Below are 144179 nucleotides of genomic sequence, written 5' to 3'. Positions count from 1 at the left end.
TAGGTGTGTGTGTGTGCATATATATATATATATATATATATATATATATATATATATACAGTTGTGGTCAAAAGTTTACATACACTTGTAAAGAATATAATATAATGGCTCTACCGAGTGTCCCGTTATTTCTAAAACTCTGATTTTTCTCTGATAGAGTGATTGGAACAGATACTTCTTTGTCACAAAAAACATTCATGAAGTTTGGTTCTTTTATGACTTTATTATGGGTTAACAGAAAAAAGTGATCACATCTGCTGGGTCAAAAATATACATACAGCAACATGAATTAGCAATTTTGGTGACTTACAAAGTTGTCAGTGAACTGAGCTTCATAGCATGGCCTCTTAACTTCTTGTGAGTGATTATGAGTGACTACAGCTGCTGACTTCTCTTAGGCCAGTTAAATAGGGCTCATTGGATACAAACGCCCACAAACGCTACAATGGGAAAGTCAAAGGAGCTTAGCATGGATCTGAAAAAGCGAATTATTAACTTGAACAAGTCAGGAAAGTCACTTGGGGCCATTTCAAAGCAGCTGCATGTCCCAAGAGCAACAGTGCAAACAATTGTTTGTAAGTATAAAGTGCATGGCACTGTTTCGTCACTGCCAAGATCAGGAAGAAAACGCAAGCTATCACCTGCTGCTGAGAGAAAATTGGTCAGGAGGGTGAAGAGTCAACCAAGAATCACCAAAAAGCAGATCTGCCAAGAATTAGAAGCTGCTGGAACACAGGTGTTATTGTCCACAGTCATACGTGTTTTGCATCTCCATGGACTGAGAGGCTGCCGTGCAAGAAGGAAGCCCTAGTTCCAAAAGCGGCACCTTAAGGTTCGACTGAAGTTTGCTGCTGATCACATGGACAAAGATAAGACCTTCTGGAGGAAAGTTCTGTGGTCAGACGAAACAAAAATCGAGCTTTTTGGCCACAATGCCCAGCGATATGTTTGGAGGAGAAAAGGTGAGGCCTTTAACCCCAAGAACACCATGCCTACAATCAAGCATGGTGGTGGGAGTATTATGCTGTGGGGCTGTTTTGCTGCCAATGGAACTGGTGCTTTACAGAGAGTAAATGGGACAATGAAGAAGGAGGATTACCTTCACATTCTTCAACATAACCTAAAATCATCAGCACGAAGGTTGGGTCTTGGGCACAGTTGGGTGTTCCAACAGGACAATGATCCCAAACACACATCAAAAGTGGTAAAGGAATGGCTAAGTCAGGCTAGAATAAGGGTTTTAGAATGGCCTTCCCAAAGTCCTGACTTAAACCCCATTGAAAACATGTGGACAATGCTGAAGAAACAAGTCCATGTCAGAAAGCCATCAAATTTAACTGAACTGCACTAATTCTGTCAAGAGGAGTGGTCAAAGATTCAACCAGAAGCTTGTGGATGGCTACCAAAAGCGCCTAATTGAAGTGAAAATGGCTAAGGGACATGTAACCAAATATTAGCACTGCTGTATGTATATTTTTGACCCAGCAGATGTGATCACTTTTTTCTGTTAACCCATAATAAAGTCATAAAAGAACCAAACTTCATGAATGTTTTTTGTGACAAAGAAGTATCTGTTCCAATCACTCTATCAGAGAAAAATTAGAGTTTTAGAAATAACGGGACACTCGGTAGAGCCATTATATTATATTCTTTACAAGTGTATGTAAACTTTTGACCACAACTGTATATATATATATATATATATATATATATATTAGGGGTGCAACGATACACAAAATTCACGGTTCGGTTCGATACTTTTTGTCACGGTTCGATATTTTTTCGATACAAAAAAATGTTCATGCCTTTTTAATTTGTCATTTATTAAAATTATAAATATATATTTTAACTCAAAAGTACAGTTTTTAAATTTAACCCTAACCCTTGTGCGTGTTTTTTATTTTGACAGCGAATGCGCACCTGCGGACCACTTATGTGCACCCCTGGTTATTTAGCTCGTCATATTGCAGCCACAGAAATTATTTTGTCCATGAAACCATAAAGCTGCACTTTCTTTTTGCCTTATAGTCTCATTTGTCATAACTTCTCCGTTTTGTGGTAAGCTTTTCTTTGGCTGTCACTTCTTCACCCTGACCTGTCTTATTTGGCTCAGCAGAACTAAAATATATATCCTGCTGCTTTTACACACGCACTCACATAAGCTCAGCGATTCTCTGCGCGATCAACCTCTCACATGTTTAAGCTGCGGGAGATTTCACTTGTCATGTTTGCATAGTAAGCTAACGATTAATAAGACGATGTCAGAGGAATTGGTGCACAAATTATCGTCACTCACCAATCAGTGCTGTCGCTCTCTATACACAGTTCATGCGATTGCAAAGTGAAAGCAAAATAACAAGCGCAATTCAAACGCGATTTCAATATGTCACATATGACATAATTACCCAGCTACATTTCTGAAAGAATGCAAAAGCATTGACATATATTTTTCCTTCCTACAATAGCCCGACGGGCAGGGAAGAGATAGATTTTGGTAGCCCGACTGGAAAAATCGCTAGCCCCAAGACGTCGGGCTAGAGATATTACGAGCCCTGTATCTGATTGAGGAATCACTCATCTTTGGAAAAGAGAGTTTACTACAGAGAAATGGCTCTTTCCAAAATAAAAGCTATACTATCCGCTTCTTCTGGGCTATATTCTCAGCAGCATATTAAACATATCAGGTCCCCATAAGGAGAATCATGTGCTAACGGCTGTCTAAATGACTCGGGTAAAGTTAGTAGCATGCTTGTTGTTTTTGTCTGCTTCCACTTGTCTTTGCACTAGGATGATGTCGGCGTAAATGTGCAGTCATATTCGTTGTGTTCCCACTAGTGCTGTGAGCATTAATCTCGTTGAAATGACCTTAACGCCACAACACGGCAAATCTCCGTTAACGAGCTACCCCTGATCGCCCCGTGCGTGGGGCTAGACGGCCAACACGTTAACGAGCTAACTGTGCTAACACACTAGTTCCCACCCATGTAATTGAGCATTGCGTGGCACATCCAACATACTGTTTTACTTTAGGCCATGACGCGCTTACCTTCAGGGTCATACGTCACATGAAAACCAAAATAATTCCAAACGCCAGATCTGAATGAGGGTGGGGGAGGTTCAATTTGCCATGTTGCAAGGAGAGCTTAACTTCCGTTTCGCTAGCTTGCCCTGCGCTCTTCCTTCTGACGATGCTGTCTGTGTTGAGCGCTCAGAGGATCTACGCTCGACAGTGCAGCCTAGGCGGAGTAGTCGAACGCAGATTCACTGAGCGCTCAACACAGACAGCATCGTCAGAAGGAAAGTTGATAAAATAAATTACAAATTTTGTATTGTTCGATACATATGCGTACCAAACCGAATGCACCCCTAATATATATATTAGGGGTGCAACGATATTCGTATCGATATTGAACCGTTCGATACAGTGCTTTCGGTTCGGTGCGCATATGTATCGAACAATACAACATTTGTAATTTATTTTATCAATTTTCCTTCTGACGATGCTGTCTGTGTTGAGCGCTCAGTGAATCTGTGTTCGACTACTCCGCCTAGGCTGCACTGTCCAGCGCAGATCCACTGAGCGCTCAACACAGACAGCATAGTCAGAAGGAAGAGCGCAGGGCAAGCTAGCGAGACAGAAGTTAAGCTCTCCTTGCAACCGGCAAATTGAACCTCATTCAGATCTGGCGTTTGGAATTATTTTGGTTTTCATGTGACGTATGACCCTGAAGGTAAGCGAGTCATGGACTAAAGTAAAACAGTATGTTGGATGTGCCATGCAATGCTCAATTACATTGGTGTGAACTAGTGTGCTAGCGCAGTTAGCTCGTTAACGTGTTGGCCGTCTAGCCCCATGCACGGAGCGATCGGCGGTAGCTCGTTAACGGAGATTTGCCGTGTTGTGGCGTTAAGGTCATTTCAACGAGATTAACCTGAAAGCACTATTGGGAACACGACGGATATGACTGCACATTTACGCCGACATCATCCTAGTGCAAAGACAAGTGGAAGCAGACAAAAAAAAGCAAGCATGCTACTAACTTTAGCCGAGTCATTTAGACAGCTGTTAGCACATGATTCTCCTTATGCTGCTGAGAATATAGCCCAGAAGAAGCGGATAGTATAGCTTTTATTTTGGAAAGAGCCATTTCTCTGTAATAAACTCTCTTTTCCAAAGATGAGTGATTCCTCAATCAGATACAGGGCTCGCAATATCGCTAGCCCGACGTCCCGGAGCTAGCGATTTTTTCAGTCGGGCTACCAAAATCTTCCTCTTCCCTGCCCGTCGGGCTATTGTAGGAAAAATATATGTCAATGCTTTTGCATTCTTTCAGAAATGTAGCTGGGTAATTATGTCATTGGCATCGGTGAGCCACTGTCAATATGTGACATATTGAAATCGCGTTTGAATTTGCGCTTGTTTTTTTGCTTTCACTTTGCAATCGTGCGAACTGTGTATAGAGAGCGACAGCACTGATCTGTGAGTGATGATAATTTGTGCACCAATTCCTCTGACATCGTCTTATTAATCGTTAGCTTACTATGCAAACATGACAAGTGAAATCTCCCGCAGCTTAAACATGTGAGAGGTTGATCGTGCAGAGAATCGCTGAGCTTATGTGAGTGCGTGTGTAAAAGCATTTCAGTTCTGCTGAGCCAAATAAGACAGGTCAGGGTGAAGAAGTGACAGCCAAAGAAAAGCTTACCACAAAACGGAAAAGTTATGACAAATCAGACTATAAGGCAAAAAGAAAGTGCAGCTTTATGGTTTCATGGACAAAATAATTTCTGTGGCTGCAATATGACGAGCTAAATAACCAGGGCTGCACATAAGTGGTCCGCAGGTGCGCATTCGCTGTCAAAATAAAAAACACGCACAAGGGTTAGGGTTAAATTTAAAAACTGTACTTTTGAGTTAAAATATATATTTATAATTTTAATAAATGACAAATTAAAAATGCATGAACATTTTTTTGTATCGAAAAAATATCGAACCGTGACACCAAAGTATCGAACCGAACCGAACCGTGAATTTTGTGTATCGTTGCACCCCTAATATATATATATATATATATATATATATATATATATATATATATATATATATATATATATATATATATATATATCCCAGTTTTGGGTGTTCAGGAAATAGCTAATGATATTTTAAAGCAAAAATATTAGGTTAAAGTTACCTTGCATCTATAAAAATTGTGACCATTGAAAAAACTTTCACCAGTGTCGAAAATAGGTCAGTTCCTCTTTTGAATTTATTGTACAATAAAAACGTTTTTTATCGCTCATGCATAAACAGAAATTGTAAAACAGTTTAGATTAGCTCGACCAAATCCTGCTGAGAGTGGCAACACTCTGTTGCTGTACCGTTGTTGGTGCTGTATCCTGCAACTGCAAATCTAAATGGTTCAAGTCTCACTCCAAACTTGTCACTGATGATCATTTGGCAAAGGCCCCTTGATGCCATACTTCAGTGCACTGGGTAACTGTTTAAGATAATGTGTTTAATTAACAGGGTAACTTAATAGTCCCTTCATGCAGAAAACTGTAGCTAAATGTGTAATGTGCTAAAACATCACTATGGTAACACAAGAGAAGTCAGGAGAAGTTTAACTTGAAATCTAACCAAAACTTAACAAGATGTTTTCACTTGAAGATTAATCAATAATCATTCATGAGAAGTTGGGGTGTCATATACAATGATGGTGCATAGCATTGCAGCGGATTCTTAGTTTTCAAAGGTATGATGTACAGAAAGATTGACCTCACTGAGATAAGGGAGTTTAACCATAAAATCCCTAGAGCACACCCTGGTACAGCAGCCAGGAGGCAATAGGAAGCTTATGCAATGGAGAGATCAGGAAGTTGGCTTGATAGCCATTCCAAAAGCTAACAGACTGATCCTGTCTCTTTTTCTGGTCCACTCACTGGACAACAAGGTGGACAAGGTTTGGGGTTTTCAGGAAGTTGAAGAACTGTGCTGTACTTTGACTTTTGGGAACCTTGCTAAACAGCAGCAGATTCAACCATCCAGATCGATGGCATGCCACGCTTTCATGTGTATCGAGACCATCTGGCAGGGAAATATCCAGGATGTGTACATAAACAAAAGTTGGTACAAATCTTGGTTTTGGTAAACAGTCACGGTGTCGAGGTCCTGAGAATATTTGACTGTCAAAGCCGGCCGCACTGTCTTGCAAGTTTACAGTGGTGTTTTTCACGATTGTTTACATCTAATAGTAGTTAAAGAAGAAGTACAGACAGGTTTATTGTGAAATGCTCCAGTAAAAGCTCCACTGGGTTTTGTTGTGCTGCTGCTGCTCTGAGGGTTACTGTTCTTCATGGGTCTAAACAACTAAATGAAACATAAATGTTGTTCATTTATGCTGTTTAATCTGTTGGAGGTGCTGACTGAAATCCCGGACGCCTCTCTCTCACAGGCAACAATACCTGCCATAATCACCCTCATTTATATCATTATAGGGTCTTGCCCATACAACATACAGCTCCTCGAGGCAGCTGTTATTGTGATTTAGTGCTATATAAGTAACACTTGAAACTGAAATAAATTTATTCTAATTGAATTCCCAAAAATGACTGAATGACTAAAAGATGGTGGCCTCCACCCTCATGGTCACGAAGTGCTTCAAACGGCTGGTTATAGCCCTGATAAAGGACATCGATGTCACTGTGGATCCACACCAGTATACCCACAGGAAAAACCATTCCACAGACGATGCCATGTCATCAGTAGTTCCTGCATTTTTCATAAACCTGAAAAGTTTATGCCTGCTCTTTCTTTCTTCAATCTAATTTCTTCCATCAAGGAGGCTGTGAAGAATCAGGTGCAAAACTCTGATTTTCAGAGGCTTCAGAGGAAATGTTTACCCAGCTTCTGGAATACTGCCAGGGCATAGTTAATGCTAAAGACTCACAGGAGACATTTACAACCTGTTCCCAACATTTCCCAACATGGAATGTTTGGCACAAGCTGTGAGCCAACCTCTGTAATGAACTGTTTGGTAAATTCTTGTGCTAAAATGCCCAGTGACTGTAAGTCTGGCCAACACATCCCCAGAGACAGGGCTACAGCCCCCAGTTAGCTCTGCCCCCCTGGAGAATCTAAAGCAAGAACAGCCACAGTCCCTGTCCCAAGTTAAGCTCGTTGGGTTCTCTGCTAAGCCAGCCCAAGCCAGAGGTGCGTCTCCTTGGCCATCGCCATTGTAGGCTGCCATCGAAGCCACTTGAGGGTCTCCCTCACCATCATCAGCCGCTGGCCTCCATAGTTACTCCATCTCTGTTGATGCCCACTCAGCGAGCCTCCAGAGTTTCTCCATCTTAGCTATTGACCTCCTGGCAGACCCCGTGAACTATGTTGTCAGCAGTCCCTGCCTCTGAATCAAGCCAGTATTCAAGCTGACTCCCTGATCTGCGCTGCCTTCTGTTTAGCTCCATGGACCAGGCCCCTGGACTATATTTGTTGTTTTATTTGAGCTCAGAGACTCTTTTTGTTCTGATTTTATTCCCAATGCACCCCCAAACCATCAGAGATGCAACCCTTTGAACTGAGCACTGATAACAAGATGGTCCTCTTTTCTGTGGTCTGGAGCATGCAGCATCCATGTTTTCCAGAAAAATGTTAGAATTGTCTGACCACTCTTTTCTTCTTTGCCTATTTCTATTTTAAATGAGCTTTGGCCCAAAGAAGACAGCAACATATATAGTATGCATGCATGAACCATCAGTTGCTCCTGCTTTTTTCTCCATACTTTAACTTTTCTTTCTCTTTTACTCTTACTTTACGTTTTCTCTTTTACGTAATTTCCTCAGGGACTAATAAAATATTATGATTCTGATTCTGTCATGGTCTACGGTGGGTGGCTGGAGTTTCCATTAGGCTCCTGAACTGACCTGGGATCCGCCCCTGGGCAGGGCCAACTCCAGCTCCTGCACACCTGGAGCCTATTGCAGGCTATCAAGCCAGAGGGATTTAAACCACACATCGATGTTCACTCACTGCCAGTTCGTCATCAACCCATGTTGGTAACAGGTCTTGTGTTTCAAGTTCTCGCTGTGCGTCATCTTACTAACTAAGACTCTTTTGTGCTACAGTCGCTGTACCCACCCTGGCTCACTCCACCTCCGGACTCGGAATACCTAGTGATCATTTTGGAAATCCCTCTGTGCCTCACCTGCCTGCCCTCCTGCCATCACACTCCATCTGGAGCCCCGGATCTCAGGTCAGCCTTTCCACGCCACTCAGCCTCCCCTGGATCTTCATCATCCCCCTCTCAAACACTCCAGGTCCCTAACTGCAAAGTAAGAATTGCTGCTCTTATACTGGCCACTTCTGAGCTGCCTTCACTACCTGCCTAACTTCTATATCCTCTCCCCTCAGTGTGACTGTTCCCCACTCAGCTCCGTTCCACTTCTCAGGCCTCGTTCCCTCGCCCTAGCCACGTTCCCCTGGGCACGCCACACCAAGGCTCCACGTCTCGTCATTTTCTGTCTTTGCCACGTTTCCCTTTTTTTTCTGTTCCCCTTGCACTTAACCGTAATAAACTATTAAATCATCTACCGTCTCCGCTCTGGGTTCCTGCACCTGGGTCCTATTCAGTACCGGCCATCCGTCGCCGTGACAGTACGAACTGGCCAACAAATGGACTCAGCAGACCCAGTACGTGCAGCAGTCTCCAAGCAGGGAGCCATTTTAGGGGCTCATGAGCAAGCGTTGCAGGTTCTCGACAACAGGTGTCAAGCCATAGGCGAGACCCAGGCTAGGATCTTAGCTTCCCTGCAGGAGATTCAGTCGGCTCTTTCCCCTCCTCCAGGCCCATCCTCCGCGTCCCCTGCACCCGTGGCAGAACCTCCCCAGTCCTCCCCAGCTCCGACCCCTTCGGGCTCCGTGTTTCGCGATGCTGCATTCCCAGAACCCGAGCCGTACTCTGGGGAGCGGGGCCGCTGTACGGCCTTTCTACTGAAATGTTCTCTCGCGTTCACGCATTCACCCCGTTCATTTACTAGCGAATCAGCTCGGGTAGCATATCTGGTGGCTAAGCTACAGGGCAAGGCGCTGTTATGGGCCGAGGCGTACCTGTCGGCTCACCCGCTCCCAACCTGCTCGTTTGATGATTTTCTGTGCGAGTTTAAAAAGACCTTTACTCACCCAGTATCGGAGGGTAGTTCTGATGAAAGGTTGCTCGGGTTGCAACAGGGGAGCCGGAGTGTCGCGGAGTTCATTATCGACTTCCGTACTGCAGCCGCCGAGGCCAATTGGCCCGATCATGCCCTTCGTGGAGTGTTCCGTCGCGCCTTAAACGACGAGCTCAAAGACCAGCTCGCTTCCCGCGATGAGCCCAAGTCTTTTGAAGACCTGGTCTCCCTTTCCCTTAGGATAGATAATCGTCTGAGGGAAAGGGAGGCCGAAAAGAATCAGAAACATCGTAAACCTGCGCCTCGTACGTTTTCACTTCCTCCACCGTCACGTCCGGTGTCAACATCCGCTCCCGTTTCCGTGGAAACGGACGCCGCTCCGGAGCCTATGTTAATCGGCCGCTCTCGTCTCACACCAGAGGAGCGAGAACGACGGCTTCGGTCGGGCGCGTGTTTTTACTGTGGCTCAGTGGAGCATAGGTTAGCGCAGTGTTCGGTTCGGCCAAAAGGCTACGCCCGCCGGTAATTTCGGGGATACAGGTGGGCGGATCCTCTTTCAGTTCCAAACCCCGGTTAATTCTACCAGTCACCCTGTGTCTAAATAAGGTTTCTCACCCCCTCCATGCTCTCGTTGATTCCGGAGCAGAGCAAAATTTGATAGATTTAGCTCTCGCTAGACGCCTTCATTTGCCACTCAAGACTCTCGATCCTCCCATCCCTGTTACCGCATTAAATGATCAAATATTCTCTCAGATAACCCATCAGGCTGGCCCCGTAACCCTCGTCACCTCTGGAAACCACCATGAAGCCATTACCTTGTTCACCTTCTCTTCTCCTGATTCACCACTCATCCTAGGCTACCCCTGGCTACAGAAACATAACCCTCATATAGACTGGTCTGGAAGTAAAATCGCTAGTTGGAGCCCCTTTTGTCTAGCCCACTGCCTCAAGTCTGCCCTACCGCCGGGGGCCCCTGACACTAACACCTCGGGCGTTGATCCGGTTGACCTCACACTCGTCCCACCTGAGTACCATGACCTCCAGGAAGTTTTCAGTAAAGACAGAGCGTCGTCCTTACCACCCCACAGGCCTTATGACTGCGCTATCGACCTTCTACCTGGTGCTCCGCTTCCCTCTAGCCGGCTATTCAACATCTCCAGACCAGAAAGAGAGTCCATGGAAAAGTACATCCACGAGTCATTAGCTGCAGGTATCATCCGCCCATCCTCCTCTCCAGTGGCCGCCGGCTTCTTTTTTGTGGAAAAGAAGGATAAATCACTCCGTCCATGCATAGACTACAGAGGGTTAAACGACATCACCATTAAAAGCAAATATCCTTTACCCCTTATCAGCTCAGCCTTCGAACCCCTCCATGAAGTCACCGTATTCACCAAACTGGATCTCCGCAATGCCTACCACCTTGTCCGCATCAGGGAAGGGGACGAATGGAAAACGGCTTTTAATACGCCCCTAGGTCATTTTGAGTATTTGGTCATGCCGTTTGGGTTAACCAATGCCCCCGCTGTCTTTCAGAACCTGGTCAACGACGTGCTCCGTGATTTCCTGAACCAGTTTGTCTTTGTTTATCTTGATGACATACTCATTTTCTCCAAGACCCCCCAGGAACACCATGTCCACGTCCGAGCAGTCCTCCAACGCCTCCTGGAAAACCGACTTTACGTCAAAGCCGAGAAATGTGAGTTTCATGCACAATCTGTCACTTTTCTTGGCTATATACTCGCAGGAGGGCAGGTGAAGACAGATCCAGCCAAGATCCGCACGATCCTAGAGTGGCCCACGCCCACGTCACGCAAGCACTTACAACGTTTCCTCGGCTTTGCCAATTTCTACCGGAGGTTTATTCGCAACTACAGCCAGGTAGCCACTCCTCTCACTACACTCACATCCACCAAAAGACAGTTCATCTGGACACCTGAAGCTGAGGTAGCATTCAGTAGGCTCAAGCGCCTATTTACTTCAGCTCCAGTATTGTGTCACCCAGATCACTCCAAGCCATTTGTTCTAGAGGTAGACGCGTCCGACGTCGGCGTCGGAGCGGTCCTTTCACAGCATTCAGGTTCCAAGGCCAAGTTACACCCATGTGCCTTTTTTTCACGTCGACTCTCGTCAGCTGAACGCAACTATGATGTAGGAGACAGAGAGTTGCTGGCTATTAAGTTAGCCCTGGAAGAGTGGCGTCACCTATTGGAAGGAGCTGAACACCCATTCACCATCTTCACAGATCATAAAAACCTTACTTACCTCAAAACAGCTAAGCGTCTAAACGCCCGCCAGGCCCGTTGGTCTCTGTTCTTTGATCGCTTCAAGTTTGCCATCTCTTTCCGTCCAGGTTCCAAGAACGCCAAGGCTGATGCCCTGTCTCGTCTTTACGACCCAGACACTGAACCCACCGAACCAGCTCCTGTGCTTCCTGCCTCCTGCCGCGTAGCGTTTTTATCCTGGGACATAGAGGAATCCATCCAGCGTGCTTTACTGGATGAACCAGACCCTGGCACAGGTCCTCCGGGCTGCCGCTTCGTTCCCACAGCAACCCGTTCGGCTGTAATTAAGTGGGCTCATACCTCCCGGTTTTCCTGCCATCCTGGAATCGGCCGCACCATCGCACTACTACGTCGTCACTTCTGGTGGGCAACTCTGGAACATGATGTGCGGGACTACGTCTCTGCCTGTGACGTGTGCGCCAGGAACAAGACCCGAAATCAGCGACCATCCGGTCTTCTGCAACCTCTAGCCGTACCTTCTCGTCCTTGGTCCCACATTTCCCTGGACTTTGTCACTGGACTGCCTAGGTCAGCAGGTAAAACAGTGATACTCTCCGTGATCGACAGGTTTTCAAAAGCAGCTCACTTCGTTGCCCTGGAGAAACTACCCACTGCCACGGAAACTGCAAGACTGATGGTTGACCACGTCTTCAAACTCCACGGGATTCCTGCCGAGGTCACTTCTGACAGGGGACCTCAGTTTACATCCCAGGTTTGGAAATCTTTCTGCTCTGCCCTGGGTGCTCGAGCCAACCTCAGTTCTGGTTACCACCCTCAAACCAACGGGCAGACTGAGAGGCTCAACCAAGAGCTGGAGTCCATGCTCCGCTGCATGGTTTCCCATAACCCGGCTACCTGGTCAGCACATCTCCCATGGGTGGAGTATGCGCACAATTCTCATGTTTCCGCATCCACTGGTCTCTCTCCATTTGAAGCGTCCCTGGGCTATCAGCCTCCCCTCTTCCCTGAGGAAGAGGCTGATTTGGCTGTGCCTTCCGTCCAGCACCATCTCCAGCGCTGCCGCCGCGTCTGGACTCGGACCCAGGAGGCACTGAAGAAAGCTGCTGCCCGCCACTGCCGCTATGCAGATCGTCTACGGTCGCCAGCTCCTCGGTACGCTCCAGGGCAGAAGGTGTGGCTGTCGGCTAAGGATGTTCCCCTTAAAGTTTCCTCCCGCAAGCTGGCTCCTCGGTTTATTGGGCTGTATGTCATCCACTCGGTCATCTCGCCCTCTGCTGTGAAGCTCGAGCTTCCTCCCAGTCTGCGGATTCACCCGGTTTTTCATGTTTCCCAAGTCAGGCCTGTGCTGTCCAGCGTGCTGTGCCCGCCTTCCGACCCCCCTCCGCCCGCCCGGCTCATCGATGGTCATCCGGCCTATACGGTTCGGCGGATCGTTGACGTCCGTCGCCGTGGTCGGGGTCGCCAGTTTTTGGTGGACTGGGAGGGGTATGGGCCTGAGGAACGTGCCTGGGTTCCTCGCTCGTTTATCCTTGATCCTGCTCTTGTCTCTGATTTTTTCAGGTCACGTCGCGGGCTGGGGACCGGTCGGCCGCCGGGTGGCGTCCCTTGAGGGCGGGGTACTGTCATGGTCTACGGTGGGTGGCTGGAGTTTCCATTAGGCTCCTGAACTGACCTGGGATCCGCCCCTGGGCAGGGCCAACTCCAGCTCCTGCACACCTGGAGCCTATTGCAGGCTATCAAGCCAGAGGGATTTAAACCACACATCGATGTTCACTCACTGCCAGTTCGTCATCAACCCATGTTGGTAACAGGTCTTGTGTTTCAAGTTCTCGCTGTGCGTCATCTTACTAACTAAGACTCTTTTGTGCTACAGTCGCTGTACCCACCCTGGCTCACTCCACCTCCGGACTCGGAATACCTAGTGATCATTTTGGAAATCCCTCTGTGCCTCACCTGCCTGCCCTCCTGCCATCACACTCCATCTGGAGCCCCGGATCTCAGGTCAGCCTTTCCACGCCACTCAGCCTCCCCTGGATCTTCATCATCCCCCTCTCAAACACTCCAGGTCCCTAACTGCAAAGTAAGAATTGCTGCTCTTATACTGGCCACTTCTGAGCTGCCTTCACTACCTGCCTAACTTCTATATCCTCTCCCCTCAGTGTGACTGTTCCCCACTCAGCTCCGTTCCACTTCTCAGGCCTCGTTCCCTCGCCCTAGCCACGTTCCCCTGGGCACGCCACACCAAGGCTCCACGTCTCGTCATTTTCTGTCTTTGCCACGTTTCCCTTTTTTTTCTGTTCCCCTTGCACTTAACCGTAATAAACTATTAAATCATCTACCGTCTCCGCTCTGGGTTCCTGCACCTGGGTCCTATTCAGTACCGGCCATCCGTCGCCGTGACAGATTCAGTGTGTCTGGATCATTCTTCTTCTTTGCATCATACACTATATTATTATTTTTTACAAAGACTTGTGAAACAGTGGGTTACTTTCAGCAGGTCCAAACTTTGCTTCAGGTCCCAAAGTCAAACTAACACTGAGAGTTACAAACTGTCTACAAACTTTCATCTTTAAGAAAACGATCAGTGTGGCTGCTCTACCAGGTGTAACAATTAAGTTTAACATCCAGGCATCCATGAAAACAGAATTTATGAAGTAGCCGTGCAACAATTTACTTCAATTTATCCAATTATGAATTCTCCTACTACTTGATATTCCATAGTCAGCTGTTAGTGGTATTATAACAATGCTGAAGTGAAGTCAGCCTTGAATACAGATCTGTTGCCAGTTGAACTAATAACTGGATAAATTTTCCCGTAGTGGTTTCTTTTTAGGACTACTTACTTTTCCACTAGTTTGTTCCCTCTCATTCAAATGAGCTAATGTTTTTCATGAGAGTTATATTGTCTCAGTTTAAACATTTGGTATGTTTTCTGTGTTAGACAATGTGAATAAAAGTGAATAAAATACAGGTTCGTGATATGTGCAAATCATTGCATTCTGTTTTATTTACATTTTACACTGTCCCAACAATTTGGGAATTGGGGATGCAGATGTTATTAAAAATGTGTTAGCATAGCTACTGTATATAGTTTATACATATATCAGAATCAGAATACTTTATTGATCCCTAGGGGAAATTATGTTGGTTACAGTGCTCCAGTACAAACAGTAACAAAAACAGACAATTCAAGAAGTTAGAAATAGCACAATATATATACATACATATAAGTCACTTACTGATTAATATCTGAAAAAGAAAGAAAGAAAGAAAGAAGAGCATGTGCAGAAAGGGTGTAGCTATTGCAGTGTTTACAGTGTGTTAGATGGAGGAGTTGTACAGGGACCTGGCCACAGGCAGGAATGGTTTCCTGTGTTGTTCAGTGGTGCTTTTTGGTAATCTCAGTCTTTTACTGAACGTGTTCCTGTGACTGACCAGCATGTCATGGAGTGGGTGGGAGGTATTATCCAACATTGTCTTTATCTTGGACAACATCCGCCTCTCTGACACCACCTTAAGAGAGTCCAGCTCCATCCCCACAACATTACTGGCCTTGTGGATCAGTTTATTGAGTCTGTTATCATCAGCAACCCTCAATCTACTCCTCCAGCATGCAACAGCATAGAGGATTGCACTGGCCAAGACAGAGAAACTGTAACAGGCCACATGCTGGTTGGCGCATGTGCACTGATATGACAGGAATTTTGGGCTTTTATATTTTTATCCATTCATTGTTAATTTCTTAGACACTTATTGGCAACATGATAGACAACAGGCATTGACTTCCTCTTCTCTTAAACTAAAACTGACAAATTAAAGTTGTACTAGCTGTTTCTTTCATACTTTTATTGGCCATTTTCTCATTTTAAACATAGATTTTGTTTTTAACTAATTAGATTCATGTTATGGTTAGAACCCATTTTAAAGTTTCTTTTTATGTAAAAGTGCAAAGGAGCTAGAGCTTCACTGGCACTTGGTTTTCATATATGCTTGAGAAATGAATGATCACTGTTCTGGTTCCCGCTAAAGACACAAATTGCAAACCTACCTGCCGTTAATGTGAGTTATAAGCTTTGATTCATGCCCTATTATCCTGCATTGTCTTATCTAACGTTGCAGTTCTCTGAGCCATCAAGGTCACACGCTCTCTTCTTAGAAAGTGCACCACAATGAATTTACAATGAATTCTTGTTAGGGTCTTTGTGTTGCAATATAAAACAACTGCTGTTTTGAATCGGTGATACATAAATAAAACTTGAATAGAATTAAATTGACCGTGATGATGTAAAAAGGAAGAAAGGAAAGCACTATGCATAAAAGTCGACACAGCCAAAGTCCTGTTATTTCTACACTCAGTTTCATATGTTGCTGCTTTTCTCACAACTAAGAAATGGCTTTATTACAGAAACAGAATTACCCTGTGGGGGGGTTGCAAGTCAAAAATAGACACAAGCTGGTAATATTTGAAACATTCAGTGTCTACCAACAAGTTAACGAGTTAACTGAAGCTGGCTTATTGTTTATGGAAGTGAATTTTGATGGCTATTTTTGGAATGGTTGTGAATGATTAGCAGTAGGTGGAAATGTCTAAGCTGTGGGCTGGAAGAAGGTCAGAAAGAAACTACACAGTCATAAGAAAAGAAAACAGAAAAAAACAGACGTTTGTCAGCAGTCAGTTTCTTTAATATCTTGGTATACTTTGTGGATTTCTTGATGAACAGAAATAAATACATTTAGTAAGTGCAAAAAATATCCACACACATGCATAATGTGTCACGGCGGGGTGCGCCGGTGTGTGTGTGGAAACAGGACCCAAAAGCAGATGACGAAGAGGAGTAGTAAGGTTTTAACAGAAGGTGAAGCTTTATTGCGATGCCGGCAGGAAAATAAACCAAGGGACCAAAAACACTAAACTGGCAAGACACTAAGAAACAAAACACTAAAGGTACTAAGACCAAAAAACTATAACTATGACTGAGGTGATGTAAACAGACGACCCGACCATGACATGCAGAAAACAGAGGGCTTAAATACATACATGAGGTGATCAGGGGAAGTGGAGACACATGGGGGAAACAGCTGACTGACATAAACCTAAATGACAGGACCAGGAGGAGGAAAGCTAAATGCAATGAACAAAGAACACATGACACTGTCAGAATAAAACAGGAAATACTAAAACTAGACATGACAACACAACTAAACAGACCTAATACGTGAAGAATAATACAAGAACCCAAAACATAGAAAACCAAGGGAACAATAATAAATAACAGCTTAAACTAAAGCTAGATAGGAAATGACACAAAAACTAATCACATATCAAAATGAAAAAAAATACAAACATGAACTCAGAGCGCTGGGTCAGAGACCCAGCCTGTGACAGAGCCCCCCCCTCAAGGGCGGATTCCAGACGCCCGAAACCAACAAGAAAACAAACACAAAACAACCCACCCGGGGCGGGCGGAGGGGGACCAGGCCGGAGGGCCGGAAACAAAACCAAAAACAAAGCACCAGAAGCACACAGGCCAAAAACAACAAGGGCACAAAAGTCCGAGACCCAGCTTCAGGAGGGCGACCATGAACCCGGCAGAACAGGAGCGAATGGCGAAGCGGTTCAGGCGGCCGCCCCGGAGGCCGACAGCAAAACAAGAGAAAGTTCAAAAGTTCAGGAGGCCGACCAGGAGGCCAACGGTCCAGCAGTCCAAAATCCATGAGCTCAGGGGGCCGGCCGTGCGGAAGGCGACGGCGGCGACTCAGGCGATCAGGGGGCCGGCCGCGCGGAAGGCGAAGGCGGCGCCCAAGTGTCAGGCGTACCGGCCGAGGCTCGGAGGGCACAGGACCAGGCGACGCTGAAGCAGAGGCAGGCCCAGGCGTAGCAGAAGCACAGGCAGAGGCCGGCCCGGGCGTAGCAGAAGCACAGGCGGATGCAGCCGGCCCGGGCGTAGCAGAAGCACAGGCGGATGCAGCCGGACCAAGCGACGACGAAGACTCGGATGCAGCCGGACCAGGCGACGACGAGGTGGTCGCAGGTGGCGGCTGGACAGGCTCCTCGGGCCCTCCAGCTGATGCGGCGTGAGGCTGAACAGGCTCCTCGGGCCCTCCAGCGGAGACAGGAGGCTGAACGGGCTCCTCGGGCCCTCCAGCTGACGTGGCAGGAGGCTGGACGGGCTCCTCGGGCCCTCCAGCTGACGTGGCAGGAGGCTGGACGGGCTCCTCGGGCCCTCCAGCTGACGTGGCAGGTTGCTTTTCAAGTTGCAGCAACACACAGCCTATAGTGGGGGAAATGAGTTTGTTTGAGTCCTCAGATAAGGCTGCTGCGGACGGCTGAGATGGCTCCCCCGAGCTCTCAGCAGGTGAAGGTGGTGGCTGAGGAGGGGACCGTGAGGATATCAGAACTGGAGACTGGAAAACTGCAGTCCGAGCTGGCGACTGAACAGAAACAGTCTGAGGCACAATTTTACACTCGTTGAGGGCGGGGGGAAGGCAGTCCTCTGTGCCCACCTCTTTACCACAAGTGTCCATGAACTGAGTGGGATTAATGTCTACAGACCTTGAATCAGCAGTCATAGTGCTAGATTTCTCAGAATGACTGGGTGTCAAGCTGGCCACCTGAATGACGTTCAGGGTGCCGCCTGTGGAAACATCACTTAGCAGTTCTTTATTGGTCTCCACGGTTGAGTCACACACCCTGTTATTTTTAACCTTCACGTCACAGGAACCTACAGTACATAGGACACGAGTTTCCACCTCAGGAACGTTGGCTCCATGAGGTCCAGCAATGGAAGCAACACCTGAAACAGTACTTTGTTTTATCAAGTTATTACCATAGCTTCCGTTATCAGTGGTTGTCTTCTCAGTGGAGCTAAACACAGTGTTCTCTGACTCATAACATGGCTTTGACTGCGTTTCATTCATGGGAGAAGTCATGTCAGCCAACACAGTTTGCTTAACACTTAAAGACTCAGAAATGCAGCCCGAGTTATTCGTTGCTCCTTTAGTGCGATTCATGACCATCTCTAGGTGAGCATATTTAGACGCACAAGACACCGACTTGACCATGAATTCACAGTTCACCGGATCACTAACAGATCTTAAATCCCGAGCAGGATCATTACTGGTCTTCAGAAAAACAGTTTGTAAAGATGGGTTACAGTTATTAACCATGGGATCCAGAATATTGATTTCTCGCAACACAGTTACAGGAGCTAAAACAGAGTCAGTCTTTGATTTAACAGCATCATGGACAAGATCCAAGTTCTCTTTGGCTTCTCTCTCAGCTCTATTCAACCTGGTGCTTTGCACAGTACAGCACGATTCAGACAGAATCTCAGACTCTGAGTTGTTAAGCTGCTTTTCTTGAAAAATACTCACATAACTTTGATTCTTAACAGATAAATTTAAACAAGGGCTGGTCACAATGTTACAGTCTCTGGACACTGCGCCAGGGGGTTCGTGATTTGCATTGTGCACTGGTGAAGTTTCGTTAATAAACTCTATGGAACAACAGTTCTCAATAGGGTCTATACATGGAGAAGTTAAATTAACACCGTCCGTGGAGGTCTTCCCTTGTGAGTTGACATTGGCTGTCATGCTAGTAGGGCTGCTGCTAGCAGCCTCACTTGCAGTCACATGAACCCCGAACGCTGTGGCAGAAATAATTTCAGTCTCAGAGCTTGGCTTGGCATGGCTCATTAGTTTACAGCCGGGCCCCTCAACCGGCAACACAGTCTTAATCACAGAACCCTCCTTAGCGGAGACGTGAGGGGCAAAAACAGAGTCGCTCACCTCCGTTTGTAGTGCGGCGCGTCGGTGGCGCGCACGCCGCTTTCTCTTGACAGTGGGAGACGGCGGAGCGATGGGTGGAAGTCCCTGGCAGCTCCGGGGACCCCCGAGAGCCAGTCGAGTTCCCCGGAAGGAGTGCTCGTGCTCCGGAATGAGCCATGGCTTCCACCGGAGCTCCTCCTCCAATAGAGCGCTGAGTATAGTCTGACGTTCGTCGTGGTCCAAATCTATGGTGTCCAGCGCTTCCTCGCGTTGGACCGTGGCAAGAGTGTGACAAGACTGTGACGAGGGTGTGGAAACTGATGAGCTGAGAGGTGGTACCGCTGCGGCGAGTCTCAGCGAACCGACCCGAACCGTCTCAGGCTCGCAAGGCAGCAGCAGTGATTCCTGTTCGTGGTTTTGATGCTGCTGCGGTGGCAAAACCGTGCGAACAAAATCCTGCACATCCTCCGGCAATCCCGCCGCGTAAGCAGGATATGCAGACAAAATCTGTTTTAGCTGGACTCTGGTTGACTCCTTCTCATTCTCCTGTCTGCACGCGGAGTAGCAAATCCACTGTCCGCGGAGAATGGTCACCTGAGTGCTGAACTCAAAAAAATCCTCGCAGACATCCGCTGGGTCCATACTGGTCGGGTCGTTCTGTCACGGCGGGGTGCGCCGGTGTGTGTGTGGAAACAGGACCCAAAAGCAGATGACGAAGAGGAGTAGTAAGGTTTTAACAGAAGGTGAAGCTTTATTGCGATGCCGGCAGGAAAATAAACCAAGGGACCAAAAACACTAAACTGGCAAGACACTAAGAAACAAAACACTAAAGGTACTAAGACCAAAAAACTATAACTATGACTGAGGTGAGATTAAACAGACGAAAACTATAACCATGACTGCGGTGATGTAAACAGACGACCCGACCATGACATGCAGAAAACAGAGGGCTTAAATACATACATGAGGTGATCAGGGGAAGTGGAGACACATGGGGGAAACAGCTGACTGACATAAACCTAAATGACAGGACCAGGAGGAGGAAAGCTAAATGCAATGAACAAAGAACACATGACACTGTCAGAATAAAACAGGAAATACTAAAACTAGACATGACAACACAACTAAACAGACCTAATACGTGAAGAATAATACAAGAACCCAAAACATAGAAAACCAAGGGAACAATAATAAATAACAGCTTAAACTAAAGCTAGATAGGAAATGACACAAAAACTAATCACATATCAAAATGAAAAAAAATACAAACATGAACTCAGAGCGCTGGGTCAGAGACCCAGCCTGTGACATAATGATCTCCAAATGCAATACAAACAAAGGCATTGTGTCTTAATTAATCCACTTCTTAAACCAAACCTGTATCCTCGATTTGGACTGGGCACTATTGAGGTCTTCCAACACTAATTCAGCTCAATTCAATTCGGTTTTATCTGCATACACTGAATCACAACAAGAGTTCATTCAAGAAGCTTTACATTTTACAGTCATTCAGAGAAAACAATCCCCCTATGGGAAACCACTTTGCAACAGTGGGAAGGAAAAACTCCCTTCTTAACAGGAAGAAACTTCCAGCAGAATCAGGCTCAGGGGCAGCCAGCTGAGGGTGAGGGGAGGGAGATTAATAATAATTAATGGTTAAATGCTGAATAGTGTATAAACACATGGTGAATTAAAAAAGATGAGTCATGAAGAAACGTAACACTGACATCTAGTTACAGTACTGCAAAAAAGTTCCTTTGGTTTATATTATGCTATGAAAATAGAAGGCAGATGCAATGACTGATAGAAATATGTGCAATCATACGTGGAAATGCAGTTATACAAGTCAAAAGCGGAGATTGTACAGTTCTAGCAAGCTTGAAAGTCATCTTTATTCTTCAACACAGTCTGACATCTTTATCCAACATTTCTTTAAATAGCTTTCATGCTGCCCCACACCATGAAAGTGCCCCCACTGTTTTTTACAAATGCTGTAGACGCTCACTGTTGTACCCCTTTTGTGACCTCGTACATACATTTTGACAACTTGGCTTCCTCACCTTGTAGGACCCGTTGCTACTGATTTTCAGTCCCGTTTATTTTAAATATTGTTTTCAGCAAACATTGTAAAACACTTTCACATTGCAATGTTTCTATGTATGAAACAACTAAAATGAAACAACTTATTACTTCATTCATTCAGCCATGTTTCAATGGGAAAGCAGGCTCATGTGGGGTTGAGGAGCTGCTTAAAGCACACAGCTGAGAGTTGTTTCCAGCAGTGCTTTGGCAATAAGCTAAATGATGACAGGAAGCTCAGAGGATCATCCATGACTGACTGTCTTTCAGTCACATCCTGTATCAGGTGCTGCGTTTCTTACTCACAATACAGCTTTGGACACTGAGAATAGAATAGAATAGAATAGAATAGAATAGAATAGAATAGAATAGTCCCAGCCACTGTGCAAAATGAAACTGTGGGTTGTCCACACCAACCCTGCATGGTGTAAAATATAAGCAGTAGGACAGCACAAACACATCAGAGGACAGACAGCAAAGTGCTTGAAAGTAGTGCAAAGGACTTAGTCTGAGTAGAGTGTATATGTGTGTGTGTGTGTGTGTGTGTGTGTGTGTGTGTGTGTGTGTGTGTGTGTGTGTGTGTGTGTGTGTGTGTGTGAGATGGGGGGGCAGAGGGCAGCCAATATTTTTTTGGGCGGTGTTAATGACCCTCGGTACAGCCTTCCTGTTCTCAGTAATGGCCCCTGTGTACCAAACACCAGCAGCAGGAGAGCATGCTCTCCACAGAGGAGCGGGCGAAGGCCAGCAGCAGCTCCTGGTCCAGGTTATTCTTCCTTAGGTCATGGAGGAAGTGCAGCTGCTGCTGGGCCTTCCTTATCAGGGCACTTGCGTTGTGGTTCCAGCTGAGCTCAGCAGATGTGGGTGGGGGTCACCATTGGGATTCTGATCTGCTACGATGGGTCACTGGAGTCATACAACTTCTTTATCTCAATAAATCGCATTCAGTTCTTTCAAGTGATCTCCTCTTATTCAAATTCTTTCACTAGACCCACAAAGGATTCCTTAACCTAGTTTCAACAGTTCCTTCCTACAGTTTCATAGCTCACATCCATCCATGCTATATGTGCTATATAAATGTAAAATGTAATCTTTAGAAGGAGACATGTGCATTAATATTATTATGGTATGTGCACACATCAGTTAAACATGGGGTAGTTGGTTGCATGCCTGTTGTCCACAAGAGTCCATAGTCTGGGTGAAATACTGTAGAGGCCTTGTGAACAACAGGCTTGTTGACCTGCTTGCTGTCTTTCACTGGTCAAAGACCACGTCTACCTGTTCTCTTTACATCATGCTAAGTTAGAGGTGTTTATAATTAATCATAAATGTGTAACTGTTGCTTTTTAAGAAAGAAAGAACTACTTAGCCCTGTTTGCTTTGACCTTACAACCGAGTGCTTTTTTTGTTTTATTATTTTTAAATTTTTTTATTATTTTTGGTGTCTGTCTGAAATCCCAGTGATTTTTGATTAGTATTTATCCAGCAACCTCCAAAATATCCTAAAATGTTGTGTGTTCATGTACCTAACCTGATGTTGACGGTTGTTTCAGTTTTGCTCCATAAAGCTGCAAACTTGGATATTTAATCATGCACAACATGAAGGTCAAATTTTCTTTCTTATGACTCTATTAGCTTTAGTGTGTGTATAAAGAAACACAAAGAGCTAAGAGACCGAGAAAAGATATTTAACCATCATGTTTCATCATGTTTCTTCATCAAGCATCTGCTAGTAATGAATCATACCCCATTGAGTGGCAGTGCCCAGTGACAGCACGTCATTACTGGGCGGGTCATACAGTCTACGAGTGCTTAAACACATGATTGGAACAGCAGCCAGTTTGAACCTTGTCCATACATGTAAGACTAAAAAAATCTGAAAAGGAAAATGAGAATAAAATTAATTGTAGAAGCTGCCCGTCAACTTAGAATACATATAGTGAACACTGAAAAACACTAAAAAACATTGCTTCCATTAACGTCTGTACAAGTACAAGTGCAATAAAATGTCCACTGAAAGAAGAGTTGTACGAGTTGAACAATGACATAAAACATATTGTCAGTTTTGTACAGTAGCTTAGCCATTTGACTGATATTAACCTGACTGAGCTTCCACTGCTGAAAATGGGCCAAGAGGCAGAAAAACCCTCCAATAATCAACAACTAAAGAAAGAACTAAAAATGGCAGGACAAAGTTTCTCAGCACAGCATTAAAAAATTGCATTTTATCTTTTATCATGTAACTATTGCATATAAGGCCCAAAATTAAAGCACAGTGGTTCATACAATATGTTTGTTTAGTTTCTTAAATGCTGAGAAACAAAGGCTCTAAATGCCTGTCTTCTGTCTGACAGCATCACATCTGGCACATGTAGACATGTAGTATCTTTCTCTGTGTAACAAATTAGAAAAGTGCAGATTTCTTCCATAAAAACCATGTGAATTGTTCACTGCTGCCTGCGCCAATTTCATATGATAGCCCTCCAGCTGAGAACCTGGTGAAATGTCAATTAGCCTCCATCCACCTCCACACGGTGTGCTCAGCTTCATAGGGTCCAGGGCTAATCGCTCATCATTTACCCCTGGTACATGTCTGCAGGGAGGTGAGCTAGGGGCAGCGGTATGTGCACATGTGGCTCATCACTTCAGAACACATTAGTTTGACTGGGCTTCGCCAAACCTTAGCCAAACTTTATTCTAATCTGGAGTTGAGGAACAGTTACTCCATTTTTATCTTGCATTTAAAAGTGCTTTAATACAAGTATTTTTCATACGCCACCTTAATTACCTAATACAGTTAAATGTCATTTACATCACTTCAAAAATGCAAAATGTTCAACACAACATTTCGACTTGATAACCCACAATCAGGTCTGAGGGATTAGCACTGGTCTGGTACTAAAAAACTCCAACAAACAAAACCTGACATTTTGAGTTATTATGTTGAAAATTTAAAATAATAAACCAGTACTTGTACCTGTGCTGTAAACATACTAACATCTATATTTGTGCCAATTCTATGTTTGGAATTCAGGCAGGTCTCGCGATATAATTATGACTATGGCTCAGAAATAAAAATGAATGAGCTCAATTACTTGAAGAGTCACTAATATGGTATTTCCAAACCAACTACTCACCATGTACTGTACAGGGCTGATAAAGTTAAGAAGTGATTATAAGGGTCAGCTATCCAAATGCCAACTTCCAAAATCCTTTCTCATTTGTTCTTGAGTAATTACACATTTATAACAAAGTGTGTTGATGCGTATTGTCACAAAGTTATGGCAGTGAAAGCCAAACAGATGCGATGTTCCATGTCGTGAGTAATTCAACTCTAAAATGAAGCTCTGACACTGAGCAGCAGAGAGAGCTTCAGAGGAGTTTGAACGCCTACAGCAGTCAGGTTAGACTCTACTCCCACGTGTGGGAACATTAGTCACACCTCGTTAATTTCCCCAGCACTGATGACGGAATCAGGTCGCGTATAAAAGCTGCACCTGTCCACCGTTGGACAGCCAGTGGAGCAGAGACGGACTGAGTGCGCGTGCGTCAGCTGGTCCTCACAGAAAAGAGCAAGAAAAACAAAAGAAAATGAGTTTGACTGTCTCTGTTTGCGGCGTGTCTCTGCTGTTACTGCTTCATTTCGTAGGAGCCAAACCCGTTTCTGACCTTCAGGTGAGTTTACCTGAGCTTTCAGCTGGTGTAAATGTCTCCTTTTATAATGATGAGTTATTTATTGCTGAATCTTTGCGGGTTAGTTTCTTAGCACTGTGCAGAAATGGCAACTTTATTCTAAAAGCATCTTTATTTCATTTCTCCTCAGAGTTTCAAGCAGCTTTTAGAAGAGGAGATCAACGCCTCACCGTTACTCCCCGCAGACGAGACTGAGGTGGAGGGGAAAGACCTGCACACGGGCAAGTCGGTGTTCGGGGCGCCAGAGGAACAGCCATGGGACTCCTCTGACCCCAGTAACTCCGCACTGGTGGCTAAACAGAACCTCCTTTCCCGCATCTTCAAAGATCTCGTGAGGACCTCCAAGCGCTCGTGGAGCCGGTATAAGAAGGGTGGGATGAGGAGCTGTTTCGGGGTCCGATTAGAGAGGATCGGTTCCTTCAGTGGGCTGGGATGCTAAAGGTAAGAAGCAGAAAACTTTCCGTTTAACGCTATTTGGAATAGTTGCAAGACAGAAAAAAAGACAAACATAGTTTCAATGTCTTTCTTTTCATTCTGAGTAACAGAAACAATTTGCGCCACTAAATGTTACATTTTATGAATAAATGCAGTTAAAATATTGTCTTGATGCAGAGGTATTTTGCGTTCATGTATAACTTGATATGATTTGTTAATATGAATATAAATCGATGGTAGAAGCAGTATTATGGTCCCTATGTGGAAGATTTAAGTCACATCCTATTTTATTTATTTATTTTTAATAAATATCATTATACATATAATTAATCAGATCGGATTTCGTATGTCATTGTGTGAGAACAGCTGGGCAGTTCTAGCAGGTGAGGGTGGCTCTTCACTGGGACTAATAACGTGTTGTTCTGTCAGCAGGCGGGGACCTTCAGCGCATCAGTGTGAAACGCAACCAAGAGCCGAGCTCCCCTCACACCACAAGGTTTTGACTGACACTTTAAAGGGCGGTTGATTCAGACTCTGCTGTACATGGTTCATATTCAAAACTGTGTTTTCCTTTTTCAAATGTGAGCTGTTAAATTATTATAAATGTATTTATTATTTATTTTATGCTGTTGTATAAGAGTTGCCTTGTAATAGAATGTACTGCAGTAAAACAGTTATTTTGCATAATTGCTGAGTGTTGCATTCAATTCTTTCCTGACATAATTTAAAGCAGCTCCAGACTTTCCCAGGAAATATTTTAATGAGATATATACACGTGAAATAAAGGTGTCTGTGATATGGGGAGCCGGTACCTGAAGGATTTGTTTGGTTTGTTTCATTTGATCATGTGATCACCTGATAGGAAACAAGATCACTTCTGCTGATTTTATTGTTTCCATTAGGAGCAATATAGACGTTTTTTTTTTAAAATGCCTATATTTCTTAAAATATAATGAATATATTTTTTAAAATTTCCGTGAATGCACTCTGACTCTCACCCCATGATAGCTGAGCTAGGAGCCATCCCACCCTGAACTGGTTAGCAGGAGATGGGTGGATGAAAATAAAAAGCTGCTGGGTTAGGCTTCACAAGCAGTCCATAGTCAAAGCTCTCATATTTGAGTATTTGAGGTACAAGATATAAATCACAGCTTTCAGAGACACGGCATATGAAACATTTGGTTCCACATGTTCTTGATTGTACATGCCAGTAGACCAAAATGAAAAAACAAGCAAACAATTAATGTTAAAAATGACAAAATGAATCAAACTGAATTTCACCAAATTTCTAAACTTTGTTGTAATTTCTCAACCAGTCTCAGAACAAAAAAGAAACCAATAAAAATTCTCAAATGATGAGCAAAAGTACAAAAATGAAGTATTTTTTAAAATATACTTTTTGGCTTTATTAGACAGAAACAGTGAAGGCTGACAGGAAAGTGAAGGAGAGAATGGAAGACATGCAGCAAAGGACTAGGTCCAAACCCGGCCGCCTGCTCTCAGCCATGCTACATATGGTCACCTGCTCATCCAACTGAGCTAAACTGGTGCCCAAAAATAGACACTTTTTTTTATTATGTCAGTGACTACTTCACAGATAAATGTGCTCTGTCACTGCACTGTTTCTGTGCTGTTCAGATGAAAGCAGAATGTAAAATATATTAGCCTGACATCAGCCTTATTTATCTTGTTTTAGATATTGTCTAATAGCTTCACTGCATGAAACTTCATTGTGTTTTGTCTGATACATTATATAATATTATATGAATCATATAATATTCTGCTGTACAGTAACAAGTAACTATATCTTACAAAAAGAAGAAAAGAAGTGCTTCATAACTGATGGCTAATCCTGCGGGTTGGCAGGTAGAAGTACAACGCACACAAACAGTAAGACTGGCTAAATATGTGGGGTCAGTCAGTCGGGATTAAATACCAGCCCCTCGGTCAACGAACATCTAAAAGTTGCAACTGAATAGTTTTTTATTGACCACTCAAAGGGTTCCAACCAAATATAAACAATAAAAAATGTGCAGTTTATTTTCACTCACTTGAGTAAACATTATTTTTGTGATATTTGTGTGATGAAACCAACTGAATGTTTACATTTACATTGTGTTGAAATCTTCAATTATAAAATAAAACACCCATGAGTTATGACAAAAAGTATTCCTTTGTGGTCAAGTATTTCTTACCGAAGAGGAAATAAAGTATGTTTTACCTACTTATTACTTAACACAGGTGTTGTTGACTGTCATTAGAACCTCATTTCAAGTTGTTGCCACAGTCAAGGGCAGGATCTATTAGTGAAACAAACCTAATTAGTAGTGAAGCTTGTCAGGTGGGCATGTATACACTCGTAGAGTATTAGATGCTTCCTTTAGTTACTACTTCTCAATTTTTTGACCCATTCCTCATGACTATTGTTCCAATATAGACACATTTTACCAGCACAGCCAGTCCAAACTATGTCGGGGCCTTTTTAAATTGTATGACTGTTTTCATCAGTTAGACACAAATACCTCAAATAATACGAGTGAGTATCTGCTCAAACACTGGATCAACCTTCTGTTGTCATTAACTGGCTGATTTGCAACAGTCAAAATTAAAGTCCACACAATAATTATCTGTTCTTAATGCCCCCAATAGCACTCACAGACAACTGGTTTAAATTCCTCGATGCATGAGCAACAAAAATCTATCGGAAAAACAAGAAACCCAAAATTGCCATAGCAACACTACAAGATAATAAATGACACGATAGATTAGAAGCAGTACAAATTTGCATTATTATGTCACAGTCAACTAAAATATTTAATCAAATGGATACAAAAGAAAACCTACAATGACTCACAGATAGATGTAGAACTTAAGAAGTTAGAAATTAGAAGTTGGTGACATCCTGGTGGAAAGCAAACAAAATCATTAAATCGTCACCATCACCATATATTATTGTATTATTGTCTAAAGTCCATCATTCAAGCTTAGGTCCTCTACCAGGGCCCTGGGAGTTTTAGGGTGCTGCACAGCATCTTAGCTGTTTCCAGGATTGCACTCTTCTGGACAGAGATCTCCGATGTTGTTCCTGGGATCTGCTGGAGCCACTCGCCTAGCTTGGGAGTCACTGCACCAAGTACTCCGATTACCACTGGGACCACTGTTACGGTTAGAAAAACTGCTGGCCGTTTCAGCAGTTTTTCTAACCGTGGCCATGGCATTGTTGGTAAGTGTTTGTGGTCACCATTACTGAAAGCAGGCCTTTTGAATAAAAGGGTAGGAGTGCTACAATGTTACTGTAGATCAGGGGTCCCCAATCCCATACCACGAGGGCCGGTGTCCCTGCAGGTTTTAGATGTGTCATGATCCATCACAGCTGATTTAAATGGATAAATTACCTTCTCAACATGTCTTGAAGTTCTTCAGAGGCCTGGTAATGAACTAATCATGTGATTCAGGTGTGTTGACCCAGGGCGAGATCTAAAACCTGCAGGACACCGGCCCTCGTGGACTGGGATTGGGGACCCCTGCTGTACAATATGCCGGCCACTTTGTTGTGGCGTTTCATTCTCTATAGATCTTGTGCTGAAAGCTTGTTTCTGTACTGCCACAATTAGTGCCTTGTTCAGCCACTCTTGGATTTCTGGATTTCAGCCACTTTCTCTATCTGCTCGTGAAGGATGTTCTTTGCAGATAAGGGAATCTGCCAGTTGCCCTTGGTTAAGTCTAGCATCGTAAAAAAAAAAACTAGCTCTGCCCAACTGGTCCAGGAGCTCGTCGATCAAACATCAAACCTCATTCAACTTCAACACAGAACCATATGGACCCATGTTTCTTTAGTACAAGAACTATGGGGCTGTGCGACTCTTCCATGCACTGTTTGACTCTTCTATCATTCCCAGCTTGAGCAGTTCAAACAATTCCTTTTGCACAGTTTGTCTCTGGCGTTCAGGTAACCTCTGAACGTGCTGTCACATCAGGCCGCATTTCAAAATGTTGCTCCATGGCATTTGTACAGCCGGGCAGGGGGGAGAACACATCTGCAAAAACTGCTATTGCAACACAGCAAAATCTGCTCTCTGGGCCTGTATGAGATGGTTATCACAATAGGGGGAGGCCAGAAAGCTGAAATTTGGCACCTCCAGCCACCGGAGAAGGGTCTGGAGAAGCTACAGGGTCACCAGAGAAGCTACAAGGAGAGACTAATACAAGCACTTTGTCTCCCAGTGAAAATTGCCAGAATCTAGCCGCTCCCTTTGTACGGGCGCTCCTGGGCCTGGAGGAAATTTTCCTCAGCACCACTGTGGAAAAAACTCCTGGCACGACCCGGATGCTTGGGCAGTTTTTATTTGATTGATGTGCTCTTGAACTTTGCAGCGCTCTTCCTTTATCTTCGCTGTCAGTTTCTGTCACGCCAGCTCCTGTGTCTGGATGAAAATGCTCCTCTCCGGCCCCAGCAGCTACTGGAATAGGTAATGCATGATTAAATGATGCTCATCAGTTGTGAAGATCAGCCTCCCCTGCTTCCACACCCTAAACCCGCTGCTCCACCCCACCACAGCTGGATTCTCATTCTTATTTGGATTCAGGGCTGAACCTGCTCTCATCTGCAAGGATAATTGGGGCACCAGTGGCAGACCTGCTAGTTGTAGTGTTCTCTAGGTCCGTTCACGAATGTTTTGTTTGAAAATGCAGTAGTAGCTTACTGGTGATCTGGCTCTAGCAGTGCTTTTCCTGCTCCACCTTGCCCCAAACCCAGATAGTGTGATGACCCTTTAATTTTTTTAGAGGAGTTTATTCTGAAGTTAATTTGCTTACAAGAAAGTGAAATTTGTTGTTGTTGTTGTTCATTAAATTATTGTTTTTTTTGTTTGTGTTTGTGTTCATTCAATTACTGAGGATTCTGTGACTTGGTGGTCCAAATGAGACTGCTACAATAATAAAAACGATTTTATTTATTTAGACCTACCAAAATCCCAGCAGTGAGTTTAGCAGTTACTACTTGTCAGTCACTATAACTGCATGAAATATAAAAGATTTCCTGTATCTGTCTGTATGAAAGCAGAGCTGAATCCGTCTTTTAGAGACAGTACTTCACCTAAATTCATAATCATTTAATTCACTGCTATATTTGATTAAAGTTATCACAAGACTTGTGAGTGATATGTGTAGTGTTTTGTTTTTCCTCTGCTTCTCACAGCAGGTCAGTGATGACCGACAATTAAAAATGTTGTAATCATCCAAAGGTGACAGACTTTAAAATACACTTTCAAGAAAAGAACATTAGGCAATGTAAACAGCCCATTAGCAGAGTGGACCCCCCATTTTTATTCCTTCCACTAAAAGATGATTTCTCAGAGCAATTATTACGAGGTGACCGTACAACTATTACATCTGTGTCTTCATTTAGTAACACTATCATGTTGTCACATTAGTTTACTACTTCCTGTAACTCAGTGACAACAGTGTCCCGTGTGAGGTGGGGAGGCTCTGGAGAATGTTTCTCAAGCAAAGTAGCATATGTAAGCGGCTATGTCATAAGAATACTAGCATACAATGCTTTAAAAGGAGCATTTTCCGACAGCTCGTGTTATCAGAATTAGGTGTCAGGCATGCCAGTCCAATTCCTGGCATACCTATGTGTGTTAACCTTAAGTATAAAAGAGAGTGCTGCTGTTGGCTCCGGCATCCAAACACCTACAAGTCAAAGAAGAAAAAGAGAATTTATCCATTCATCCAACTACTAACACGAGCTGCAGCAACCCACAGAGCAACATGCGTCTGTCTTCTATATCGCTCTGTAGCCTCCTTCTCATTTTAAAGCTGCAGCTGACTAGTACATATCCCATCAGCACTGGCTTGACTGACACTGACATGGACATCTTGAAGGTAAGTCTCTAAAGTCACTAAAGTTTTTCTTTAAGAAGTTGAGTCTTTCTGGGAGTTTCAGGCAATCTGTAGCAGCAATCAGAACAAGGAACTCAATTTTATTCACGTAAAATGTTGAACAACATCCTGCATTTCCTTCCATAGCTGTTCCCAATATTTAGCCTTGATCTCTCATGTGATAAAAGCATAAAGTCTGATCATTTTTATCTGTCACCTGTGCTCCAACATTGCTTCTAATAATCTCAATAAACTGAGACATAAACTGTTGACAAATACATTTGAGTGCCTCTGTCTATCCTCATGCCATAGTTAAATTGCCATGTTTATTATTCAAGACACAGTACAACTTTCATCTGTGTGGATCTTTAAAGGTGCTCCTAAGCAGACTGGAAGAGTCTGTTTCAGACCAAACGGCAGTGGACCAAAATGCCCCTGGACAGAGAGATCTTCTAGACAGCCTTAGCAGAGAGGACGCAGGAGATAGACATCAGCCAGACACCGGACTAGATGAAGCTGAAATCCGGGAGTTTCTTTCGGCCAAGAACCTCAAGAGTGTCCGCAATGATTCATCTAGGAAATCCTCTGGTTGTTTTGGGCGACGGATGGACAGAATAGGCTCCATGAGCTCTCTGGGGTGCAACACTGTGGGAAGATACAGTAAGTTACAGTAACTACACTACAACACGGTTAGAGTAATGTACCACAGATTTAACTCTTACTCTCTTACTCTTCCCTTGCAGATCCAAAGCAAAGATGAAGTCTTACCATCTAAATTCCAAAACTGCAACGTCTCTACCCAAAGATACTTTTATTTAAAGGCTATTTATTTACTAATATTTATTAAATACTGTTGCTCAGCAGAATATTTAAAATAATCAAAGCCAAACTGTTCCTTGTGTACTGTTGAATGTTTTAATAAATGTTTACAACTGCACGTCATTGGCCCTCATCACTGACCATGAGACACAGCCAACATATTTCAAAAAGGCACAAATGTACGGGAGACTTTTCCTTTGAACTGTCAAATATAAAAACACACACTGAAACATGCAGTGTTGTCTTAATGAAGAAGCTCTTGTCATTCTGAGTAACTGACAGCAGCAGGGAGCTCTATGCAGGACGTTTATATACAGAATTCATTTGATAACAGATTTATTTTTCTGTCTTCATAAAAAAGAGTAATGATCTGACACAGATCATTACTCAACAACATTGATTAATATGCTGAACTGTTTATTGGTGATAATGATTTTCCATTCCCATTTATTTCACTGCCAGTGCGTTACTGCTGATCAGCTGAGTAGTTTAGTGTGTACATGCTTAGCTTGGCACCTGATTGCGTCTCCGAGGTTGATTAAACGCTTTCTAACAAGGAAGTGATGTACAGTGAATTACAGTACAGCTTAGCACTCCATCATCAGTGAGGAGCTCCACTGATTAAAGCTACAATTACATCATCATGAGTGAATTTGAATTTGCTGACTTTTTTAGAGTGTTCAAACCACCTTTCATGGCCACATGGTTTAGATGGCTGTTTGACTGATTGATATATTGATTGTTTCCACTAGATGTATAACAATTCACACTGACTCCACCACACTTTACAAGTCCCCAGCTTGTTAAATAAATTCCCCTTTTAGAGATAATAAAGGGGGAAGAAAAATCACATGTGATTTCTTGTTACAGGCACCGAACAGGGTATTAACCCTATAATGTCCTTTGTATCATATTTAATATGAGTTTCTGAGACCTCTATCTCATGAACATGATCAATACTTGCCATAATTTCAAAATCTTATGGACAAAACTCATTTTTTGTCTAAAATTAACATTGTTGTTAACAAAAAGTTGCCAAAACATCCAATGTATCAAATGCGATACAAAAAATATATAATAAATATATAATAAACATATATCATGCACAACATTATGTAGGAAAAAAAAAGATTTGTGGATTTTGTTATAAGGGCTAATAAACATCTCAGTTCCAAAAAAATCTGAATTTTATGGATATTTTTTGATGGGTTGGGTCTGACAACCCATCTTAAAAATCTCTTCGTCTAGAAATATACTAGGCACGTGCACGACTAGACGACTAATCATTGCTATTGTAACGAGTGGGCACCAGATTTCTCCAAGACATCCTGGAGAAATCTTTCGGCTGGCCTGGGAATGCCTTGATGTTTCTCTGGATAAGCTGGAGGAGCTGGTTGGTGACAGCGAGGTCTCATCTTCCCTGCTTAGACTGTTGCCCCTACGGCCCAACTTCACAGAAGCAGAAGAAAATGGCGGGGTGGTTTATCGATTTATCATTTTAGATTTAAGGTTTTATTGAAGTGGTTGTCATGAACCATGTACATCATTCAAGAGTCTGGGGATCTGAGGAAAAGTTGTGTTTTTTAGTTATAGTAAGAGTATGTAATAGTTTTCTTGTCATATTTTATTTTAAGTGTAGTTTGTATGTTTGAAGTAGAGTGTGCAACAAAAGGTATAAAACACTCATACCATCTATAGATTACAGAACTTTAACCAAACCATTGTCAAGAGTAAGTATCCACAGCCTTTAATCAATTCTGTCTTCTGATCTTTGCAACATTATTTACTAAACTGGGTTTTAAAAAATTAATTATTTGGTTAGAATCCAAGATGGAGATGAATGGAAAATTGTTTTAAAACTCCACTGGGACATTTCAAACACCTCGTATGCTGTTTGGGTTAACCGATCCCTACGGTGTCTCAGACCCTCAGAAAAGATGTCCTAAGAGACTTCTTTAGCGTCTTCATCTTTGTGTTTAGATTGGGATTTTCCTCTACTTTTTTCAAAATCCTGTTCGAGGTTGACAGGTGAAGCCTGGCCCCACCTCAGGTCCAGCTGGACCACAGACTACAATTTCTCTCCTACCTGCAGACTGCTAAAAGTTTGAACTCCAATCTTACACAATGGTTCTTGTTTTTAGAAGATTCAATTTGTCCACCATGTACCGCTTGTACCGGTGATGGAAGACTTTTACCTTACAGCATCTCGAGGCAACTTTTGTTGTATTTGGAACTTTTTTTTAAAGAACTGAAATTACCACCATGGCATTCCTTCCCAGCTTCCACTGGGACCACATCACTAGGTTTGCCTGCTACCTTTGGGTAAGTAGAACTACTTCTTTCCTGAAACAATATTTTTGGTGTCCTTCATTAGTGTTAAAGAATACGTTCCTGCCTCCCCCACATGTCTCCTTCACCCACTAACAATTCCAAATAGGTTCTTGTCATACATCTTTTTGGATTTTATCACTGATTTTCTCCTCTCAGATGGAAAGACAGTTATATTAACCACTGTGTACAGGTTCTCTGAGGCAGCTCACTGTGTGGCCCTGAAGAAGCTCCCTCAGCCTCCAATTTCAATTCAATTTAATTCAATTTTATATAGCACCAAATCATAACAGCAGTTGACTCAGGGCACTTTAAATTGTAAGATAAAGACTGTATTGTGGAGGTAAGCATGGACGACACAGAGCTCTTAATTCTCACTCCTTCTTTATTCCTCTCCAACATCAACTGAACACATCGCGCCACAAACACAGCAACATACACTTCCTCAACACTGGGTGTGAGTGGAGCCCTCTAGTGGTCCACCACAGTATAATAATACAAGAGCAAGTGCTTTGGATTCTACCGTCAGACAAATGGACAGATCGAAAGATGAAAGCAGGAAGTAGCAGCAGCCTGTGGTTGAATTATCCATAACAATCCATAACTTTGAGTTGTCTTGTGAATATGCCCATAACTCACTCAGTGCTAAAAGCAATCACTATTTAAAGTTTCAACTGGTTCTCAGCCACCCCATTCCCATCCAATGAAGAGGAACTGGATGTGCTCCCAGTTCAGTCCCATCTGAAGCACAGCTGCTGCAACTGGAACCAAATGAAGGTCGCCCAGCTTTGAACTGCTGACTGCAGTCACTGCTTTAATTTTCATTGTTTGGAGTTCTCATAAAGCCAAAGCATCAAGCCATGACATTACGCTCTTTCAGGCTCTCCTGGCTCTGTTTTCATGAGAGAGCACGCAAAAGCTGGGTGCTCAGGATCCACATCCATTCACCACAGCCACAGTCATTTGGTTAGCCTGTTCCTCAAATGATGGAAAGGAGTCCAAACTGTATTGGTCTGAAGTGGATTCAAACAGCAACAACAATGATGAATTCTGGGTAATTTAAATGCATTCCAACAGCTAGCAGTTCAACCATCAGGCCACAGAGACACCTCCTGCAGCAGCATGTCCAGGATCACATTACTTTTCAATCACACCCAGTGCACTCCCTTTATATTCCTTCTTACCACTCAGATTAATGTCCTTGTCTGCTCAAAGCCTGAAGGCAGCTAAGGTCACACTGTGCAAGTATATGTGGCACATCTGTAATGCTGCAAAGCCACATAAATCTCATATTTTATTGCCCAAATACTTTACATTCCCTATAATTCTCCGGCTCTAGCTGGCCATCATAGGTCCTACAAAGTCCTCTGGGAGCTTGGTCAGCTGTGGAGGATTGTCCCACGCCAAGAGTGTAAAGAAAAAACAAAAGCAAATTTAAAAAAAGTTTTTGTATGTTTTAAACATGAGGTCTGAGCATGACAATGGTATTAGTCTTCTCAGCAAAATGAAACAAATGATTCTCTAAATATTATTTATTTATTTCAGTTCTGTTTAGTTTTGAGTGACCTTGTGATTTTTTTAAATTGCTTTTTAATTTTCTCCAAATAGGAATTTAAAATGACTCCTTAGAATTCAAATCTGCAGGATTATTAGGGGTCTGTGTGAAGCACATCCCTTATTAAATGTGCCATTTATGTGCCTTCTGAATGAGCGAACAAGGCAAAGCTCCACCCATGAAATGCAATCTCTTATCATAGTGCATCAAAGTCTGCACTTCCAAAATGTGCGACTGCAAAGACCCTAGAAACCAATAAAGACCTCAGGCTCTGATTTGTCTGATTAATACTGTGGAGTTACAGTAAAATGAGAACATGGTGTTTGTGTAACTCTTAACTTTGAAACTCACCGAATACACATTAAAACTCAAATATTTATTTTGTAAATATTTCTTTAAATATGTGAAAATTACTTGTTTGTTATAAAACATGTAAATTTATAATTGTTTCTTGAAAGTTGAGTCCATGTAATTCTTGTCTACTTTCTATTAAAGGCCACCTATTATTGAAACATACTCACAGTATATGCTTCTTCTTTTCTATAATACCGCCTGTTCATGCCTGTTCATAATGCAGCCTATAATTTTAGATTACAGGCTGTATTATTCCTACCTTACAAACTCATGGCAGGAAGAAATGCCTTCAGTTATGGTAATAAATCATATTCACGATACTGTTTATATTCCTTTGACTATAACATTGTTTCCTTCCTGTCCTAATCTAAACCATGGAACCACGAGCAGCAGTTTTAACCTACTATGGTACGTTTCATTCTTAGGAGTGTAGACAGTGTTAAGTATTTGCATAGTGAAACTGCATTCTTCCCAATACACAGCTCAGAGATCCAAGATGGCTCCTTAGGTCATGCCACACACACACACACACACACACACACACACACACACACACACACACACACACACACACACACACACACACACACACACACACACACACACACACGTCACTTACCACCAAGCGCCACTTAAAGAGACATCTGACCAGCGGCCTTATCATTTAGAGGTGTCAGAATGCACTTGGGGCCGTCTACAAAATGATGGCACTGCCTGTCTGGCGCATGGTAAGTGTATGTAGATGGTTGTGTATGTGAGCCAGTCTGTATATAAAAGCTTGCAGTGCATGCTATAGTATCAGTATTAGCAGAAGAAACATAACATGAGAACTGAGGTTCTGTGGGGTGTATTGGCCCTGCTGTGTCAGCAAACACTGGTTAGCAGCCACATACTGGGGAGGCCCTCATCTGCTAATGACCTGGCTCAGCTCAAGGTAAGAAACCATGTCACACCTGTAATCAACACACCATTTGTGAAAACATTACACTGTGAAGGGTCAGGTACTTTGATATTCAAACAGAGAGAGGGTCAAAGATGAGAAAATAGTTGCATGAATAACATATTTCCTGTTATTACAACATTTAAAAGTCATTCAAAGGCAGTTTCACTGGTATCAGTGTCTTCAATTATACCATGCTTGTAGGAATGCTACAAGCATTTTATAATTGCACAAATGCATCCAGTCCAGTATAACTGATTTATGTTTTACTTGACAAAGTAAAGAGTTTTTTTCAAATATAGTTTAAATCAGATCACGTGTTGACATGCTTTTCTTTGGATTTGTGAGTATTGAGAGGGCATAACAAGATAAAATGTTGACTGTTGTGATGACACCAAGAAGACACAACAACAGATCAGGCGATTACAAACAAAGCAACACAATGTCGAAAAGTAGTTATCATTAGAGTGTGACCTCACATTGATCTGATCTCAAAGATATACCAGCTTTACTTTGTTCTCCTGATTTTCACTTGTAATTTTAACTTCATCAAAACCTTCATCTTCATTCTTCCTTCATCTTATAATTAGCTGAGGTGAACTAGAAATTAGAGCTCTCTGCTTCCAGAATAACAAGCTGTGGTTTAGCTGTGGCTGAAGTAGACAGTTATTAATGAGTTTGCTTTGACTCTGACACAGCACTGACAACACATGAACAAAACCTTCACCTTTATTCCTGATATGCTGTTAATATTTGCATACCTATTAAATTAGGCAATAAAAACATCCATTGTTTTGAAAGTATGCAGCCTTTGGTTCATAGTGTGAACGTCACAATATCTGTGCACTGATGATAACTGTGATATTTAAAATTTAAACATCGTGAATGATGGGTCCCTCTTGTTTGTTGTTGGCTGAGTGGGTGACTCCAGGTGGGCTCTCAGACTCGGGACCCATCTGCTGACTCTAGTCCACGCTTTGCGGTGGAGATGGTGAGTCCCAACCCTGGGACCCCAGGTAGGGTGTAGTAGGGGATTTAGATGATCAGCTGATGAACTGGGTCTTTCCTGGCTACCTTGGTGGCCCCACACAACTCGTCACTGCTGTGTGTTTTTCAATTTGATCTGCACCTGAGGCATTGAGTGTGAGCATTGTTGACCAGCTGTCGGGTGCTCATGTCACAACTGTCAATCTTAAAAGCACTCTATTTTTCATACAGTCATACTCATCCTTTATATCTCAAACACTCACTTGCACCATAAGGTCTGTATTTAAAAGCTTGCAGTGTACACTATAGTATCAGTATTAGCAGAAGAAACATAACATAGGAACTGAGATTCTGTGAGGTGTAATAATCCAGTGTGAGAGTCAGCTGGGTTAACTGTTGCTTCCTGTTTACCTAGCTGAGGCAGCTTTTATTCCTCCTTTTCTGACAGACAGACCCCCACTGTCAATAAATTCCTCACACAAGTTTATAGCTAAACCAACTGATTTGAGATGCTGGAGGTCAGGGTTCAGCAACTTCATCTCATTCTAAAAGTCCACTATTGTCTTTTAAACAAGGGTTGACAAACAATCCTCATCACCTGGGACCTTTCTTTTGGCTCACGCTGGGATGGCCGGCCTCTTGTGGGGTTGGTTACCCATTGGTTCTCTGGGGCCCTTGTCCTTTGGCAGTGGGGGCTCCACCCACCCACCCACCCATCCACACACACACACCCACCCACCCATCCACACACACACACACACACACACACACACACACACACACACACACACACACACACACACACACACACACACACACACTTGCACGTCCCACCTGATTTATTAGATGCTTTATGATTTCTACAACAGTCTTTGCTGGAACGCTTTGAGGAGACATTGGATGAAGTGGTCCAGAAAGAAGACTTGGAAGCTTATTATGAAGACATGAACCAAGAGCCCAAAAGCAGCCAGGCCAGCCAAGGATGGGACCAAGAGGGGAACCAAGAACCTCTGATATCTGAAAAAGCCCAACCACTAACTGAGGGCAAGACTGTGAATCAGAGGAGCCGCCTCCAGGACCTGCTGATGGCCACCAGGAAACGCACCTCTGGCTGTTTTGGAGCCAGGATCGATCGAATAGGAAATGCCAGTGGCTTGGGATGCAATAGTGGAAGAGGTAGGACTGCAGTCGGAGAAGCAAAACACAAATTTGAATTAAATTTGTTAAATAAATACAGAGCATTAGAACATGTCAACCCTTAAAAATGTGCATGCAGTTGGATTTTGACTAAATGTGCATTCACATATTCTACAAGTTCTTAACTTGACAACGTGACAATTGTGTTGATGTGTTTTCTCACTTGTTATTCTTTCGGGCTGCTGCCTTTCGGGGTTGGCACAGCATTGAGCCTTCATCTGCCTCCATCACACCAACTTCCTCTGCACATGTCCAAACTATCTCAGCTTTGCCTTAAACATTGACCTTCTTCACACTATTCATTGTAAAGATGTTTTGGACAGTCCACTTTTGTTCATGCTATAAAGTACGCCAAGTAATAATTTGCAGAACACATTTATGTTGATTGACACTTAGTTTTATTTATTTTTTAAATGAAATATAAATACTTAAAGTTTAAGTAGAAGTTGGAAATAAATGCATTTGAAGGATGATGATGGTACCAGGATTGCAACATGACCAGTTAAATAACAGTACTGTCTTCTTTTTGTGCTTGTGTCATTGTCCTCCTAGGATAGTCCAGCCTTTTCCCGGGGCGCATGACGAATTCTGCTGTTGGAACTGAAATTATATCAGAGAAATATAGAGTTTGGAAAAGTATGGTTTTGTATTAGTTGCATTTCAACTTTGTGTATCTATTTTGCATGTTTCTGTGTCAGACATGAGAAACTGGCTGTTTTTCAAGTAGGTAATTAATTCGATAAGTCCATTGTAGATGAGCAACATAAACACTTTAATGGAAAAGAGTTAAACAACTACTGTAACTGCATGTGGGGGTCTAACAAAAATAAACATATTTTTTACTTACATGAAGGATTCTCTCTATTTTATAGACAGAATAAAAAGTAGAATTTAAATAATATTTGAGATTGCAGTGTGCACATTGAGGAGCGGAGTGACTGATGCTGCTATAAAAGAATACGGCTCTCACAACAACAAAGTGGTAAAGTATGTGAAACATTGTACTGCATATATGACACACTGCAGGAGGACAGTGGTTGTCCACACTGAGGTTTTTAATAAAAAGGGAAATAGTTGTTCCGTGTTACTGTTGGCTTCCATCACCATGACATACTTAAGATTCGAACAAACTTTTTACAATTTTTCTGATAATTTGCTAATTGTGAAATAGGCTGATAGTTACCAATAGAGCTGTCAACAAGGTTAGGTTTCTTTAGTAGAGGAGTTACCTTAGCAAAGCCAAATAAATGACTCAAGCCACCGAACGGAAGCAGTTTGAGGACATCACATTATTTATGTGATTTAAGTGATTGATAAATGTGTTACAATCATCATCAGAAAGTAACAGAGCGTGCTGAGATGGAGGAGAAACAATACAGTTGATAGTATCCAATGATAAACGGAAATTATTCTTATAGCAAGATTACTGACATAAGAGGATCGAGCGAGTAAGAGTGAATGAGCTCTTTGAAGTGTTCACAGTAGACAACCAAACCTCGGGACTTCTGCAGTCATCCTGCTTTTCGATGGAAATATTGAAGGCTGCAAGTCTTATTAATTAACCAGGGTGAGTGGAAATTGACAGAGCAAGGGCCACTTTGTAAGGAGTGACCTGATTGAGAATGGCAAGAAACTGTTTGTTTTAATAAACACTTTCTTGCCATTCTCAATCATTATGAACCTTAAAAGAGCAGTGAAAGCTCAAACGGATCATCGGGCATAAAAATGTCTTTTTTTAAAGCTTACAGCTGTTCCACTTCCTTTGGCAAAGATGTGAGGAGCACAAATGAACTGGAACTCTACAATATAGTTTTTAAAAATACCACATTTTATTATCACGCTGCCAGGCCAAAAAGATTAACATTAAATCCAGATTCTCATTATAGAACAAGTCCTTTAAAATATAAGACTACAAACTGAGTGGCTGTTTATTACAAGTTTTTTTTGGTGGCGTAAGCTACACACAAAATCAGGGTTCCTGCTGTGTTGGGCCCTAGCTTTCCACGCCTTTTAGATGGCAGCCCAGGTGGTAAACACAAGGCAGCATGGACTAGTCCAGCCTCAACCAGTCTCAGGTGAATCTGCCTGGCATCAACCCAACATGAGCGCAGGAGCAGAGCTTCCACAGAAGCAGCACAAGGAAATTAGCTCTTTCCTCCTGTGGGGTATCCCAAGCAAAGACAGGCTGACCATCAAAAGTGGAAGTATACCCGGGGCCATCCTCAAGCTGTGCTGGAAAGAACCCTGTTTGCTTTACGCTGGAAATTATACATAAGAGATTTAAGGGCTAGCAGGCAGATGATGCCAGACAAAAATGTAGTTAAAATATGGGCATAACGTGTAAAATAAACAAGAGGCAGAGGCAGCAGAATCAGCAAAAAAGGATTCAAAGAGTATATATGATAGAGGTAATCTTGTGCATGGTTTCACAGTGAATGGGGTTTGAGATGAGGACAAACAGTAGGTATTTTCCATCTGGAAACATCTGCATGTAACATTATTTCATTTCATTTATTTATTTATTTCACACTTGGTCAACAGTTTCCACAGTTAGTTCTTTCAAACAAACCAACTACACTTTCTGTCAGTAAAGCACTGCAACCACGTGTGAAAAGGAGCAGGCAGAAGAATATATTCTTATTAAACCCTGCCCCCCATCTACAATCCAACTTATATCGCAAGTGGGCACCAAAAGTCAAGGAACAAACTAACATTAACACTTATTTCCTGTCCTAACTCAAACCAAACAACACATTTACAGTAAGAATATATCACTCCACATAGTAACAAGGAGAAAAGATAAGTAAATAAAATAAATGAAACAAAAAACACCCCAGTTTTATTTATATCATGCCAAATCATTAATCACAAGTACTGAAGTACTCCCACTGGGTTTAAATCTGGGACTCCCCACCATTTGACCTTAGAACTGAAGAAGCTTCTCGGATGAGAGGTGAAACATCTTCAAGCAACTTAAAGAAGCCCAGACGCTTTACTTTGCAAGCTCCTTTGACTACAATGACCTGGATGACTGAGAACCTTCACAGACACAAGTACTGAAGATGCTTTAAATTATTATCGTGAATAACTTAGTCTTGTATAGTAGCTTAAAAAAAGGGTTGACTCATCAAAGTCGCCCCCTTTGGCAGATATAACAGCTGAAGACAGTCGTGGCTTCTTTCTACAATAGAAATCAGATATTCTCCCATATCTGTAGCAGAAGTTCCCATAAACGTGGACCTTGTAGGTTGCTTTGCTTTCACTCTTCTGTCCACTTCATCCCAAACCAGCTCGATGGGGTTTAAGTCTGGAGACTGTGCTGGACACTCCGTGTTTTCAAGCTCACCACCTTGTTCTTTGTTCCTGAGGTAGTTCTGGCACAGCTTGGATTTAGGTTTTGGGTCTTTATGTTGCTGTAGGATGAAGCCCTGACCAACCAAGGTCATACCAGAGGGTCCTGCATGGTGCTGCACAATGCTGTGGTTTTGGTTCAGGGTGCCTCTCACTCTGTACAAGTCACCGGCAAACAGCCCCAGACCATCACACTTCCTCCTCCATGTTTGACAGTCGATGCCACACACTGTGGAACCATCCTTCACCTACTCCACCGCAAAGATCCTGTGTGATGATCTCAAGATTTCAAATGTTGATCCATCAGTCCATAATACCTTCTTCCAGTCTTCAGTAGTCCAATGGTGGTGTTTCACGGCCCAGCCAAGCCTCTTTGTCTTATTCTGACGTCTGGCATTCTTGCTGCAACTCGTCCTGTCAAACCTGCAGCTCAAAGTCTTCTCTTCACAGCTGAAACTGAGACTTTCTTACTACGACCACTATTAAGCTGCTTGAAGCTGTTGTCCTGTGAGCCGCCTATCACACAGCTGTTAACTTGTCCTCTGATTGAGTCGTGTCTTTGGGTCTGCAGACCTCTTCCTGTCAGTTTGTTTCTGAGCCTTTGGATGTTGAAGGAAACTGGACTCACTGACACCTTGACTTTCTTTGCAGTTTCTCTGTAGGACAGACCGACATTTATACGTGTTATGATGGTCTGTCTCTCTTCCATTGTTAATCACCTTTTTTTCACCATTTGTGTACCATCACACTGCTTTCTGCAGTACAATACTGTTCAAAAATTGCAATAAATAACTGGAAAATCTGGGGTGTTCTAAAACTTTTGACCGGTAGTGTATATAAATAAAAAGGCTAGAGGTTAAAAGCTTTGTGGCTAGAGGTGAGTTTTGAGAAGATTTTTAAAAAGAGTCCAGTGATGGGGCGTTGCGAGAGTTCCAGAGGGTGGGGGCTGCCACACTAAAGGCTCTGTTCCCAAAGGTTTGGAGGTTGTTGTGAGGGACAGAAAGTAAACCCCTGGCTGAGAACTGCAGTATCTGAGACTGTGTGTATGGGTGCAGCAGTGTCAGACAGGTACTGAGGGCCCAGAGCATCAAGGGATTTGTAAGTGAGAAGAAGGATCTTGTAAGTAATGTGTGACTAGTCTGGGAGTCAACTGAGAGTCGGTTGAAGTGACATGTTCCAGAGATAAGTGCATGTTAAAATCATAGCAGCTGAGTTCTGGACATACTGGAGCCTGTCCAGGTCTTTGCTGGAAATCCTGAACAGCCGTAATCCAGCCAGATGGTGAGAAAGACTTGGATAAGCGTTTCTGCTACAGAGGATAGCCAAAATCGAAAGGTAGGACTGGAACTTGAAGAGTACAGTACCAGTGAGGCAAGGATAGAGGAATAGTGTGAGACACCCTTACCTCTCCAGTTTATGAGTTATCTGCTTTAAGGTATGCATTTCACAGTTATACCAGGAATTCAAGTACTTCTGATTTTAGTTTTGTTTTTTTATTTTAATAATAATTTGACCTGAAATGAGAACTAAACTGGATAAAAAGTTTGAAAAATCAAATGAAAACTCTAAAACTGTTTTTTCAGTTTTTCAGTTCAGGGGAACAATGCAAAGAGTTAGATGGTAAATGGGCAGATTCTATTTTTTAGCACTTTTCTGCTCTCCCAGAGCACTCGAAGTGCCACATTCACCCATTCACACAAACAGTTCTTTCTGTGCTTTTCAGTGCTTCCTAGCCAACATCCACATTCTGATGGATCCACGGAGAGCAACATGGGGTTAGTATCTTGCCAAACAATATTTGTCATTCAGACTGGGGAAGCCAGGGATCGAACCACTAACCTTCCGATTAGTAGATGAGCTGCATTTGAACTAACATAGTTATCCTGCTGTAACCAGCTTTCTGTAAGGCAGAATAAATCAATATGTTGATCAATTATTACTTGCTATACTAATAATTATTAAGTGCTAACAGGCAATTATAAGAGAGAGGAATGTTAGCCACTTCATCCAAAGTGAGATGGATGCCACATCTTCTAACAAGTCCAGGTTTTCCTCATTTTGACAAAGCCACACACCGAATCAACATTACACAACGTCACATTTCTCCAAACAGAATCACCAACAGCCAGAGTAGGGAAAAGCTATTTGAAACATGAATCATGGGCTTCTGTTTAGGATTATGCCTTCTCCTCACCATTACTAAGCTAGCCTGTTTTCCTGGCTGCTTGGGAAAATCTGCTAACGTAAAGGTAACAGTGCCTTACAGGTCAACTAGGCTGCAGACTGCAATAAAGGATGTCTATTCATTGCTTATAATTACTTTGTCACCTAAGAGTCACTGCATGAGGATTTTCACTGTTAAAAGTACATCCCAAATAGATGAGCTCATGAGCTCTTTATGCTTCTTGTTTCTTATATTACAGAATATAATCTGAAATGGGACACAAACAATGTTACTGTCACGGTCGGACGGTCCTCCCCGGGCAACCTGGGTTTTGTTATTTTGGTTTTCTCCTGTTTCTCCTCTCTCCCAACCGTGGCGTTTGTTTACGGAAGCTCGCGCTTCCGGGGAGGGTGTGGCCCGGACAGAGGCTCCTCCGCGCGGCTGTGGACTCACCTGCACTTGATCGCCCTGCCCGCTGCTTCTAATCAGCCTCCCTCTTAGACCTGTGGCATTTAAGGAAGATGTGTGGCGACAGTTGACATCGGATTATTACTCCAAGCCGGAAATTGGCAAGGAGAAGAGAATCCGGGGTACTCTTTCTCCTGCATCTGTGACAGTTTGTGTGAGTGTGTGCATGTTTGCATAAATGTTGCACAGACTATGGCAAAGAAAAGCAAGAAAATTTAGTGATGAAGTGATGAAGCTGGCTTATATCAGCAATATATTATAAAGTGAAATTAAATCTTCAGCCTTGAAGCAGAGAAAACCTCTTGGCAGACAAAATCTGTGCATTCACTCAGCAGAAAACTTGATGAAGGAAATGTAATTTCCTGTCAGTCATGTCATCTGGGTAAATTTGCTGAAACCAAGGAGTTGGGAGGTGGCACATGTCTTAAGGGACACATCTCTTCTCCAAAGAGCATTTTTCCAGAAATGCTCTTGGTGAAACAACGGTGCTCAGTATGACTAAATGACAGATCCATTTAATGCAGCTGCACCTGCTGATTTTACTTCTCCTGAAAAACACCAGTTCATCGATATGACATCTGATTCCATCCTGCGGCTGAGGTTTGCAGCACAAACACTGAGTAAATTCTGGCTTGGTGTAATTAGGAGAGGATGGACAGCTGTTGGCATTCGACTTCCCTTTGCCACATCTTTCATCTGTTTTCTGCTGTTGCCTCAGTGAAAACAAAGTGCAGATTTTGAATAAATGATTTTGGTTAGGATTAGGCCTTCAACACCTCGAGAAGGTGTGCAGTGAAAAACAGGCTCAGTGCAGCTACCAATGGTGATGTGGACGGCGAATCAGCTTCGGATGTGGAGAGTACTACGGCGTATCAGATGCTGCTGTGCACATTGGCATATTTCCCTGTTGCTTGTCTTGTGTTTCATGGTGTTACAATGTGAAGATACATGTGCTTTTTTGTGCTGAGGAGTTTTTGTTTTCTGTTCTCATACTGATTCCCTATTGGGGACCAGTATGAGCAGAGTTTCTTTTTTTCTCCTCGACTGCCCTTTTGTGTTATACATTTCATTGTTTCTTTAAAATGCCACCTTGTCTGACCTGTCTCCCCAATATGATGTTTGTGTATTTTATGTACAGTCAGAAAGGCTGAAATTTTGATGCAGGCAAATGCAAGTGACAAAAAAAGGCATTCATTCATTCAAGTATCGAACTGTCCCTTGTCAATGACATGTTTTGTCATGGTCCTGGGTCATTTTGACCCAGTGTTCTTAGTTTTCCTGTGGTTTTGTATTTTGTTCCTTATGTTCATTGGATTGCTTGGTTTGGTATTTGGATTCCCCCTGTGTTCATGCTTTTATTGTGGTGTTTGTTCTGGTACCGTGTTCCCGTCCTTTGGGTTCTGTGTTCTCCTCATCCCCTCGTGTATTCATCCTTGTTCTCTGCCTCTCTCTCTGTGCTCTTCTCTGTGTACTGTGTTGTGTTTAAGGTCCACATCTTGGTGTCATTATTTTCAGTTTCGTGTCCTCCCCGCTCGGTCATGAGTAATTGTCCTCAGCTGTGTTCCCCGTGTGTTCCCACTTCCCTCATTTCCTTCTGTGTATTTATGTCAGAGTATCCCTTTGTTCCGTGTTGCGTCGTCCCTCTAGGTTGTGTGCGTTCCCCCGTTTCTTCCCAGCGCCTCAGCTTTAGTTTCTCCCAGTATAGTTTTAACCGAACATTACCTGGTTTATAGAGACAGGGGTTGTGGACCTAAGGTATGAGGGTTTTTTAAGTACTTTATACTCTTGCTTATTATTAGGTTTTATGATTGGTTTTAATTCTTCTTTCATTGATAATAGACAGAGGGTTTATTTCTGTTCAGATTTCATTCTTTACTTTTTATTTTACCTTGATTTCTTACAGATGTCCTGGTCGGGAGTTTAACCCACAACTCCTGTTATAAAATGGCATGTAGTCTTACCACTACACTATCCAGCTGCTAAATGAAGCCATACTGGCTTGACGTCGCATGGATTAACAAAGCCTGCGCCAGGTGTTGAGTACAGGACAGAGGCGAGGCTGCCGGACACTGGCGCCAACGAGCCCTCTGACCACCACCAGTAGGCAATGGGTAAAGTGTCTTGCCCAAGGACACAACGACTGAGACTGTCCGAACCGGGGCTCAAACCTTGCTGTTCTGTACAGGCCTGAACCCCCTCAGTCAGATCATTGACAAGACTGGCTACAGATACCGACTACAGAATGGAGCAGTTGTCAGCCACCTCCTGTACCAAGAGTGAACGAGGCATCGATTCACTGATTCACACCACCAGGGTCTAAAGTAATGATATCGGAATGATGTTCGGTCTGGAGAAGTGTAATTGGATGATAACAAAGAGAGGTAAGGTAGTCAGAATTTAGGGGATTGAACTACCAGAAGGTAACATTGCAGACATAGAGGACAGCTACAAGTACCTGGGAATCCCACAGGCAAATGGAAACCACGAAGAGGCCGCTAGAAAACCTGCAACCACCAAGTACCTGCAGAGGGTCAGGCAAGTCCTGAGGAGTCAGCTAAATGGTAAGGACAAGATCTGGGCTATCAACACGTACGCCCTGTCCGTGATCAGGTACCCTGCTGGGATAATAAGCGGGCCAAAGGAGGAGATAGAAGCCACTGACACCAAGACAAGGAAGCTCCTGACCATGCATGGAGGGTTTCACCCCAAGTCCAGTACCCTGAGTGTCATGATCCTGGGTCTGTTGACCCAGCATTTTGTGTTTAGTTTATGTAGCCTTCAGGTTTCCTAAGTTCATCGTTTTCATGCCTAGGTGTTTCTAGTTATTTTCCCCTCGTGTTTCCACCATGTTAAGTCTCCCCTGCTTTTCATGTATTTTATGTCTGTGGCTTATGTTGTCAAGTTCAGGTTGTCATGTCTATATCTCACTGTTTCCTGTTTTATTGTGAAGAGGTCTGGCGTTTCTGTGTTCATCGTGTTCAGTTTTACTCTCCCACTGTGACGTCATTATGTTCATGTGTGCCAGCTGTTTCCCCAGGTGTTGCCACTTCCCTCATTATCCTCCTGTGTCCATTTAGTCTATGTGTTCTCATTCATTCTTTGTCAGGTCGTCCGTTGTACTGGTCCGTTGTATTCGTCTGTTGTACTGCTCATCCATGTCTCGGCTCCAGGTATCCCTGTCAGTTCGTTATGTTTAGAGTTTTGTATGTTTCGTTTTAGTTCACCCAGTTTAGGTCATTGTTTAGTTTTCATCGATTCCCTATTATTTTGTACCCTCGTTTCTTGCCTTAATAAACGGCTTGTTTTGTTATTCATACCTCATTTCGGTCTGCGCTTGAGTCCTTCCCTGCAACATACGGTCTGCTCTAGCCAGACCGTGACAGTACGACCTGACCACTATGGACTCAGCAGACCGCGAGCTTTACGAGCGTCGGGAGGCAGCCTTCGCCCAGCTGGAGGAGGAGCTCCGCTGGAAGCCGTGGCGCGCCCCCGACTATGAGCGGATTTTCCACGGGACTCGGCTGGCTCTCGGAGGTCCCAAGAGCTGCCGTAAGTCCCCGCCTGTTTCCAAGCCTCGTCCGCTTCAAGTGGGAGTTTTTCGCGTGGCTACAGGCGCTCGCGCTCCAGCCTCGTTGTCGCCGTGTTGTGCACCGGGGGCTCAGTCGCTCGCTCCACCGGCTTCCTCCGCTCGAAGGAAGCGGCGCGTCCGTCGCCATAAACTGGACAACGATGACTATTACCCTCACGTCCCGTCTGATGCTAACAACAATCGGCTCACTTCCGATCCATGGGGTATTTCCCTTATGGATGACGATGTGGACTGGGAGGATCCATTTTGTTTTACTCCCTCTACACAGGGAGGGATGAAGGACAATTCCCGCTCGCCTAAGCCTGCACATACGGTTAAGGGAAAGACTGTTAATCACGCTACCAGGACAAACACACTCGGTTCCGCTTCCGTCTGTTCAGGTTCTGTCAGGTCCGTTTCAGTTATCCCCGAGTCAACCCGCTTTGCCACCACTAACCCACGGATTTCGAAAGCTGTTAAACCTAGGACTGCAAACGCTAAGACTGCTAAGCATGAAGTGGACGGCGGGTTCATTTTTGATAGATCCGTTTTTGTCGACCCCGTATATATTGACCCTGAGCCTGCCGTTTCTGCGACTGTTTTTTCTGAGCCTACTCCCGTTCCTGCTCGTGTTTCTCCTTCCGGGGCAACTCGGGCCCAGCGTACCTCTGCACCCGTGTCTGTTCCTTGGGTGGGGGAGACTGAGGCCCGGTTGGCTCCCGCTCTGGTTTCCAGGCCGGCTGAGGCTCTGACCCTTTCTGCACCTGTACCTGCTCCTCGGGTGGGAAGGGCAGTTGCCCAGCCGTTGCCAGTACCTGTTCCGGTCCCCAGGGTGAGGGCAGCCAGGATACAGCCCGTCTCCGCACCCGTACCTACTCCTCGGGTGGGAGTGGCTAGTGTCCGGCATGCTCCTGCACCCGTTCCTGTCTCTACTGAGGGCTCAGGAGAATTCGGTCTGCAATCCACACCGCCATCGCTACTGCATGCCTTTCAGTCATTAGCTCAGTCGTTAGCTCTGTTAGCAGCCCGGTCCGTAACTTACATTCCTGTGCTTCCGTTAGCCCAGCCCTTAACCCACTGTGCAGCTCAGTCATTTGCTCCATCACCTGCTCAGCCTTCTGTCCAGCCGGTGGTCTCTACACCTGCTGGTCATGCCTCGACAGCTGGAGGGCCCGAGGAGCCCGTCCAGCCTCATGCCACGTCAGCTGGAGGGCCCGAGGAGCCCGTCCAGCCTCATGTCTCGTCAGCTGGAGGGCCCGAGGAGCCCGTCCAGCCTCATGCCACGTCAGCTGGAGGGCCGGAGGAGCCCGTCCAGCCTCATGCCACGTCAGCTGGGGGTTCAGGAGAACCACACCAGCCTCCTGTCTCCGCTGGAGGGTCCGAGGGGCCCGTTCAGCCGCCTGTCTCCGCTGGAGGGTCCGAGGGGCCCGTTCAGCCTCCCGTCTCCGCTGGAGGGTCCGAGGGGCCCGTTCAGCCTCCCGTCTCCGCTGGAGGGTCCGAGGGGTCCGTTCAGCCTCCCGTCTCCGCTGGAGGGTCCGAGGGGTCCGTTCAGCCTCCCGCCGCGTCAGCTGGAGGGCCCGAGGAGCCTGTCCAGCCGCCACCTGCGGCCGCCTCGTCCTCGCCTGGTCCAGCTTCAGCCTGTGCTTCGCCTGGTCTGGCTTCATCAGAGTCTTCATCCTCGTCTGGTCCAGCTTCATCAGAGTCTTCATCCTCGTCTGGTCCAGCTTCATCAGAGTCTTCTTCCTCGCCTGGTCCAGCTTCATCAGAGTCTTCGTCCTCGCCTGGTCCAGCTTCAGCCTGTGCTTCGCCTGGTCCAGCTTCATCAGAGTCTTCTTCCTCGCCTGGTCCAGCTTCATCAGAGTCTTCATCCTCGCCTGGTCCAGCTTCAGCCTGTGCTTCGCCTGGTTCAGCTTCAGCCTGTGCTTCGCCTGGTCCGGCTTCATCCGAGTCTTCGTCCTCGCCTGGTCCGGCTTCATCCGAGTCTTCGTCCTCGTCTGGTCCGGCCTCTGCTTCGGCTACGCCTGGTCCGGCCTCTGCTTCGGCTACGCCTGGTCCTGCGGCTGTTGTGCCGCCGCCCAAGCCTCGTTCTGCACCTCGATATCGCCGGCCATTTTCGGGGCCACCAGCTGGACGTCATCGCCGTCGGGGTCGGCCCCCTGAACTGCTCCGTGGTCTCCTTCGTCGCCGCCGCTGCCTTCGGCATGGTCGGCCCCCGGATCGCCGTCGCCTGTGTCGCCGCCGTTGCCGCCCGCACGGCCGGTCCCCGGAACTATTTGACTGTGTTCTCCTGTGCCGTCTGCCGCCGGGCCGGCCCCCTGCTCGAGTCAACTATGGACTTCTGGACCGTCACCCTCCGGGTCGGCCCCTGAGGAGTTGCGAACTGTTTCCTGTGCTCTTGTTGGACGTTTTGTTTTGTGGCCTTGTTTCTGGCCCCCCGTCCTGGGCCCCCGCCGCCCGCCCTTGGTGGGTTGCCTTGGTTTTTGGGGTTTTGGGCGTCTGGAATCCGCCCTTGAAGGGGGGGCTCTGTCATGATCCTGGGTCTGCTGACCCAGCGTTTTGTGTTTAGTTTATGTAGCCTTCAGGTTTCCTAAGTTCATTGTTTTCATGCCTAGGTGTTTCTAGTTATTTTCCCCTCGTGTTTCCACCATGTTAAGTCTCCCCTGCTTTTCATGTATTTCATGTCTGTGGCTTATGTTGTCAAGTTCAGGTTGTCATGTCTATATCTCACTGTTTCCTGTTTTATTGTGAAGAGGTCTGGCGTTTCTGTGTTCATCGTGTTCAGTTTTACTCTCCCACTGTGACGTCATTATGTTCATGTGTGCCAGCTGTTTCCCCAGGTGTTGCCACTTCCCTCATTATCCTCCTGTGTCCATTTAGTCTGTGTGTTCTCATTCATTCTTTGTCAGGTCGTCCGTTGTACTGGTCCGTTGTATTCGTCTGTTGTACTGCTCATCCATGTCTCGGCTCCAGGTATCCCTGTCAGTTCGTTATGTTTAGAGTTTTGTATGTTTCGTTTTAGTTCACCCAGTTTAGGTCATTGTTTAGTTTTCATCGATTCCCTATTATTTTGTACCCTCGTTTCTTGCCTTAATAAACGGCTTGTTTTGTTATCCATACCTCATTTCGGTCTGCGCTTGAGTCCTTCCCTGCAACATACGGTCTGCCCTAGCCAGACCGTGACACTGAGGCTGTACGCCAAATAGAAGAACTGGAGAGCGTCAGTACCACAGTCCAGGATGAGGCAGCGAACATCCATGAATACATCAGCAAGATGGTCCCAACCGACCGCGTGCTCAGTGAATACCTCAGGCAGCAGAAACCCAAGAAAGAAAGATGGTATACAGAAACATCTGTGCCGAGTATGTCCTGGAAGTCCCAAGGTCAAAATGGGAGATTCCCCCTAGGGTGGTGGAGAATGACTGAGCTAAGATCCTGTGGGACTTCCAGATACAGACAGACAAAATGTTGGTGACTAACCAACCAGACATAGTGGTGGACAAGCAGAAGAACATGGCTGTAGTGATAGATGTAGCGGTTCCCAATGACAGCAACATCAGGAAGAAAGAACTCAAGAAAGTGGAGAAGTACCGAGGGCTCAGAGAAGAATTGGAGATAATGTGGAAGGTGAAGGTAGCCATGGTCCCAGTGGTAATCAGAGCACTAGGTGCAATGACTCCCAAGTTAGGCGAGTGGCTCCAGCAGATCCCAGGAACAACATCAGAGATCTTGACTGTTCGCATTTTTCTGTTCAGGTGTGGCATCAAAGTCACCCTCTACAATTTAAACAACAGAAAATGGTTATTTCTTGAAATTCTTATTCACTGCTTCCAGGGTTTTAATAGTTTTGCAATTTTCATTAGTTTTTATTTTTATTTAGTTTTGACTTCAGATTTTCAATTTTATATCAGTTTTAATTAGTATTTACCAATTGTTTGCTAGTTTAGTTTTTATTTTTTGAAAATCCTTAGTTTCAGTTTAGTTTTGATTAGTTTCAGTTATAGTTTTAGTTGTGTTTGCAATAATTAAGTCTAACAAAATCCCAGTTTCATCATATCAGTCATTCTCTACTGCTTATCCTTGGGTATGTTGCTATTCCAGCTACCATACCCTGCACCCTGCACAGGTCGCCTGTCTGTCGCAGGGCTAACACGCAGAGGCAGACAACTCACATTCCCACCTATGGGTTCTTTAAATAAATAAATAAATAAAAACTTTGAAGGCAATTGACTCACACAGTTATGTAGATATCCCCGTCCTGTTGTCTCGGGATGCATCACGCTGCCTTGCCTGAGGTTAGCTTCTGTTTTCTGGGGATGAGGGTTGAGTGTGCTCCCTTACCTTCTCAAGGTAACCTTCTTGTGTGAGCTTTTCAAGTGCACTTTAAGGTTTGTGGGATTTTTTCCCCCTTTAGAAATGTCCCTCATAATTTGTCTCTTTCCACTACAAGACACTTGCTTTATCCAAAACACAGACATATTCAAAGTAATCCCAAATTGGACTTTGGCGCTTTCTCCCGACTTTTCCTGGCATGATTCTGCGCGTGGACGGAGCAGCAACATAGACGACTCGACTAAAATATTTGCCACCTGCTGGCATAATTAGACAGCAAGAAAAAAATCTGTAAACTAAACTTCATTTTCACCCTTGACTATTGTATGACACACACAAATCAATGAAAACTAAACACATTTTTGCTATAAATTCAGTTAATTTTAGTTAGTTTTGTGAACACTCATTACAGTTTTAGTTAGTTTTCCTTTTTTTGTTTTTATTTTTATTTCCGTTAACGAAAATATTTTTTCACTTCTAGTTTTCGTTATTTCGTTAGTTTTCGTTAATGATAATAACCTTGACTGCTTGAGTCTTACACAGGACTGGTAATCTGGCATACCGAGTATTTGCCCAGTGGGTCGATAGGCCAATATAATCTTTTTTTGTCAGTATAATTATACAGGTTTACGGACTGGCTTGAAGGGCAGCTGCACACCAGCGCAACAAGCACTGACAACAGCCCATTCTTTAATTTGTATAACTAACACTGGACCGCTTAGTCAAATCTCCTTCCCCAATCTTCCCAATGCACCTTGTAAAACAGAGTTTGGAGTAGAAGTGGTTGATAAAGATGTACCAACAAAATGTTGGAGCTGAAAAGCTAAGACACAAAATGAAAAAGAAACTAGAAATGATATAATGTGATTGATGAAATGGATTCATGAACAGAAACTAATTACATATATCACTTCTAAGTTCCTGTGAAATAAAAATAGATCATTGAGAGAGAGAGGTGATTCATGCAGGAAATAATAGCTGTGATTCATCCATTAACTACTGCTGTCTAAATGTACCTGACAGGCAGCATGGAGAAGACGTCACTGCTGATTATAACAAAAGGACGACCATACTGTTGTGTCCAGTTAGATTATGAAGATCATGGAGATCAATTGGTAATACGCCAGTGAATCATTTCACCTGAACCTGAAAAGAATTATTGTTATGCTCAATAGACACATGGTGTCCTCACGATGTTAACCACCACATAGCCCGTCGTTGTGTCCACTTTTTTCTCTGTGCTGGTTTCAGTGTTGCACACGTGATCAAAAGGGGAAAAGGTCTGTGTGTATGTGTTTGTGTGTGTGTGTGCCAGAATATACAAATATGCAAGATTTCAGTTTGCTGGCTCTTTCACCTAAATTCTAGAACATGCACTTCAACAGCAGCAGCAAGTCTGGCAGCTCTGAGTTTTACTCAAACTTTAGTTTTAGCGATGGATACGTCTCTGTGGAGAAGAGTTTGCTCAAGAGCTCTGGGTACTTTTCTCATTGAAACAGAGCAAATCTGGAAGACACCATCCTACTCCAGCTGAGATAAAGAGGTGTTTTCATGGTGGCTGTGCTGCTGCAATGGTGAGGGCTTGGGAGTGGAAATATAAATCCCTCTATGGCAACAGTCATCATGGAAAATGTCTCCAGCCCAACAAAAGCACTGTTGAAACCACTGTTTAAAGAAAGAGAACAAAACCCAGGAGTTGCCAATAAACTAAAGCACCAGTCAAAAAGCACTAAATCACTAAAACACACCAAAAAAGTTAGTAACAACAGAAACATGGGTGCAGGCAGACTGAAAAACTAGTGAGAAAAGCTGACTCTGGAATTGGAGCCAGACTGGACATACTGGGAGAGAAAAAGGAAAAGGGAAAACAATGCAGGAGTAAGTTTCACTACAAAGCAAACTGCATGAATTAGGCCTGTAAAGTCCAAGGTGACGTTATATCATGGCACAGTGTGGCTGTTTAATATATCCCAAAAATGATTCTTTGTACAACAGCAGCCTTGAAAACACTTTATCACAGAGCGCCCTCCTGTGGAACTTTTTGTGTTTTTGTTTCCATTACAACACTTGACTGTAAAAACTGGAAACAGACATATGATTCAATACCTTTATGAATTTTATCAAATTTAAAGTTGTTATTGAGTTTTCATATTTCAGATTTACATGGTTAGACAAGCATCCGGAAACCTGAATTTTCTTGTTTACCTAATTACAATATTCCTGTGAGGTTCATAAAACTCTAGTTTCACTGGCAGTTACTTGTACCCTATGAGGATGGGTTAGAAACAGGCAGTTTTTGTGCGTTAGGCAATTGCTAAGCAATCTGCCATACACAAAACTCTGCCGTAACAAATCAAGGATATTTGCTATTAAGATTCAATGTGGCATGCACAATTTAAATATTAAAGAGGGAAAAACTGAAGGTTAGCTGAAACATCACAGCCCTTTAACATGACTCAAGTACAATATTTTAAAAAATAAATTTATATATATTTTAAATGAATTATCAACTATATTTCAAAAGGAGAGGTCATTATTGAGCATGAGGAGATGAAAAGAATAGACTGGCTGCCAAACACCAGTGTCATAGACAGGTGTCTGATTGCACATCCTCCTTTTTGAACTTACACATAAGCTCCATTTAGACTGAGCTTCAACAGCTTCAGATAAAATAAATTGAATATTTTCATTTTTAGCAATAATTAACCTTGAAGTAAGGATTCAGAACATTTTTGAAGTAACAGTTGCCAGTGTTGGAGCATATCAAGTGGTTCGGCAAAATTCTGAAAGTGAAATATCCTCAGTGCATCACAGTTGGGCAATAATAGCAGGAAGTTTGTTGGACAGACAGGCCTTTATTTGTTCACACTGACAAATCTTAATTATTACTCTGATAATTTTGACATTTTACAGAGATGAACAATTGATCTCCACAAAGCCGTCATTTTTTTATCTGACAGGAGGGCTGACAGGAATACTCCCAATATATGAACATGTGACTTTATCACACACACACACACACACACACACACACACACACACACACACACACACACACACACACACACACACACACAGAAGCTCAATGTTATCAAGCTGGAATTTGTCTGGATTTAAGAGAAGATGAATAAAAGTGAGGAGTATTTACTACATGCTTTGGGTGACTAAATGGAGGATGGATAGGTGACGTGAAAACACTACTGACCCTTTATACTGAGCCAATAGCTCACACACTTCTATTAAATCTGTTTATAGAGCCAGTAATCACAGAGGATAGATACTGGAAGCAAACTGAAATGTTAGGAGGAACTAAATCATAGATTACAACACCAGTGGCAGCACCCTGCTGTCTCACACATCGGGATCACGGTCCTGTTGAAACGGGCTAATTGCTAAAGCTCACAGTTGCATTCGTCTATACTCAATATGATCGAAAGGAATGTTATTACACTTGAAAACTGCTCTATTCACGTCTTCTTTTGGTGTGAATGATATGTCAGCAAGGTGCAGCACTCATAACCACAGCAGAGCTTTGTTGTACTACGGCCTGCAGCCACAGAGCGCTATAAGAGCACAGCACGACTCTAATCACTACAGCACCAGCATCAAATGTCTGGCTCATTAGCTACAACAGAGTCCACTGTACCAACCATGATGCTTGGAGACAGTTAGCACAGGGTCACTGGCCACTGGGAGGAAGGGGAAGTGAGAGAGCTGGTCAGCCTCGTCCTCCAGACTGGCCACAGCAGAGGACGCCATGGAGTTGGCGTGCTCTGCTGTGGCCAGCACTTTGCCGTTCACATAGCCGCTCACAAGGTAGCGGATCAACTCTATCTTACGGGTATAGTCTGGATGTGCGATATTGATGAACGATGAGAGAGATTGAAGGGGAAAAGAAGAGGAAGGAGGACAGAGTTGGGTAAGAGGATTATATAAATTGTGAGGGAATGACTGAATAAGAGACAACAAAAAACAATCCAAAGGAGGCGAGAAATGACAATGGAAAAAAAGTGGAAGGACACATGAGACATGCTTATGTAACAAAAAATCAGCATAAAATTATTGATGGCAAAGAACACATTGAAGTGACATGGAAACACTCGCCTGGTTTGGACAGAGGCATGGGAATAGGATAGTACTTCCTGGATGCTGTTGGAGGACTGTTGACATAATAAAAATACCTTTTTTCTATATATGCATATAAAATTAGCCAATGTGATTAGAATACAATCGTTTACACATTTCTAACAAAATCTGCTGCATTAAATATGAATTATCACTGCACGACTGGATCTGCTGTTTGACCCCCACCAACCTGGTCCCGTCCTGATATTCTAACTCTGTAATATGCAACTTCTGTCAGTGTTCTGATACTGGAAACTGAATTTCCTGGAGGAACCACCCGAGGGATTAATAAAGTTCTATCTATGTCTGTGAAGGTTCTCAGTCATCCAGGTCATCGTAGTCAAAGGAGCTTGGAAAGAAAAGTGTCTGGACTTCTTTAAGTTGCTTGAAGACGTTTGACCTCTCATCCGAGAAGCTTCTTCAGTTCTAAGGTCAAATGGTGGAGAGTCCCAGATATAAACCTAGTGGGAGTATCCCCCCAGAGAGGGACAAAAGGACCCCCTGATGATCCTCTAATCGCCTGAGCCAAGGTGTGAAACTGGGTGTGGGTCCCAATCAGCCAGAGTTTCGGGTGTGTTCATTGTGAAACCTGGCCCCACCTTATCATGCAAAGGCGTCTGGGAAGGGATCTCAAAACTGGATTATAGATGGCAGAGAGTTGGTGTCGTAAACCCCCGCCTCTGTTCAAAGATGGTCGCTCACAGTGGACATAAATGGCTTCTTTCACTCCTCTTTCAAACCATCTGTCCTCTCTGTTGAAAATGTGAACACTGGCATCCTCAAAAGAGTGTCCTTTATCCTTAAGATGCAGATGGACTGCTGAGTCTTGTCCTGTGGAGGTGGCTCTTCTGTGTTGTGCCATGCGCTTGTGAAGTAGCTGTTTGGTCTCTCCAATGTAGAGGTCTGCAGCCACTGTTTGTTTGTTTTCTTTTACCTGCCAGCAACAAACAGACCTCCTTGTTGTCATGGCTACCAAGGACCACTCTTCCTGTGCCAACAAGTCATTGCCTGACAAAACATTATTTCCCATGTTTCCCTGTGTTTTTTTTTTAACCTCTTTAGTCTCTAAGTGTGACTGACTTGAAATTGAGATTAAGGACAGTAACCATTTTAGGATCAGTCACTTCTAATGCCTAATCCACCCCAAACAGTAAAAAAAGGGTGGATGTATGTGTTTGTTTGTTGTTTGTTTGTTTTTGCAGTAGCAGGAGGATGACAGAGACCAGAGGAGGGGGAGACTGTAGGTTCACATGAGTGTGTGTGGGCCCTGCAGACTTAACCCTTTAACTGCCACTTTCTGCTGTCTCCATGTTCAGAGGGCCCATCATTATGCAGAGAAAGGAATCTGTGTCTCTGGACTAAAATGACTGTACGTGTAGTGCTGTAGAAACAATACTGCCCAAAAACCTTGATGTTTCTATATGTGGAAACCTTCAAGTATGCATATCCTCCTGTAAGGGTAAAGTAATGGGACATTTGCACTTTTTGCATGTAAGCCTGTCGGTCTGAACTGGAAGTTGCACTTGAGCTGTCTTGGCATCTTTCCCTTGTTTGACTCATCAGTTTTGCCCTGAGCTGAACTGCTGCCTCCTTCTCTGTTGTGGTCCTCAGCGGTGGCCAAGATGCTGTAACGTGCATCTGGCTGCAGTGACTCCAGCATCACCTGCTTCTCTCCACCAGGGACCAGCACCTGCAGACAACAAACAACACTATCATCCCAACACAGTCAGAACTCATTTAAAGTTTTGGGACTTATGGAATTTCTGGAATTCTGACACATGACAGCCGGCTGAAGGCCAGAAGAGGTGAAGATGTAATGACTACGACCCACTCACAGTGTGATCCTGGCTATCCGCTCCAGTCAATGCTGTGTAGGACACATGATACTGGGAGACATGGGCATTGGGAGGTACCCAACTGATCACCATGCTGACGGCAGTCTCATCAGAAACCGTGAGGCTGGTCGGGCCTCCACCAGACCCTGCAGCTACCACAGCTAACGAAACTTAACCCTCACTTTGTTCCTTTATAGGAGGAAATTATTTTGGCAGCAGAGCAAAGTGTTTTTTTTTAGACAATAAATGTAAAGTATAACAGAGAATTTGATACTTTGATTTGATACTTTAACCTCACTACATTTATTTCATAGCTCAGAGTTCTAGTTATTCAAAGATGAGAATTTAGATGTGAAATTTAACCTTTAAGTGACTAGTACTTTGAGAACTGCCATCAATTACAGAATGAAGTTCATTTACGTACAGGTTATTGTATTAGTAATGCTATATTGTACATAGAGACAAAATATGACATGAAAGGCTGCTGACCACAGAAAAGTAAAAGGTAACTGGGCCTAAAGACTAACGGGAGAGAAACAAGCTTTCTGTGATTCTATTTGTGTTTTTGTGGTAATCTTGGATATCTTAGGTTGTCTCATTACTGTCATATATGTCCTATCATTAAAACACTGACTTCTAACAACTAACAGTGTCTCGAAAAAAATTTAATAAATAAACAAATAATATGGATGCATGACTCAAATGCATGACTTTTAACTTGTGTATTTTTTAGGCTGAACACTGCTGCTAATGTGACTTAGGTAAATGGTTTCAGGCTCTCCCCTCCTGAGTTTGAGAAACATTCAGGATCAGAAAATGTGTGACTCACAGGTGCTGTAGCGTATGGCCACAGCTTCACTCTGAGCTCCATCTCCATAGAGTGCAGACAGTGATATCTGATGCTCCTTAAGACACAGGACAACAGTTTATTGAGATATTATATTTTTTACTTCATAATATGTACTCCAACAATCCAATAGTTCTTCCCCACCTGTCTCAGGTCGCCTCCACTTAGTGAGGTAAGAAACATCATCATCAGCTGCAGCTTCCCAGCGCACCGTGATGTCACTGTCTGAGAAATGTGTTACCCTAAGGTCAGAAGGAGGAGGCACCTTCAATAGAAGAAAAGAATAATATGTATGGGAATTTTTTAAAAATGAGAAAGCTACATTTTGACATCTTTCATTATTAATAACATTTATAGTACTGTGCAAAAGTCGTGAGCCACACACTGAAGTATTTCTTTGGACATTATCTGGTTTTTCCACTCCTTTTTAGTCCAGTTCTTGTACCTGACCATTTTCTGAGTAATGTTTTTTGTTTGTTTGTTTGTTTGTGTAAACACTTTGGCCATTATTGGAGAATTAAAAAGCACCTAAGTCAAGGAATGTGTGTGCACATAACAGAAAACTTGGGAAAGAACCAATTTTAAATCTTTAAGCACTTTGTTACTAGCAGCCTGTCACAAAAACACATTTTGTATAGTGTTTTTTTTTAATCTTGTGAATAAAATGTATACAAATGTGTGTGATTAATCACAATGTGTTAGTGTGTAATCACCCTGAGACATGCATGCCTGTCTGCTAGTGTCAGATCTAAAGCCATTTCTGATTTGGAGATGCAGGCTGCAGATTCTGTCCAGACTAAACATCCAGTCTTCACTTATCAAATGTGTAAAATTCAAGGCTGATCCTTAAAAGCTCCCAACAACGCAAAAACTGCATAGCCACACAAGTCCCAGCGTTTCCCACAGCAGCAGCAGCAGCTGTGAAAAGAAAGTGGAGAAAGGATGAATGAGTGTGTGCTCTCCGCTCTCCCCCAAGCTGGCGTTGTTCTTGGTAGCCATGACAACGGAGATAGTCCCAGCTTTATAAATAAAGGCCCCAACACCCCAAAACAAACGAAAAAAAAAACATCGGGATTCCCTGCGCAGACCAGGAATCCCCCTAGCAGACCGAAGCTACTGAGATGATTTTGATTGAGTGAGACTCGAACCATCGACTATCTGTGCTTCAACCTGCCAGGGGCCGCCACATTTGCCGCCACCACATTTGCCGCCACCACATTTGCCGCCACCACATTTGCCGCCACCTGCCGGCAAATGTGGTGTATTTGACTTCTCTGAATACAAATGATTTTTGAAAAGGAAAAATAATAATTTTAATGTGAGGCAAAACATGTATGGTGCTCGTTAAAGATGACACGCCAACTCTCTTCTTCTTCTTTTTTTTTTTGTTTGAGAAAGTTTGTTTTCATATTAAACCAGTGTCAGTGACGTCATTCTACACCACTACCACAGGTAAGTAAAAACCTGAATCTGTAGATCTTTTTCTTTTATTTTTGTAATCTAAAACACAGAAATCCCGAAACTGTCAGCTCACAAAGTTGCAGGTTGGTGGGAATTTGGCAGAAGAGCCAATGACTTAAAGCATTTAGGTGCATCTATCTTGCCACACTACATGTGCGCTAAGCTAGCTAAATTAGTTTCTGTTAGCCAATCAAGTTCAAGCTCATCACATATCATCATTCAGGGTACAGTCATATGCTCATGAGGAGATCCCATGCAGGCAACATTAAGGCAGTGTAACAAGTTAAATATGCACTAATTTTAAGCTATTTCCTAATATCTAACCATTATGATAAATGTTTGCCTGCAACTGACACAGCCAACACAAATGTCATTGACAAAAACAAAACCCTGTGATAACATGTTTTTGTTTTTCTAGAATAGAAGAACCAGATTTTAAAAAGCCAGTAGGAATAAATCTTTTTTGTTACTGCATGATTAGAATGAAGTAACAACAAGTCTGGCTGGAAGAAGAAGTGGTAATCTGTGTACTGTGCTAGTGATCTGCATAATTCACCTTAGATGGTCATCTGTTTGGATGGCTGAAGTCGGCTAACGACACAGCTAATTTCATCAGGCTGCTAATGAAACATCTAAAATGATAGATGGTTAACTACACAAGGGAAGCAACAGCATTACAATCACTTGATTTAATTAAAAAATTTCCCCCAAACTTTTGATCCAAATTAGCAAAGTACTGCAACCATCTGAACCTTCTAGGTGTTAAATGTTACAGTGTTGCACTCTGGCCAGCTTTAAAAATGGAAAACTCTTTGTGTGGTTTACTCGGTTCTGTAAATGAGGCTCCTTTCATTTGTGAGACTGTTGTTCTTCTCTTCCCTTTTGTCCACCCTTACAAGGTGAAGGTGCTGCCCACCCATGATGCCAGCAAGGTGCGTGCAAGTGGATCCGGCCTTAAAACCACTGGAGTGCCCACCTCTCTGCCAGTGAAGTCACTTGAGCCATGACTTGAGTAAGCACTGTCCTGTTGAGTTTGTGGGCTCAGATGACAGTTATTGTAGAAACGATGTGAAATCATGTTTTAGTTTCTTTGTAAATTATAGTCAAACATACAATGAACTGAGGTATTCTCTTTGGTTAACAGAGCAATACGATAATAAAAGTGGACAAAGCACATCGAGTTGCCACAAATATCTTAGTATATCACACAGTTTACATAGTCGAAAAGGAGTATAAAGAAGTTTACACTCACAAATACTTATTTTCCACCATAATTTGCAAATCAATTCTTTAAAACTCAGACAAGTTAGAGGTAAACCTATCATGAAAATTACAGGCCTCTCTCATCTTTTTAAGTGGGAGAACTTGCACAATTGGTGGCTGACTAAATACTTTTTTGCCCCACTGTATTTGATCCTGTCTCTCTCAATACTATTTAATATCTAAATGCTTGATTCATCATATTATAACAAATGTGCTGTTGTAGCTACTCACAGTGAGTTTGATTCCATTTTTTCCATCTACCAAAGAGAAATAATATCTCTTAGTGGCAGGTGGATCACACACTGATTGTAACACTTTGCATATGAGTGCGTAGGATGAGCATTTTATAACAGCATGTGTTGTTTTTGTTTATGTAAGGAAATACATCAGTTTCCCTTGTATTTTAAATTTGAGTGAAGATCCTAAATTGGCCCCACTCTTGACTTTGAGAAAGGCTGATCTGTGCTGTCCCCACATGAGCACAGTCAGATATAATACAGGCTTTCGGGAGCAGGAAGGCTAAAGGCTGTTTAATGTCTGATGTAACTGTGTCAGACATTTGCGTTCTCACGTGCATGGATAATATCTTGAAAACTTCAGAGCTGCAGTGCATGTGTAAAAGTGGCTAAAAAGCAGTGCATTAACATGTGTTTTGTCTCTTTGCGTAGCTGCTCAGTCCATCCAGACTCCTCTCCATATGCAACAGTGATGCCGGCTCTCTCCAAGTGATTCCTTCATCATCAACATCTGCATCCACGATCCACCAGCTCAACAGCAACATCTGTCAGCTGTGCATCCAACTCGAAGCCTTCGCCTGCTGTGCTCAGGCTCCGGGCCGCGATTTCCGTCCCGTGTTGACGACCTCGCTGTATCCTGTGCTGGAGAAAGCTGGTGAGGAGACGCTGCTGGTTAGCCAGGCGGCGCTGAGCTCCATGTGGGACATCAGTAAGGTCTGTGGATACGCTTCCCTCAAGGAACTGATCAATGAGAACTCTGACTACCTGCTTAATGACATATCACTCAACCTTCAGAGACTCAGCCAGCATCCACAGGTAGTTATGACGTGTTTTTGTTTTTAACCCAAAATGGACACAGAAATAACTGTTGGAGGGTTTACCCGATTTCCTCCTTGATCTGCTTAAGCCTGTGCTGCCCTGAGCTTGTACTGTATTTCATCATAATACTGTCTTGTTGGCCAGGCTCCACCTGTGTTGACAGTTCTGTTGACTCACTCTGACTGCAGCCTGCTGGTCGGGGACATCGTTCAGGATCTGGATGTCAGCTACGAGCACACAGCTGCTCTTTTCTGCACGCGCTCATGAAGGCACTGGGTAAGATTTCAACAGTGATGTCAGCTTGAGTCTCACGTATACTGGGAGTCAAAGAGGACAAGGAAGAAAATGTGACTCGTGGCATGCTCTGCCAAATTTTTTTAATGTTGCTTAACTTTGTTTTCTGCAGTGCCTTTCAAAGTTTCTATCAGGGAGTACACTTCAGGATGTATAATTTGCTCATTATGAAATTATCAGTATCTTTGGAAACATTTAATACATCGTGATGGTTTAATTGCTGAGTCGTTTTCTGTTGTAGAATTAATATTCATAATAATATTCATACAGAAGTTTTACAAACCCTCACAGTAAAAATGTATGAATTAAATGTTACTGATGGGCTCTTTTCAAAAACATCAGCGTCTGTGTCACACTGATTTTGATCAACTGACTTATTTTATTGTAACCAAACCTATGCTCATATTGTTGTCTTGTTTTTCCTTTAGTGAGGTGGTTTCCTTCCACTTGTAGCAGGACCAGTACATCTGCCAGCTCCAATCAAAGCTCCAGTGACCAGGAAGACCGCAGCATTCGCCAATTCCTGCTGAATTACCGCAAACAGAAAGAACTGGCAGAGGGCATTGGAATAGAGGATGATGACACTGAAGACCGAGGTAATAGGTCTGTCTAAGGGCCAGTGGAATATAAGCTATAGGTTGTAGTGGTGGTTATATTAGATTCAGAGTGTAGAGGAGATGGATCATTGTAATTAAGAGTCATAGAAATCTGAACCTCACTGCTAAACTGGTGGTCTAACTGTACATGTGCTGCCATTGCAGAAGTCCCTCCCACTGAGTGTGAGGATGTGGAAGATATTGGTAGTCCTGATGTGAAAGCAGAGCTTCCCTCCCACCTCAGCATCACTAAGGATGTTAAGGGGCGCTGCATTCATCTGCTGTCTGATCCCAGCCTCAGGCTCTGACTCAAGGTACTGTATCAGTAGTTTTATGTAGAGTCAAATTGTAGGGATGAGTATTGATAAGATTTTCACGATTCCGATTCCATTTTCGATTCTGTTTAACGATTCGATTCTTTATCGATTCTTTTTAAAAAAGGAGAACACTAAGGTCGAATAGCTTTTTTTATATCTTCTCTTTGAACAAGATAGAAATTTAGGAGTAACATGGCCTTACAAACCCAACAGTGAGATCTTAAGAGATCCAGCCTACGGCTCTTCAATGGGTGTCACAGGGTCCCCAGGAAAAAAAATTGTAAATGTAAAATAATAAAATAAATATTCTTCTGTAGCAATAACAAAGTGTAACATAAATTATTCTGTAGCAATTACACAAGAATATCCAGTAATGTCCCTGCCTACAATTAAACACATTCACTTACTGAAAATCGGGGCATCTGCTGTGGCAAATGGGTGCAAGCCTTTTACCACAAACTTGGTCACTGCTCGGGGACATTCGTCTATCCTGGCCTGAAAGGAGACGCTACCGGTAGACTGCAGCGACAACTGCCAGCATCTGAGCCAGCCAGACTCTGTCTGTCTCTCTCATCATGGTCACCTAAATGCACAGTAATGGCAGGTTTTGTAATAAGGCAGATCGCGCTAACATAATATGCGCTGTTAGTTGACCTGCCGCATTAATGGGAGAGGACGTGCAAACGTTACCGCTGCTGCTGGGTTGAGATTCACGAGCCCAGAGCGGAATTAAAAACATGACATTCATTTAAGGTTATCGTGTGTTTTTTGAGCAAATGCTTTTGCATATTCGTAGTGTTTCCTCCCTTAAATTAAATATCTACTTTGCAAGTATGTCCAAAACACTAAATCATTGGTTAATGAGAGATATCACAATTTTTGGATGCAATCTATTATCCAAATCAGAGGGTGTCTCAAAGATGGTTTATCGAGTTTACTCATTATACATTACCCCAAAAAGTCTTAAAAAGATTAACTCCATAATCTATCAATTCATTTGGCGCAATAAAACACATTACATTAAAAAAATCACAACTCGTCAAAGATTACCCCAAAGGTGGTATAAAGACAATTGATTTTCAATCAGTGGTTGGAGTATTTAAAATTAACTGGATAAAAGCCTTCCTCTTGAAACGTCTGTGAAGGTTCTCAGTCATCCAGGTCATCGTAGTCAAAGGTGCTTGCAAAGAAAAGCGTCTGCACAAGTAAATTAAAGAAGTCCAGACGCTTTTCTTTGCAAGCTCCTTTGACTTCCTCTTGAAACCTGACTCCATGTGGTTCCATATCCCTAAAAATATTTTCAAAAAGGTGGGATGGTTGGATTTTCTCCTGAAATGTGATTTTGATATATTGAAGTTGCCTGTGAAACTGTCAGAATAATAATAATAATAATAATGGATTGCATTTATATAGCGCTTTTCAAGGCACCCAAAGCGCTTTACAATGCCACTATTCATTCACTCTCGCATTCACACACTGGTGGAGGCAAGCTACGGTTGTAGCCACAGCTGCCCTGGGGCAGACTGACAGAAGCGAGGCTGCCATATCGCGCAATCGGCCCCTCTGGCCAACACCAGTAGGCGGGAGGGTAAAGTGTCTTGCCCAAGGACACAACGACCAGGACAGAGAGCCCGGGGATCGAACCGGCGACCTATCATAAGCAGGTCTTGTCTTATTGGAAGATGGTTTTTGCCCATAACTTCATGCCACATTGCTCCACCTTGCGGAATAACAGGACCATTACAAGTAATAGGAAGTCATTGTTCATTAAGGAGTGGTATGAAAAATAGATAATTTTTATAACAGATTTACTTGATGAGAAGGGGCAGTTTCTCGAATTAGGTGTTTTTAAAGTCAAGTTTAACATTCAGTGTTCCCTTAGAGAATATAACAAGGTCTGTAAGGCGATCCCCTTACCTCTGTTAAGTTTGATACAAGGCTATTTATATTACTCTAAGGGACAAATTAGTTTATCTTCTTTACAGGTAAATCAGATTCCTTTAACTAATAAAAAGTGTAATAATAAAATCATAAACAATATATTTAAAAATGAATTATTTCACGATTTTAACAGTAACACAAAATTAAAAGGTAGTAAGGTTAAAATAACGAACAAATATACACACTTTTTAAAATGGCCTATCCCCCCCAAAGTCAAAGAAATGCAATTTAAAATAATTAATGAATATTGTCCAGCAGCTGAAATGCTTAAAAAAGGTTTGGGTTTGAGGTGGAGCCATGTGGATTTTGTTTACAAAATGAAGAAAGTATTGATCATTTGTTTTTTTTCCCCCTGCACAGTAACGACTGACTTCTGGCAGGATTTGGTTGACTGGTTGAGTGTAAGAATAGATGGGATGACCCCACTGACTCTAACACAGGTTTTATACAATAATGGCGATCCGTCTAAGGAACTTGCCATGCTCCACAATATGGTAATAATTATGGGCAAATACCACATTCATAAGTGTAAATGGCAAAACAAAAGACCTTTCCTAAGTGCATTGAAGATTGAATTGAAGTCTTTTTTGTCATCTTTAGAATTACTGAAGGATTCATGTAAAGATGCTGCTTTGATATGTGAAAATGGGACCCAGTTTCTATCCTTTTAATGAATATGTTTCGTTTGGTGTACCAAGTAAGCCGCATGTATGTTAAAGTGTTCACGGAAAGGATATTGTTAAATGTCATAAGAATGGCCTTCACACATATTTATATTGTTTTTTGTTTTTCTGTTAGTCTTCTCCTATCTCTTTTGTTTTCTTACTCAACATTTCAAGATGTTGTTGCACCAATGTTGTCTCCCAATGAGAGATTGTAAATGTGTGCAAAATATAACTAAATTAAACAAAACAAAACAAAACCAAATGACGGCTCACGGAGGGGGGGGGGGGTGGTGGCAAGATGGCGGAATAAGCGGTTGTACAATCTGCAGGTCTGATTAGGAAACGTGATTTTGATGTCCTGAAAAGTACCGACAAACAGTTACTCCAAAAGGAAGTCGAAGGCAAGCGAACCCCCCCTGGAAGTTACTTTGAGAGACCCTAAAAAAAAAAAATGACGAGTCAAGTGGCCGCGTGACCCGCTGTCCACTTCCTTATCTGATCATGTGATTAACAGAGCTAGCGAACGGAGCAGCTGGACAGACTATTCTTCACTATTTCAGCTTGAAGGTAATGGCAGCTTTATTAGTCCTTTTCTCAATATGAACGCATTGAGACGGCTACCAAAGGCACCGGTTTGTCCTTTTTACATGGCTGACAGCACGGAAATGACTTTCTGTTGTTTTTGCAACACAGGGAAAAAGAAATTAGAAATCCTTGGTGAAATTAATAGTTTTTAAACCAAACAGTATACCTTGCTAGTATAGTTAATATTGCTTTTTTTGCATGAGCTAGTTTAAATGTAAGATGACAGTGTTATTGTTGGCTATTGTGGCATAAAGTTATCTCTCTAATAGCCTTTGGTCATCTAATAATAAGTAAGTGGTGTTATTATGGGAAAACTAAAGCCCCTATGGAGAGAGGTTAAATTCAAAAACCTCACAAATGTATGTGGTATGGTAATAAGTTATGATTCACATCAGACAAAGGAATTTTAATTTACACAAAAATATACACCGATTTCAACAAAAAAGTCCCTTTTTACACACAATTTTTAATGTGTAACTTTACAAATGTGATCATTTTTACTTTCAAAAAGCTTCCTCTGAGTGTAAATGTCTACAGATATTTGACATGATGATGTCACATGTGTGAGGTTTCGAGACACTTTTTGCCTGTGGACTATGTTCTCTATGCTTATCTTTAGCTAGCTTAACAAATGTACATCATGGTAAAAAAAATTGGCTTAAAAATATTTTTCAGACTCACCGATTCTTCATGGATTTAATGGACGTTGCATTTATTTTTTCGAACCAAGCTCAATTTTTCCGATGTTTTGCATCCAAATAAACAGATTTGACCAATTAGATCGCTGCCTTTGGCAACAAGCACGCTCATAGCTCAAATCGGGCACCCCCAGCTGCCTCCTCTGGTGACTGGGGCAGATGTTGAGACCTGGCTGTCCTCACCCTGGGCGGCAACCCCCTCCTCTCCTGCTCACACTGGCCTTACTGATAAAACTGTAGTTAGGAGGGGTCGTCTCGATGAGAACAGCTCCACTGTTACTTTGGTCCAACCAAGTTTCAGTTAAAAACATAAAATCAAGGCTGAGCTCAGTGATTAAATCATTAATTAAAAATGTTTTCCCAGCTAAAGATCTAACGTTTAATAAAGCCAACTTAAGTGTTTTAGAGGTATTATTTGCCCCCCTCGTGTTTGGGAGCAGTCTGTGGCACACAAGGTATGTTTAATATATTTAAAGATCTTTTAGAGTGCAGCTCTCTGTGTTTTGACCAGGCCACATGTCTCCTTCTGTCACCTAAAAGTACAGAAATTTTAAAACCTTCTAGTAAACAGGGTCCCAGCTTCTCCTGGGAAAAGTCACCACTGCCATAATCCTCGCAGCCCGGACCCTCCACACATCACACATCAGACTGCGGAGACAGGGCATGAAGGTGGTAAGGAGGAACTAAGGGGGATGAGGCTGGGCAATGTGACTTCGATTGCTCTGTTGAGGGTGGGGCTTGATGGCGAACCTTTGGCTGCTCTGGTGGGGGGTTTATGGGGGACAAAAAGGGATTGGGACGGGGGTAGATCTGAGCCCAGCATTGACCCGCTCCATCATCTCCTCAGTGAATTTCAGGTGTAGGGAGGGGGAGGAGGGTGATGGCGTGTCAGGGGTTTGGGGGACTGGGGAAGGTCGTGGTCCCTGGTCCTGGTCGTTGGTGTTGTTGAGAGAGTTGGAGGCAAATAGGGACCCCTCTTCTTGCCTCTGATCTCTCTCCTTTCTGAAGCTCTTCGGGGGTGGGGGCAGATGAGGCTCCTCTTCAAGGTTTCTGCTGGGCTTTGTCTGTTCTTGGAGTACTGTTTGTTCCTCTATATGACATGACTCCTCCTATAGGCTAATTGCTATCTGCAACAACAATACGTCGTTCAAGTGGAACAGCGAAGCGCAAGTACGAAAGCTAAGGGGGTTGTCACATGATTCGGAAGGCATTGTGGGCTCAGCCAATCAGAGCCAGCGGATTTTGTTACACGGGCATTTTGCCGTAACACGGGCAAAAATATTGCCGTTCAGTGCCTTCGTAACTTGAATTTTTCGTTAAATGGGGTATTCGTAAGTCGCGGTTCCACTGTAATTTCCCACTGCACATCTGCTGATCTCTCACAGCACACCCAGTGGTTTTCAACATCTGATCTAGACAATACACAATAATCAAGTACACCCAAAGCAACTTTGTGTCAGGGGTGATACGCTCAGTATGGACAGTTGGCATTCCTAATGGAGTGGTTGCAAAAGTAATGCAGTTTCTTGTGATTGAGTCATGCAGTAATGAACCTGTAAGTGTTAGTTCTTTTGTCTGGTTAAGTAGCATGATGGTAAGTGGACTGGTTCTTGTATAGCACTTTTCTACTCTGCGCACTCAAAACACTTCACACAACTTGTCTCAGTCACACAAGTTCTTTCTGTGCTTACTATCTACCATCCACACACATTCATACTCCAAGGATATTTGATGTGCAGACTGAAGCAGCCAGGCATTAAATCACCAACCCTCTGATTAGTAGATGAGCTGAACTACATCCACCCGTGATGTTATGCTGGTATATTGGTAAGATTATGTTTGGGCATTAGTTTAATAGCAGCGACCAACCTCCAAACGGTTTTCAGTCAGGTTGGTTCAAGCAAAAAGAATTCCATTTGGAGAACAGAGTTACCTGCCAAAGCATGAATCTGGTGCAGTGGTTGCAAAGCAGACAGTTTCACTTACAAAGGATATAACTTTCTTTACACTTTTTATTTAATTATGTGGAAGCTGCAACAATTTCTTTTCTCTCTGAAAAATCACTGAGCAGCAAACCCCATGAGAGAATCATGTTTGTTTTTTATAGGTGAATATTCTGTATTTGTTTCCAGCTTTGTCTCTTACATACAGAGATTTATCTGGACTGTGTGTGTGTGTTTCAAAGACACTGACTTCCTCTAATGTTATTTTCAAAAATGTTATTTCAAGTTTCTTGAACGGTTGGTCCATGCAGTCTTTCACAACAGTCATGAGCCCTTCCCCATTTTTGTCCCAAGTCAGCCTCTCAGTGGTACACTTTTTACACCCAGTCATGTACTAAATAATCAGATTTATTTAGGATTTTCCACCTCTTTGTTTTTAAATTGCACCACTTTTACAAGCTTGTGTTGCCCTTGTTTCACTTTTCTGTTATCCCACCTAAAACCTATTCCAACTTCTAAAAAAATGTCAATTACAGTCATATTATTACAGTCACAATATTTTTGCAGATTTAAATACAGACATATTTGCATAATTCTACAGTTTCAGTACCACCTTTACACTTTAAACATATAACTATAAACCAAGAATCCATAAATTTTTTTCACAAACTAATTTTAATGTTCTTTTTGAACAGGAACAATGTCAGTGGTGACGCTTGAAAAGTGTCGAGAGAACATTCGGAAACAGTTGGACAATGTAGTGGACTTCTGGCTCAAATACTCTCTTGACAGAGTACATGGGTACTGCCTTTACACTGGAATATGTTTGTACTGCTATATTGTCCAAATCCTTGTAATGAGTTCTTTTGCTTTCTATTTTAGAGGCTTCTTCACGTGTATTGGAAAGGATGGGAAGATCTATGATGAGCTGAAATATGTCTGGCTGCAGGGTAGACAGGTGAACCTCGACAGTGATTGTAATAATCTGCTGTTACATTAGGTTGTTCAGTGTGAAGATTTTGCTATATATGTGTCTCACAGGTGTGGATGTATTGTCGCTTGTACCGAACCATGGATCGCTTCCACAAGCCTGAAATCCTTGAAGCAGCAACAGTTGGTGAGTGTGAATGTAATGCTTGACTATACAGCTCTGTATCATGAGCATTGTGTTTTTCTCAGAAATGACAGCGTCCAGTCGCTGTTACCGAGAGCAGCACATAATAAAGGTTTCTTGCATCTTTTTTAATATGCATTTACTGTGTATTTATATCACAAACGATAAATGTTAATCATTGACTTGACTGACTTGAAAGGTCTCATATCTTAGCAATCAATTTAGTTCTGCTTTTATGAGTTTGTTTTTTTAACATTCTAGGCCAGCGGTCCCCAACCTTTTTGGCACCACGGACCGGTTTATGCCTGACAATATTTTCACGGACCGGCCTTTAAGGTGTCGCGGATAGATACAACAGAAAAAAAGATTTATTCATAACACACGTGAAAAGACCCAGGAAAACCGAGTTAACGGTAAAAACGATAACAAAATAACGCTGCAGACCGATAAAAACCCTGAAAACTATACATTTCACACCTGAGCCTCTACTCTCGCGGCCCGGTACCAAACGACTCATGGACCGGTACTGGTCCGAGGCCCGGGGGTTGGGGACCGCTGTTATAGGCAACAAGGTATAAAGTATGACCTGTGATTAGTGGATGTTACTTCTAACACTGAAGCACCAAGGCCTCTGTTGAACAAAGGGGGGCCTGTCCAAACGAAGCCCATGTTGAAGCCCAAAGATAAGCAAGACCTCGTTTCTCTGAAATGATGCGACTGCCCTGTTATGTGATTGGAGCTGTTTTGTGAACTGGATCTGAGGATCATCACAAGCTTGCAGGGAGATTGTAAGCACATTAAAAAGGTGAAAAATATCGGCAGTTAGGGAGCATTCTGACATGATAGCTCCCAATAATAACAAATTATTATCTTCTCAAATCAGTTTAGAGAAGCTATCTATATAAAGGGTAGCACGATGGTGTGATGGTTAGTCCTGGTCCTGAGTTCGACTTCACCACCTTGCTGGGCCCTTTCTGTGCAGAGATTGCACACTGGCCACCCACTCACCAGCTCTGTAACTTTTAAGGGAGATAAACTTGGCTTTTGGAGGCAGAAACTCTTTCCCCAGCCCAAAGACTTTTTCCATCTTGAACAAACTTATTTCCCTTTTGTTGGGCTTACCCCTACCAGAGCTGCTTCCAAGCTCGCACTTCATACTACTCCTCTTTAATCCTTTTGTTGGTGGAGTGGTGGCCTGAGGATCAGGACCCTGTAACTGCTGCACTCCCTATTCCTTCATCCGGGAAGAAGTGGGGCTCCTGTTTCGGGCACTCAGCCTGTACCTGCCGACGTTGACACCAGCCAGAGCCGTTATTGTTTCGGTGAAATGAATTTCTACAATACTGTTACTGTTAATTCTACTCTCTGCAGTGTTTAAATGCTTACATATACACACAGTTACTGTCCGTCCACACATACGACTCGGTTCTGCTTCTATGCCGCAGCTTTGTTTACTTTTTCCCACCGAGGCTTCTAGACTTCTGATTGGCCAACATTTCTTCACGGTTAGGAATCTAGCGCCACCTGCTGCTTTGGCATGTTCATAGCAGCGTTTTTCTTCATTTCTGCCTTTATGTGTGGACGGGATTATTTTTTAAAACGGAAAATCTCCGTTTTCAAAAATACCCGTGTACGTGTGGACGTAGCCTCAGTCTCTGACTGGAAGCGCTAATTCGTCATTCGGCTTTTGTCAGACTAAAGTAACTGTTAAAACTGTTTGAAAAGCTAAGCTATACAACAAGGAGAGATTGAGAATTTCCTTTTAGTTCTCAGTTTATTTGATATTGACAAAAGTTAGTCAGTTTTGTCTGTTCTTCTGTAAAACAAACTAAGATTTATTTTTAGAATTAATACTTTGTTTCTAAGTGGAATTGACAATTTAGTCTGTTTCGTTTGTTCTATTTTGAAACTTAAACGCTTTAGCGGCTGCCTTTTGTGTAGTTTGCAATATTTGCCTTTATTTATCTGAAAAAGTCTCATGTTCCTTAAGTACATCTACCCTGTTGAACTTATTATGGGAAATAAATATTTAAATAAAAACAAGCTGCTGATTATTTCACATTTTACTTGTGAGCAACGGCACATTTAAATCTTACAAATATAGTTATTTGGCTTATATCGTGATAGATATCGTTATCGCCTGAAATTAAAAAAACACATCGTGATATGAAAAAATCTCATATCGCCCAGCTCTACCTTTAGGTCACTTGCTGGGCCACCCGGGGAGTTTCATCTCTGTAAAATCTTAGGTTGAGGTGACTGCTGCTGAGCCAGCCAACTCTGAAACTGAGTTTTACATCGCTAAAGGGGTGATCGTGGCTCAAGAGTTGGCAGTTCGTCTTGTAATCCGAAGGTTGCCGGTTCGAGCCCTGGCTCGGACAGTCTCGGTCATTGTGTCCTTGGGCAAGACACTTCACCTACCGCCTACTGGTGATGGCCAGAGGGGCCGATGGCGCGATATGGCTGCCTCGCTTCTGTCAGTCTGCCCCAGGGCAGCTGTGGCTACAACTGTAGCTTGCCTCCACCAGTGTGTGAATGTGAGAGTGAATGAATAGTGGAATTGTAAAGTGCTTTGAGGGTCTCGAATAGCGCTATATAAATGCAATCCATTATTATTATTATTATTATTATTATTATTAAAGCATCTCAATCAGAAATTGAGTTTTAGAGGCTGTTGCACCACCTAGGACCTCACCAAAGATCGTGTGTCTGATAAGGACTGAGCATCTACTCATGGCTGCTAACATCCTTTGTACTTGGACTGGCCAGCTTCATGCCTGCAGTGTGGTCTGAGCTAGGACCTTCTGGAGTCCCAGTTGCCAGGAGAGACTACACAGCCTGCGGTGCCACAGTCTTCAGCCTCAGTTGAGGGCCTTCCACAGACCCAGCATCCAGTGTTGGCTGAGCATCCTGTGTTGCCCTAGGCTCCAGAGTCAGCTATGGGTCCTGCACAGCCTCACCCAGCCTTCAAAGTACTTTGTGAGCCTTCAAAGTACTTTGTGAGCCTTGCACAGCCTAAGCTTTATGATATCCTGCATATCCTGAGAATCCTGAGCTTCCTGCATCTTCTTAGAGTCCTGAGATTTTAGTGAACCCCAAGTCTAGGCATTCTACGATTCAACATTCTACGCTGCCACGGATCCCCAACACTTCAAAGTCTTAAGTGCATGAGGGTCTCAGTCTTCACAGGGGGTCACTTGCTGGGCCTCCTGAGGAGATCCATCTCCTCCATCATCACTAGCCCCCAGACAAATAACTAGCGGTATCCTGTCGCCTACGCCTCCCCCAGCCTTTAGAGAGTTTCCTTCATTACTGGCCTCCAGAGGGTTTCCATGGCCTTTGTCACTGGCCTCCAGCAAAGGCACCAGAGGTACTCTGTACTCTCTGTCGCCAACAGCCTCCAAATGGTTTTCTTCACCTCAGGTGCTGCTGACCTCCAGCCAAACCTCCTGAGGTGCTCCTCCATTGTCACTGGCTGCCTCCTTGGGCACCAGAGTGATTTCATCACTGGTCTCTTGGACATTCAATTCAGTTCAGTTCAATTCAATTTTACTTATATAGCGCAAAATCACCGCAACAACAAGATGTTTAATATTGTAAGGTGAGGCCCCTACAATAGTACAGAGAAACCCCTTATGAACAAGCAATTAGGCAGAAGTGTGAAAGAAAAACTCCCTTTTAGGAGCAGAACCGGGCTCAGGAAGGGGCAGTCTTCTGCTGTAACCGGTTGGGGGTGAAGGGAGGAAGACAAGACATAAGACATGCTGTGGAAGAGAGCCAAAGATTAATAATAACTCGTAATTAAATGCAGAGGGGGTGTATAAACAAATGGTGAATAAAAAGGAGTGAGAGAAGGAGAAATGCCCAGTACATCATGAGAAGCCCCCTGCAGCCCAAGTCTATTGCAGAATAAGTAAGGGAGGATTCAGGGTCACCTGATCCAGCCCTAACTATAAGCTTTGTCAAAAAGGAATGCTTTAAGCCTAATCTTAAAAGTAGTGAGGGTATCTGTCTCCCAAATCCAAGCTTGGAGCCTCTTCAACAGATGAGGGGCCTGAAAGCTGAAGGCTCTGCCTCCCATTGTACTTTTTAATATCCTGGGAACCACAAGTAGCCTAGCAGTGTGAGAGCGAAGTGCTCTATTTGGGGTGATATGATGCCATGAGGGTGTAAGTCCGTCTGAGTGATTTCCTTTCTTTTATCTTTTGCTGCTTGTTCTGGGATAAAGCTTTCATTTCTTTATACAAGTTAGTGATGTTGCCACAGTAGAGAATTTCAAAGGAAAAAACTGTCTATCCGGTTGTTCAGTGATGACGCGACGAATCCTACTTCCGGGCCTAAAGTAGTCTGCGTTTAATATGGCTTTTGTGTTGTTAACATGTTTAATGTTTTGTATTTTCTTCTATTTGATCTCAAAAAGCTCCTAAAACACTCAGTGATCACTGTTGACCTTCCTCGGCTTTTATTACCGCTAATCATTTATTTAAGCTCAGTTTTTAAAACCTTAGGATGTAACTACAGCCCAGCCCATGCAGCAGTATATGAAGTTTGGTCCTTTTACAGCATCCTGCCATGCGATTACATTTGTTCCTGACGACCGAGAACACTCACGTTAACTTTTAGTTAACGTGAGTGGGAAAAAAAGTTAGCTTGTTTATATTATGCTAACATAGCTGTGTCGCTAGCGGTCACGTAGCACATCATTATATACCAGCTAGCCCAACTTCAGTAACCCTACAAACGTCACTGCTTTTTAGTTTTCTGTCTTCATTTATGCTGGAAGTGATAGCAGAGCTGTACGTTTTAATTTGTTTCCAAAACCCCGCAGTCAGGACATGCTATATTGTATTTAGATAGAAGCTAGCGAACTAACTCCCTGCTAACTTCTAACTCCGTTAAATGTCATAAATTCCGTTTTCATGGATGCCTGGATCTTAAACTCAATTGTTTCACCTGGTAGAGCAGAACGCTGATCATTTTATTAAAGATGAAAGACTTTAGACAGTTTTTCAACTCTCAGTAATGCCATAGTGATCGTTTGATATATGGACCTGCAGCGGAGTTTAGGTCCAGACACGGCTAGTGACGTCAGACTGAACAACCGGATAAATTGTGAAATTAGTCCAGAATAATGTTCCTCAACGTAAAATGGCAAAAATATCTCATCATCTATAGTTCCTTATCAACAAAAGAGTCAGCTAATGTTGAGAAATCTCTGTTCCCGAGTTGAATGTCTGTGATATTTGGACCCTCAGGTGGCACTGCAGTAAAACTAGGCATGATTCTGTCACAGGAATCACTGCATAGGATCGGGAACACTTCCTGATTAAAGTTAAAGATTAAAGTTTAAAGCTCTATAACACAAAGAGGAAGCTACCTTCTTCTCTTGGCCAAAGATTATTTGAAATGGACTGAGGAAAAGTGGAAAACTGTTCATTTCAGATCAGTTGAAATTCTTTTTGGAAAACACATCCTCTGACCTGATGAAGTGAGAGACCATCTGGCTTGTTATTGTCACTATTTGCAGGCTAAGGACTCGAATGCTGACTCAGGAGACAAGCTGTTTAATGAGTTGTAAAAATCCATAAACGTAAATACAAAGTCTAAAGCACAAAGCAACACAAAATACAAAGGGACACAGAGAGAATCACAAAGGGCTAGAAAACTGAGTAAACAGAGCTACAACCCAGATCTAATTCACTAAAATACAGAACCCAAGAAGAGTCAAAATAGAAACTAGAATTAAAGAATATAAAACAAGCTAAACACACTTTATGAAATTCTACAAGAAAATCCACAGATCCTGGGATCATGACAGTGTAGTGTAGCAGATGTATGATGATGCCACTGTTTAGGACTTTGTGAAAGGACAAAATTAAACCGATTCAGCACACTAGCATGAGCATAAATGCACTACAGGTATGTTGGTAAATAAAGGTATGTTGCACATACAGGCAGAAATTTCTCTGTGACTCTACTGATCGTGTGCTTAGAGCTTGTTCCTGTGATGTCATGATTGTCAAACCATTGGTAGTATATTGATATCAGCCAATTCTTCTGCCAGTGGTACATGCCTTACAGGGGCTGTCTTTACATGATGGTTTCTCTTTTTGCTCCTCTTCTTTCTTGGATTTCAGCTGTCTGAGATATTCACTAAGCACATGGTCAGTTGGGGGTCTTTGTGATATACTCTTGGATCTTTGTTGTTACAGTCTGAATAGCAGGCTCAGGGTGCTGGACTTAAAAACCTTCCATGCATGGAAAGGAGTTTTCTTGTCTTGATGTCAGTGTCTTCTGTCTCCTCCGTTGGCCAGCTGATGATCCCAACAGGGTATCTGATGACCGTTACTGCGTAGTTGTTGATAGCCCGGATCTTGTTCTTCCTGTTCAGCTGACTCCTCAGAACACCTTACTCTCTGGATGTATTTGGTGGTTGTGGCTTTCCTAGCGGCTTCTTCATGGGTCCCATTTGCCTGTGGGATTCCAAGGTAGCTATCTTCGATGTCTACAGTGTTGCCTTCTGGTAGTACAATCCCCCCAGTTCTTTGTTACCATCCAACTACGCATTTCCAATCCTAATAACATTATGATGTCATTGCTGTAGATCACATGTGTCAAAGTCAAGGCCTGCGGGCCACATCCGGCCCAGCGTACATTTATATCCGGCCCGCGAGATAATTTTATATAGATTTATTATTATTGTTATGCATGGCCCGGCGATATGAGGCGCTAATAATATACAAACAACAGATCCCATAATGCAGCGCTGCAGCCTCCTTGCTGAACGCTAGGCTAACTGGGAACATTCCCGCGTCAATCAAGTCAAACTTCTGTTATTGCGCAGCTAGCCGCTCACAATGGTGGAGAGAAAAGTTGATTCTGAAAGCAGAGCCTTTCAGTGCCAGTGGGTGACTGAATATAGGTTAAACAGACATTGCTGGTAAACCCGTGTGTCTTATTAGTGGAGCTAATGTGGCTGTAATTAAGGAATTTAATTTAAGACGGCACTACGAGACAAAACATCAGGATTAGCTGAAAAACCTAAATGCATAAACTACAGAAGGTAGAAGAGCTAAAGAAGAATCTGACATTTCAGCAGACGTTTTTCACCAGAGCAAAATCACAAAGTGAAGCTGTTGTGAAAGCAAGTTTTATTGTAGCAGAGGAGAAAGCCAAATCAGCCCGGTGTCGTGCCAAAGTAGGTATCCCCGACAGAATTTGTTTCCCCTGCGTTGGGAGCAAACGTCGGGCTCTTCAAATCACGAACAAACAGTATCCCACATTCTTGATTTTTAGTTCACAAACACTTCTTGTAATGACTAACTACTCCTGACATTTTGGAGATGTTAGCTCTTTATACAGTAAAGTTACAGTGGGATACAAATAATATCAGGCTAACCCTGCCGTAATTTGTTCCCCCTGTCTATCACGGACAAACGGTATCCAACAGTTGTTTGTTTTTAAACCCATTTTGCACAGAGAGGCATTTTTAAAAAAAAAAAAAAGTATTAATAGAAATGTTGAATATTATTACACAGGAAAAAAACAACTACATGTAAAATAACATCTTTCTTGTAAAACAAAAGGGGGGGCCCAGCAAAAAAAGTTTGGGAACCACTGGTCTAACCGATGGTGATTTGCTGCCACCTGCTGCCAGCTTCAGGTGGCACATAGCCCCATTGATGGCTGATCTGGTCCGTGACTCATATCGCTGATTTTCTGCACAATTTCACTCTTGTTGTTTTTGAAGTCTGAGAATAGATGTTCTGAAATCTTAATGAATGATTCTTTTATATTTTCTCTATCAGTGAACAGCTTCCTGTGGGTTCATACCAATGTTCTGTTGTTCTGTCTGAATCATAGGAGGAGCATTCCTGAGAAAGTTTGCTCGTGTGTCCAGTAGCAGCGGTCAGTGGAAATGTGCCTTCTGCCTGACGAGAGATGGTAAAGCGCTCAAAGTTCAGAGAACCATATTCAGTGAGTGTTTCTACATCATGGCTATGGATGAACTGAGCAGGCTAACTGGTGACAAGGATATGCAGGTATATGTAACTGTTAGTGTAATCTTCTTTAGTTATACCATATGTTTGCCACCTCTCTTAGTTGTCTTATCTTAAGCCTATTGACATTTCTGTTCCTAGTTATTATTGATCAGTGCAGTGGAAAGAAGTCTTCCAAAAATTCTATGCGAAAAAAACCCTTTTTATTTAATTACACTAGTATTTGGCATTTTTTTCATGGGTGCCTTTTCTTGTGTTAAAGAAATGCAGTAAAGGATCAAGTAAAAAGTCAAAAAGATCAGGCTCTGAAACATAAAAACCTAAAAAGTAGCTCTTTGAAGGACAATTCTGCTACAAGCTACTATGCAAAGTGAACTCAACCCATGTTGTTGTGATAATAAAACACTATTAGTACATGACAATACAAATGTTATTCAAATCTAAATACAACTTCTAATAAATGTATTTAGTTTTAATCAGTGGAAGAGAATTTTCCAAAACAACTGTTCTGTTGCCTACATTATAGAGGGTGGCATTAACTCCACACACCGATTACCCAAATTTCCTTCTGGGTCAACCTTTGAGATCAATAAAGTTTTATTGAATTGAACTGAATTGAATCTAAACAGGAAAACCAGTGCAGTCAGGGCTTAAAGTGGGATTCAGAGGAATCTCAAAATCAATTGTAGTAGCTCAGTGTAGGAAAAAGAATCACAACTCACCTTGAGGCGACTTATGTTGTGATTTGGCGCTATATAAATAAAATTGAATTGAGTTGAATTTTGTTTTTGAGCTGCAGTAGTTTCTTTGTGTGATCAGCTGACCTGATGCTCTTTGTCAGAATCTTACAGAATTGAATTCAGCAGACTGTAAGCAGACGTTTCACTAGCTATCTTTGATCTTTATACCAGACCATATACAGCTGCTGTAAAGGTGGAATTTATTGAATTAATTAAGGGGAAATAAACAGACTTTCCGGCAGTAGAAGATTTAATGCCAATAAACATTGTTACAACAAAGAAATAATCTGCCAAACACTAATTTTTTTTTGTGATTGTTAAGTTTAGTTTTCTTCTGACATTCATTCTGATCATACAATTGGCATAAAAAACATGCCCACCTCAGAAGCAGAGTGTTTGAGTTTGAGTTATAGCTATGTTACCATTTCTACAACATTATCTCTCACCCCTCTTATGTGTTTCAGCTGGAAGCTGAGCAGATGATGGAACAGCTAATTTACTGGGTTCAGGTAGACCCTTCAGGCCTGGGCCGGCCCCAACTTCCCGGGGAGGTTCCCATCAACAGTTTGTCAGTTCCCATGATGCTCATGTGCCTGGTGCAACAGTTAACCGAAGGCCGTGGACAGGAAGTTGCTCAGAAGTACAAAGAACTGGGAAACTGGTGTGTAGAGCAGATCCTACAGCACATCCAGGTTTGGACACAGACAACACTCTGCTGCTTTTTCTGTCACAGTTGTATATTTTATCAAGTACCTTCTATTCATAAATACAGTTATTTTTCCTTCTCATCTTCTGCATCTTTTAATGCAGAGAGCTGGCACAGCTATCTTAGAGAACGTGTCAGTGGATGGATCTGAACTGCCGGGTTGCCAGGGCCGACTGCAGAATCCAGGTAAATGCTCCACAGCCTGCTGACCCAGATGGCTATGAGCAAAGTCCGTCCCTGTGGAAACAGATATTACACTCTTGTCCTCTCCTTAGTTGCTCACTTCATCATTTTCCATGTTTTTTTGTCCTTCCCACTAATAACTGGTGCTGACTCAGGCCATGCCTTGGAAGCAGGCTGGTTCTTGATGCTGTACGGTGCACAGTCCGGGGACAAGGAAATACACAGAACTGCCATCAGAAACTTTGTGGAGCTCCCTTATCAGTATGGCTGGGACAAAGAACACGGTGGCCTCTTCTACTTCCTGGATGTGGATGGTCACTGCCCCACACAGGTTAACCTGTCATCTCTACACATGATTATGTTTTTATTATACACAAAATTCTGTTTCAATTTGCATTCAATAGTAGTTTGCATTCATCACTTTATGATCAGCCATGTTGCTTTTGTGTCTGAGCAGCTAGAGTGGAGCATGAAGCTGTGGTGGCCACACTGTGAGGCTCTCATCGCGTTCCTCATGGCCTACAGTCACACCAGGAAGCCTGAGCTGCTGGAGATATTCTCAGAAGTTTACCAGTACACTTTTAGCCATGTGAGTTGATACGGCACTGGCCACACGGCATAGCAAGAGTACTCTGTGCTTTTGTCATTAAATATTTTGAGTATTTAAAATTTTTGAGAAATAAGTAATTTCCTATTGATATGAAATATCAACGACTACCTGATGTTACAGAGATTAGTTTAAAGACTGGAAGCAGGCAGGAAACAGCAACTTCCTCTTTTTACCTTTAAGGCTCTACGATTTTTTTTGTTGAGTAAAGTTTTGGAACAAAACCTAAAAACACACAAAAAGCCATATAGTCCAAACGAAACAGTAAACAGTCTGGGTGGTTGGGCTGACCTAAATGGTGGAGTTGTAGCAGTTCAGGCCATGGAACAAGGCAGTTAAGAGGTTTTTTTTTTCTGGCTCAGGGTGAGCATGAAGAAAATTCTTTTTTACTCACCCTTGAGGTGGTTGCAAAGACCTGGGTTTTGGTTGATCTCAGCAGGGCTGCAGGCTTAGATGAAGATCAGGGTCAGGCGGAGGCCCTACACAGGCTTGAAAGCAGCCTCTGGTAGTAGCGAGGAGTGCCGCCAATTGGAGACCCGCTTCCTTCTCACAAAGGGGCAGAAGTGGTACAAGTGTTGGCAGGCTCCTCTTCTGCTTCAGCTCACAATTCTGACACCATGGAGGTAAGTGAGATGCAGACTGGCTGTGGTGGTAAAGAGGAGATTTGCTGCTGCATTTAAGTAGCAGCTGGGCCGGATAGGAGTAGCTGCAAGAAGTAACAATCGCTGAACCAATGTGAGCAAATAAACCTGAAAGTGAGATTCCTGAGCCGTGTCGGGTCCTTTAGTGTTACAGTCAGCAAATGGATATGTCTTTATAGTCTTTGACAGGAAGAAGTCTTCTGCTTAGATCAAGGCCATACCTCAGAGGAGTCCAGTAAGGTCAAATAGTTTGAAGGATCATCCAAAAAAGAGCGAGGTACGTATGTGAAGACCAGGGAGCACTGGAGCAGAACTCTACAGCACTGACCCAACTCTCCCACGAACAGTTTCAGAGACAGGAGGTGCCATTATGGAACACCACTGTAGTGGAAGTAATGAAATGAATTCAGGGAATAAGCAAAGGATTCTAAATCATTACCAATCGAGGTACTATGACAATCAGCAGTGTTGGGAAGGTTACTTTTAAAATGTATTCCACTACAGATTACAGAATACATGCCCCAAAATGTATTTTGTAATGTATTCCGTTACGTTACTCAATGAGAGTAACGTATTCTGAATACTTTGGATTACTTAATATATTATCAATTTTTTTTACAACTACATGAATGTCCTATTGCTGTGTGATTTATGGTAAATGGCCTGTATTTATATAGCGCTTTACTAGTCCCTAAGGACCCCAAAGCGCTTTACATATCCAGTCATCCACCCATTCACGCACACATTCACACACTGGTGATGGCAGCTACATTGTAGCCACAGCCACCCTGGGGCGCACTGACATTGCTGTGTGATTTATTACTTTTACTGAAGGTTACTCTCCACACCAATACCAACTAGATTTTTAAATCTTAATATAAAATGAGTAACAGTAGGGTGGACATTAGGTAAGGCTGCACTTTTTGCAGCGATCTCGTATAGAAAACTATTCCACATGTATATAAAACAGGTCCGCGGCTCCGAACCGTAAAGGCGTAAAACCATAAAGGGACCTCTGTCTAATACGTTAGGTTCTCTGTCAGGCTCGTAGCCGAAATCTAGCTTTACTTTACTTTGTTGTCTGGGTCAACTTTGCTAGCAAGAGACAGAGGCGTTGAAAGGCTGCTCCAACTGAACTTATTGTTTCGGAGAAAAACACGAACACATTGTACAGTCGAGTCTTAATAGCTTACTTACAACTGGGCTCGTCAGGCACTCTTTTTGACTGAAGTGGTTATTATTATATTTACATGCTTCCATCTCCTGTTTCTGCTCTGTGACAACTCGTACTTTTCCACTCTCTTTTTTTCTCCCTCCCTCGCTCTCAGGAACATAACGGGTATGGCAGTCCATTCTCCCTGCAGCACGGACTACACTGCCCATGAGGCTACGTTCTTTAGGTCTATGTCTGTAACACTCTGCCTATTGCCCTCTTATTAAATAATTTTTGAGAATTTTTTTTCAAAAATATTTCTTCACGTCATTTTGCGGGCCGCAAGTAGAGGTGTCATGGGCCGCAAGATTGAGACACACGCATTAAGAGCCTCTTAATGCGTGTTTTGTTTGGGTTTCCACCGGCGTGGAATTACCCCCCAAAAATAGAGAGAGCATAGTCTAATATATGAAACAGAAAAAGAGCCGTGTAATCCATTTATTTCAACAAAGTAACTGTATTCTGAATACCACCCTTATAAACGGTAACTGTAACGGAATACAATTACTCATATTTTGTATTTTAAATACGTAACGGCAGTACATGTATTCCGTTACTCCCCGACACTGACAATCGGGCAGCAGCTGAACGCTGGATTCTGTCCGTAAGTAAGGCAGGTGATGAAATGAGGAAGAGTAGGCATGAAGAATGGAGAAACTGGAGCCCAACCCCCCCAACCACAGCCTAGCTGGGCGGAGCTTAACTTACTTGAAACAGAGAGTGTTAGAAAATGCAGAAAACAAGATTGACTGGCTATGACGAGGTTATGTTGATGTTGTAGATGGAGAGATATGTATAAATACTGTATAAATGAAGATTACGAGTTATATTAAAAAGAATTTACATTTATAATAATTCAGTTTGCATTTTTTTGTCTATTTCTAAATTGCAGGCTTTAGGATTATTGTGTTTTTTCATTTGACTCCAGTTACTGAAATCCTCACAAATGCCAGGAGTTACACAGGGTCAGATTTACCAGCAGGAAAAGAAAATGTGATTGGACATGAGCAGAAACTCGTCTCACTGTGATAACCATTTCATTTTACTTTAAAGGCTATATGTGTACTCCTGTTTATTTAATCCAAAGTTTTATTTTTAAAATCCATTTTAATTTGACTCCAAGATATTGTTTTCCCTGCTTTCAGTCTTTATGCAATACTAAACTAACCATATCCCAGCTTAAATAGTGCTGAACTATGACTTTTCAAGTGTAAAAGGCTAATTTAAGGACAAAGGAAAAGAGAAGTTCAGTGTGAACTCATACTAGACTCCATAATAATGTGACTTGTGTCTGCTGTGGTGAAACTAGTGTCGAAAGATGAGCTAATTTGATACTTTGTGAAAAACAGGATAGTCATTTTAAATAAACAGGAGTACACATATAGCCTTTAAAGTAAAATGAAATGGTTATCACAGTGAGACGAGTTTCTGCTCATGTCCAATCACATTTTCTTTTCCTGCTGGTAAATCTGACCCTGTGTAACTCCTGGCATTTGTGAGGATTTCAGTAACTGGAGTCAAATGAAAAAACACAATAATCCTAAAGCCTGCAATTTAGAAATAGACAAAAAAATGCAAACTGAATTATTATAAATGTAAATTCTTTTTAATATAACTCGTAATCTTCATTTATACAGTATTTATACATATCTCTCCATCTACAACATCAACATAACCTCGTCATAGCCAGTCAATCTTGTTTTCTGCATTTTCTAACACTCTCTGTTTCAAGTAAGTTAAGCTCCGCCCAGCTAGGCTGTGGTTGGGGGGGTTGGGCTCCAGTTTCTCCATTCTTCATTCTTCTTCATCTTTCTCTGACTTTGATGGAAAATTTCATGAAGGAAATATGAAGGGGAATTTATAAAGGACAGTCATGTTTGGAGTTTCATTATTAGATTAGACCAGATTACAATTAATAATTGACCTCGGATCGCCTTGTTATGGAAGGTTTATTAGGAAATATTTGTTTGCATTCAGCATATTCTGATCCAACAAATATTATTCCAAAGTTTTATTTTTAAAATCCATTTTAATTTGACTCCAAGATATTGTTTTCCCTGCTTTCAGTCTTTATGCAATACTAAACTAACCATATCCCAGCTTAAATAGTGCTGAACTATGACTTTTCAAGTGTAAAAGGCTAATTTAAGGCTCTTTGACCGTTGTTGATTATGTCAAAGAGAGAACTTTAAAGAATGTAACGCTGGGTGATCGTGCGTGTTTCTGTTTCCAGTTTCCTGATGCTGAGAATGGTGAGTGGTTTGGCTATTTGACACAAGAAGGGAAAGTAGCACTGGATTTTAAAGGCGGTCCCTTTAAAGGTAAGAGCATAGTTAAGATGTAGCAACAGCAGGAAGTTCTGAAATGAGGGAAATAAATGACAGGAGAATGTAGAGTAACTTGTAAAATGGGCTTTGTATGTTTTAGTTACCTGCACAACACTCCTTGATCTGCACTCAAATTTCAGTGAAGATGTTGAGTGCTGCATATTTTAGGCCCCAGGTTGTAAAAAAAAAAAAAAAATGAGGGAGAATGTATAAAGTGGAACACATATTTCTGTAATGTTTAATAATTTGACACGGATGTAATGATGGTGCTGGGCATGTCTATTAATTCTGACTGTCTCTGGGTAAGCTGTGAGATAATAACAGTTATGTGATGGAAGCCAAATTAATTTTTATCAGCATCTGCTTGCAGCCATTACCACATGGCATGACAAACACGAGGAAAAAAAAAACAAACTGAATTTTGTCCCTAGTAGTTATGGGATCCATCGTTTCTGCTGTGAAATGAGTGGCATTTCTACAGGGTGGGCCATTTATATGGATACACCGTAAAAACATGGGAATGGTTGGTGATATTAAAGTCCTGTTTGTGGCACATTAGTATATGTGAGGGAGCAAACTCAAGATGGGTGGTGACCATGGTGGCCATTTAGAAGTCGGCCATCTTGGATACAACCTTTGTTTTTTTTCCAATAGGAAGAGGGCCATGTGACACATCAAACTTATTGGTAATGTCACAAGAAAAACAATAGTGTGCTTGGTTTCAATGTAACTTTATTCTTTCATGAGTTATTTACAAGTTTCTGACCACTTATAAAATGTGTTCAATGTGCTGCCCATTGTGTTGGATTGTCAATGCAACCCTCTTCTCCCACTCTTCACACACTGATAGCAACACCGCAGGAGAAATGCCAGCACAGGCATCCAGTATCTGTAGTTTCAGGTGCTGCACATCTCGTATCTTCACACCATAGACAATTGCCTTCAGATGACCCCAAAGATAAAAGTCTAAGGGGGTCAGATCGGGAGACCTTGGGGGCCATTCAACTGGCCCACGACGACCAATCCACTTTCCAGGAAACTGTTTATCTAGGAATGCTCGGACCTGGCACCCATAATGTGGTGGTGCACCATCTTGCTGGAAAAACTCAGGGAACGTGCCAGCTTCAGTGCATAAAGAGGGAAACACATCATCATGTAGCAATTTCAAATATCCAGTGGCCTTGAGGTTTCCATTGATGAAGAATGGACCCACTATCGTTGTACCCCATATACCACACCAAACCATCACTTTTGTTGTTCCAACAGTCTTGGAGGGATCCATCCAATGTGGGTTAGTGTCAGACCAATAGCGTTGGTTTTGTTTGTTAACTTCACCATTCACATAAAAGTTTGCCTCATCACTGAACAAAATCTTCTGCGTGAACTGAGGGTCCTGTTCCAATTTTTGTTTTGCCCATTCTGCAAATTCTGTGCACCGATCTGGGTCATCCTCGTTGAGATGCTGCAGTAGCTGGAGTTTGTAAGGGTGCCATTTGTGAGTAGCTAATATCCGCCGAAGGGATGTTCGACTAATGCCACTCTCCAGTGACATGTGGCGAGTGCTACGCTGTGGGCTCTTGCTGAATGAAGCTAGGACAGCCACTGATGTTTCTTCATTAGTGACAGTTTTCTTACGTCTACATTTTGGCAAATCCAACACTGAACCAGTTTCACGAAACTTAGCAAGCAGTTTGCTAACTGTAGCATGGGAGATGGGTGGTCTCGTACGGTGTCTTGCATTGAAATCTGCTGCAATGACCCGGCTACTGCGTTCACCAGATATCAACACAATTTCGAGCCGCTCCTCACGTGTTAACCTCTTCGACATGTCAATGGCTGTGAACAAAGAGAAACTTGTAAATAACTCATGAAAGAATAAAGTTACGTTGAAACCAAGCACACCATTGTTTTGTGTCACATGGCCCTCTTCCTATTGAAAAAACAAAAGTTGTATCCAAGATGGCCGACTTCTAAATGGCCACCATGGTCACCACACATCTTGAGGAGTTTGCCCCCTCATATACTAATGTGCCACAAACAGGACTTCAATATCACCAACCATTCCCATTTTATTACGATGTATCCATATAAATGGCCCACCCTGTACAATGATTTGATTCCAAAGGCAGCACAGTGGAATAGTGGTTCACACTGTGTCCTCACAGCAACAAGGTCCTGAGTTTAATTCCACCATCAGGCCGGGATCTTTCTGTGTGGGCTTTGCATGTTCTCCCCATGTTTGCGTGGGTTCTCTCCAGGTACTCTGACCTCCTCCCACGGTCCAAAAACATGCAGTTAGTGCGACAGACTAGCAACCTGTCCAGGGTGTAACCCGCCTCTCGCACTGCAAACCTGAATTGGATAAGCAGAAGAGAATGGATGGTTTGGTTCCAATGATCTCTTTAGAGGAAAGGATCACTATAAATGAACACAAGGTTGTTCTGAATCATCACCTTGATGCTGCGCTTCTCCATTGCTCCCTGTGAAAGCCATTGCATACAAATTGCATTATTTTCATACTTATCAAACCATTCAGACCTTAGACCTCACCCCAGCTGAATGCTTCGAGAGATACTGGACTAAGATGTTTGGTCTCCACAAATCATCAGATGAAATACCTTGAAAGATTAGTACTAATTCCTCCAACAGAGTTCTAGAAACTTGGAAAATTAATGCCAAGCAGCACTGAAGCTGGCCTAGTAGCACATGGAAACCAAACCAAACAAGTTTTTTTCATTTGTCATCTATCAGCATGAAAGGGTCTTTCTTCTGTGTTTTAGCTGCATCAATTGTTTTAAAATCCCAACAATCATTTTATTGTGAAAAACTTTTCTGTTTTAACATAATGGTAAAGTAGCTGTTTCGTCTGTTCCTCAGGGTTCTTCCACGTGCCTCGTTGCCTGTACATGTGTGAGCGCATTCTGGATGACTTGCTGGAAAACAAGGACTGAAGATTCTGACATGAATGATAAAGGGATTCATGTCAGGGATTGAACTTGTGCATTACTTAGAATCACGAATAATCAAATTATAAAGCAAAATTGTCTGATTCTTTGTGCATTCATCCAGGTTTCAGTTAAAATCTTACCTTTGTAGGGGTTTCTAAAATACCCAATGCTAAGGGTGGGAATAAAAAAAGAACACATTAACCTTGAGATATACATTTCCAATCATTCATTCATTTTTCATTGAAGACCTTCAGCTTTAATTCAATGTTTGAAAGTAAATAAATGGTTCGTTTGACTGAATCTGGGTAGAGTAGTGACCCAGTTCCAATGGCAGCTCGCGCAGGTGATCTGTAATGCTTCAGATCATAAGCGGTTCCTTCCCATCATTCTGGTACAAGTTAATTTTGCTTTCTTCGGTCCAACAATGTTTTTTTCAGTAGCTGTACAGCAGCTATCACCAGTGATGTCACAGTCACAGCAGTGCAGCAACAATACATCACAGGCTCAAGGGGCGTCAGTAAGTTTGCCCTTATTTGCATCAGGAACATTTCAGCTGAATAATTTTGATGAAGATAATTTTTCACCACAGTTGAAGTTTTGCAAAAATGTGGATGAGATTTGTATTTAACTCCCCTGTGCAAAACCTGTGCTTCACACTTGGTATTTACACCTCATAATTTACTGAATTTCCCCACAAAGCACTCCACAGATGTACAACAGCTGGTAGTACATCCATCCATCCAATTTTCTTCCTCTCATCCAATCCCAGCGGTCACAGGAGAGGGAGGGTAAGCCTAGGACAGGTCACTAATCTTTCACAGGGCTAAGACATATAGACATATGTTTTTATGCTCATATTTTTACAGAAAATATGGATTTTTAAACTGGAACCTTCAGGCCTTTTAAAATGTTATTTTACTACTGTTCTATGTGATCTATACACTTCCATGTCAGGAAATAAATTGTATACTAAAATAATAAAGCTGCTGATGCAGATGCTTTCATTCAGCTGAGTTATCATTATTATTACTAGTTGAAATGGAATGGAAACAAATGACAGATGATGAGCCAATGTTCCTAGAAAGCGGATATGTTTCTAATTAACAAATAATTATTAGAATCTAACCTTTGTCTGTCTGTTAGCAGTCTAGCATCCACTGTTCATTTTTCGATTTTGTGTGAAGGTAGATACCAGTAACAGGTGGGGCTGGTTTGACTCAGGTCAAGGTCAAACAAATGTGAAAATCTGTAAAAATGTTGTTCTTCATAATTTTTATGGATTGTTTTCCAACAACAACAATATACTAGGCTTTGGGGCACATGAGTACCTAGGTTGGCATTTGACCTTGATCTTCATCATTAGTTCCCAAGGTCAAAGTTGATCTTAAAAAACAAAATGTAAAGAAACAGGTCAATTAGGATAAGCGTTAGTTTCCATTAGATCATCTCCAAACTTTAAAGCAAAATGTTAGTCACTGGGGGTCACAAGCTTTTTACTTTGAGCTCTTTAGAACAGCATTTTTAAAAATTGTTATATAACTTCACGATGACACAAAAACATGAATATAGTTCACTAGATTTCCATATTAACAATGCTGACTGACATCAGCAAAAACAGCTGAATATTTTACTCATAAAGATCCGACATTGATTTAGGAGTTTCTTTCCTTTTCTTTTTTCTTTTTTTTTTTTTAAGCAGTGAAGTTCAAGCTTGATCTGGTTGTCCTGCATCATAACTTTGATTTTCTACTCTGTTGCTGGAGCACCCTGTGTTCCTCCCTTTTTAGATTTCCTTGTCTATTTTTCCCACTACTTGTGTCAGTGTATTTATAAATTTGTCATGGGGTGATATGGTTTACCAAAATGAACACTGCAATTAACATCAATCCCAAAACCCACTGACAACATTGGGTGTCATGTTTAAAGGAGACAGAGCCCATCTCCACCATGTGTCATGTTCAGAAATGTGCATCTTCATGACAGGTTATCTAAATATCAGACACACTTAATATATAAGAAAATATATAAATAAATATGCGTATCACAAAACGGAACCGGAAGTGGCCAAGCGGAAGTTGGTAAAAAGGGAGAGTTCAAAAGCCACAAAGGCTAACAATATTTAACTCGTCTTGTGTTGCGTGAAAAATAAATAATAGTAAATAATAAGAATAATGAACCCTGCTAAAACACGACAGAACACCACTATATTCAACCTAAAGTCAGAGTCTGCGATTAAAACAAACAAACACAATCAACACAAACTTAAAAATGGGTTGCTACGTTGAACACAACCTCGTAACAAACCGGAAATAATGTGACAGAAGGGCTGAAATGATGGAAACGAGATTCCAACTTATTACATCCATTGATGAAAGGCACCAGGGAGAAAAATGTGCAGTCAAAACATTTTTTAATGGCAATTAAACGAGAGTATTCGGAGGTTAATAGCGGCGATTACACATTTGGACCAAGGCTAGCTTTCAAGCGCTGAGGCTACGATGGTGTTTGGACGTTACCAGTAACTTATAGCTATCGTGTAAACGGAGCTCACACCAATAATTATGTATTTAATTTAGTCATTTTTCGTTACGGCAGCTAAAAATTACATTCCAGCGTTCGTCTTTTCACCAGAGGACAGATGGATACGATTTACAGGTACTGCGGTTTGATGGCTCAATGCCTCCCAGTCCCTTATTGATGATTTGTGCTTTTAAACATAACGGGAGTCATGACAACACTAATGATGGGTCCGAATAAGAAATCATAGGCTGGCTCAGTTTGCTGTTATATTTAGTATCTAATCCCATCTATTAATACTAAGTATAAATATTCTAATCATTATTATTAATTGCAATGAGCTAATCTTACAAAATATGAGATCGATCTGTCATTCATATAGTCCCACATTAAAGTTTTAAAGTTCTTATTAACTTGTTTGAAACAGTATTTAAATATTTGTACCTTTGTGTACTGCACACCTTGTCAGTTGTAATGTACCCTTGATGGTAACCGCGAATAAGGCACAAGTACCCTGTACTTACATGCAGTTTCGTGTACCGAGTCAGGTTTTTGCAGGAAACTATAAAATAATTACATTGTTAGACCGCAAGTATCCTGTATTTCCGTGTAACACGTTTTGTACAGGAAACAATAATAAAATAACATACAATAACTTGTTACCTGCAAATGACACCTAAGTACTGGGTACTTGCGCCTTATTCGCGGGTCATGTTATAAAGTGTTACCCCTTGATTATTAAAAGAAATATAATTGATCTCCCATTGCAGTAAAACAGCTCTTCCCAGTTATTAGGAGTAAAGCAAAAATTAAGAATTTTGGGAAAACAGTAAAAATAGTACAATAATGACATACCTCATTTTATTTTTCCAATAGAAAAAAAAAAATACAGCATCAGATACTCCATTGCCTCTAATTATGCTGGTGGAATAACTTCTTTGTAAAAGAGTGGAGATGAATTTCTTCTTAAATGCATGTGACACCTACGTATGCTCCCGAGTGCCTGCTTAAAGCCTTCCATCCACTCTGAGCAACAAGAGCGAGTAATAAAACTAATATTGGCTTAGAAATGCAGGCAACTATCACAAATTCAACAAAGGAAATCAGATAAGTGGACTCTCTGCCACTCTGGTAAAGGTTTAGATCTGTACTGTTTGGAGGTGTTAGAGTTCAACATAATAAAGTCATAACTGTATAAAATTCATATATTTATATTTGTGTTAATTCCGTTCTTCCTTCTGTTCTCTCAGTGGCCGAGGTGTCTTCTACCAGGCAATGCCTGCAATTGGAGCTGATGGAAAGAACATCATGAAACTGATTCCTGTCCAAATGGTGAACAGACAGTTTTTCCAACCACAGACAAGTAACACTAAAAGGGACCCAATTTCCCAGGAAGCTGTTACCATAAATATCAACTCAGCACCTGTGAACATGGTCACAGATACAGCTTTGAGTTCTTCTGTCTCTCAGCAAATAATCAGGAAGCAGGTTTCAGTTATGAATGTCTTGTCCAACCGTGTACATTCAGTCAACAACCAGTCGCTGCAGCAGCAGACTGGTAATTTAATGGCTGAAGTTCCGTCAGTGGCAACTTTTAAAGAAAAATCTGGAATGCCAGTAAAACTTCTTAATCCGCTCCCAGTTACTGTGAAATCTCCTGCACTCCCGAGAGGACAGTATCTTCAGATTCCCCCCAATGCACAAGTCCAGACCGTTCCAGCATGCAGACTCCCTGCAGCTATCCAGAAACAGATTTTTACTTCTTCTGCCAGCTCCTCCTCGGGGTCAGCATTACCCAGTGTAGTGTATGTTACTCCTGTCACCACTATAAATCAAGGCGGGACTCTGCCAACGGACACCGCTCCACACTCAGTCCGAATGTTTTCCAATGCATCAACACTGACTTCTTATGGATTTCACCCAAAGCAAAGAACACAACAGTTAAAACTGATTCCAAAGGTTTCACAAAGGCCCGACAGCCCCACACGCTGGGTGATAGAAGAAGTGGATTGTTCATCAGGTCCAAATATAAAACCTCTTAACTGTCCGTCTGTAACTTCAGAGATTCTTCAAGCAATCGCACAGAGAGAAAATTCTTCCACACAGCTCAGCACCTTCAGAAAAACAGCCTCTCAGCTGAGTCAGGACAATGGTGCACAAGGGCAAGAAAATGCTTTGGTCATGTGCAATGGCAAGGTGTTCTTTGTAGCTAAACGGTGCACCCCGCTATCTAAGACCACAACAACAACTAAAGCGTCTGAACTCAGCAAAAGCATTCTTCCACCATCTTCTTCTTTACAACAGTTTCTTCAGTCAGCTGTAACAAGTCGAGATGTTAGAACGCAAAGGGAGTCAGATGAGGTGATTGATCTATGTGACGATGATGAGTCACCTCAACAAGCAGTTAACGTGCCTGCGGTCTCTCATCTGGATGAAGACAATGTCATATTTGTATCATATAGTCCACCCAAGTCAGAGTCCTGCTCACCACGCTGCACAACTTCAAACATGGCTTTGAGAGGAGCAAAAGCCGGCCAGGACACGTCAGATAGAAATGAAACGTGTGTTTGTGGCTCAGACGTGCTTCACAGCACCTCTGCCCAGCAGTTGCAAGACGTAGAGCTTGATGCAAAAACAGAAAGTCCAACAGAGGCCAGCAGCAGCTGTGAAACAGAGAGCGACAGTCAGATAACTGAGGTAAGGCTAGTTCTGATGCTTCTGGGACTTGTTAGTGTTTTAATAAAAATGCTTTTAAGGTGTGATTGTAGACTAGATAATATAACATTTCACGTAGGTCTGCAGCTAATCATTACAGATCTGTGGTTTGGTCTATGTTTTTTGAAGGATAATTCAAGTTTGTTTGTAATTGTTTTTTGTATTGTTTTCTGTCTGGTGAGTATTTCTGATCACACCAGTGTTCGTTTGAAAGTTCAACCTCTTAACCTTGTCGGTTTTCTTGTGTGATGTACAAAATGAGTATTTATTTTCTGAAGCGTGGATGATAGAAAAACGTGGATTTATTTTCCTTTTTTTATTTTGTCTCTGTACAGCACCGTAGTCAGTTTTCATTAACATGTGATTAAAGTGCAGACTTTCAGCTTTCAGTATTACATTAACTTGTTTACACTGGAACGTGCTACCTATTAAGCTTCACAGCATTTGGCTGAATCTGAGCAGAGTGTACAGCCCTGTGCAGCTCAGATTCATCCCATTATGTCTCTGAGCAGGCACATGATCAGCAAATACTATGACCTGGTAGCACTGGCAACCATACTTTAGCTTTAGCATTGCCTCCACCATGTTTGACAGGTGGCATCTTCCTAAGCAGGTTCTTTTCAGATGTTTTCTAAATATACTCTGGACTTTCTCTTCTTAAAAGTAACCAGTGGCACCTTGTTGTAAACCCTCTGAAGACCTTGTAGACCTTGACAATGACATCCCAACCTCTTTAAGAGCAATTTTGACTTTAGAGTACAAGCCACATTTTTAACCATGCATTAAATGCATTGCTTTATTTTATTTTATTTTTTTTTACACTCCAAGCACTCTACCTACCTCACATTCATGGGTAGTTTAGAATCAACAACTAAAACGAACAATTAACCTGACATGCATGTCTGTGGACGGTGGGAGGAAGGAACATGCACACAGCACACAAAGGCCGCAGCATAAACCAGGAACCTCAGGTCATCTCTTCCTGTGAGGTGACATTGCTAGCCAACAGTGTTGCATGTTGTGAGTGGGTTTTTTCTCAGTCATGGAAAGAATTTGTTTTAGTTGTCTTCTGTTGTCTTTCAGACCTTTGGTGTTGCTAGTACATTGCTTCTTTTAAGAATGTATCAGATTGTTGATTCGACCACTAGAGTTTTAGCCATCTCTTTAATAATGATGGCCTCCTTCACTTGCAGTGACCTCTCTTTGGACCGCTTAGTAAAAGTTCCCATAAACAGCTACTAAATGTACTTGGATCATTTGCTTAATGTGTGATAATGGTATTTTTATTTTACATTTCCCCATTTGCAGGGCTCTACAAATCCTGAGTCAGTGGCACCAAAGCCTCGCAAATTGTCTGACCACCTGCTGAGGCAGATATTCGGGATAACAGCTGAACTTAAACTTTGCCTTCAGAGGGTTGATGAACCATCAGTTGAGTCTGTCCCTGTAAATTCGCTGCACATAGACTCCATTAAGTCAGTGGAGGATAATGAGGAACCAGTGGTAGATGTTTTTCGATATGAAGGTGGCAGTTCACAAGAAACCAATATGAACAGTGGTCATACTGATATCCCGAGAGTAAAAGTACAAACTGGAAAGGAATTACCACCATCACCTGACACAGGTGTTGGAGCTCTCAAATGTTCTCATGTCAAACTGGACCAGAAACCTCCTCCTTTTCCTTGGAAACAGAATTTCTTTTCAGGTCAAAGTTCACACAACAGGGCATCATGTGACTGTAAAAGTAAGCAAGAGACAGATTGTTTGGAACCAGGTGGTGAGGATGTCCCTACCACAAATGAAGGCAGTATCTCACAATCACAGTATGCAGATGCTCATCTTCAGACTCAGACTTGGTTGGATCTCAGCAGAAACACAAGGAGAATAGGACGGACCAGGAAACGCACTGTGTGTCCATGTTGCATGCCCACTACTCTGGATCCTGCAGTCAAGTCCAGGGCAAGGCTAGAGGAGCTAGACAAGTGGGACTTTACAGCAGAGCAGGTGAGTAAAAAAGGGGGAAGAGCAAAGGTTCCTCGAAAAGATGGAATGATGAGCTGTGGAAAAGTCACAAACAAGCAGAACTATGTCGCCCATGTGGGCTATAGTAACATTTTGTCAACAACGTCCACGGACTGTGATGAACTAAAAAGACAGGAACGGATCAAAAGACTCAAAGATTACCTGACAGAGAAAGAGGCAGCGTTGCAACTAATGAAGAGAAAAGTGAGCTGATTGAAAATGTCCAGTATTTCTAGCACACACACACACGTGTCCTTATAAAGTTCATTGATTAATGGACTCAAAAATGGCACCTCCTCGTGCACATTCACTTTCTGAGACTCAAAGTGAGTTTATGTTCCATGGAGCCCACCACACATATACATCAATGCTGGGTTTTTACTTGTCCAATAGGCTATAATGTGATATCATTACACACAGAGTATTTACAAACATGAAACTTTACCCTTTAAATCCTGAACCATGAAATACCTTCAGGAAAAATATTAATTTGCTTTTAGCAGTTTTCATTTGTATCATATTTGCTACATTTTGCATTTTGTTTGCTTTTTTGAGAGGCAGAGGATCACATTTATGTGGAAATTTCAAAAACTCACAAAAATGTATGTATATCCTCCTGAGAACCAGCCTATTCATTTATGCCCTCATTAATGGACATTTGTTTTTGCTCTATATCTTTTGACTTATTTGGGCTACCATAATAAGTCACACCAACCTTTCCATTGATATCACACCGGTTTGGGTGATACTTTTAGCTCCAGAAATGCAGGACATTACAAAAAAAGATATTTGGTTCCTCGGTTCTCAGGAGGTGTTGCAGGGTTAATGGAATTAAGTCTTAATTGAAAATTGCTTTTTTGTTTGTTTGTTCGCTTTGTTTGTTTTGATTGTCTGTTTTCCAATTTAAAAATGAAAATAAAGCTTATAAATAAAAGAAATTTAAAAAAAAAGAAAGTTGCTTAACTGGCAGGTGCTAGGGCCACTAAGGTGGACGTCTTCCATCTTGGTGGCCTAAGGATCTCCTCTTTGCTTTCTGTTGACTCCATCAGGCAGTTTCCTCCAGCTCCCACTGGAGCGATTCACAGACAAAATTCAAGCCGTATTAAGAAGAACTAGAATTTCCAAATCTGAAGATATGGTGTTCTGCTGGATGAATTGTTACTCTAAGTCACAGGTGTCGAACTCCAGGCCTCAAGGGCCAGCGTCCTGCAGGTTTTAGATGTGTCCTTGATCCAACACAGCTGATTTAAATTGCTTAATGACCTCCTCAACATGTCTTGGAAGTTTTCCAGAAGCCTGGTAATGAACTTATCATTTGATTCAGGTGTGTTGACCCAGGGTGCTATCTAAAACCTGCAGGACACTGGTGCTGGAGGCCTGGAGTTCTACACCCCTGCCCTAAGTGGTATCAAGTATCTCAGGGAAATTTTTCCCTGAGAGAGGGGAGCAGGAGACTGATAGACAAACTAGGACAGGATCTGCAGTGATGTGTACTAGTGATGGGCAGATGAAGCCTCATGAAGCACTGAAGCTTTTCATCCAATTGGTTCACCCCAACGCGAAGCTTCTTGAAGCTTCATTTGCTCTAGCAGGACACCTACTGGACGTAAAAATATTAGTTGGCATGAATTTGAAGAGTGTGGCATTTTGCACACAGCCTGTAAATGTCAACAACAAAAGGAGTGTGTAAAACATCTATATTGTAGTGATGGCAGTATACTGTGTATATTTATGCTGGCAGTATGGAAAATGATTATTTGCGGCAAAGTTCGAACCGCTTCCTGAACCAGTCACGTGGTACAGCCGGGCAGCGAGGCTTCGGACGTCATCATTTTCAGCTCCTCCCATAAATGAAGCAAGCCTCGATACGCGCTTCGCGGAAACGCCCCCTCCATTACTCGACACACGCTTCGAAGCCTCGATACAGAACGTCACATCACTAATGTGTACTAGTTTGTTTATCAGTTGATCCGTGTCTGTACCCTCACCCATGGTCACAAGCTATGGATAGAGAACAAAAGAAACAGACACCAGAATAAGAGAGAGACACCAGATGTCAGAGTCAAAGCCAGCTGCTTCACTCTTGTCATGTGGTCACCTGCACGGTGAATGGTAAATGGACTGGTTCTTATATAGCATACTCAAACAACTTGTCTTTTTCACCCATTCATTCCTCTGCTTACCCACTGAGCTAAAGTGGCACCCAGTTTATGTCTTTTCCAACACACTTACAGCTTACATGTTTCTTACTGGTCAGGTTTCTTGTTTTTTTCTGACAACCATTAAACTGAAAACAAACTCTGTTTCCAAAAACTGTTATGGAAGTTCAAAAACAGGTCATAAACTATAACTTTTTATTGATAAGATTATTTTAAAGTTTACATCAAATGCTAAAACTGAGAAATTATGTGTTTTTTAAAAAGGTAACCAAAGAGATAACTGATCTAGTTCTTATAATTCTTTTTCTTCTTTGTTTTTAATGGCTGCTCTATTCTTTATTTACAGAGCTCCATGACGATTGTTAGTACGCACAGATAAAAAGCTAGCAACCTATAATGGTGTAGTAATTTACATATCTCATTAATGCATTAATGAGTCTATGTTATTCATTATTGATGAATGATGTGCAGAAAGGTTTCATGTAATGGTTTCCAGACTTATCGCAGATTGAATCAGCAGTTTTACTAAATTCCTGGTTTTTCCATCAGTTCCTGCCAGTAAGTGTCTCTTTACATACAAGGAGATAACTGGACTCTATTAGGTTTGTGAAGATGTTTCACCTCTGAGGCTTCTTCAGGTCATGTGATGGGGGCAGTATTTCCAACCTAAAATGAAGGTGAAATAAAGGGGTTGTTTAAAAAAGTGGTTATGCAACACAATGGGAAACTGTTGCTGTCATTAATTAAACATTTTAAATGAATATTTATTTTCTTACAAAACTGTTTCAATATTTGAATCGTTGTCTTTCTGCTATTTATAGTTACACAAAGGTTTTAATTGAATACTGTATTATTTAATTTACATTTTTAAACTGAATCACAATATTTTTGTAAACAGGGTTATATGTTTTATAGTTAAGTTTGCTATGGTTTACCTTGTGCTGTGTAGAACAATACAATAGCATGTATCTGCTCAGTGATGCACTTTTTCGTTTGTAAACCTTAATTCTTCACTTTTGAATAATAGATTAAATCACTCTGTTCCACTTCAGCTTGTAAGCTGCATCCTAAACATTACTTATAATGTTTTCATTTGTTTTCCAAACACAGCCTAACATGTACTGAATCATGACAGACAGTGTAAGCTTTGTCTTTACAAAGTGGATATTTACAAATGGTATGAAACATAGTTGTTCTGAATTGGACGCAGTGAAGCAGACATCTCTGACTTCTGTTGGAAACGTGACCATCAGTTTTAGGTTTCTTCATGTTTTTGATTAAAATATGTATTCATGATTTATTTAATTCCATTTCCACTAAATGAACATTTATTTAAAGCTTGCCTTCTTGCTGTTTTCTTGTCTGTTATCTGTAACATACATTAATTACAGTTCAATTGTGTGTGGATCACAGTGTGTACAGTGATTTCTTTTTGCAAATGAACACAGTGTCATAATTCATTATCTGCTTTTTATTACCATTAAATGCACTGTAATTGAAGGAAGGATGTACATGCATTTAAAGAGAGACAGAAAAACACCTCCCTGCCTTGATAATTAATTCTGATTCTATTTATTATTTAATTTCTGGACATTTTGTTCAGAGTTCCTTGGTCCACAAAATAGCCTGACTTTTATGTGGTGTGATGTGTATACATGCTACAAAAAGACCCTCTGCGCTCTACATCAGTCTCAATATTTCAATTCAGTCATAGCACTGAATGAAGTTTCTGACCTTCAAAAACATGCAGCACCAGCCCATAATGAGCACATGTGATGTGTATGTGAAAATCATAAAAAAAAATCTTCTTTATTTAATCATTTTAATCCTAACAGGTTCAAGGTACAAGGTTCTTTATTTGTCACATGCATAGTTATACAAGTATAACACACGCGAAATGTAGCCTGACACGCTCCTCGACATGTGCAAAAAAATTGGGGGGGCGTGTAGAGGAAGAACATTATATATATATATATATATATATATATATATATATATATACACACATTGGGTGAATGTGCAGTAGTAGCAGCAAGCAGGTGAATTATGTACATTAATATGAATAGACATCTGACTATTTTACAGGATAGACAATATAAACATATTTAAAATTAAAGGAATTGAAATGTACATTGTGCCTTGGTTTAGTGTCTGGAAGAGTCCTGACAGGGTCTGCTTTAAAGATGTCCCTTGGTTGATACTTGACCAACTGGGACTCACACTGGAGGACCACTGCACAAGGTAGCTGGTGGGGTCATAGAATCGGCCCTTCACCTACGCAAGGCAGGTGCATGACCCAGCGGCCGAGCAACGCCAGGCACTCACATAAAGGAGAGGTTTGGCTGGTGGACCTAATTGGCCTTGAGCAATTCATGGATGGGCTCCCAGTAGACACAGCAGAGTGGGTCTGCTGCCACCGACCAGCCGATCCGCATGCCGTGGTGAAGCGGTCGGAGAACCACCTGTCAGTGCAGCTAAGAGAATCAATGAGTCGGTCAAAACCAGCAGTGGCAAGTCAGCCAGTCCCAACTCTAGGGAGGCAGCTCTGGGTCTGAGTCATTGCACAGTGGCTATGGACAATGCACTCCACTCACTGCGAGCCACACAAGCATTGGGGCTGGAGTGCTGGAGATGTGAACAACTAGGACACGTCAGTCGAGAGTCCCGTGTATGGAGGCGGGACAGATAATGTGGACTCAGGCTGCACGCTGACTCTGGTCCACCATTCCCTTCGTTCAACCCAGGATATTGTTGGAGGCAGAGTAGGTGACGCTTAGGTGTATGCCCAGGGACATACACAGGCTCTGCCTGCTCCAGTAATTCACTCCATCTGAGATTTCCCACTAGAGCAGTCTTGTGATGACGCTCTACGCGCAGCCTTTGACCGAGGGATGGAAACTGATGATCAAATGGTGTGCTCAGACGTAGCGCTGACCGACCCTCTTTCTGTGATGGTTAGAGACAGATTGTATTGAATGAGTCATGACACACCCAGTTGGTGGTGCCAAAAAGCAGCTGGAAAATAATTTTCCAGGCAGCTCATTGTAACCCTATGGCAGGGCGTATGGGATATACCAAAACTCTGAGAAGAATAATGGTCTGGTTATTGACTGGACATTCAAGGGGATGTATGCCGATGATGTGCATTGTTGGGTCTGTGTTTCCACATGCCCCGCTAGTTTAGAGACTTATTCCTCATGAAGAACAGAAAACAAGACAGAACATCTTCAACCGGTCTTTTCACTCCTTAACGAGGGAAGTTTGGGTCAGAACCAGCTCTTGGAGCTCACGCTCCTCACCTGTCTGTAGCCCAAATCCTTCAAAGAGCAGCTTCCCTCGTCGGCTTTTTATTGACAAACTGTTACAATACACATCACAGCAAAAGCACCTCCCTCCGTAAATTGAATTGTACTTGTTATTAATCTCTGTCTCTCTTCCACAGCATGTCTTTATCCTGTTTTCCTTCTCTCACCCCAACCGGTTGCAGCAGATGGCCGCCCCTCCCTGAGCCCGGTTCTGCTGGAGGTTTCTTCCTGTTAAAAGGGAGTTTTTCCTTCCCACTGTCACCAAAGTGCTTGCTCATAGGGGGTCATATGATTGTTGGTTTTTTTCTCTGTATCTATTATTGTACGATCTACTATACAATATAAAGCGCCTTGAGGCGACTGTAGTTGTGATTTGGCGCTATATAAATAAAATTGAATTGAATTGAATGGGTGAGTGTGAGATCATTTCACATTTGCCATTTCTTTCTTTATTTTTCTTTTCTTTTTATGTGTGTGCAAACATTTCTGGGTTTTTTTTTATTTCTTGGGATTCGGTATCTTTGGAAGAGTTTATCTCTGTATGTGTGCAAATGTATGTGGATTCATTTAATCCTGCAATCCTGAGATTTAAGGTTGGATCAAGCTCAATGCAGGCACACCGAATGGGCCACGCATGATCAGGAAACATGTGGAAACATTTCCGTGTTTGGATTGCTTGGAATTTTGTTCCGGTGGTTTCTTTAGCCGTTTCTATCTCTGTATGTGTGGAAATCTTTGTGCATTCCCGTGTTCCTGCTTTGAGATCTAAGGTTGGCTGAATTGGTTGCTCTCTGTGGACAATCACATTTGTGCACAAACATTTCTGTGCTTGGATTTTTAGGAATTTTGGATTGGTAATCAGTTTACCAATCCAGATGTGTACAGAAGTATGTGCATTCATGTGTACATGTGTGGAGATCTGAGGCTGGTTTCTAGGGTGGACCTCTGCACATAATCATATGTGTGTGCAAACATTTCTGTGTTTGGATTGATTGAAAATTGGGTCTGTTGGTTTCTTTGTTAGCAGTTATCTCTGGTTGTGTGCAAATGTGTGCATGCGTTATTTCATTATTTAATTAATAAAATTAAATTCATTTTGCACTCGTGGCTCTCCTTAGCCTGGTTTCCCCTTTTGGCAATAACCTCTTTGGCTTTGGAGAAAACCCTTTCACGTGGTACTGAAGAGGCAGAAGTGCACAAGTACCCCACAGTAGGCTTATGTTAGGCTAAAATATATGCACCTCCACCCACGGATCCGTTCCACTTTATGTATGTCCAGAAATCACACCAACACTCACTTTCTGAACTAGCGAGGCTTCAGACGTCATCACCGACGTCACTCACCCATAAAGGTGCAAGCAACACACGATTCCTGAAATACTTCCTGGACTTCTCAACACACCCTCCGAAACCTTCCCTTTTTTTCCCAGCACATATCATTTTTATGTCAAGTACGCATTTTTAACGCAGCATTTTTTTTATTATTAATATTATTATTATCATTATTGTTTTTTTTTTTTTTTACAGTTTCACTTAAAATCGCTGTTAGGCTAAATGAATGTTTTATTCTGAAATTCGGCCCGGAAGTCCGTTCGCCTGTGGCAAAGTGAAACAAGAGCATATCGGGGTCTTGGGAAAAAGGGCTGCTTTGCTAAGGTATGTGTTACTGCGTTTGACTTGCGTGTTACTAGTATGTTATGTGTGTGTTTAACGTGAACGGCGATCTTCGGCACTGTGAAAATCCGCCTCCGCGTTTTGAGGTTTGAGTTGGTTTCTTGTCCCTCTCGAACGTGAGCTGAGGTACGACACCCAGGTGTTGACGAGCTTTTTGGAAACAAATGTGCTAATTAGCGGTCTAAGACTTGTCCTTGGTTACAAAGCCTTTCTTGCTGTTCTCTAACAAAATGGTGTCTGTGTAACAGGAACACCGGGCTCGGTCTCTTTCACGGGCGAGTTTTATCTCGGTGTGCGTTTCAGCGAACGTCATGTTAGATTTTTCACACCGGGACCTTTTTTTTTTTTTTTTTTATAAACATGGCTGTTCAAGTCCTTTGCCAGGAAGTATACATCTGGTATCATCAGCATGGGCCAGAGAGAAACTGTGGGTACGCTGGGAAAGGAAGTCCAATTAACGCTTAGATGTCGGTAAGACGTTGGGCAAGCAACTATTCGCATCATTTATATGTGTAAGCAGTATCACATAAGTAGTAATGCCAAAGTTTCACTTTTAAGCTTTGAAAGTTCAAAAGTAGTTTTGTAACATTTTAGTTTAAGAAAAAGTGTTAAAGTACTCAATGCAGAAGAATTTCCCATGTTAACGTTACAGTGGGGGAATAATTATTTGCTCTTCTGCTGAATTTGTTTGTTCACTTACCAAAAAAAGAACAGTCTCAAATTTTTATGGTAGTTTCATTGATATTCTCTCTCTCTCTATTAAAATGAAACACACGCACATTACATAAAAGTTGGAATTTATTTGCAGGTCATTAAGTCAGATGAGTATTTGAGCCCCTGTAACAAAGCCAGAATACAACCAAATGAATTAGATCCTTCTGTTCTCAACTTGTTTTGTGCATTAAGCACACATAACAAGATTCCACAGAATCAGTGTCTTTCATTCCTACATCTCCACCACCGTGGGAAACACCAAAGGACCTCGTGGATAAGATTGTAGACTGGTACAAGGCTGGACTGGGCTACGAGACCATGAGCAAGAAGCTTGTCAATCACCTGAAGGAAGCTGGAGCCACAGTTAACAAAAACATACCTGGTAATCCACTATGCAACAACGGATTGAAACACCCACAAGGTCCCCGTAATCAAGAACATGTATAGGCCTGTCTGAACTTTGACAGTGAACATCTTAATGATTCACAGGAGGCCTGAGGAAAACTGCTGAAGTTGCATGAAACCAAAATCAAGCTCTTTGGGGAACACCATCCCCATACTCGAGCACAGAGATGGACACACTGTACTTCTACTGTACTGCACACATTGTGATTGGTACATGGTGAAAATTATATAGGGTAATTTACTGGTTCACTCTGGGCTGTTTTATTGGGACTGACAAAGAGCCACAGATGAGCAGCTGGCATATTCTTATTCTTATTCTTTGACCTAAGCATTCGTGTTGCATCTCAATTACATCAAGGGGACGCTGGGACGCGTTGCTATGATAATGACCATCCACATCAGATGGTACTAGATTTTAATGGACAAGCAGTCAATCCAAGTAGGTACTAATGGAAAAGGGCTTTGGTTGAGGTTTGTGCTCTTGGAGTGCTTGTTTATCGCATGTGGTTGCCTAGACACTGTGGATGATTCTTCTGATATGACCCAAAACATGCTGCCAAGGCAACAAAGGAGTGGCTAAAGAAGCATATTAAGGTCCCCGGCTGTCCTACCCAGACTCCAGACCTCAATTCTATAAAAATCTGTGAGACGAGTTGAAGCCTGAGAAAGAAACCTTTAGAGTTTCTATAAAGAAGAGTTGTCCAGAATCCCCCCTGTGATGTGTGCAACCTTGATGGCCAACTATAGGAAACATCTGTCAGCTGTGCTTACAACAAGGGTTTCTCCACCAACAACAAAGTCATGTTTTGTCAATTCCCCGATTGTGTACTGCTGGAAGCTGAGGTGGAGCTTTTTCTTCAGTCTGTGACTGTTTTCATCATCTGATTCTTCTATTTTTTTATGTGTCACTTTATTAAACGATTGCTTATTGATTAAATGATTTGTGTACACAGATCATGGATCTCCTCAGCAGTTTGGAAATCTACATCCCTGCGGAGGCTGAGGTGAAAAACATCCCTTTGTTGACCTTGCCAAAGTCTGTACTCAGAAGAATGGGCCTCCCTCTACTGAATGCCTCCAGGAATCTTGCAGACTCTCCAGAAGGCATATGGATTTCTCCAGCAGTTATACGGAAGAAAGGCCAGAGACACACAGGAAGTGCAATAGATAACATGACCTCCGTGCTGGGGAAAGAGTTGCGCGCTTCAAGGGGTCCTTTTCGAATGTCTTTTGTTTCCTCGAACCGTGCAGCTCACGAGGTGCTGAAGGGCACCGTTCCCAAGGCACCTCTATGTCAAACCTCTCAATTCCCTTCGGACTCTGCCCCGCGAACCGGTCGAGATGCTGTCGTCATCTACCGTGGGCAAGTTTACTTGTCCATCAGAATGCCTAGTCGTAGCCATAGTCAGCGTGGGAAACAGATGACTTCTCAGCCTGTCACTCCTTCAACGTCCCACTTGTCTTCAAAGAAAAGGAAAAAGGTAACACAACTTTCTTTCTGCTAAAACGACCAGTTTACAAAAAGTCTAGCAGAGGTTGTATTTACACAGAGCAGTCTGTTGCTGTTCCAGAAGGGAGAATGATTCAATACAACACAGTTATATATCATTGAAAAGAATCATAATGAATATATTTATGTTACTATTAACCTAAAACACACAAATGCTCTCCATTCTTTTCTCTTTTCACATGGTTTAGCCTGATCACTCGGTGTAAACTCTTGATTATTGGTCTCAGCCTTTATCTGAAACCAACCTGACATCAGGTAACAGAAACACCAGTCCAGCGCATGCAGAAATTATATTGCTGCACGCCGCAGGAATATAACAGCAGAGGGACATGATATATTTAAATCCACAAACTCGGTATTAAACAGAAAATGTAATAAGTAGAAATGATTAAGTTAGCTTTGGAGAGACAAAGTGTGACATGGACACAGTGGACTGGTATCTCTGTTACGTGCCTTGCTGTGATATCGAGTTGCTGAAAGGGGTTGATTTCAGCCAGGAACCGACATCTGGTGAGAATTTTATGTTCAATACACAGAGACAGACAACAGTTCACACCTGTGGGAATTTACATTTAACCTGACCCCACTAACATGTCTTTGGCTGTGGGAGGAAGCCGGGGTACCCGGGGAGAACATGCAAACTCCACACAGGAAAGACCCGGCCAGGGGGTGAAATCCAACTAGGCACCATCTTGCTGTGAGGCAGCAATGCTAATCTTACTTAGCACTTAGTTCCTCCTACACCAAGTGTCACATCGGGCAGCTAATGATCTCTATCGACGTTGGTCTGCAGCAACTGCTACATCTTCGTCTCAGGCGATGTCGACGGTTTTCAGATCATCCATAAACGTTCGACACCATGTGATTAGCACTGCTTTGACAGTGCTAATCACCACCAATAATAATTGTTATTATTATTAATTTACAGAATATAAAGTTCAAGCTTATCTCTAGTATCAAGATGCAAATAAACATGCATGTATTAGGAGGCCCCTACAAATGTAAAGCTACATGCTGCTGCCTGTAATCAACCTATTTGACAAACAATTGAGCCTTAGGGTTCACCAAAAGTATATTTCATAATATGCTTTTGGTGGGTTTTTTGGAATTCATGAGATTCCACAAAAAACTGAACTAAATGACAGAATAGCATCTCCCAGAAGCCTCTGGATTATGTTTATGTTCATTTGTATTTTAGTCCTAGAATGCTACTTTAAACGCTAATTCTGTGACTTTTTTTTGTACATCCTTTAGACGATGCCAAGCGACAACAAGCCCAAGAAAAAGCACAACATATGTAAAGTAATGCATACAGAAAACAAGAAGGATGACGCACACAGGACAAGAGATGTTCACTTTCTGCCAAAACCCACTGAGAGTGAGTGTGAAGTGGGCAGCCAGTGTCCTGCAGATTCTAGAGGAGAGCCGCTCTCAGAGGCCCCCCTGAAGGCAGCTTGCTTTCAGCCTCACAGGGAGCCAGAGGAGGATCTGGCTGCCGAGGAAGCAGACGGCCCCGGTGAGAACAATGACAGAGGTGGTAGTCTACAGATGGACATCAGGGAAGTTGACCAAAGTAGCAGGGGCAGGGTGGAGCCCCTGGGTGCAGCTGCCGCCTCCACATCACTGCAGATGGACTGTGACTTTAACGAGTTGGCACAGGAGGAGAAGATCGCTCAAATGAGAGCCAAACTTAGACAGAGCGAAGCTGCTCTAAACCTGCTTTCTTAAAGTGACCTCACATTTGTTAGCCTTTTTGTACTGAATGTTTAGAATAGACTTTTATACATTTGTCTTCTGTGAACACATGCACATTAATAAAAGTGGTGTCGATGGGCTTATGTGTTTGGTGATCCTTTTTGTTTTATTTAGGCGTCCAAAAACAGATGTTGTACTAATGTGGTGTTCTCTTCTCATTAGGTGCAGTTTATAGCAAGGTCTTCAATGTTTGGATGTTTTTGATGTGTTAGTTCATTTCCTTTTGATAAAACCTCAAACCATAGCAGCGTATGGTTTGATTATTTCAAGCTGTAGTTTGGTCCCATTTACAAAGTGAACCAAATAGTTCTTTGTTAAAATACTTCTTTTTTCCAGAATATATAATGTGTTTTTCCTGGTTCAGTAACTAAGACTGTTTTTGTCTTTCTTTCTTATTTTTTTTATTTTTTTTTTTAATCAAGCATACCAAATCACACTTTTGTTTTTGTTTAGTATGATAGTTTCCCTGATCACCTTGAAACACCTCCACAGGTCATGAGTTGGTCTTATGTTTGTTGAAAGTGCTCCAAACCATAAACAATAAATATGACTAATCTTTGTGCATATGTTTCATAATGAGACTTTTAATACTAAGACCTGTAAAAAATCATTATTATTGCTGTTATTATTATTATTATTATTATTGTTATTATTTGGTGACCTAGTGCTGAAATGGTTGTGGTGTGACTGTTGTCCTTTCTACTCTGCTTTCTCACTCCTTAAATTATTTTTCATATGCAGGTCTTACACTCTGAGCCTGACATTTCTTCTGTCAGTGTGGAACAAGAAAGTCAGGACTTTGAATTGTGACATAGTGACTGTGCTCACACTCACCTCTCTGCTTTGGTCCCTGAATGATTCAAAATGTTTAGCATGGACTCATCTAGTGTTTAAGGTTTTCATTTCTGTGTTTGAAATTCATTTCTATAGATGTATATCTGATTGGAAAATATGTTTGCATTAAAAGCATTCTGTATGGGGCTTTGACTTTTTGTTTTAAAGAAGCATCTCACCACACCAAAGGGTCACAGTTTATGCTGTAACCAGGGTTGGAATCAGAAGAGTTCAGAATATTGAAACTGAAGGAAAGTTTAAAAAAAAAAGTGAGGTTTGTTGTATTAGTGTGAGTTATTGGATTATCCCAGAAAGTTGATTCTGTTCATCTGGACGTTCTCATTAGGAGAAATGTTTCCTCATCATCAGCTGACTGCAGGTTTCCAACCATATAAACAGGACATCTGCACACTGACTGAAACTAACAACACTGATTAACAGTGGACTGTGAGGTCAGTTTCATGATCATTAATATGGAAATTGATCAAAGCCAACTGAACAATGTCCATGAGTACCATTCACAGAGAGTTGTGGAATGGCTGCAATCACAGCATTGTAAGATGGTGACAGATGTACCCTTAGACCCCCTCCTCCATTCAGAGATTGTTTTTCCTTTTCGCGCTCAAACCAGCGTTCCTCCCTGTCCAGGATGTGTACATCCTCATTATTGAAAGAGTGTCCACTGGCCTGTAGGTGTAAATAGACTGCAGAGCCCTGGCCTGACGAGGTACAGTCAGGTCCATAAATATTGGGACATCGACACAATTCTAACATTTTTGGCTCTATACACCACCACAATGGATTGCAAATGAAACAAACAAGACGTGCTTTAACTGCAGACTGTCAACTTTTATTTGAGGGTATTTACATCCAAATCAGGTGAACGGTGTAGGAATTACAACAGATTGCAAATGTGCCTCCCACTTTTTAAGTGTATGTAAATACTCTGACTAAAAACTGACGGTTCTATATCACTAATGTCACCAATTTTGCTGGCATGAAGCCAAATGGTTTAATGTTCTTAGTGATGGCTCAGAAATCAACCACAAACAGGGACGCGCGTCGCTATAAGACAAATTATGTGACCCATACAGCTGCCGTGTCATACACACTGACGTGGATGCAGTCGTTGTTTGTACAGCGATCAGGGCTCAAATTGTGTTTGTCGGGAACTCCTTTGCATCGGAGCTGTTTGTGAGGTTATCACCCAGCACACAATGATCTCCACCCTTCACACACACCAGCACTCCCACTGTCACGAGCGCTTATATTTCCCAAACACTTTCACTTTGATTTCACGTGTTTCATTTATACGTCTTTGCAAAACCTATTTTTGAAGTCTGCATTTGACACACTGTATTAATCAGTCATATGAATTTGTTATAATCAAATTAATATACACCTCTCGTTCATTCAGTTAGCACTTATATAAACAGGACCGCTCATCAGTCAGGATAAATGAGCGATGTTCAGGATGCTTGCAATAATTTTACATCCAGCAGATGTCGCTATTAAGCAGCACATCCACACAGTCGACAGAAGGGAAACGTTGGGAAACATCACTATTAGAACCTAAACATTTACTCCTCGCTCCATGATGGGTAATTCATTTTTTTGAAAAAAAATAAAAATCTCCACCACCACGGCTGCGCTATGAATCCTGGGATAGGGTGGACCACGAAGGATTCATCCAACCTGTCCTTCACACCTGGGAAAAGGAGGCCACATTTGGAGGAACCTTCAAACTGGGACAGCCTTCGTTGCCTCGCTGTGATGTAATCGGCCTTCAAGGATGCGGCCCCTGATCTGGGACACTGTATATGCCAAGAACCGGCACTGGTACAGAGGCTAGGGGGCCTAAACGAGAAAACCAACAGGAATAGGTTATATTTTTATTTATAATATAAATGGAATGCAGTATAATATCACTGCCGAATGAATTCTTTGATCTCAATAAGGGGAATCAAACTTAGAAAATACAAAATATGTATGCACATATTTTACTGTACAAAAATGGCATGAACAGAAAGAGAGTTATGTTTACAGCTCAGTTTCCACTCCTTGGTGTGTTGCAGTTGATTTCACCCTGAGCATGTTTCATCATGTTTGTCATTCTAACAGACGTCCTCTCAGGACAACAGAACCAAGTCATCTGCTACATTTTCAAGCAGAAATGGTTCTGTGAGGATAGGAGGGAGGCAACCGCCCTGACGCAGTCCTCCCCTCCTGCTGCCTTTTATAAGACCGCAGGTCTCCCAAAGCCAGTCTACACAGAAAGGATGTGCTCCTTGTGCTGTCTCCGTGCCAGACCACAGACACTCCAGGTAGGGCTTCGCCTCACTTCTTTTAGGTGGGACAGAAAAGAAACATACTGTATGTAGGTGGTGTTTTAAACATTGTTGCTTGTCATTATTTTCTTTTGTTTTTATTTATTTTTTTATTTTTACAAAGAAAAAAAGTTAATCTTTCTAAACTAAATGTTGAAGTCTGCAGAAGCACTACATTCCAGGCATCCGTTATTAGCTAGTTATTAATTTCCTGAGTCTTAGTTAAAAAAAACTGTGTGCATTACATAATTTAAGTAGTAAAATAAGTGAGAAGTAAAAGTAAATGGGGAGCTATCTTTCCAAGGCCACTGGTCATATTTCCTAACGCTCCCTTAACAATAGAGACAATAGTATAACCTGTCATTTAATTCTGCAGTCTACTCTCAACAATATCAGAAGCTATGTGTTGGTTACTGAAGGTTATCTATCTGTACTGTACAGAATGTCTACGCTGACGTTGTGATTATATCAGATATCATAGTGTTCCCACTTATTTGTTTTGTTGTCTTTGTTTAGTTAAATTAATCCAGTGGCCAGATTCAAACTGACAGTTTGGGTAGTGTGATTGGAAGGATGTTTGTTGTTTCAGTTCAACTATGGCCTAAAACAGCCCAAATGTTTCACTATTAATAAAATATTTAAGGATATCACTTTATTGTACCACAAAAATACCATTAATACATCATTCTGTTGTAAAAGATCATAAATAAATGTACAGCTGTAAGTATTTGGACAATTGTACATTTTTTGTAGTTTTGCCTGTGTACACTGCCACAGTGGATTTAAAATGAAATAATCAAGATGTGGCTGAAGTACTGCTGCTTTAATTCAACAGGTTTAACCCATTAATGCATTTTCATACATACTGCCCATTTCCAGAGAGTCAAAAGTAACAGGGCAAACTAACATCATTTAGACTATAATGATAGTTCTTAATACTTGAATTAAAATCATTTGCAGTCAATGACTGCTTCAGCAGAGGCATTTTTCCTTTGAGACGAACTGCTGGACCTTTACTGCAGCTGCCATCAGTTGCTGCTTGTGTGTGGGTCTGTTTGCCTCTTCATTAACTGAAAAGCCAGCAGCCATCCATGCCAGTGGCACAAAGATGCCTCCACTACGATTGTGTGCTGTCCCTCTTTGTTGCCAATATTTAATTTAGAAAGATGTTTGTGCTATGCAGGCTGTATTTAAATTCATGAAACCATGTCTTGTTTACAGACTTGGGTGATGGTTTGTCTTGAGTTTGAGTTCTTGCCTTGACCAGTGTGAAGTCGTTCTGCAGTCACCTGCTTATGATGTCTTCTGTGGTTTTTTGGGGCATTTTGGTGTTACTAAGCTGCACAGTGCGTTTTTGCTTGATGAGGTTCAAAAGTCACTCATGCAATGTCAACAGATTGTTGAATATCCATCATTATACTTTCAGTTTAACGATGTCTTCCTTTATTTGCATTGAGATTTCTTTGGACCTAATATTGAAACTTGTGCTGGATGGTTATTCAAAGGCAACATTCAGAATCAATTCCAGATCTTTTATCTGCTTAATTTGTCAGAAACTATTGATGGAACAGGCCTCGCCTTCATGTCAGTCAGTTTCATTTACTTTTTTAACATTTGGAGTGTCAAAAACAGAGGAATATGTATAAAAATGGCAGCATTTCCTTAACACCTTTCTCGTATTGTGGTTTTCTTCTTGTCTTCAGGTGCTGTGTGTGCAGATCTGCATGTTTTACTCCAGCATTTGTCTGGTAAGCTGGCCACTGTGCGCAGAGACAGCTAAAGTCCGATGTGGCTCTGACCTGCTCAGTGACCTCATGTTTGTCTGTGGGGACCGTGGAATCTATTTACGTGAGTCTGCCTCAAGTACAAGCTGTGGCTTTATGTACTGTGAGTTTGATGCATCAAGCAGCAGGATGGGCCCACATTATTCAACTTACTTTAGTCATTAGTCAAGCTGAGGAGTAGCAGCTTAACTTTTTTTTTTTAACTAAAAGCTCCAGGTGTAAATCTGTAACGATGCACGGACACAAGTGCGCCAATGTGCTTAGTTTCCTTTTTTGAAGTTTTTTCACCTGTTTGTTCATTCATGTTTTGAAAGCTGCTAAGATGAGATACTAAATTAAACAACAAATTACCAATATTTTGAATGGTGCCACTATAACTACAGATTTATTATATGTATTAAAGGTTTGATAATAGCTAAACACACTGTTATTCTCCCTATAATCAGGATTTAAAACTAAATGCGATTAAACTTTAATTACTTCCACTGCACAGTACTCGTACCAATGCAGTTACCCACTGGACTTTTCACCTGGTTACCTTTGCTCTCTTCTAACCAAGGCAACCCTCTGCATCTGCTATCAGGCTGGTGGCAGTGCATCAAAATAGCAGCATACTCACCAGGACACTGTGCTTCTGTGTGATAGTCTTATTGTTAAAACAGTGTTATCTGAGAGCAATAAAAAGGTACAGAGAGGGAGCAGAAGCAGCTGCAGATATGCTCTTTCAGAAGCACTGTGTTCTTTGGCCTATATCGTGATTGTGCTAAATACTTTTGCATGTTTCATGTTTTGTTTATGCCAAAAACAGCGCGATAAATGTTCACAATGCCAGTACTAAACATGACTACATCTTGAAAGTAATGTTTACCATATTCACCAAGCTAGAGACAGTCAAAGGGCTCTTGAAGAAAAGAAACATTAGAAGTAAACACTGAAAGAGGTTTTAAATCAGCCGTGTGAAGATAAATAGTATCAATTATTATTTTGTCTTTTCAGGATAATGTGCTGCTTATCATTAATCCATTCACATACACGCTAATGCTGACGAACGCTGCAGTGCTCAGGCATGTTATGATTTAACTGTTCCTAATTGTACACTGATAATGTACAAAGGACAAAATATTCTACTTCTACATTTAATATCTATCTATCTATCTATCTATCTATCTATCTATCTATCTATCTATCTATCTATCTATCTATCTATCTATCTATCTATCTATCTATCTATCTATCTATCTATCTATCTATCTATCTATATATATATATATATATATATATATAGATAGATAGATAGATAGATATATATATATGCTAAATTTGTGGAAAAAGTATGATTATTATTGTTTATGAAACAACAGTTTTATCTTTAGTTTGTGAATATGTTTTGTTGTAAAACTATCATTTTTATGTACTTATTTTTTGTTTTTGTTTTTAGTGACATAACATTATAAACCATTTAAACAGAGTCAGTGTAATAGGTCGAGTCATTTGGGTCAGTTCTTCGCTTATATTTATTGATTTTGATTTAGAGCTTAAAAAAATGAAAAGCTGTAAATAATAATGGTTTAAAAATATTATCATTCACATTAAACAGTGTCACTGCTACTAAACAGACTGACATGAAAAAATCTGTAGATTTCATGTCTGTGCTCCAGAGGATGAATCCTGACGATTTTAAATGCACTTCTTAAATGGCATCTGTAAAACACCAGGAAGCAATTAATCAGAGCATAAGTCATTTAAACTTCTAGGATGTTGATGTGGTCAGTCAGGTAGCAGAGGGTTTTTTATTGGTTTCAGCTGCTTTGGTGTTAATGAAATTAACAAAAGGTGCTCAAAGGTGCAGCAATAAGACAAGTCCCCAAACACAAATGGTTTCCGGTCACTGACATTATTCCTCCTCATCTATTCTGACTGTTCAAATTCAAATTCAAATTCAAATTCAAATTCAAATTTTATTTGTCACACACACACAACCATACACAGTATGACATGGGGGTGAAATGCTTGTAGCTGTACAATGCCCGACCATTGAATGACAGAAGAAAAGTTTTACAATATTTACAATTTACTACAAAAATTTACAAATTAACTTAGGAATTTACAGTAAAGAATGTGCAAATAGCAGAAGAGATTATAAAGATAAGGATTATAAATTATAGGAATTATAGGATTATAGGAAATGTGTGGTGGTGCGTGTGGTGACGTGTGTGAGAGTCCAGTCTTATAGTGACGTGTTTGGGAGAGTCCAGTCCTACACCTGGTTCAGGGCCCGAATAGCCTGGGGGAAGAAGCTCCTCCTCATTCTCTCTGTTTTGGCCTTAAGGGAGCGGAAGCGCTTCCCAGACCTCAACAGTGAGAAGAGTCCATTGTTGGGATGGGAGAGGTCCATCATAATCTTCCTAGCTTTGGACTTGCACCGCTTGGTGTAGATGGACAGCAGGTCAGGGAGCTCTGATTGAATGATGCGTTCTGCCGAGCGCACCACCCTTTGCAGATCTCGTCTGTCCTGCTTGGTGCTGTTCCCAAACCAGGTGCAGATGTTTGACGTCAGGACGCTCTCGATGGTGCAGGAGTAGAAGTTCTTGAGCACCTTCAGTGGCAGATGGAAGTCTCTTCTCTGAGGAAGAAGAGACGCTGACGGGCTTTCTTAACCAGGGTGTTGATGTGACAGGACCATGACAGGTCCTGAGTGATGTGGACACCCAGGTATCGGAAACTGTCCACTCTCTCCACTGGCGTGCCACTGATGATGAGGGGTTTGTAATTCCTCGCCTGCTTTGTAGTGAAGTCCACGATCAGCTCCTTAGTCTTGCTGACGTTTAGGAGGAGGTTATTCTCCTGGCACCAGGTCTCCAGGTTCCTAATCTCCTCCAGGTAGGCCGTCTCGATGTTGTCGGAGATCAGGCCCACAACAGCAGTGTCGTCAGCAAACTTGACAATGGAGGTGGTGTCGGATGTGGCTACACAGTCATAAGTGTACAGTGAGTACAGCAGGGGGCTTAAAACACAGCCCTGAGGCACTCCAGTGCTGAGTGAGATGGAGGGGGAGACTTGTTTTCCTACCCTCACTGATTGGGGTCTGTCTGTGAGGAAGTTGAGGATCCACTGACACAGTGATGAGCTGAGTCCTAGATCCGTCAACTTGGTGAAAAGCTTAGAGGGAATGGTATTGTTATACCTTTGGCTAGGTCAATGTCACCACTGGTAGCGTGAGGTAATACCTGGCACCAACAGATTTAACAATTTACTCTAGCAGAGCTGGACAGGGGTACAGAATGGTCTTTAAACCATTTGCAGGACTGGTATCAGCTCCTTCGTGCAAGCAGGAATAGAAAGAGCACTGTCAGAGCTCTACAAAGAGCAGGCCAACAGGCCACTGGTAAGTGACAAAACGGATTTAATGGGCCTGAGAGCCACCATCCTCTAGTGGGCCCTGTGCTCACAGCTGGGTACCCCTGGGGTTGGCCATAGAATACCAGAATTGTATTTTTCACAGATGAGAGCAGGTTCACCCTGTGCACATGTGACAGATGTGAAAGGGTCTGGAGAAGCTGTGGAGAATGCTGCCTGCATCATCGTTCCACATGACTGGTTTAGTAGTGGGTCAGTGATGGTCTGGGAAAGCATGGGAGGGCCACACAGACCTCTACAGCTTAGGCAACAACACTCTTGACTGTCAGCTCTTATGCTGGTGCAGTGGGACCTAGCTTCCCCGTGTGGTGAGAGTATACATATAGTTGCTAGAGGATGAAGCACCTGACCTAAATCCGATAGTACCAATTTGAGTTGCTACAATGAAATTTCGGCTAAATGAACTAGCCCGCCATATATTTTTCACTTTGGTTTTTGGGATGTCTTTGAATTCAGTGCATCTTTTTGTTCCCAACACATCATGGCCTGTATCTGTATAGCACTTGGCTTAGTCCCCAAGGACCCCAAAGCGCTTTACGTCCCTACGATCGCCCATTAATATCAGTATAGATGATTAACATGACTTTTGTCCTGTTGAGAATGTGTCCTGAGGTGTTTTCAGAGTTGGGTAGTGCATTATGTTAAAATAAAAATAATAAATGGACTCGTTCTTATGTAGAAAAGTGTTTATCCATTTAACACACACACAGACATTTAAACCCAAATGAACACATCAGGAACAAGTCGGGGTTCAGCATCTTGCCCAGGGATACTTTGGCACACAGACTGCAGCAGCCAGGGATCAAACCACCAACCTAACGATTAGCAGATACGCTCTACCTCCTGCGCCGCAGCCACGACAGTTCAACAATGACTAAACTGTCCGAGCACATTTATTTTCTGCAGAGGAGGAAGTTGTTATGGCCACATAAGGGGACACAGTAAATCTTAAGCACCACTGTACTCTGTAAAGGAGATTTTGTTTGACTGTAAAGCTATTGATAGTTAAAGGAAAGAGAAGAACGTAGTGTGTGACACGTCTCTCTTCTGCAGGTAAAGGCTTGTGGTCTGGTTATGGCACTCGGTCCAGAGGGAAGGGGATAGTGGATCTGTGTTGCCTGTCATCAGGTTGTGAACTTCATCACCTTGAGATGTACTGTGCTAAACCAAGGAGCCAACAGACCACATATTCTCCATCCACAACAGTACATGCCACTACACAGCCAAATTTGGTAAGATCTCTGTTGTTTAAATAAGTTTATATACCTTGTATCCATCCATTGTCTTCACCTTATCCACTTCAGAAGAACAGGGAGAAGGTGGGAGCTTATCTCATGGCTAAACATGAGGATACAACCCAAAGGCCAGATACAGAGAGGGAACCTATCATGTGTCCTTCACACGTACAGTCGGTTTAGAACGACCACTTAGCCTAACCGCCATGTGTGTTCAGACTGTGGGAGGAAGCCAGAACATCTGCAGTGCATTTGATCCAGGACCTTCTTGCTGTGAAGTGATAGTGCTGACTCTGCACCACTGTGCTGTTTAAGTTCACACTTGGCCTTGACATTATCAGAGGATTGATTATACTGGATCAAAGAGAAAAAAGCTGGGCCTTACCCTTAACTGTCTCATTGTATAAAATACAGTGAAGCGTGTGTCCTCAGTCATTCCTGACCTTTACCAAATTAGGTCACATTAGATCCCAAAGAACATTTGTAAACCAACTGTGGAGTCTTCTCTCAGTGATCTGTGGTAGTACTGCAAGCATGTGATCCACAACTATTTCCATTTTTGATTAAATATCTAAAGATGGTGAAAAAAATATGTTTATTTCAGAGCTGTGAAAAACACTTCCCTTCTTTTTCATATAAGTGTGTTTTGTATAAGAATGCAGGAATATGTCCATATACCTACTGAATGTTGGACAGACTCAAATATTACCATTTAATAAATATATCAACACTAAGCCAGAAAATCAGGATTGGGAGTTGTATTTGTTTTATTGTGTTGTTTTCCTCTAACACACCTGTCACTGTTAAAGACATGCCTAACAAGTAAATCCAGACATGGTTTCAACTGGCCACAGACAAAAAAGTTTCATTTTATTGAATCCAAAACCACAAAAGCCACAAAGAAAAAGTCAGCATACACTTTAGCAGAAAGTTTCACTGTCATGAAAGAGGAAAACAACCAGTTGGCACTACAGCCACTAAAGACTTATAAATGGTAAATGGCCTGTATTTGTATAGCGCTTTATGAGCTTTGGCCTTATGAGATGAATATTTATATTCCTGGATTTGTAATTCTGCAATAGTATTGCCAAGCCGGGGAAATTCTCTGGTACTGTGGTGATCCAGCACAATTTGTGTGAAGCAACAGAATATCAGCAACAGTGACCACATAACACAAACTAACAGCTGTATTGGAGGCCTTAAGTTCCTCATTGTTTAATGAACTCTTTATTCTTATCTGTGTCTTGCAGTTCCAAGAAGTATTTCAGAAAAAACTTTTACAGTACCTGGGACCTCCGAGCAGTCCGAAGAGGGAAGCATACAGAAGGAATTGGCGGCATTCGCTTCGGCACAAAGTCAAAGTTTCACGGTCACTCAGGAGGATGACTGCATACGAAACAACAAGTCAGCCGACTGCAGCCAATAAGAGCGCACTTTAAAGAATTATGGGTTTACAGTCCGGAGTTTGAAGTTAATATTTATACTCACAGAAGTCCTGTGGTATAAAAACAATCAAACAGTGTATGTGTTTGAGTATGTGCAGCGACCCAGACCTCTTATATGTTCATAGATAAAAGGTCACCTCAGAAACTTTAGAAATGTAATCAGACAGCAAACTTCCAGTAACACAGCAATCCATGTATGGTTAAGGACAGTGTTTGGTTAACCCCTAGCCCCTTCATGGAGAATATTTGGTTGTTTGTTACACCGATTTAAAAAAAAGAAAAAAGTTGATTTAGATTAAAACAAAAGTTAGCTCTAACCTCAGACAGGCCACCAGTAATTTGATGAATAAGTAATGTTCAGGAAGAAGTTACTCCTTTATGTACTTATCATTATAGGCCTTCATATATCTTCACGTTAATGTGATCTGTGCAGCTAATGGAAATAACATTTGTGGGGAGAGAAACACAAATTTACAAGAAACAAATAACAGAAACAGAAGTGATCTACTCATAAATGCACAAAAATCTTAGATTTTTTAATATCTATTTTGAGATGTTACCTCATCCTAGAGCACCATAAATGCTTTTTCTTCTTTACATACAGTAGACCTAATTCTCCCACATCTGCTCTAACCCATGAAAACATCTTCAGCTGCCCGATTCTTCACTATTCTTCTGTCTGTGCTCGTCTCTTGGTGTGGTGTCTGTTAAGAAACATGTCAGCCACTATACCGTAGTTAATAGTTCTTATAAGATTTTTTATGCACTCATCATCAGAATCCGAACACTTTGTTATATACGCCACCTTCTGTGGAGTCATTTGTAGTTCACACTTATTTCGATGGCACTTGACACTCTTGACTAGCTTTAATATTTGTTTGGGTAAAAGACAAATTTTATCCACTGTGTGTGTTTATTGTTTATGAACATATGTTGTGTAAATGTCTTTAAATGCATTCATTATTTATTTCACAATGAGCACGTAACTATAATAAATATTAAGCCTTATTCATCTTTGGTGCTCTGTTATGTTTTACATTGTTTGGCTGTAAAAGTGATTTCAGGTGTGACAACAGAGTATTTTCAAATCTCACGACATTTTACGTTCATATAATTCTAATCAGAACTTGACACAACCTCCAGTTTCAGAGTGATCTTAAGCTGCTGGCTCATTTTACTTTGACATAGCTACAGTTATCACCAAAAGCCTTGAAGGTCATCTCAGGCCTCGGTGGATAAATAAAGAGCTGCAAGTCTTACTGATAGATTTGTGATTAAACAAAGTGTGCTTTCTTTGAGGCCAAGCTGAAGTTATAACCAGGTGTTCTATCTGCACAGGAGTGTCAGGAGCTAGAACTCTTAAGAGCGCCTCCTGCTGTATCCGGAAGAGTGCAGAACCCTCAACTACACATGCCGTAATACTCCCACCACCATTTATGATAGTTGATGTTTGTCCTTCAGATTAGGAGCCATTTCCTTTCCTTGACAATACTCATCTCCCCAGTATTTTGGTATGAGTTATCCTTGGTTTCATCTCTCTCCAGAGGCTCTTTTAGATGTTTTCTTCTACTCTGGCTTTCCTCAAACTGAGTATAATCAGCGGTTTGCACCTTGTTGTCAGCATTCATTAAACCTCTCTTCATTGTAGACAATGATATGCCTGCTACCATCAGAGTGTTGACAGGTTATTTTTTCTCAACCAAGGAACGATTTTTGTAATAGTGCACATTTCAGGGCTTCACTTTTATTCAGTATGATTCCATTCAAATTCTTAATATCTCTAATCCCCACCAACATGGAACTTTAGAGTAAAGACACCACGATACTGGGAGAACCAGGGAGAACCAGGCTTTGAAAAGCCACAAGTGAAAAAAAAAACCCAGTCCCCATCAGCCTAAACCTGTTGTAGCTTGGCCAATAGTAGTGTAGTCAAAGTCACTTGATCCAGCCCCTACTATGAGGTTTGAGTGTTGTCACATTGCCATTCAGTTTGTGGGTTACAAACAGAAAATGATACATGTATTCTTCTCATGCGTTATTGGACTGGATTATTTCAACAAACTGATGACATTTTGCCCATTAATTATTTGTATCCTCCTGTAACTTTACTGTATAAAGGGCTAAGACATCCAAAGTTTCAGGAGTCATTATAAGTCATTATAAGAAGTGTCGTGATTTGGAGAGCCCAGTGCGTGCTCCTGACACAGGGGAACCACATGCTGTCGAGGATACCTACCTTGGCACGACACGGGAAACAAGTCAAACAAACGTCACAATAAAAGCATGCTATAAAACTGTAAGAATAAAACACTTAACATTATTTAAAGATATTTTATCATCACATGTGTGTAATATGCTTAAATTTAAATACTCCCCATTTACATGATACAAACTTTAATTATGGAGTTCCACAGGGTTCAGTGCTAGGACCAATTCTGTTTACATTATACATGCTTCCCTTGGGCAGCATCATTAGAAGACATAGCATACATTTTTACTGCTGTGCAGATGACACCCAGCTCTATCCATGAAGCCAGATAACACACACCAATTAGTTAAACTGCAGGAATGTCTTAAAGACATAAAGACCTGGATGGCCGCTAACTTTCTGCTTGTAAATTCAGTTCAAACTGAGGCTATTGTAGTTAGCCATACAAACTTTAGAAACATGGTGTCTAAACAGATTCTTACTCTGATGGCATTACCCTGGCCTCCAGTAACGCTGGGAATGCAGAAACCAAATCGAGGAAGTCTGTCCATCCCTCTTTATACACTTACACCCTCTTATTGTGTCCCCCTTATAAGACACAACAAAAGAAATCCCTCCCCCATATAAGGAGTTGTTTAAACAGATGAACTAGTGGTGGTGAACGTGCATATGGTAAATGGACTGGTTCTTATATAGCGCTTTTCTACTCTCAAAGCACTTTACAGAACTTGTGCATTCACCCATTCGCACAAGCACATTTTCTTAGTGCTTTCTAACTAACATTCAAACTCCGCATCGCAGCGCAATTTGGGGTTTTTGGCATGCAGACTAGGGGAAGCCAGCCACCCCAATATGCATATGACAGGTGTGTGTGTGCTGTGTTTAGCTGGTTAATCATATGTGGTATGACACAACGGACTTACAGAATTCAACTACTGCATAACTGTTCTAGCACGTTTTCATCAATCTCTAAAATTAGAAACATCTAGTCTGTGATGTGAGTGATGTTAAAAAACTAGTTCATGCATTTATTGCTTCTAGGCTGGACTACTGTAATTTATTATTATTAGAATGTCCTAAAAACTCACTGCAAAGCATTCAGTTAATCCAAAATGCTGCAGCAAGAGTCCTGACAGGGACTAGAAAGAGATATTTCTCTGATATTGGCTTCTGTTCATTGGCTTCCTGTTAAATTTAAAATCCTTTCTTCCATTGTAAAGTCTTGAATAATCAGGCTCCATCTTATCTTAAAGACCTTATAGCAGCAACTGCAGGCTTACTTGTTGTTCATATGAAATTTAAATAGATTGGTTGGGAGAGCCTTTGGCTTTCAGGTCCCTCCTCTATGGAACCAGCTCCCAGTTTAAGAGACAGACATCCTCTCTACTTTCAAAATTAGGCTTCAAACTTTCCTTTTTCATAAAGTGTATAGTTAGGGCTGGATCAGGTGACCTGAATTAATTATTATTAATCTCTGGGTCTCTTCTACAGTTTGTCTTTTATTCCATCTTCCTCCCATCATCCCCAACAAGTCCCGACAGAAGGCTGCACTTCTAGAACCTCCCTTCTGGATTCCCGCCCTTTGTTAATACTACCCGAGCGTTGAATTAACCATGTTAGTGAAACCAGCTTGTCACGTAGAAATTCTGATCCTGTTAGTGTTGGCCAAATGAAACTTTCTTTAGCACTGAAAGGTTTATTACTTGAAGTTTCTTAACGCAGTCCTCTTTGGTGCCATCTGGTTACCAAAAATATGAAGTGCAGAGTTTGACTCTGCAACTTGAAACGAACTGCTTGGTTATGATTATTCACTCTGCAGAGCTGAACTGACAGCTTCTGTTTAATGTCATGTGGCAGTTTTGTGTGATATCGGGCTACAGTTGTGGTGCTTTGAACATGGGTTTTTTTTGTGTAAAATGTTATATCTATTTGCTTGATACGTCATTTACGTGAATAAACTTTCCTTGTTTAAACATGGTGTGGTCTCTCTTTATTTGTGATAGTCATAGATTAAAAACAAACATTGTAAATAATAATGTACAACACACTCTTATCCTATAATCTGGGACTCTCCACCATTAACTCTGAAGACGCTTCTCAGATGAAACGTCTTCAAGAAACTTAAACAGGTCAGCCCTGAGAACCTACACGGACAACAAACTCTTACAATAGGTTGGGCGTATGCTTGCTTTTGTAATTAACCAGTGGACATACACCAATATATAATATATTATTTAGTATATTTCTTGTGTATGTTTTTGACCTGGGGCTGGAGCTGTTGGTTCACTGCTGGCTCCATGTCTTTTTATGTCACACACTGGTTCACTCTCTCTCACACATAAAAAATAAACTACAAATCCTGCAAACAATTCAGTCCCTTAGAAACCATTGAATCAGGTATTGAAACAGTGATGAACCGAATGAAGCTTCAGACGTCACTGATCACTTGACTCTAGCCAGACAAACAAAGCCTCAACACAGTGCCTCCAAAGCACCACGCTAAAGCTTCAGCTTCAAACGGCCCATCATCCTGTTTTTCTCAGTCCCTGCAACCTACTTGTTTTCTCCTCTGCCTAGAAGTCCTGGTGTTTTTCCTAAAAGAGCATTATCCCAGAGAGAATCTGTGGAGGAAATATCTGGTCCTGCACCAACTGGACCATCACTAAGCTGCCTTAGTTTATGATGAATAAACCCATGTTTGAGTCAGCCTGCACATTGTTGCCAGGGGTTGTTTGATTGTTGGGGCTTTCTCTCTATTATTGTAGGGTCTTTACAATATAAAGGGCCTTGAGGCGACCGCTGTTGTGATTTGGCACTATGTGAATAAAACTGACTTCAGTATTTATTTCATTTATGTATTATAACACATTTGGGTTAAGCACACAGCTATTCCTTTATGTTGGTAAATGGACTGGTTCATTTTCCTGCTCTATCCGAGCACTCAAAGTGCTTTAAATGACTCGTATAATTCCCTCCAACACTTACTTCTTCACAAATGCTACCAATTACACATGATGAGAGAGCAACTCCAGGGTTAGTATCCTACCCAAAGATATTTGGCAAGCCTGGAGCAGCCAGGAATCGAACCACCAACCTTCTGCCCTACTCCTGAGCTACAGCCACTCCATGTTGGACAGCTTTTGTCTTGGACTAAGCTCACCATAGACAAGTTTAATCTTGGAGGAAATTTGCTGATTGGACTATTTATTCAGCAAATTCGGCATAAATGTAGCTGTTGAATCGCTCATGCATTTATTTGCTGATGTGTGCTCTCAGCTGTAACCCTGTATTTGATACAACTGATTCAGTTTGGCACTGCCTTCTTAGAAACGTGCGTGTGTGAGAAAAGGCTACAGTAGCAAATATTTTGCTGGAAACTTGAATAGATAATTAAACCAAATTTTTGTGGTCTTCTATTATAGAATAAATAAATAGTTAAAATTTGATTTGAATAGGTGGGTTTAAACCTCTGAGTGGATTCACTGTAGTAGAAGTAACACTCAAGACGATGTTAAAGTTTGTTCAAATGAGTCACAATGGATCTGGGACAAGCTCCAGCCCCCCGTGTCTCCCCAGAAGGGTAAGTGGAAGAGAGTGGATGGATTTAGTTACCATGGTCAGTGCTTCAGTGAACTTGCTGACCTGCAGATGGTGCAGAACAAACATCTTCAAACATTTTGATCATTTACAGGTTTGACAGTTTTTTGTGTGCTTGGCTCATGGAAACTGTTCCAAACACAGTCTGATACAAACAGTAGTAGAAGTAAAGTAAAATAGTATTATTTATTAAACAATTCAACAACTATATCAATATTTGTAGTATCTAATAATAAATAAACCTCGGTTATGCAACATTTAGCTTGAAAACGTATCATGGTATGTGCTGGAGTGGCTATAGTTTCTAATTCTGTCAGTGCTCACAATCTATTAAATATTGTTAAATTCAGAGAACTGTATTGTTACTACAGCAGGTGCTAGCAAGTACGCTTCTTTTTTCAGATAGGAGTGTGTTTGTGACCTTTTGACATCATAACACAGTAACAGTTGTTCACAGTCGGCCTGATAAGACATGGAGGGAGCGCATTCTCCTTGTAACCTGCGTCACTGACAGATAACGATATTCGGTCCCATCTCTTCCCAGGCCGCCTGTTTGATTTGATTCTCATGGTCATGAGGGAGCTGTTTTTGTGAGTGGAAGACGATTTATTTGTGACATTTTACACAGTGGACATGTGTGTGACCAACAGACATCTCACACATCTGCAGCAGTAAGAAGTGGTCACAGAAACATTGCTATACTTCAGTGGTTCTTAACCTTGTTGGAGGTACCGAACCCCACCAGTTTCATATGCGCAGTCACTGAACCCCTCTTTAGTGAAAAATAAAATATGTTTTTCAAATTCAAGACATAGATATGTTTTTTACTGGTGCACAAAATGAGCCGTGCCAAGATCGACTCACCAAACCCCTAGGGTTCAATCGAACCCAGGTTAAGAACCACTGCTATACTTGAAGAGCACAATAAAAGTTTTTTTCAGTGTTTCACTGAGCAAAATATTTTTAAAGGGTTTCAGATTTCTCTCTCTCTCTCTCTCTCTCTCTCTCTGGCTACATTTATTTATTCAAAATATTTATTGTTGTATTATGTTTTTGTCTAAACTTCTTAAAATCATACCATAATAACGAATCACTGAACTGAACTCAAATTAAATCTTTATAAACAGATATGGGCGTTAGTTTAGCTCGCTGCGATGAGCCATGTGGCTGAGAGCGACTGACCCGCGGCCTTCCTGTCTCTCCCTCTGCTCTCCTGTCAGCTCTTTGTTATCAATAAAGGCCAAAAAAACTGAAATGAGAAAAATGAACGTGGAAATTTCAAACCCAAGTCTGCTGTGTGAAATGTAGATGAACACAACTATTTTACAGCATCATACACATTTTTGTAAATATCTTATCATATCCGTTCATGTGACATCACTGAAGCTATGACACTGATATAATGTAAAGTAATCAGTGTTCAGCTTGTATAACAATGGCCTCCTCCATAACACACTGGACAAAAGCAGTTTCAGCAACAGGTTCCTTCAACCTGGCTGTCTGAGGGAACCTTACAAGAGTTTGATTCTGATAACAGTGTAAATTTGATGTCCCCTCTAAATAACTCAACACACAGACATTAATGTCTAAACCCCTGGCAAAAAAGTGAGTACACTCCTAAGTGAAAAGGTCCAAATTGTGCCCAGTTTGCCATTTTTCCTCTCCAGTGTCATGTGACTCGTTATATTATATTTCCTTTTTTATCAGAAAGAGGGACAATACCTATTAATGAACATTTTAACAAATGTAAATATGCCAGATTATAGCCTTAGGCTAATTTCCATATGTAGACCCTCTGGCAGGTTGATGTTACACACAAGTTAATAGCAACATACTGAGACACTATTTATAGACCTTGTATATAGAGACAAGGACAAAAACAGTGATCACATCATATTAGAGCAAACAATGACAACAAGAATGGACAACAGAGGACAATATAGAAAACAATAACGCGTTAGCATAACAAAACCTCAGGCGTGAATGGAGAGGAGGTGTGTTAAATTTGGTGTTATTGTTTACACTGTCTCATACTGGTCACTGGAAGTTTAACCTGGCACATCATGGTAAAGATACATCTGTTACATAAAGATGGCCTAGGCTATAAGAAGATTCCCAACAGCCTGAAACAGGATCCACTCAGGACAGGCCTCGCCATGGTCGAGCAGAGAAGCTGAGTGCACGTGCTCAGCGTCATATCCAGAGGTTGTCTTTTGAAAATAGATAGTGCTGCCAGTATTAAATGGTAAATGGACTGATTCTTATATAGCGCTTTTCTACTCTCATGGAGTACTCAAAGCGCTGTATACAACATGCCTCATTTACCCACTCATACAAGCAGTTCCTTCTATATTTAATGGCAATCTAACCAGCATTCACACACATTCACACTCCGATGGACGCATCAGAGAGCAACTTGGGGTTAGTATCTTGCCCAAGGATACTTGGCATGCAGACTGGGGAAGCCAAGGATCAAACCACCAACCTTCCAGGTAGTAGCTCTACCAATTGAGCCACAGCCACCTCACTGCAGAGGTTAAAGAGTAGGGTGTCAGTCTGTCAGTGCACAGACCATACACCACACACTGCATCGCATGGCTGTCGTCCCAGAAAGAAGCCTCTTCTAAATATGATGAACAAGAAAGTCTGCAAACACTTTGCTGCAGACAAGCAGACCAATGACATGGATCACTGGAACTTACTTGGTTCAAAATTTCCATGATTTCCATATATTACGTTAAATTTAAATCAGATTTGTTACATCTGTTTTTGGTTTTTTAGTTTTTTATAATTGCTAAAAAAAAAAAAGGTATTGTGCAATTTTATTTACTTTTTTTCTGGGGTGTTACAGCCCTGGTCACATTTTAAATGAGTGTGTGAGTATGTCTCTACTGTGTTCTGTGCCTTTAAGAGTCTCTACAGGTCCTCCTTCTGATTGGGGAGCTGTTTTGGGCTGTTTTTGATGGTAAGTAGTCTTGTCCACCCCTTCTGAAGAAGAAGGTATTTATTTTTTGTATGTTTTGTCTTGTTAATTAAATTAGGGAGGTGTAGTTAGTGATGGTGTGATGAAGCCCCATGAATGTGTCGAATCTTCCCGGTTAATTACTTCATTAAAAGGCAGATCACACAAAGCTCAGTTAAACAGCTCGTTTGGAAGTACTGACATCTGCTGGTCATTCGATATACAGCAGCCAAATGTGGGCTAAATACCAGTGGATATGTAACCATGTTGTCAGTAGCAGATGAGGTCCTGGATATATATAAATATACATACACACCCCTAACTACCAGACTGAATTAAGATTTGTGATAGTGTTTCAAAATGCTCCTTAACTCCTGATACTATTTGGTGGCTCCATAATGTGTTTACAATCTGGTCGTTACAATCCTCAGAATCACCTCAGATCCAGTTCACATTAACCATTAACTTGTTGATCTTTGGTCACGTGATATTCTGAAGGCTGATGCGGGCCTGGACACGAGCTTCATTTGCACTCGACACAGGCCTCGGGTCTTCAGTGTCAGACGTAACATCACAAGGTGTAGTGCTTGTCTTTTGGTTTTTGTTTCACGCAGGGCTTAGGTAGCATTTCTTTGGAATACCTTCTTTTGTTTTGTTTTTTTTGTTTGTTTGTTTGTTTTTTCTTTACCTTTGCTCACCCTTGATTTTATGCTTTCAGTTTTGGTGGGGACACCCTTGCTTACCATTGTGTTGCCCTCCTTTGCCCCTAGACAAGGACATGTCATGGGGGAAAGAAATCATACTGATGACATCAAAGTCTCACAAACTCTCAAAAAACTGTATGTATCAAATATGATACACTCAGTGTTAAGGAGTTAAGCATTTTACATTGAGTCAAGCTAGTGATTTCTCATAGATGGTAATCTGAAAGCGCTGTCTGAGCCTGCACCTGGGTCTGGTCCTGTTTTCTTGAACCAGACATGGTCCGAGCCTCTCTGTCAGAGTTTGTATTACTAGAACCCTTTTCCAGACAAGTGAAAAAAAACAACAACACTTTTGTCCTACAGGATTAATAATAATGTTTAGTAATGTTTTGCCCACCAGGGTAGTGAGTTAGTCATGACTGCAGCCACGAGATGGCAGTAATGTAAAGAATGGAAACAGTCGAGGAGCTTTATGACGGCACTGACTGAGAAGAAAGGAGAGAGAACACTTTACTTTAAATGTTTGAATTTATCTCTATTATTAGATTTGATGAGACAAGCACTGCTTTCACTGTTCATCCTAACAGAATGCCACTGGATAAAGGTATGTTTCTATTAGTTTTCATACAGTCACGGACATTAAGCATTACCCTTCATTTCAGACAGTGGATGTTGTATATAAACCACAGGAATCTTTATGATGGGTAATCTGGTTAATATCCATGAGAACATACCTGGTCTTCCTGTTTGAATTACATTCCTAAATACTCGTGTTACATTACATTTCTCCGACTCCTTTTTCCTGTAATGAAACCAGATGCATCAGGTTCAGTTCAGTTTTAACTACGGGAAGATGCTGGTCACACACTGATGGGATACATTCAGCTTTGCCAGGTCTCATTTGTTTATGATTACCATTGTCTTATTATGAAACTGAATGTGTGTTTCCTACACTTGGCTTGGATAACAGCCTCACATTTTGCACACTATCATTTTTTTCTGCTCAACACAGTACAGCAGGAGGATTTTCAACAAAGGATCATTTCCCTACAAACCAGTGTGATATGGACACTGTGAGATATGTTGACATGTACATGCACCGCGAGGGAAAAAGGTGCACGAAAGTGGCAGGCAGATGAAGACAAAACGCGGCACAATAATACTTTTACGTTTTGCAATCTACAAAGGTTTGCACTTTGAGAATCAACTTGTGAGAACTGTGACCAATGTTCATGTTTGTGGGGAAAAAAGTGTATAAAGTCCGTGGCGAGGGGCTAGTTATTCTGAGAACCCCTGCTGCAATAAATGAGGGACCACTGTCTACTCTATGATTATTATATTCAACCTGTTAACATTTACAGTTTTTTTCAGTCGCTAACAAGCGTTTGTCCAAACAGTTGTCACATTTGCAAAACTGTAAACACAATTAGCACAGCATCGGTCTGTTGTGGCCATACCATTCACACATTTCATGTCGTGTTCACCCAATATGCAGTCAGTGAACACATTTCCACAATGCTTACATTTTCTTAACAGACAAGCTATACCTCCCAACAAAATTATGGACTGTTTTTGTAGTATCTACGAATGTTAACACACAACATCCCACAATAGCAAAAACAATATTCCAAACCTTAGATACAGTATAAAAACCTCTGCTTCTGCAATGATATCAGTACAAAAACAATATCAATATCAAAAATATATCTCAGCTGATAATAAACAAACAATTGAATAATTGACACAGCTGATTTATGTTGGGTAAATTGGGCCAACCACAGCTTCTTCCATTCTGGCTTAGACTCAGTGGGGTTTATAAGGCAAGACCTTGAGGAGTGATGTTTTTGGAAACAAAAAAAAGACAAACACTATAATGCCTGGTCGAGGAAGAGTAAGAGCAAGGGGCCCAGGGAGAAGAGCAGGCCCAAGGAGAGGGCAAGGTAGAGGTGTAAGAATGCGTGGTGGTGGCATTCCAAGGGCTGCAAGAACAGTAGTCAGTGATGAAATCCGTGCCACTATCGTTGACCATGTAATCAACCATGGTCTTTCACTAAGAGAGGCTGGTGAAAGAGTGCAGCCCAATTTGAGGCGGTCAACGGTTGCCTCCATTATACGCATCTTTCAACAAACCAACAGGTAAGTATTGCATTTTACATGGATTGTTTCTATTCTCGCTTGACATGTCAATATGGTCATACAGTAATGCATATGTTGAATTTTTTGTCTTTCTAAAGAATGCAACGTCTTCCACCCTCTGGGGGAAGAGGAAAGCTCCTCAGTAATGATCAGGAGCTTGCCATTGTAGAAATGGTTACTGCAAATAATGCAATAAAACTGCGTGAAATTCAAACTAGAATTGTGGCGGACCATGAGATATTCGACAATATCAATAGAATCAGCCTCACAACCATTACGCGGACATTGTCCAAACACAGAGTGCGGATGAAGCAGCTCTACACTGTTCCCTTTGAGAGGAACAGTGAGAGGGTCAAGGAGCTACGACGACAATATGTCCAGGTATAGTGTATATTCAATCCAATGTCCAGTTCTATAAGCTTTGCACTTTGCAAGTAGGTAACCTACACAATACTAGGTTATAGTACAGTAATAACATGACTTACATAAACTTTGTTTCAGAGAGTTATGGAATTGGAGGCCAACCAGGCCCCTCATGAATTCATATACATCGATGAGGCAGGATTCAATCTGGCCAAAAGGCGTCGACGTGGACGAAATGTAATTGGAAAAAGGGCCACAGTTGATGTGTCAGGACAGAGAGGGGCAAACATTACCATGTGTGCAGCAATTGCAAATGCAGGATTACTCCTTCACAGATGTCAGGTTGGACCCTATAATACAGAGCGCTTGCTTGCCTTTCTCAATGATCTCCACCAGCGCCTGGTTCCAGAGCAGGGTCCGGAGGGTGAAAACATGAGGACCTTTGTAATTACCTGGGACAATGTGGCTTTCCATCACTCGCAAGCAATAACAACATGGTTTGAAGTCCACCCAAGACTGGTAAGTCTCTTCCTTCCACCCTATTCACCTTTCCTCAACCCCATAGAGGAGTTCTTTTCTGCATGGAGGTGGAAGGTTTATGACCATCAGCCACATAACCAGATGTCCCTCCTTGAAGCCATGGATGCTGGCTCCAGGGACATCACAGTTGACGATTGCCAAGGGTGGATCCGACATACCAGGCGGTTTTATCCCAGGTGTATCGACTTGGATAACATCAGATGTGATGTTGATGAAAACATGTGGCCTAACCCTGAAGATCGCAGAGATTAGATGCAAATTTTTTGCCTTTTTTTAGCCCCCCTCCCCCCCTTTTTATCTTGGCTTTTTGCTGTTGTTTTTTTGTTCAGAATGCTCTTGTGTGTTTCATGGATATTTTGTTCACTGTAAGCAATACTGTAAAACTTTCTCTGTCCTATCATACCGTGTTTCTACTGTACCTCCTGTAGTAAACAGTAAAGAAACAAAAACTTGTTTGCTTTTTACTGGAATGCTTTTGAATGTGAACATTACTGTACATGTGGACATACAGTTACCAACCAAGACATTTCTGGTGTCAATATGGTGGATTGCATGTTTCGCATGCAAATACCTGTAAAACTGAAACATAAAAGTCTATGCAGTTTTTGTAATGTCAATAATAGCCAGTATTTTGAAACCTGGTGTACTTTGATTGACTGCATGTACCTTGTGAAGTGAAAACAAGTGTTATTCTTTGACAGACTAATTTCATTTTGAGTCAGATTTATAGTGTTTATGTACAGGTAGTGTGTGCAGAGAACGATGTGTTCTAATTTGAAATGAAGAGTTAGTATATATTTAACAAAATGTATTTTTGAGAAGAAAATTATCAATTTGGCCAATTGTGTTTTGTAGGTGTGAGTCTGTGTTAAGAGTTTAGAAAAAGTATCTGAAGTATGGGTAGGCGCTTGTTAGCGATTGAAAAAAACTGTAATACAGTCTTGATAGAACCAACTGATTCTGCAGCAGAGCATCCCCTGTTGCTTCTCCTGGCTCCCCAGACCCTGAGCTCCTGCTGCGCACCCACAGGTATGTACAGCAAGCACTGATAGCTTTTTACTCGGTGATCACCATTACTAAATATCTACAACCAATCTGATTATATCCTGTTTTTTGTTTTTTTTTTCGATGTTGAAATTAAAATCTAGTAGCAGTCTTCTCATTTCTTTGTGTTTTGTGCTGTTTTACAGGCCCACAGAGGAGGACAGCTCCGACACAGATGAGGGACGGGTCCCAGGACGGTCCATCGGTGGTGGAGCTGGCCATCCTGGTGTCCCTGAAGAGGCCACATCAGTCTCCAATGGAGCATTTCCTCCTCAGCCTTGTTCCTGCTCTGGAGAGCAGCTGGTCCTTTTTATTCCTGTCTCTCTGTAAATACTTATATTTTATATATTTATGTTTAATGTTTGTCTGTGTGAGAATTTTAATATTTTTTCAAATAAATTTTTATAATGACTAATGTCTCAGTTCTACTACACAGCAAATGTTGGCACATGACTTGACACATGTAGAATTTATTTCATATTATACTAATGACAAAACATACTAATACAGTGGGATGCAAAAGTTTGGGCAACATTGTTAATAGACATTATTTTCCTGTATAAATTGTTGTTACAATAAAAAATGTCAGTTAAATATACAGGAGACACACACAGTGATATTTGAGAAGTGAAAAGAAGTTTACTGGATTTACAAAAAGTGTGCAATAATTGTTTAAACAAAATGAAGCAGGTGCATCAATTTGGGCACCACAAAAAAGAAATGGAATAAATATTTAGTGTATATCAATGTGTGTGTCTCCTATATGATACATGGGGTGCCTTTGTCTGGACGTGCTTCCCATCCAGAGCTCCACAGCAGAGAGGGAAGTTCCAGCGCTCCTGAAATCCCTCTGCGATGGACCGCCAGTCTCCAGGTGAAGGCACAGCCATGAAGTTGTCCACTAGACAGTCCCAGATGGCCGTCGCTACCTGGGGGGTGATCTGGCACACCGTGGACACACCGACTCTGTAACTGAACGCGATGGTCCTGCCAGCTTCGGTTAAAAGGCGGGGCCCACCAGTAACTGGTGGGTGGCACCTTTTCTTGGTCTCAGGTTCCCCGCATGCAGCTCTCCACTGTCTTGTCTAATAACACCAAGACCTACTCTATTCAAGCTCTTTTAGACTCTGAGGCTGAACAAAATTTGATTGGCAGCGGTCTGGTACGTCTCCTTGGTATTAAAACACGGCTTCTAAAGGTCCCTGTTTCAGTTGTTGCCCTCAATGGTCAGCCCTTGCCCTCGGTCACCCATGAAATGGAACCGGTCTCATTAATTCTCTCGGGCAATCATCGCGAATTTCTCCGGTTTCTTGTTTTCGCATCCCCTGATTTCTCAAAGTCTTGGGTTATCCTTGGTTCAAGCGCCACAATCCCCATATCAACTGGGCCACCCGTCGTATAGAGAGTTGGAGTAGCCGCTGTTTGTCACACTGTCACACTGTCTGCAGTCTGCTTTACCTCCTTCTCACACTCTTTCACAGTGAAGCTTCTGTATGCCAGCATTATTTTGGTAAAAAACCATCTTTAAAGGTGAGGAGTACTGGGGTAGACCCTCTACCATTCGCTCTCTTACCCATACAAACTTCAAAGGATTGGCAGAAGAGAACCTGCCACCTTCTTTTACGTTAACAAACACTTTAAATCCCTCCTCCTTGTTTTGAGGTAGATTCTCACTATCTGGAGAAGCATCTCCACACTCTTTCCTTTTGCCTCTGCTCCACCCTCCCAAATTCCACTCACCAGCTGCAGGCATGAGGCTGGCTCTGATAGTACACAATGATGGCAGTGGTGGCTTCTTGTTTGCAGTTTCTTAATACTTCCTGAACGATAACCGAGGCCAAGAGGTAGGCCATGAGTTTGTGGTTTACCAGGCCTGTACAGGCCTTTGGCTGAAACCTGCCCGCCTCCTCTTGTCCTTCTGTACAGTTTATCAAATCTAATAACCATTATCCAAATCAAGTCCAATTTTTTATAGTTAATCAAACTGAAGAAACTTCACGCCACACACTCCCAACACCGTCAGCATCTCTCCTCCCACCAGTTTCAATCAACAAAGTTTAAGGTAAACTGTGGGTGTAAATACAGTTGGAATTCAGGGAGATGGGAAACACCAAGGTAACAAGACAGATCTGAAAGAGATCAAAGATGATGAGACAGAGGAAGCTAAATGTCATGTACACATGACACATGACAATATCCAACAGAGACAGTCTTAACCATGGAAACAGAGGGGAGAAAAGAAAACTTAAATTGAAGGAATACTATTGATAAAAATAATAAAACTACTGAAAACTGAGAAAACCAGAGAAGGATATCATCAAAAGAGACAAAAACTAAAACTGATGAGAGCAAAGATGTTCGATGTTCTATTACAGAAAGGATCAAAAGGCCTGTGATGATCTAAAATGGGAGTGCTGGGCTGCACTGTACAGAACGCTACCTACATAAACAAGAAGATCATTGTTTAGCGTATCCAGGAGAGTGTTACATTACAAACATTCGGAACCATTTTGTCTCCGACTTCTGTTTAATCTGTTGTTTAATCATCTCTGACACAATGTGTTTTTACATGTCACACAGCAAACAAAACAGATACTGCTTACAGCACCACCTTTGTGTTTTGCTGGACTGAAACCAGAAGACGGAGAGTAAATCGAAACCAGTTAATTTTACTGCTTTTCTGTGGCTGATTTTATTTTCTTCTCTTGTCAGTAGTGTATGCAGGCAGCAGCTTCAGTAGCTGAAAAATATAGCCCTGAGCAAAGTGCCAAAAACTGCACTTCAAACAGAGTCAGTGATTTCAGGTACATAAAAGGAAGACAAAGTGTGTGAAAGCAACAGCAGGTCAACATGAACTGTGGGATTTGTTTCAATGCAGTTTAAAAGATAGCAGGAAAAACAGCAGGTCCTGTGAGAAGCTATATTGTTAATCTGATATCGTGAGGTATACAGATAGATTAATTAAACATAACAATCAAATTACACAGATCTGTGTGATCAAACAGTCAGGGTGAAGTATGTGCACTGAGTCCAACTCCAGCGAACAAAAGCCTTCTGGATCCATCTTGGAATGATTAGCAAATAGTACGTCTCAGAATCATCAGATCTGAAATAGAATAGAACAGGATGAGCTAATACGTATTGGTCACACATCAATTAGGGAGAAACAGAAGGACAAACGGAACAACATCGTCATTCCTTATCTCAGGTTTATCAGAGAATCTCAGGAAACTCTTCTCCAAGCACGACATCTCAGTGTACTTCAGACACATGCTGGTTCATCCTAAACACAAAGTAAACAACACAGCGTAGCTGTGCAGTGTAGTGAAGAGTGCAAGACTCGGCTGTCAAGCTGCATTTAAAGGTCAAAGGTCACTCTTTGAGGACGCCAATGTTCACATGTTGGACAGAAAAGACAGAATGTTTGAAAAAGAAGTGAAAGAAGCCATCTTAACCCAAAACCTTGGCTGATAGTCAGTGTGTGATAGGTGAGTGCAATTAAGGGCAAACTCCAAAGCCAATCAAAGGTGAGAAAAGGAAACAAGGTGAATCTGGTGAGGTGAGGGAGTGTGAGGAAGAAAGGGTACGAAAAAACAAGAATCTTTGCAACAGCTGTTGCACCTGTTTACACCTATGCTCATGTGATTAGGCACATGATCAATACTGGGTCGACAACCCTCTGGAGGAACACTCCCAATAGGACATAAAATCAGGGACTCTTCACCAGTTGTTGTTAGAACTGAAGAAGCTTCTTGGATGAAAAGTTTTCAAGACATTTAAAGAAGTCCAGACACTTTTCTTTTCAAGCTCCTTAGACATGTATACAGATGATTGAAGGAATAAATCCAGCAGATTGTGAGGAAAAAGATTGTTGCATAGTCAGGGGAAAGTGCCAGATTGAGCCACCAGGGGTCTCCATCTTATATTCACCTTCTGAAATTGGCTTAGCTCTCTAAGGTTATCAAAACTTTAACACTTTGCTTGGAGGATCAGTTGAATTTTTGAAATTAAAGGCTCTTCATAGAGCATCATAGCTTACAGCTTCATGTTGTTAAGTTATTAAGTGTCAAACAAAGTGAACAAATACCTAGCTTCTTTACATTCAACACTTCCTGCTATAAAGAAGCATGAAAAGACAAGCTGACAAAATGTGCAGCAGCAAGCTCTGATCAACATCTGAATCAGAATCTAATGATAGTTTGTGAGTTGCTGGTACACTTTTATGTCATTTTCTTTGTAAAAAGCATAGACTTTAAGTGTGTGTGTGTTTTGTCTTATATGTTTCATAGGGTTATGATTGGTGTTTTTCCCAATCATTGTGTATTGTGCGTGGGGCAAAATCCTTTATTCAGGCTACTAAATCATAGTTTCCTTCAGCGTGAAAAACTTTCTTACACAGTGACCATCTTTATAGCTTCTCTGGTACCCCAAACCCATAATGGATAGGGCAGCCTGAGACAAAGTCAAAGAAATGTACTGAGCTGTAGTTTCCCCCTACTACTGTAAAAGAAACATGTTTGAGATTTGAGGCTAATATTTAGGGGCTTTTTTTAAAGGTACTTATCCCATGACTCTGCGGTGGTGCAGGGGTTAGCACTACTGTCTCACGCCAAGAAGTTCCTGAGTCTGACTCAACCATGTGGCGGGGGCCTTTCTGTGAGGAGGTTCTCACCATGTTTGAGGAGACGCTAATCTGGGATAAACAGCCAGCTAGGGTCAACAGGCACAGCCTATTCAGCTGGGGAGTCTTAAAAGATGTGGACATTTGAGTGTGATGGGCTGTGAACCTATGGTGAACAAAACAACTTGAAAGAGATTATTATTTTTCTAATCAGATGATTTTTTTTTAAATTAAACACTAACATGAGTATTTTCATCATGTGTCATTGAACCTCATAAGGCCTGAACTCTTTCATGGCATGCATATTTAATTTCTCTTTGCTATTTGGGCTGATTGGGACCTGATGAATATAAAAACAAAGAATTATCTTTTTACCTAATGTAGTTTCTGAAAAGTGGATATTAGGCCCTTGTAGAGCAAAATTTAGTATTGTGGTCTAGACCAGCGGTCCCCAACCCCCGGGCCTCGGACCGGTCCATGAGTCATTTGGTACTGGGCCGCGAGAGTTGAGACTCGGGTGTGAAATGCATGGTTTTCAGGGTTTTTAGCGTTTTTTTTCGTTAACTCAGTTTTCCTGGGTCTTTTCACGTGTGTTATGAATAAATCTTCTTTTTTTCGGTACCGGTACTAGTTTTATTTTGTTGTATTTATCCGCGACACCGAAAAAAAAGAAGATTTATTCATAGCACACGTGAAAAGACCCAGGAAAACGGAGTTAACAATAAAAACGATAACAAAATAACGCTGAAAACCGATAAAAATCCTGAAAACCATACATTTCACACCTGAGCCTCAACTCTCGCGGCCCGGTACCAAATGACTCACGGACCGGTACCGGTCTGAGGCCCGGGGGTTGGGGACCGCTGTGCTATGTGATCGCTAGCTCTAGCATAACATAAACATAGTGAAGCTGGAGGATGAACGCTAACTTTTTTCTACTCGATAAAAGTTAACGTGAGGGTTCCCGATGGTTAGGGACAAATGCAATCGCATGGCAGGATGCTGTAAATGGACCAAACTTCAGTCAGCAGAACAACTGAGATAATCCATCCACAATACGAGGTTAGTCATTAATATACTACAACAACATGGGAATAGAGCAGTTGCCAGAGAATTCAACATTATTGAATCAATGAGGAATGAGTTGAGTAAAGTTTTACTTATCTGACTGTTTTGTTTTGCTTAATGTGCTTCATAATCTGGAGGGCCTTATGGTCCAAAAAATACGGTAATACAGGATTAATCACCAAATATTAAAAATCTGCTTTGTTATCACTGGCAATCAATATATTATGTAGGCTAAGCAGGGGGATGTTTTGTGAAGTTTGTGAAGTTAATATTCTTACTAGACTGTGTACAACTAATAGAAACAAAAATTATAAGCTAACACAAATAATAAAGGTTTAGCTTATTAAACTTTTGAGGGGGTTTTCTGTTAATTAATAACTTACTTAAAAGCCTAATAACTGTTTTGTATCTGCTCTAGAATATTTGGATGGTAGGGTCAGAATTTTGTCGTAAAAAAACATGAAGGCATTGACCCACCCTGGCTTGTGTTTGTATAATATGTGCATTGAAGGACATATCCTGGTCAAAAATGACTCCAAGGTTCATCACAGTGTTACTGGAGGCCAAGATAATGCCATCCAGAGTAAGAATCTGGTTAGATTCCATATCTGTAAGATATTTAGGGCCGAGTACAATAACCTCTGTTTGAGCTGAATCAAGAAGCAGAAAGTTAGCGGCCATCCAGGTCTTTATGTCTTTAAGACATTCCTGCAGTGTAACTAATTGATGTGTGTTATCTAGCTTCATGGTTGTATATACTATGGGAAGCATGTGTAATGTGAACAGAATTGGTCCTAGCACTGAAGCCTGTGGAACTCCATAATTAACCTCAGCATGTGAAGAGGACTCTCCATTTACATGTACATCATGTCACAAAACTCATAACATTTCAAGCTGGTCTCTAGAACATAACAGTGAGCTCACTGTACTCAGATCTCCATCTCAATCATGGACTAGTAAATATCACACAGACGTCACATAAAGTGGGACCTTATATTCCTTACCACTGAGAAAAAGCTTACTAAACTCTAGATCATTAGAGGATAAAACACTTTAGACTGAAACCAGTTGTTTTAAAAATCTTTCTACAAACAATGTGCTTGATATATTATCCACCATGTAAAACTTTAGAACAGCTCTACTCTCTGGCAGCATTCATCATGTTTGGTACAGGCTGAGCAATGACATTGTTTGCTGTAAAGTGTAGCAGCACAAAGTCTTTAAACCATCAGAGATGTGTAACATATAAACGCACACAGCACATACCCAGGCACACCCACCCATCTCATAGTTGCAACAACTCGTCATTTACATAACTTCCTGTATCATACCAACAGATCTGCTCCAAAGAAAATGCAAATTATGCATCATAATACATTTGCTACCCATCACCTTATTGGCACGCTATCATTTATTGTGGTTAGTTTAAAAGACAAAACGTCCAGTGTCAAAGTCAGAATGAAGAGAGAAACAGTTCCATCTTTCACAGGGTGAAGAGCTTTTATAAAGCCACAGTGCCAATAATGCAACACAGAACACAAGACTTTAAAATGCCTGATGAACAGGATGTGGTGGCAGATGTGATAAGTGTGTGACAAATTTAGAGAGGAAAGGGTAAGCTTTGCATTATTTAATAGTATTAAATATTGCATCAGACACACAGTTTGGAGAAAGTAGCACATTTAAAATAAGCTACATGTAGTTTTTAACTCCATAAACAGATGTGTGTTTACTGAGTGACAGAAAAGAACATGCTCTATCATTAGTCAACAGAAACACTTGGCCAAAGAAACAAGAGAATGTAGGGTTTAAGACACTATTATGTATTTACTCTGTATACAGTGGCTTGCAAAAGTATTCGGCCCCCTTGAACTTTTCCACATTTCGTCACATTACAGCCACAAACATGAATCAATTTTATTGGAATTCCACGTGAAAGACCAACACAAAGTGGTGCACATGTGAGAAGTGGAACAAAAATCATACATGATTCCAAACATTTTTTACAAATAAATAAGTGCAAAGTGGGGTGTGCGTAATTATTCAGCCCCCAGAGTCAATACTTTGTAGAACCACCTTTTGCTGCAATTCCAGCTGCCAGTCTTTTAGGGTATGTTTTAGGGTTTTCTTCCAAGATTGCCCTGTATTTGGCTCCATCCATCTTCCCATCAACTCTGACCAGCTTCCCTGTCCCTGCTGAAGAGAAGCACCCCCAGAGCATGATGCTGCCACCACCATATTTGACAGTGGGGATGGTGTGTTCAGAGTGATGTGCAGTGTTAGTTTTCTGCCACACATAGCGTTTTGCATTTTGGCCAAAAAGTTCCATTTTGGTCTCATCTGACCAGAGCACCTTCTTCCACATGTTTGCTGTGTCCCCCACATGATTTGTGGCAAACTGCAAACTCTTCCACTCTTCCATAAAGGCCAACTTTGTGCAGTGCACGACTAATAGTTGTCCTATGGACAGATTCCCCCACCTGAGCTATAGATCTCTGCAGCTCGTCCAGAGTCACCATGGGCCTCTTGGCTGCATTTCTGATCAGCGCTCTCCTTGTTCGGCCTGTGAGTTTAGGTGGACGGCCTTGTCTTGGTAGGTTTACAGTTGTGCCATACTCCTTCCATTTCTGAATGATCGCTTGAACAGTGCTCCGTGGGATGTTCAAGGCTTGGGAAATCTTTTTGTAGCCCAAGCCTGCTTTAAATTTCTCAATAACTTTATCCCTGACCTGTCTGGTGTGTTCTTTGGACTTCGTGGTGTTGTTGCTCCCAATATTCTCTTAGACAACCTCTGAGGCCGTCACAGAGCAGCTGTATTTGTACTGACATTAGATTACACACAGGTGCACTCTATTTAGTCATTAGCACTCATCAGGAAATGTCTATGGGCAACTGACTGCACTCAGACCAAGGGGGCTGAATAATTACGCACACCCCACTTTGCAGTTATTTATTTGTAAAAAAAAATGTTTGGAATCATGTATGATTTTCGTTCCACTTCTCACGTGTACACCACTTTGTGTTGTTCTTTCACGTGGAATTCTGTTTCAAGGCTGTTCAAGGGGGCTGAATACTTTTGCAAGCCACTGTATATTTTATGGTCTGGACAATACTGATTGGTCAGTTCATGAACTTATTGGATGTGGCTACTTTAATATATATATATATATATATATATATATATATATATATATATATATATATAAAACTCATTGCTCTGGATACTGGGGTTGATAAAAAATGCCTTGCTGTGATAGGTTCATGCTTCAGTTGCAGTGAATCAAATTCTGTGGTAGCTATCTGTGTATGGAGGAACCAGCTAACCTTCACCTGTGTTTAATTTTCACCAGTTTTAAGGTATTTTTGCAAGACAGGTTTGTGTTTGGAACATACCAAAAATATGAATCTAGCTAAAATAATTATATTAAAAACAAAATTAAATAAATGCTTAATTTGCACCCTTCTCTTTCATAGTGGCATCTCAGCTGCCACAGAGTGAGAGGCAGACACAGACAATCATTTAAGCTCACATTAACGTTAGAACCATCACTTACCCTGGCATATTTTTGGACTCTGGGACTAAACTGGAGAGCACCACAAGGAGGCCATGAGAACATGTACCGCCTGGCCAGGATGTGCTAACCACGAATACCATATGAAGCACACCACAATAATCATTCATACTTGAAAGCATCACATCATCAGTAAAAAGTCCCTCTCTGTTAATCGTCTTAATGATCTGACTGAAGTGTGTTTGCAACTTCCACATTTTTCAGACTGCAACACAATCCAATAAATGATTAGAAGGAAATATAAGCTGACCCTATTCTTTTTTTATTTATCATGAATGTAAGAATGTATAGAAATTACATTCTTTTAGTTATAGTGTCAAACTAGTTTTTTGGGGTTTTTAAAAAAAAAAAAATCATAATATATGTGTTACTGTCACGGACCCGGCTCTGGAGGACTCGGGGGTCCGTGACCAGTTTTGACTGTTGTTATTGTTGTTAGTATTATTATTATTTGGTGATGTGTGTTTTCTCCACAATGCTGTGTTAGTCTGTGTCCCACTCGTATGTATAGGCAGGGTGTGGGTGTATACGTGTGTATGTCTGCGGGTGTGGCTGGAGGATGGAGCCTGATGGGTGTGGCCCTGCGAAGGACTGGCCACACCTGAAGTTCCTGCCACACCTGTTGGTGATCAGGGCTCGTCGGGGGAGCTACTTAGGAGAGTGTTGGAGCTCCCACCGGCGCGGGATCATTGAGTTATCGTACCAAGTTAGTGTGTCAGCATATGTCTGTGTTGTTCGTATATGCCCGCCGAGGGTTAGTATTGATGGCTGCCTCTATGGTTTCCCTGCAGGAGGAAGAGTGGTCCAGAAAGGCAGCACGCACGGGGTGTGCGGAAACACAACAGCGGGGAGCACGAGCACAGACGTCGGAGGGAAGCACGCACACGGGGTTCAAGGGAGCAACGGGGAGTTATTGTGTTTACAGTTTTTCACTGTGAATAAAGAGCACTGTTTGCATCGCAGAGTCTGCGTTTTGGGTCCTCCTTTCCCCACATCCCCACGGTCTGCCAGCCAGACCGTGACAGTTACGGATTTGTACGAGGTCTCACTCAGTAGATAAAATACATTTTTGCCAAAGTTTTTTCAATTATTAATGGCTTAACACCAACACAAGTCACTTTATGGAGAACTTGTAATTTTGTATTCATGCACCAAAAAAGCCCTCAGCAAACATGTTTACCTGATAGAAGTCACTTTCAGCTGCAGCCATTGCATCCTGTGCTTATGTCACCGCCATTGGATTCTCGAGCCATGGTTCTCTGGACTGACGAATCCAGTGTGGGTTTGGTGGCTGCCAGGAGAACAGAACGTGTCTGACTGCACTGTGCCAACTGTCAAGTTTGGTAGAGGGGGACTTTTGGTGTGGCGATGTTTTTCAGTATTGGCAGTGAATTTGCAGTGAAAGGAAATCCCGCCACAACGGTTGCTCGCCACCACAACCTTGTTTCACAGTCACTTGTACTTACACCTGCCGTTAAGGAAGGAAGCCTCTGTTGTCACCATTAAGATGCCACATAAGCAATGATATGGGAGGAGAGGAAGTTAAAACACAAACCAAGACGTTGTTACATTTTTTTTTACAAACTCAAGTTTTCAAACTGTTCCAACGTCTCCCTCTGTATATCTGTATGTATCTACATTTCTGTACTGGAACATCATAAAATGCTGGGAAAAACTGACACGATCATACGCCCGTGTCTTCAACCCAGCCGCAGTGCAATGTGCCAGGTTACAAAAATCTAGAACTGCATGACCAACCACAAAGACACATGATCCATCCATCAATTTTCTTCTGCTTAGCTGGGGCGGGGTCGTGGGGGCAGCAGCCCAAGCAGAGAAGCCCAGACCTCTCTCTCCCCTGCCACCTCCTCCAGCTTGTCTGGAGAAACACCAAGGCATTCCCAGCCGAGAGATATAATCTCTCCAGCGTGTCCTGGGTCTGCCCCGGAACACCTCACCCAGGAGGCATCCTTGTCAGATGCCCGAACCATCTCAACTGGCTCCGTTCGATGTGAAGGAGAACGGCTCTACTCTGAGCCCCTCCCGGATGGCCGAACTCCTCACCCTATCTCTAAGGGAGAGGCCAGCCAACCTTCAGAGGAAACCCATTTCTGCT

General features: G+C 41.9%; 8 protein-coding genes across 10 annotated transcripts; 7 read left to right on the top strand and 1 right to left on the bottom strand.

Moving 5' to 3' along the window:
* Positions 1-18213: 18213 nt before the first annotated feature.
* LOC113013413 (uncharacterized) lies at positions 18214-20092 on the bottom strand. The gene is made up of 2 exons (XM_026154289.1): positions 19200-20092; positions 18214-19057 (listed from the first exon to the last, which is right to left on the bottom strand). The coding sequence occupies exons 1-2, from the start codon at positions 19818-19820 to the stop codon at positions 19040-19042; spliced, it is 639 nt and encodes a 212-aa protein (XP_026010074.1). The 5' UTR covers positions 19821-20092; the 3' UTR covers positions 18214-19039.
* Positions 20093-24781: 4689 nt separating this feature from the next.
* On the top strand, positions 24782-26069 carry nppal (natriuretic peptide A-like). Of its 2 annotated transcripts, none has more exons than XM_026154707.1 (3): positions 24782-24929; positions 25078-25388; positions 25815-26069. In XM_026154707.1, the coding sequence occupies exons 1-2, from the start codon at positions 24846-24848 to the stop codon at positions 25384-25386; spliced, it is 393 nt and encodes a 130-aa protein (XP_026010492.1). In that variant the 5' UTR covers positions 24782-24845; the 3' UTR covers positions 25387-25388; positions 25815-26069. The 2 variants fall into 2 exon arrangements, with proteins under 2 accessions (XP_026010492.1, XP_026010491.1); XM_026154706.1 differs by having other exon boundaries at positions 25812-26069.
* A 5021-nt stretch (positions 26070-31090) lies between these two features.
* nppb (natriuretic peptide B) lies at positions 31091-40291 on the top strand. The gene is made up of 7 exons (XM_026154895.1): positions 31091-31268; positions 31640-31925; positions 32009-32015; positions 36992-37049; positions 37133-37255; positions 39118-39424; positions 39998-40291. Exons 1-7 carry the CDS (start codon positions 31155-31157, stop codon positions 40000-40002), a joined length of 900 nt encoding a protein of 299 aa, XP_026010680.1. The 5' UTR covers positions 31091-31154; the 3' UTR covers positions 40003-40291.
* Positions 40292-68001: 27710 nt separating this feature from the next.
* On the top strand, positions 68002-90433 carry renbp (renin binding protein). The gene is made up of 11 exons (XM_026153902.1): positions 68002-68291; positions 71646-71751; positions 71833-71908; positions 71992-72067; positions 79928-80106; positions 81269-81496; positions 81615-81696; positions 81849-82024; positions 82151-82282; positions 86388-86475; positions 89359-90433. Exons 2-11 carry the CDS (start codon positions 71651-71653, stop codon positions 89430-89432), a joined length of 1212 nt encoding a protein of 403 aa, XP_026009687.1. The 5' UTR covers positions 68002-68291; positions 71646-71650; the 3' UTR covers positions 89433-90433.
* A 67-nt stretch (positions 90434-90500) lies between these two features.
* lrif1 (ligand dependent nuclear receptor interacting factor 1) lies at positions 90501-97186 on the top strand. The gene is made up of 3 exons (XM_026153901.1): positions 90501-92084; positions 93197-94643; positions 95970-97186. Exons 1-3 carry the CDS (start codon positions 92068-92070, stop codon positions 96894-96896), a joined length of 2391 nt encoding a protein of 796 aa, XP_026009686.1. The 5' UTR covers positions 90501-92067; the 3' UTR covers positions 96897-97186.
* A 6494-nt stretch (positions 97187-103680) lies between these two features.
* On the top strand, positions 103681-108285 carry LOC113013955 (uncharacterized). 2 transcript variants are annotated; one of them, XM_026155214.1, is made up of 3 exons: positions 103681-103803; positions 105894-106421; positions 107705-108285. In XM_026155214.1, the coding sequence occupies exons 2-3, from the start codon at positions 105897-105899 to the stop codon at positions 108176-108178; spliced, it is 999 nt and encodes a 332-aa protein (XP_026010999.1). In that variant the 5' UTR covers positions 103681-103803; positions 105894-105896; the 3' UTR covers positions 108179-108285. The 2 variants fall into 2 exon arrangements, with proteins under 2 accessions (XP_026010999.1, XP_026010998.1); XM_026155213.1 differs by lacking the exon at positions 103681-103803 and adding an exon at positions 103823-104292.
* A 3032-nt stretch (positions 108286-111317) lies between these two features.
* LOC113014010 (insulin-like growth factor I) lies at positions 111318-120255 on the top strand. Its single transcript, XM_026155305.1, has 4 exons — positions 111318-111363; positions 113070-113214; positions 117621-117799; positions 119053-120255. The coding sequence occupies exons 1-4, from the start codon at positions 111319-111321 to the stop codon at positions 119239-119241; spliced, it is 558 nt and encodes a 185-aa protein (XP_026011090.1). The 5' UTR covers position 111318; the 3' UTR covers positions 119242-120255.
* A 10167-nt stretch (positions 120256-130422) lies between these two features.
* On the top strand, positions 130423-132056 carry LOC113013556 (uncharacterized). The gene is made up of 3 exons (XM_026154563.1): positions 130423-130855; positions 130954-131236; positions 131357-132056. The coding sequence occupies exons 1-3, from the start codon at positions 130593-130595 to the stop codon at positions 132008-132010; spliced, it is 1200 nt and encodes a 399-aa protein (XP_026010348.1). The 5' UTR covers positions 130423-130592; the 3' UTR covers positions 132011-132056.
* The last annotated feature ends 12123 nt before the right edge of the window (positions 132057-144179 follow it).

The sequence above is a fragment of the Astatotilapia calliptera genome, chromosome 20, assembly GCF_900246225.1.
Source record: "Astatotilapia calliptera chromosome 20, fAstCal1.2, whole genome shotgun sequence".
Taxonomy (NCBI): Eukaryota; Metazoa; Chordata; class Actinopteri; order Cichliformes; family Cichlidae; genus Astatotilapia; species Astatotilapia calliptera.
This window is presented reverse-complemented; position numbering and strand designations above follow the sequence as displayed.

Excerpts from the sequence above, each read along its gene's own strand:
- nppb (XM_026154895.1), top strand. The coding sequence starts at position 31,155 with ATGCGTCTGTCTTCTATATCGCTCTGTAGCCTCCTTCTCATTTTAAAG. Across the intron at positions 37,050-37,132 it reads CACTGCCTGTCTGGCGCATG|AAGAAACATAACATGAGAAC; the intron begins GTAAGTGTATGT and ends CAGTATTAGCAG. Across the intron at positions 37,256-39,117 it reads ATGACCTGGCTCAGCTCAAG|TCTTTGCTGGAACGCTTTGA; the intron begins GTAAGAAACCAT and ends TTTCTACAACAG.
- lrif1 (XM_026153901.1), top strand. Across the intron at positions 94,644-95,969 it reads GCGACAGTCAGATAACTGAG|GGCTCTACAAATCCTGAGTC; the intron begins GTAAGGCTAGTT and ends CCCCATTTGCAG.
- LOC113013556 (XM_026154563.1), top strand. The coding sequence starts at position 130,593 with ATGCCTGGTCGAGGAAGAGTAAGAGCAAGGGGCCCAGGGAGAAGAGCA. Across the intron at positions 130,856-130,953 it reads ATCTTTCAACAAACCAACAG|AATGCAACGTCTTCCACCCT; the intron begins GTAAGTATTGCA and ends GTCTTTCTAAAG. Across the intron at positions 131,237-131,356 it reads TACGACGACAATATGTCCAG|AGAGTTATGGAATTGGAGGC; the intron begins GTATAGTGTATA and ends ACTTTGTTTCAG.
- LOC113014010 (XM_026155305.1), top strand. The coding sequence starts at position 111,319 with ATGTGCTCCTTGTGCTGTCTCCGTGCCAGACCACAGACACTCCAG. Across the intron at positions 111,364-113,069 it reads CCAGACCACAGACACTCCAG|GTGCTGTGTGTGCAGATCTG; the intron begins GTAGGGCTTCGC and ends TCTTGTCTTCAG. Across the intron at positions 117,800-119,052 it reads CCACTACACAGCCAAATTTG|TTCCAAGAAGTATTTCAGAA; the intron begins GTAAGATCTCTG and ends TGTGTCTTGCAG.
- renbp (XM_026153902.1), top strand. The coding sequence starts at position 71,651 with ATGTCAGTGGTGACGCTTGAAAAGTGTCGAGAGAACATTCGGAAACAG. Across the intron at positions 80,107-81,268 it reads CTGGTGACAAGGATATGCAG|CTGGAAGCTGAGCAGATGAT; the intron begins GTATATGTAACT and ends TATGTGTTTCAG. Across the intron at positions 82,025-82,150 it reads ATGGTCACTGCCCCACACAG|CTAGAGTGGAGCATGAAGCT; the intron begins GTTAACCTGTCA and ends GTGTCTGAGCAG.
- LOC113013413 (XM_026154289.1), bottom strand. The coding sequence starts at position 19,820 with ATGGACCCAGCGGATGTCTGCGAGGATTTTTTTGAGTTCAGCACTCAG.
- LOC113013955 (XM_026155213.1), top strand. Across the intron at positions 106,422-107,704 it reads CTTCAAAGAAAAGGAAAAAG|ACGATGCCAAGCGACAACAA; the intron begins GTAACACAACTT and ends TACATCCTTTAG.
- nppal (XM_026154707.1), top strand. The coding sequence starts at position 24,846 with ATGAGTTTGACTGTCTCTGTTTGCGGCGTGTCTCTGCTGTTACTGCTT. Across the intron at positions 24,930-25,077 it reads AACCCGTTTCTGACCTTCAG|AGTTTCAAGCAGCTTTTAGA; the intron begins GTGAGTTTACCT and ends ATTTCTCCTCAG.